The 144,179-nt window shown below is 29.9% G+C and overlaps 9 protein-coding genes, 3 long non-coding RNA genes and 1 pseudogene across 25 annotated transcripts; 12 read left to right on the top strand and 1 right to left on the bottom strand.

Moving 5' to 3' along the window:
• Window positions 1-25,257: 25,257 nt before the first annotated feature.
• Window positions 25,258-29,314, bottom strand: LOC145971573 (vitellogenin-like). Its single transcript, XM_083099441.1, has 3 exons — window positions 29,178-29,314; window positions 26,091-26,788; window positions 25,258-25,810 (listed from the first exon to the last, which is right to left on the bottom strand). Exons 1-3 carry the CDS (start codon window positions 29,206-29,208, stop codon window positions 25,568-25,570), a joined length of 972 nt encoding a protein of 323 aa, XP_082955567.1. The 5' UTR covers window positions 29,209-29,314; the 3' UTR covers window positions 25,258-25,567.
• A 6,273-nt stretch (window positions 29,315-35,587) lies between these two features.
• Window positions 35,588-38,526, top strand: LOC145974070 (uncharacterized). The gene is made up of 5 exons (XR_014439620.1): window positions 35,588-35,799; window positions 35,895-36,088; window positions 36,799-37,077; window positions 37,791-37,979; window positions 38,225-38,526. It is a non-coding gene; the product is annotated as an uncharacterized LOC145974070 (long non-coding RNA).
• A 2,788-nt stretch (window positions 38,527-41,314) lies between these two features.
• On the top strand, window positions 41,315-52,774 carry LOC145967816 (uncharacterized; annotated as a pseudogene). The gene is made up of 17 exons (XR_014437573.1): window positions 41,315-41,632; window positions 41,777-42,122; window positions 42,255-42,551; window positions 43,072-43,224; window positions 43,602-43,966; window positions 44,081-44,576; window positions 46,322-46,397; window positions 46,815-47,339; window positions 47,408-47,762; window positions 47,851-48,029; window positions 48,146-48,437; window positions 48,674-48,738; window positions 49,605-49,846; window positions 50,166-50,320; window positions 50,396-50,569; window positions 50,748-50,879; window positions 52,483-52,774. The product of XR_014437573.1 is annotated as an uncharacterized LOC145967816 (transcript).
• On the top strand, window positions 50,954-60,540 carry LOC145971521 (uncharacterized). Its single transcript, XM_083099300.1, has 3 exons — window positions 50,954-51,126; window positions 56,701-56,815; window positions 57,042-60,540. Exon 3 carries the CDS (start codon window positions 57,931-57,933, stop codon window positions 60,538-60,540), a length of 2,610 nt encoding a protein of 869 aa, XP_082955426.1. The 5' UTR covers window positions 50,954-51,126; window positions 56,701-56,815; window positions 57,042-57,930.
• Window positions 60,541-61,335: 795 nt separating this feature from the next.
• On the top strand, window positions 61,336-64,076 carry LOC145967747 (uncharacterized). The gene is made up of 3 exons (XM_083092714.1): window positions 61,336-61,626; window positions 61,741-62,236; window positions 63,997-64,076. Exons 1-3 carry the CDS (start codon window positions 61,336-61,338, stop codon window positions 64,074-64,076), a joined length of 867 nt encoding a protein of 288 aa, XP_082948840.1.
• Window positions 64,077-66,813: 2,737 nt separating this feature from the next.
• Window positions 66,814-81,258, top strand: LOC145971201 (uncharacterized). Of its 6 annotated transcripts, XM_083098890.1 has the most exons (14): window positions 66,814-66,886; window positions 67,369-67,452; window positions 67,676-67,784; window positions 69,541-69,658; window positions 70,434-70,547; window positions 71,251-71,419; window positions 71,533-71,734; window positions 72,660-72,839; window positions 72,923-73,009; window positions 73,807-73,873; window positions 74,121-74,353; window positions 79,437-79,533; window positions 79,627-80,840; window positions 81,018-81,258. In XM_083098890.1, the coding sequence occupies exons 3-10, from the start codon at window positions 67,754-67,756 to the stop codon at window positions 73,848-73,850; spliced, it is 945 nt and encodes a 314-aa protein (XP_082955016.1). In that variant the 5' UTR covers window positions 66,814-66,886; window positions 67,369-67,452; window positions 67,676-67,753; the 3' UTR covers window positions 73,851-73,873; window positions 74,121-74,353; window positions 79,437-79,533; window positions 79,627-80,840; window positions 81,018-81,258. The 6 variants fall into 6 exon arrangements, with proteins under 6 accessions (XP_082955016.1, XP_082954852.1, XP_082954935.1 ...); XM_083098726.1 differs by lacking the exon at window positions 73,807-73,873; XM_083098809.1 differs by lacking the exon at window positions 73,807-73,873 and having other exon boundaries at window positions 74,121-74,357.
• On the top strand, window positions 81,171-87,021 carry LOC145967605 (uncharacterized). The gene is made up of 8 exons (XM_083092664.1): window positions 81,171-81,980; window positions 82,125-82,404; window positions 82,582-82,832; window positions 82,941-83,574; window positions 83,776-84,305; window positions 84,420-84,915; window positions 86,690-86,765; window positions 86,904-87,021. The coding sequence occupies exons 1-8, from the start codon at window positions 81,171-81,173 to the stop codon at window positions 87,019-87,021; spliced, it is 3,195 nt and encodes a 1,064-aa protein (XP_082948790.1).
• On the top strand, window positions 86,248-88,725 carry LOC145971459 (uncharacterized). Its single transcript, XM_083099173.1, has 7 exons — window positions 86,248-86,381; window positions 86,532-86,609; window positions 86,690-86,835; window positions 86,945-87,035; window positions 87,137-87,835; window positions 88,002-88,180; window positions 88,298-88,725. The coding sequence occupies exons 5-7, from the start codon at window positions 87,778-87,780 to the stop codon at window positions 88,442-88,444; spliced, it is 384 nt and encodes a 127-aa protein (XP_082955299.1). The 5' UTR covers window positions 86,248-86,381; window positions 86,532-86,609; window positions 86,690-86,835; window positions 86,945-87,035; window positions 87,137-87,777; the 3' UTR covers window positions 88,445-88,725.
• LOC145971035 (nucleolar protein 6-like) lies at window positions 88,453-100,780 on the top strand. 4 transcript variants are annotated; one of them, XM_083098522.1, is made up of 7 exons: window positions 88,453-88,593; window positions 89,760-90,001; window positions 90,321-90,475; window positions 90,551-90,724; window positions 90,903-91,034; window positions 91,105-91,281; window positions 92,630-92,918. In XM_083098522.1, the coding sequence occupies exons 2-6, from the start codon at window positions 89,872-89,874 to the stop codon at window positions 91,111-91,113; spliced, it is 600 nt and encodes a 199-aa protein (XP_082954648.1). In that variant the 5' UTR covers window positions 88,453-88,593; window positions 89,760-89,871; the 3' UTR covers window positions 91,114-91,281; window positions 92,630-92,918. The 4 variants fall into 4 exon arrangements, with proteins under 4 accessions (XP_082954648.1, XP_082954494.1, XP_082954415.1 ...); XM_083098368.1 differs by lacking the exons at window positions 88,453-88,593; window positions 89,760-90,001; window positions 90,321-90,475; window positions 90,551-90,724; window positions 90,903-91,034 and adding exons at window positions 96,987-97,085; window positions 97,179-98,392; window positions 98,570-100,780 and having other exon boundaries at window positions 91,109-91,281; window positions 92,630-92,772; XM_083098289.1 differs by lacking the exons at window positions 88,453-88,593; window positions 89,760-90,001; window positions 90,321-90,475; window positions 90,551-90,724; window positions 90,903-91,034 and adding exons at window positions 96,987-97,085; window positions 97,179-98,392; window positions 98,570-100,780 and having other exon boundaries at window positions 91,109-91,281; window positions 92,630-92,861.
• A 2,458-nt stretch (window positions 100,781-103,238) lies between these two features.
• LOC145974928 (uncharacterized) lies at window positions 103,239-104,777 on the top strand. The gene is made up of 5 exons (XR_014439854.1): window positions 103,239-103,662; window positions 103,737-103,894; window positions 104,051-104,185; window positions 104,361-104,526; window positions 104,677-104,777. It is a non-coding gene; the product is annotated as an uncharacterized LOC145974928 (long non-coding RNA).
• Window positions 104,778-105,963: 1,186 nt separating this feature from the next.
• On the top strand, window positions 105,964-113,917 carry LOC145967538 (uncharacterized). Its single transcript, XM_083092569.1, has 4 exons — window positions 105,964-106,127; window positions 112,771-112,884; window positions 113,337-113,505; window positions 113,705-113,917. Exons 1-4 carry the CDS (start codon window positions 106,015-106,017, stop codon window positions 113,915-113,917), a joined length of 609 nt encoding a protein of 202 aa, XP_082948695.1. The 5' UTR covers window positions 105,964-106,014.
• Window positions 113,918-127,216: 13,299 nt separating this feature from the next.
• On the top strand, window positions 127,217-130,242 carry LOC145970735 (superkiller complex protein 2-like). 5 transcript variants are annotated; one of them, XR_014438641.1, is made up of 6 exons: window positions 127,217-127,389; window positions 127,490-127,656; window positions 127,773-128,068; window positions 129,236-129,477; window positions 129,797-129,951; window positions 130,027-130,237. XR_014438641.1 is itself a non-coding variant. In XM_083097696.1 (4 exons), the coding sequence occupies exons 2-4, from the start codon at window positions 129,348-129,350 to the stop codon at window positions 130,210-130,212; spliced, it is 471 nt and encodes a 156-aa protein (XP_082953822.1). In that variant the 5' UTR covers window positions 127,923-128,068; window positions 129,236-129,347; the 3' UTR covers window positions 130,213-130,242. The 5 variants fall into 5 exon arrangements, 2 of the variants coding, with proteins under 2 accessions (XP_082953941.1, XP_082953822.1); XR_014438613.1 differs by having other exon boundaries at window positions 127,478-127,656; XR_014438654.1 differs by having other exon boundaries at window positions 127,250-127,405; window positions 127,478-127,656.
• A 116-nt stretch (window positions 130,243-130,358) lies between these two features.
• On the top strand, window positions 130,359-132,801 carry LOC145970906 (uncharacterized). Its single transcript, XR_014438680.1, has 3 exons — window positions 130,359-130,510; window positions 130,581-130,756; window positions 132,102-132,801. It is a non-coding gene; the product is annotated as an uncharacterized LOC145970906 (long non-coding RNA).
• Window positions 132,802-144,179: the final 11,378 nt, after the last annotated feature.

Raw genomic sequence — 144,179 nt, 5'->3', positions numbered from 1 at the left:
TGCGCGACCACAAGAGTTATGTTGCCAGAAACGCGACACGCGACATCTAACAAACGACTTGCGCGTGGCGCGTGATTGACGCGAGATAAGACGAACGATCGGCTAAAACCTTCGCATTGCGAATGCGGTAGAAAACATGAAACGTATAATGACATACTTAAAAAATTAATTATTTATTATAAATAATAACTATTTCTAATTATAATAAATAATTATTATTTTAAAAAGCATGTGTTGTACGTTATTACGTTTTCGAAATTATTGCATTCACGATGCGAAGATTTAAGTTAATCGCAAGAATAATGTAATTAAAATTACATTTGGAAAAATTTATTTTTATTCTGCTCACAATGAAATGTTCCAACGTGAATATGTATTGGTCGCTCTGAAAAGAGCGGATTGACTAAAAAAAATTTTAAAGCAGATGCTCAAAATGCCCGCCTTCCATCCTAATGCAAGCTCTCATGCATTTTAATAAGTTTCTTTCGACGTTTTCCATTATTTCTTCGTCAATATTCCAAATAGCGAATCGTAATCTTGTCTCCAGATCTTCAATATCTTCGGGAAGCGTTTTATAAATTACTTCCTTGCAGTATCCCCATAAGAAAAAATCTAGAGGATTGAGATTCGGAGATCTTGCGGGCCAACGTATCGGGCCGTACCGACCCATCCAGCGTCCGGGAAAATTCTCTTTTAAATAATTCGTAACGATCCTGGCGTTGTGTGGCCCAGCACCGTCTTGTTGGAAGATAATATCGTTTCTTTCAAATAATGGCACATCTTCTAAGAAATGTGATAGATTTTCTGTTAATAAATCGACGTAGGTTCTTCCAGTTAAAATATCTGGAAGAATAACTGGACCAAGTATTTCAGTGCCCATTATTCCAGCCCATACATTAATCTTCCAACGAGTTTGAAAATTTCGAAATCGCGTGACTCTGGGATTTTCTTCGCTCCAAAAGTGCATATTTTGCACATTAAAAATTCCTTCTTGTGTGAATAGCGATTCATCGCTGAATATCACACGAGAGAAATAACTGGGATCTCGATCGACGTTTCACAGAAAATTTTCGCAAAACGTCGATCGAGATGTAATTTGCAATTAACAATTCCATATTTTTTCTTAAAAACAACTATGTGTTTTCTTTACACCAATTGATTCCTCTCATTATTTTGTACATAAAAGTATTAAGGTAAGATAATCGAAAAATGAATATTTTACAAGATATTTTACGGTTTATGTAAAATTAAGAAATTATTTCAAGCATCATAACTCAAAAAGTACTTAACGGAAAGGTACTTAATTATAGTGTTTTGGAAAGCTCTCGAAATAAGCTACAAGAATGTACAAAAATATATAGGATGTTCCATTTAAAAAAATTGAAGTGACCTTCACGTGACCTTCAAATGACTCTTCAAGGTCAAACCAATGATACCATCTTATGGCCCCCTCGAAACCATACAACTTTTGTCTAAAACATTTTTCTCTATCTTGCTTATTTTTCGAGTTATTTGGCTGCCTAAGTTAAAATGGGTCACCCTGTATGTATATACAGGGTGAGCCATTTTAATTAACGCACGCAATTATTTCGGAAACAAAGCATTTTAGAGAAAAATGTTTCAGACAAAAGTTTTATGGTTTCGAGGGGGCCATAAGATGGTATCATTGGTTTGACACTGAAGAGTCATTTGAAGGTCACTTCAATTTTTTTAAATGGAACACCCTATATATTTTTGCACACTCTTGTAGCTTATCTCGAGAGCTTTCCAAAACACTGTAATTAAGTACCTTTTCGTTAAGTACTTTTTGAGTTATGAGGCTTGAAATAATTTCTTAATTTTACATAAACCGTAAAATATCTTGTAAAATATTCATTTTTCGATTATCTTACCTTAATACTTTTGCGTACAAAATAATGAGAGGAATCAATTGGTCTAAAGAAAACACATAGTTGTTTTGAAGAAAAAATATGGAATTGTTAATTGCAAATTACATATTTTTTCTTCAAAACAACTATGTGTTTTCTTTAGACCAATTGATTCCTCTCATTATTTTGTACGTAAAAGTATTAAGGTAAGATAATCGAAAAATGAATATTTTACAAGATATTTTACGGTTTATGTAAAATTAAGAAATTATTTCAAGCCTCATAACTCAAAAAGTACTTAACGAAAAGGTACTTAATTATAGTGTTTTGGAAAGCTCTCGAGATAAGCTAGAAGAGTGTGCAAAAATATATAGGGTATTCCATTTAAAAAAATTGAAGTGACCTTCACGTGACCTTCAAATGACTCTTTAGTGTCAAACCAATGATACCATCTTATGGCCCCCTCGAAACCATAAAACTTTTGTCTGAAACATTTTTCTCTAAAATGCTTTGTTTCCGAAATAATTGCGTGCGTTAATTAAAATGGCTCACCCTGTATATATATATATATCCTAATATATCCATAAAATAATTTAAAAACTAATATTTTCCCTTAAATTATAAAAACTTTTGCAAAATTATATACGGATGACCAACGTGGTACTATGGTACACCTTTTTATGTATAGAGATACTTCATTGATACTACGTTCGCCGCGCATGCGCGAAAAAACCCGGCCCGTCTAACAACACTGGGCTGGGGCCGAGTTATTAAAAATTATTACTATTATTAATGTATTAAATAAATAATAAAAAAAAAATAAATAATTCATAGAATATTTATTTATCCAATATTTTCTTCCTTTTATCCTTTATTCCTAGATATTTGTTCCTATACATATATCAATACAATATGTGGTATAATAGGGCTCTAGGCGAAGGTCCACATAAAAGAACCTAACGCGCCATTGGTGATACCCCGTGGGTGGTGTGGAAAATCGCCACACTCATTAAATTTTTTTATTTTATTATTTTAAATGTATATATATGGAGAAAACAAGTTTAATTATTATATTAAATAGTTTTATAATATATTTTTGTAATATAATTAGTATATATTTATATTTGTATAATATATTTATAATATATATATATATATATATATATATATATATATATACATACATATTATAAACATATTATACGATAAAAAAGCTGTAAGAGAAACATTGAGCGCATATCGAGATATCGGGAGCGAGCAGCGTGTAGCGTCGCGCGTCGGCCGTCGCTTTCGTTGGTAGGAAGAAGACAGAAGACTGTATTCTGTCCTCTTCTACTATCCGAAGCTAGCCGAAGCGCCGAGCTCACACGTACGCTTACGCTCACATCCTCATTACCCCCTCCACGCCGTGTTGCATGTTGCTTGCGGCGGAGATCTGGCAGCTTTGCTCGCGAATCGTTTTACAGTTCTTTGACCGGCGAAACTATATCCGAGAGCGATTACGCGCACGCCGAGAATATCTGGACGCGATTCTCCATTCGAACGCTAGGCGAATATAGCGATTTGTACCTGAAAATCGATGTCTTGTTATTAGCCGATATTTTCGAAAACTCGCGATAGTTGCATCGAAAGTTACGGACTCGACCCCGCGTATTATTATACTCTTCCCGGATACACGTGGGACGCCATGTTGAAGCATACCAAGATTACGTTCGAATTGCTTATCGACATCGACATGGTTATGTTTATCGAACGCGGTATATGCGGTGGTCTGAGTCAGTGTTCCAACAGATACGCGCGTGCTAATAACAAGTACATGGAGTCGTACGATCCATCGAAACCATCGTCATACTTGATGTATTTCGGTGTAAATAATTTGTACGGATGAGCAATGTGTCAACCGTTGCCTTACGCCGATTTTCGATGGGTCGATGACGTGTCGAATTTTGACGTAGCATCGATCGCGCTAGATTCGCCTACGGGTTATATCCTCGAAGTCGATCTCGAGTACCCGCAACATCTTCACGATACGCACACTGACCTACCGTTTTGCCCGATACGCGACAAGCCGCCCGGCAAGCGGCAAGACAAGCTTCTTGCAACGTTATACGATAAGAAGCGTTACGTGATATACTACCGTAACCTACAGCAATGTACGCGACACGGCCTTCGCGTTACAAAAATACATCGCGTATTGCAATTTACGCAATCTCCGTGGCTTCGAAATTATATCGAATTAAATACACAGTTTAGAACACTCGCGAAAAATGATTTTGAAAAAAATTTATACAAATTAATGAGCAATGCGGTATTTGGCAAAACGATGGAAAATGTGCGTAATCGCGTCGATGTAAAATTATTGACAAAGTGGGACGGACGATACGGCGCAGAAGCGATGATCGCGAAACCAAATTTCCATAGTCGAAGCGTCTTTTCGGAAAACTTAATCGCCGTAGAATTGCGCAAATTGGAAGTAAAATTTTATAAACCAATCTACGTCGGTATGTGCATACTCGACATATCGAAAGAGTGTCTGTACGAATTTCACCACGAGTACATGTCTCCCCTGTATCGCGACAAATGTAAGATTATGTATACCGACACAGATAGTCTAATATATCACATCGAGTGCGTCGATGTGTACGAAAACATGAAGCGCGATATCGCTAGATTCGATACGAGCGATTATGCCGCGGACAATGCGTACGGTATACCGCTTGTGAATAAAAAAGTGCCGGGCTTGATGAAGGATGAAAATAACGGTGCGATAATGACCGAATTCGTCGGGTTTAGAGCAAAAATGTACGCGTTACGAGTCGATAGTAAGAAAGACACAAAAAAGACAAAAGGCGTCAAGAGCAACGTTGTCGCGAGAACGATAACGTTTGACGATTACACGCGGTGTTTGCACGATGAGATCGAAATGACGCGACAACAGTCCTGTATAAGATCTAAATTGCACGAAGTATACACAATTCGCGAGACGAAAATTGCTCTGAGTCCGTACGACGACAAGCGATATATCGTACCCGAAACCACCGATACGCTACCGTGGGGACATTATACATATGATAACTTTATAAAATATAAAATTTATTTAACCGTGTACATTTTTGTGTCATAGCGCGTGCGAGAGAGAGAGATTACTATACTTATTCTATCTAAGCGCGAGAGAAAGAGATAGCGTGAAAGAACAATGACGCATGCCGAAGATAGTGAGACTTATGATTAACGCGCGAGAGAGAGAGAGCGCGCAATGAAGATATCGCGAAACTTACAACTAGCGCGCGCGCGCGCGAGAGAGAGAGAGAGAGAGAGAGAGAGAGAGATGCCAAAGGATGGGAGCGCAAGGAAAGGCGTATAAATAAATGTTTCTTTTTACAATTAAAAATGTGGCGGTACACGCCACACGAGACGCAATAATACACGCCAACCTTGCTTTCTCACGAGCGGCTACCGCCAGCCTTGCTTTCTTGCGAGCGGCTAACAAACCGCGCGCCAAGTACCGAGCACCTCCGCCAGGCGTCGCACGCCAACTGCGCTGTTCCCGTAAGCCAAAATCAGCATTCAAGGAATATAAGAGGGACCCCCGCGGAGTGAAATCACCTTTTTTCTTCGATCGCTCACCCAACAAAGCAGAAGAAGTCTTACGAGAAGAAACCACCAAGCGACACCACGGCAGCAAAAGAGAACGAGCCTCCTCGCATAGAGGAGATTATATCGAGGAAGAGGACGCGACCGGCTCCACTGCAATCAGGGACGATCAGGAAGATCAGCGGACACGAGGCGCAGGGAGTCCGACTCTCCGAGGCATTCTCCCCACCACGAGGAACCTCCTCGGCCAGAGGTAGCTTTCGACAGGAGGATCTCCAGGACTCCACGCCGCGCACCCGAAAGTTAATTCTAGGGGTCCGAGTCCCCACGGCTTCCGTCAAAGGCGTCAGGAAGGTCATTTACGACCCTTCCTTGACGCCGAACTTAAGGCGTCCAGAAGGGCATACCAAGACCTCAGGTCACAGTAATTCCTTCAATCCTCGAAGCGTCAGGTCCTTTAAAAAGTCCAAGGACAAATTCCTGCCGGTAGAGGTAACCACATCACCGCCATCTACGGTCCCGTCGAAACCTGTTCCCGTTCACGAGGCGACGACGATACCGTGGTATACTCCACCACGTTTGTCTCCGGAGCCTCGATCGCCACGGGACGTCCAAGTAACCAGCACGCAGGCTCCCGTTGTCACCAGGACTACATCCACGCAGGTCGCTACACAGACTACGGTCGCGGCTACCCAGACCGACGCCGGATACGAAACGGACGGGATCCAAGAGAGGTCTCGTAGATACCGGGTCCGGAACGTCAGTACACAGACCGAATCATCAAGGGGCAGGGAGCGTTATATCTACGCCAGGCGAGACTCCCCTTATAGACGCTCTCGCTATCGACGTTCCCCGGAAAAACCACCGTTTAAACATTATTCACACCTCATGCATTAATGTATATTTAGAAACTGAATAAATGATCTTTTTACCTATTCTACCGTGTGATCAATGAGTAAGAACCAGACATATTCCCAGCGGTTCCCTACAAAAAATATTTTATTAAAAATGTGTGTTAATAAATACATTTGTGTGTGTGTGTGTGTGTGTGTGTGTGATACTATTAAAAGAAATATTAATAAAGATTTAAAATATATATAAAATAATAATATAATAATAATAATTATAATACCTGCTATGTACAGGCTGCTAATAACTAACTACAATTACATGTACGGTTCTAGTATGTTGTCTCGATCTTCATCAGGGTTTTCAGTAGGGGGAGGTGATAGAAAATCCAGTCTGGTAATCATCTCCGTATCAATATTGAAATGTAGTGTGTCGAGTTCGTTCATGTTATGAGTTCTGCTCAGCGTTATGTATACTTGTATATACATCGGAAAACATTCTCCGCAATCGTGGATGGACTGCACCTCTGTTATCACCTTCTTGCATCTTCGGCAGTGCTCTATAGTGAAGGGTCCTTGACAACACTCATGTTGATAAAGAGGTTTTAAGTCGGTTTGATGTCGGTGTATAATTGCCGGAAAGCATTTTAAGCAAAATTTCATTTCTGGAAACACTGGTGGAAGCTTTAAAATGCGACCATAGACCTTCACACACTTTACTGTAAGCAATCCGCGGAGCAGCGGGTTGAGCCGGGGTCTATATGGTACTGGGATGCACATGCTAATGTGAAAAAGATAGATAATCTCATTATCCATTGTATTATTTCTTATTCCTTATTTTTCTTTTTCTTTATTTCTTACCTTCCTTCTTTTTTTTTTTTTATAATCTATTTAACGTTATATATCTCTTCCTTCTGTTCGTTCCTCTTTGCAACCGTTCGTTCGACTCTTTTCAACGCTATCTAATTCGATACTGACAGTTGCTCTGTTTCTTAAACGCTCACTACCTTCATCTCTATCATAGACCCTTTCCACTGTTTTCATTCCAATGAGATACTTGAAACGCGCTTACTCTCATATGTTTATTCTAATTACCATCCGTCGCTCTCCCGCTATCCATCTCTTTCTCTCTTACAATATTTTACGATTGTGTGTGTGTGTGATACTATTAAAAGAAATATTAATAAAGATTTTTGTATTTTTATATTTCATATATTTTTATGTAATGCATATCTTACACATTTATATTTCATATATATTTTTGTGTAATGCATATCTTACACATTTGTATTAAGAATAAATACATATATAATACTATTTGAAGAAATATTAATAAAGATTTTATATTTTATGTATATTTTCATTTTTTAAATATTATGTTGTACACATATATTTTTTCTTGAAAATGAAAAATAAACTGTATGATTAATTAAATCACATTCTCCTTATGTATCCAAGAGTTGTGCGAATTGTCAAATCCCAGCCATTTTACGTAAACTTCGTCACCCCTCCTGCGCAGTACTTTCTCCACGAGATACACGTCCGGATAATTCGCGCGATGCAACTCGTGCTCGTAGAACGCTCCGGCGATAGATTTTTTGCGATAATCCTCAAGTAGATAGCTTACGGGATTAGTATGCTGCACTTTTACAATTTTAAACACCTCGGTTGTCCAATTTGGCGTGTAACCTTTCTCGAAAATTGTCTTGTACTTGCTAACGCGTACCGAGTCACCTACTTTGAATTTCGCCGGACCCGCGATATTTACACGGTTGTACACCGTAGTCAAGAGTCTTTCGCGGGGGTAACGTCGACGGGTCGCATACCGATCGTTCGATGCTTGCGCGCGTTGTAATCCGACGAGTCGCGGCAACGCGTTGATCCACTTGTAAGATCCGTTCAGCGTAAACATCTTCCACATGTCGTTTTTCAGCGTGCGATTGAATTGCTCAACGATCGATGCCTTCAATACCGAATATGTAGAATAGTGATTGATGTTATGTTTTCGCATGAGCCGTTGCACGTCGGCGTTATAAAATTCCTTCCCCTTATCGATCTGTATGTTTTTCGGACACCTCTTGCTATCTCGAATTATCTCGGCGATAGCGTCAGCTGTCTCGCTTCCGCCTTTACTCTTGAGTGGTACGGCCCACGCGTGCTTGCTCAACACATCGATGACAGTGAGTATGTAGTGGTAACCTCTGTTGAAACGAGAGTACGGACGCATCTCGACGATGTCAGCTTGCCACAGGTCATCGTATCCCTGCACTATGACGTGTCTTCGGGGAAAATTTTTTCTCGCCGGTGCGTGCAGTTCGTTCACCAACTGCCGTTTCTCTAAACTATGTTGTTTCTTCGTTTCCTCGGTTATTCCATCGTTGACGTTCGATAGTCGTTCGATAGACGTTCCTGACCCGTTCGTTGACGTTCGATAGTCGTTCCTTACACGTTCCTGGCCCGTTCGTTGGTGTTCGATAGTCGTTCGATAGACGTTCCTGGCCCGTTCGTTGGCGTTCGTTGGCGTTCGATAGACGTTCGATAGACGTTCCTGGCCCGTTCGTTGACGTTTGATAGTCGTTTCTGAGCCGTTCATTGCCGTTCTTGACCCGTTTGTTGCCGTCCTTGACCCTGTTGGTAGTCGCTTCTAAGTAGTCCGTAGCCTCGTTCACAGTCGTTTCTGACCCGTTCGTAGCCTCGTTGGCAATCGTTTCTGACCCGTTCGTAGCCGTTCCAGAGTTGTATGCCGCCTCGTATGTAGCCGTTCCTGACGTGTTCATAGCCTTGTTCGCAGCCGTTCCTGAGGTGTTCGCAGCCTCGTTCGCAGCTGTTCTTGAATTGTTCATAGCCTCGTTCGCGGCCGTTTCCTCTTCGATCATTGCCACTCATTGTAGTTCGATAACCGTTTGTAGTCGTTCGATAACCCTTCGTAGATGTTCGATAAGCCTTTGTAGATGTTCAATAATTGTACAATAGCCGCTCCTAAGCCGTTCACTACAGCTCATTACAGGTTGATAGCCGTTTCTGAATTAGTGTTAATCGCATGCCGAAGCTCGTTTATTGCAGTCTGCAAAGCTCGCATATCCTTCTCGAACGCAGTCAGCTTCTCGTCTGATTCTTTCTGTTGATTCTTCAACGTTTTAACGCATTGTTCCACGTACAGTTTGTTGACTGCATCGGTATCAGCCTCAGGTTGCGCTACACGGCGAATCTTGCGCGACCTCGCGTCATAGTCCGTAGTGACGCGACACAGAGCGTTTTGACGCAAGTAACTCGTCACCAATTTACCCCAATGATCGCTTGTGTCGATCGCATCATTTCTCCGTTCGAATAATCCAAATTTGTTAATAGGCATTTTTTTTCGATGCGTGTGACATCGATCGACTGATAAGTTTTGTCGAGACACCATTTAATTTATAATAAGGCCGACTTCGCGAAGTTCCTCTACGATCGACAGGATCTCGTTGTCGTGAGCGTTGTGGCCAGCTCGGTGCGAAGCGTCGAGCAATCGTAGTCGATCCACTAGCTTGTTGGGGTCGTCCCAGTGCACGTAATCGATCTTATTGTCGGTTAGCGTCATCGCGCGAGACATGAATACTCCCGTTCCGGATTTATTCTTTTTCGATTCGATCGACATCAACGGTGCGATTATTTGTTTATACTTGTATCCCTTGTTGCTATTTAATCGACCTTGCGCATCATATTTGCGTTTATGCGCACTCGTCGCCATTAATATGCTCTTATATTTTTGCATATCGTCCTCAGTGTATACGTCGTCGGGAATTCTCTTGAAGATCAACTCGTATAATCCAGGTGTACCAATGTACCTCACTTTGTCTATGATTATAGAGTCATCTTTATCAATGTTGAATCGTTTGTTATCGAGACGCATTTCATTCTCGTTGAAATAGACACCATACACGTGATCGATCTCGTTTTTTTCGTCGCCACTAAGGAGAGCGCTCATGTACTTTTGTCCCAGTGGCCCCAAGTGCTCTCGTAACACTTCTTGACCTTCCGACGTTTATAACATGATCGAACAGATGTTTCGAGCGGGTTGCCCGTGGTTTCGAAAACATTTTCGATTGCGAGTGATTCGGATATCGTGGGTTGTACGATTCTCGTTGTCGCTGACGGTGTTATCGGCGGTTCATCCAGTGAAGCATCCGATAGATCGGATGTACGCGGTGTCGATAAACGATTCGCCTTCAATCGTTTCCTCTTTTTCGATGTCGCATCCTCCTCCTCTTCCTCCTTGTACCGCTTGATGGGTAACGTTTTAATTTTCGCGTCAACGTTACTCTCCGGCTCGTTTTTCACCGCGATTGAGCTAGAGTTGTCGATGATTTTTTGTAATGACTCGATAGGCCCAAAATGGGTCTTGACCGCGATATCGTCGTCGATCTTACCGGTCTTCAAAGCGCGATGTTTCTTGCGGATCGATTCGCTCGTTTTCTCAATCTGCCTCGCAATCTTTTCACACTCGCGAATATTATCGCTTCCAGCCATGTCGACAGAGTGTCGAGCGTTTCACTCCTCTCGACGAAATGTCGGCAGCGACTAATCGTTTTGCGGTATCGCGAACACGTTAAATCCTTTTCTGTATCGCCCGTTCGTAAGCGAGCTGTCCTTATTTATCATTAGGAATCCATACTTTTGCTGCCAACAAGTACGACATAATTCACTGAAATCTTCGTACGACATATCGGTATTCACGTGATCGTTGTACACATGTTTCAAGTTGATACCATCCTGTTTAAACAAGATCAGCAGGTTCGCGTTGTCGCGTATAAGATGTTTTGGTATTCTCGCGTACGTCTGACAGAGATAGAAGCAATCAACGTTCGAGTGACGACCGATTGAGAAGTACTCTCTTATCGTATCTTGCTTGTCGCACGCCACGTCATCGAAGACAAAAATCGAGTTTGGACGTGCCTCGCTCGGTGGAATGACGTCACTGTTATTGGAGAACGTAAAGTAGCCGATTTCGTCGATCGGCGTCAACAAATTCTCCAGATATCGATATTTCGGCTGTTGCAGCGACTTCGAGTACACGTACACGTTCTCGAAACGTACACCGTGCGGACTTTCCAGTAGACTTATCAGAACGTTGGTTTTACCACAATTCGAGGGGCCGCAAACGATCGCGCGTATAGTAGTCGGTAGCATCGTACCGTGTCTGCGCATCTCCGCGTTGTCCTCCATTGATCGTAATCTGTCATCGCAATTCTTATCCAGAGAAAGATAGGGATGTATGTGGGAGGAGGTCGGACGTGTCTTTACGCCCATTTGATCAACGAGCGACAGAATCCATCCGTGGCAACGGCATTAACGTATATCCTGTGGAGAGAGCATTCACACATTTTTCAGTCTAACGAATAATTGCTAGAAAACAATATTCGCAGACTAGAAAAATATGTGAGGCGTCACGCGTATCGTCAAAGGTTGTCGTACGAACCGCATGTTTTCTCTTTCGAATTAATTTTGCGAATGATCACGAGGGGGAGACCTATTTATAGAGGTGTCTCGATTCGAAACCGCTCAATATCAAAAATGTTTCTCCTTCTGTCGGATAAAAGAGACATTCTCCGGCTTACCGCCGAACAACTGCAGTATATCCCAAAGATTGTTTTACTGCAAAATTTTGGTGATTACGTGGAACGATTGTGGGACAAGCTTCCAGAATATATAAAGGCTGATTCGGAGATTCAACAATATCGTTCGTGCATGCGACATTACAATCAGCCGTGGCAGCGAACGCACATCGACGGTCCGCCACCGTTAATAAAAGATTGCTACGAATGTCAGCGAGAATTGTGAGAGGTAGCGGTCTCTTAAATCGTGCGATAAACTCGCTTCCGATCGAATTCCATATTCCCAGCTATCAGTTTTGCGGTCCAGGCACGCGGTTGCAGAAGCGATTAGCCAGAGGCGATCCATTGGACGCGGCGTGCCGTGAACACGATATAGCATACTCTCGGAGCAACGATTTCACCGAGAGACACGCGGCGGATAGGATACTCGCCGAGAAAGCGCGAAATCGCATCGGTGCGAGAGATTCGACTCTCGGTGAGAGAGCCGCCGCCACAGCTGTCTGGGCAGCGATGAAAGCCAAGACGAAGCTCGGTATGGGTCTGAAGAGGACGAAGACAAAGACGAAGAAAAAAACGGCGAAGAAACGGATACTTCCGGTAGCGAAATGCGGCGGCGTGTTGCCGATTCTACCAATGTTGGGTGCGCTCGGATCCCTGATCGGTGGAGCGGCGGGTGTAGCGAAGGCGGTGAACGACGGAAAAGCCGCGCAACGTCAGTTGCAAGAGATGCTACGTCACAATCACGCCATGGAAGGTCGCGGATTATATCTCGCTCCTTACAAATACGGACGACGAGCCTCAACGAGAAAAAAAAAGAAAAACGTCAAAGAGACGCTAAAAATGCCGCAGGGCGCAACTACCAACGTACAATTGCTACAACTGGCAAAACGTATGCGCATTCCATATTTTAGAGGTGTTTTCATGCGCAACTCTTTACCGATCGGTGGTATATATCAAAACGAGAGCGGCATCGTAAATTTGGATAACGTCAAAGGACCAGGTTCTCATTGGGTAGCGTACGCAAAGAGGGGGAATCGCGTTATATATTTCGACAGTTTCGGCAATCTTCGACCACCGAATGAATTGATGCGATATTTCGGACGAAACGTAACGAAGATACAGTACAATCACACACCTGTTCAAACTTACGATCAAAGCATCTGCGGACAATTGTGCTTGCAGTTTCTTCGAACGGTTGATGCGTGCAAATTTAAAGACGGATATTGCGCTATTTAATTCAGTATTCGTTAAACAGTTTTGCCGACATGTCTATGACATTCACGTTGACTGGGAAGAGTAGCGTTCTCGCGGCAAACTTCTTTCCCGCCGTAGATTTTGGCGACGATGCATACGAGCTCGGTCTAACGGATTTTGAGACTTATCACACGATACCGAATGTGAATTCCTCGAATAATAAATTTTACTTTGGCAAAGACGACGCGGAAATTACGATTCCCGAGAGATCCTACGAGTTGCGAGATATACATGCATTTTTGAAACATGCAATTTCACGGAAACATCGCGATAAGAAACACATTGACGACGGTGACTATGAAGATGAAGAATATCCGATAGCGTTCCGCGCTAATTACAATACGATGAGGAGCGAGATCAAATGCGCATACAGAATAAACTTTAGCAAGCCCAACAACATTGGATCGCTGCTAGGATTCTCGAATCGTATTCTCGAGCCGCGAAAATGGTACGAATCGAACATGCCGATTAACATTATCAACGTGAATATTATCCGCGTAGAATGTAACGTGACCGCGGGCGCGTACAACAACGGCAAATTCGTTCATACGATACATGAATTTTCACTGAGGGTACCACCGGGATATAAGATATCGGAAACGCCGGCGCAGATCATTTACCTGCCGATCATCGCGCGGAGCATTACGGATTTAACGTTACGCGTTGTCGACCAGAACGGACGATTGCTCGATTTTCGAGGAGAAGAGATCACCGTAAGATTACACGTACGACGGCTACGGCGATAACATACGTATGCGACGTATGAGATGCTCGTGTTGAACGGATCGAAAGACGTGAGGGATAACGCAATCTTTACGAGGCCAGCGACAACAACAACAATGTCGACGTTCGCTAATATCCAATCATCCAAGAAAAAGAAACTCAGCGCATCGAACGTTGCGTTTTTACAATCTTTGGGATTCGCGGTGCGAAACAGCTGAACGATGACCGACATCCTCAACATCGGTGACGAACCGATCTTCGACGATCATATCGTCAAGATCGAGACTCACACGTACAACCCTTTCGCCAATACAACGTTCGGATACAGTGACGAGATAAGAATACTTATACAACAACAGGATCTGTATACGTTGCCGTATGAGAGTTTCCTATACATCGAGGGAGAACTAACGAAAAACAGACCACCAGCTGACGGAGGAGCTGATGTGGCACTGGGAAATAATTGCGTCGCATTCATGTTCGATGAGATTCGATACGAACTCGATAGCATTGAGATTGATCGCAATAGAAACGTAGGAATAACTACTACTCTCAAAAACTATGTAACGGTATCATCCGATAGAAGCGTGATTATGAGGAACGCCGGCTGGGATGCGTCGACCAATGCGAATGGACACTTCAATTTTTGCGTACCGCTCTACATGTTATTGGGATTTTGCGAGGATTACAAACGCGTGGTGATTAACGCTCGTCACGAATTGATCTTAATACGATCGCGCAACGACAACAATTGTCTGCTTGGAGATTCGACGCTGGAGCCTGCGATCAACATATTCAAGATACAATGGCGAATGCCACACGTGCTGTTGAGCGAGATTAAAAAACTGTCGATGCTGCGTGCTCTGGAAAGCGGACGATATCTCAGCATGGGTTTTCGCTCGTGGGATCTGTACGAGTATCCGCTATTGCAGCGTACAACCAAGCATTCATGGGCCATTAAGACCGGGACTCAGCTGGAGAAACCACGCTACGTTGTCTTCGCTCTGCAAACAGGCCGGAAGAATGTTATGTCTGAGGATACGAGTCGATTCGACGACTGCAAATTGATCAACATGAAACTCTATCTGAACTCGGAATGTTATCCGTACGACGATATGAATTTGGATTTCGATAAAAACAGATGGTCCATTCTGTACGACACGTACACGCGCTTCTGCAACAATTATTACGGATACGAGTATCTCGAGCCGAGTCTCACCGTCTCGATGTTTCTACGTAACGGTCCGTTCGTGATTATCGATTGTTCTCGACAAAACGAATCGGTCAAGAGCGCAACCGTGGATGTAAGATTGGAATTCGAGTGTAAGGAGAACGTGCCGACGAATACCACTGCGTACTGTCTCATCATACACGATCGCGTGATCCAGTACAATCCGTTGACCAACGTTGTACGCAAAATTACCTAAGTGTTCGCGACAATATCGACACAAGAGAGAGGGGAAGAGGAGCAGGATATAAATCAAAGTGTTGCGAGGCGTTGGTTTTAGAGTTTCGTCATTCCTCTCGACGAGAGATCTCGTCATGTCCGTACCAACGTTTGTGGATCTACAAGGATTTATTGTCGGGAGAAATTTTGTCGTGAAGGAAGCTGCGGTTCTGAGAAAGGGATATGTTCTCTCGCATTACTTTTTCGCAAGTCCCGTACCGTGGAGCATGCTTACAAAATCTGAGCGATGTCAAGTCTCATGGGTGATTAGAAATCATCATGGATTACAATGGGAAGACGGAAACGTTGGCTTGGCTTGGCTCACCGTGTAATTACAACAGCTATCGTTGGTACGATACACGAAGAAGAAGAAGAAGAATCGTCTGTCGTGTACGTTAAAGGACTTGAAAAGCGAAAATGGCTGACCGATATACTAGACGATGCGGGAAACGGCTATATTATTGAAACCTTGGATGCAGATTACGAAGATATTGATTTTCTAAATAAATTAGATATTACCAATAGTATGCGATGTGGAAAACATGTTAAGAATTGCGCATTACAAAATGTATTCAAAATATTTAACTGGTGGTCGCAACGCCAGAAAGAATTGCAAGACAAATAAAATATGTAAACATTAATATGTTTTATCTCTTATTTCCCCACCCTAATCCTTTCCTTGCGTTTCTAAGAATTCTTTTGTCCGAGCGCCGTCTCCCCTTCTCCTAAATTTCAGAGCGTTGGAAGCATTGATCCCCCACCACATTATACTTTTGGAAGATGAGCGTCACGTATACTCGGTTAATTCCTGTACGATGTCAGTGTCCTGTACGATCGCGTTAACTGCTCGTGGTTCACTTTTCATAACTCCAGAGAAATGTACTACGTCGAAAGAAGCAGCAGCAGCAGCAGCGGCGTCGGAAGATGCGTGAATAAGTATGTACGGAGTCGTAATAAAACTCCATCGTTTGAGAACAAATGTGACGGGTAAGTTTCGTTTAACTTCTTTCTATTTTTCTATTTTTACAAATTGTATTATTATTACTATTATTTAATTTTAATTTTTCCCGTAGCATTTCGTTGGAGCGTCGTGCGGTTCGTATACTAGGTAGACGATACGCATTGACAGCTACGGAATTTAAATTCCTCGAAATTGGTATTAATGTGGGTCCACCGAGTTACGTGGAGATTGCCGTAGGAGATCATCGGGGAAAGGAACTGATATTATCTCTCGAAACGTGGAAGGGACTCTACGAGCAACGTCGCAATATTCAAAATTTCCTTCGGAACGACTCTAAAGATGACTACAATTTCATAAGCGTTGGACCACTAACAGTGAGAGTTCGTACGATTAATAACGTCAAACTCATAAGTCTCGAATCTTCAAACGTATGCATGATGATGATCGAATCGATGTTACATCGTATGTTCGATCTCGATCAATGCATAGATGTAACTCTTGCTCGATTGGATAAAATTATCGAAACAGTTGATGTCAAGTTTACGCAATTCTCCAATATCGCGTCCACTGTAATAAATCCGAAAGAAGTATTGAATGTAATACGCGCCAGTGACGCTTTCAACAAGCATCAACTCGTCGATTGCGAGCTGGCAGCTTTAGTTTTTAGTCCACATAGTACGTAAGAAAAATATGTATAAAAAGAAGAATAAAGAGTTTTAAGTCTAAATCATAATGTAACTTCTTCGCACGTATTCCCACCCGCCCAATCCTCTTCAAAGGAATATCGCTGTTTATATTGTTTATAAATTCGTGCGACGCGTAATTCAATACGAGAGATAAGAATACGTCGAACGGAAAAAAAATCTAGAATTACTTATATTGCGGGTGAGGGGGTGTACCGCGAGAGCACAAAGCAGCCGAACATTGGCGCTGATATGCGTTGTATTCCTTCCGAGAAAAAATCGTGGAAGATGATTCTGGGGGGCGCCATTTGTTTATATTGTTTATAAATTCGCGCGACGCGTAATTCAATGCGAGAGATAAGATTACGTCGAACGGAAAAAAAATCTAGAATTACTTATATTGGGAGTGAGGGGGTGTACCGCGAGAGCACAAAGCAGTCGAACATCGGCGCTGATATGCGTTGCATTCCTTCCGAGAAAAAATCGTAGAAGATGATTCTGGGGGGCGCCATTTATTTATATTGTTTATAAATTCGCGCGACGCGTAATTCAATGCGAGAGATAAGAATACGTCGAACAGAAAAAATCTAGAATTACTTATATTGGGGGTGAGGGGGGTGAGGGGGGGGGGTACCGCGAGAGCTATTTTGTAAGGATATGTCGAACGGAAAAAATCTATAATTACTTATATTGGGGGTGAGGGGGGTGTACCGGGGAGAGCTATTTTGTTTGCGAAAACATGTTCCGACGCGTTAGGGTATGTAATACAATATTGCTTAAGTAATACCGCTGTTTATATTGTTTATCAATCGGGTATGTAATATAATATTGCTTATACTTGTGATAAAACATCCAACACGCGCCGAAACAAGCGTCCCCCGCCCCGCAGCCCCCGCGCCTCCGAAATCCCCCTCGCGCCTCACCCACCCTGAGAGGACCTGAGTTAGAACCCGCCTTGTATGCCTACTAATAAATTTATGCGCGCATGGTTCAAGATGCTGGACTTGATAATAATTAATTATATTTTTATGTTTCTTATACTTTCTCATAACCTCATAACCTCAAATTTGTGAAACGTTTTATTGTGAAAAATTAATAAAAATGTAAAAAATAATATTAAAAATATAATATAAAATAAAATATTCTTAAACTTTATTTGTGATAAAATATTTATTAAGAAAAGAAAAAGATGATTACCTCTAATAAAATTTTCGTCGAGAAAAATATCAGGGGCCGATAACAGAAATCGACAAAGAAAGAAGAAAAAGCGGGAAGCGGAATCGAAACTGGCAATGTTGGACATTACGTAAGTAGCGTTGCTATCTGCGCGCGTAAATCAAAAAGTATATATATATATATCTATATATATATATATATATATACAGGGTGGCCCATTTTAATCCATCCAGTCGAATATCTCGAAAACCAAGCCCGGGAGAGAAAAATGTTTCAGACAAAAGTTGTTTGGTTTCGAGGGGGCCATAAGATGGTACCATTGGTTTGACCTTGAAGAGTCATCTGAAGGTCACGTGAAGGTCACTTCCAACTTTTCAAATAGGACACCCTATATGCTTTTACATATTCTTATAGCTTATCTCGAGAGCTTTCCAAAACACTATAATTAAGTTAGTTTTCATTAAGTACTTTCCGAGTTATGAGGCTTGAAATCATTTCTTAATCTCTATATATAAAAATGAATGTTTGTTTGTTTGTCCCTTATGCATTCCTAAACCGATCATCCGATTGCGATGAAACTTTGATATGTTGTTGTGCGCATGCCCGCGAAGGTTTCTGACTTAGTACAATAATTCTCCAATAGGTGGCGCGCGCGTCGTTTATACAAATCAGTGCAATTCATAAATGTAGTAGTTTAATTAAATCAAATATGCCCGCGAAGGTTTCTGACTTAGTACAATCAACAAAGCACAGGGACAATCGCTACAAGTTTGCGGATTAAATTTGGAAAATCCATGTTTCTCACATGGACAGCTGTATGTGGCCACCTCACGCGTCGGGAAACCTTTCGATTTAATCGTTTACGCACCAGACGGAAAAACAAAAAATATTGTATATCCAAGAGCACTTCAATAAAAAAAAATGAGCACAGAATTGTTATAACGAGTTCTCTTTAAATTTGATTTTTGTAGGCGTAGCAGCGCGCGCAGGGTACAGCTAGTTTTATATAAACCGTAAAATATCTTGTAAAATATTCATTTTTCGATTATCTTACCTTAATACTTTTATGTACAAAATAATGAGAGGAATCAATTGGTGTAAAGAAAACACATAATTGTTTCGAAAAAAAAATGTAATTGTTAATTGCAAATTACATTTTTTCTTTCGAAACAATTATGTGTTTTCTTTACACCAATTGATTTCTCTCATTATTTTGTACATAAAAGTATTAAGGTAAGATAATCGAAAAATGAATATTTTACAAGATATTTTACGGTTTATATAAAATTAAGAAATGATTTCAAGCCTCATAACTCGGAAAGTACTTAATGAAAACTAACTTAATTATAGTGTTTTGGAAAGCTCTCGAGATAAGCTATAAGAATATGTAAAAGCATATAGGGTGTCCCATTTGAAAAGTTAGAGGTGACCTTCACGTGACCTTCAGGTGACTCTTTAAGATCAAACCAATGACACTATCTTATGGCCCTCTTCATGCCATACAACTTTTGTCTGAAACATTTCTTTCTAAAGTGCATAGTTTATGAAATATTCGACCGTTCCGGGACTTTTGGGACACCCTGTATATACGAAATAAAATAATGAAATGCATCAAACGTGATATTCTCGAATCTTGAAAAACTCATTGCTCATTTGAAATTAAGCCCGTATCAATTTTAACGCTTCTCAATAATTTTCTTTTGCAGAGGGAGAAATATCAAGTCGTATCGCTGCTGTATCATTCTGCTAGCTTATTTATGAACATGTGTAAGGTAAATTTAGTTTTTTTTGCAAATAAATTACAAATATTTGTCGTGCTTAGTGCTATTATCTAATCTTGATTTTTTTGCAGAGGTCCAATTTAAATCTTAAATCTGTTCCATCATCTGATGCGGATGAAATGCAGTGTGTCAAGCTTCAGACCAGAATAATGGAAGAAAAATAAAAGATCTTCAAGTGCATTATGGTAATGACTTTGCCAATTTACAAAATATGGTTTGTGAGATGGATGTAATGAAGCAGGAGCTACATATTGGCAAGCACTTGCTGAAAATATTAGATTACAAAGCAGTTCGTAGGAAGTCTTAATGGTTTTTAATTTATTCTGTCTATTATGTAATTGAGACCGATTAATTGTATATTTATAATCATAATTATATAATGATTTGCATTAATATTGGGACATCGTAATACTTACTAACTTTAATATTTTGTTGAATATTCTTTTGTGCATTAACTTATTAAAAAACAAAAAAATTCCTTAAATAAGTATACAAATTAATTATTTTTAAAGTATTATGGTGTCCAAATATTAATGCGAGTCACTGTGTATATGTGTGTGAAATTGTATATCTTTTAATTCTAAAATAAATAATTATTTTTATAATAAATTCTTTACTTTATGTTTTACATTAGTTGACAGCTTATAAATTCTCTAAAAAATTATAAACAGTTTGAAATTAAAAATAATTTGATAAACATCGTAACTTTCTTGAACCATCGACTTTCTCCTGCTCCCACTGGTCTTCGTCAAAATAAAGCTGAACATTTGAAAAAAAAAGACAATTAATACGATATTAGTAGTAAATATATTGATAGCAGTAGAAATACAGAGTGACATACTTCGCAAAGTGTGCTATTTGCATGAGGTTGCCAATTTACACTGTTTACCAATGTAATCCATTTTGTACGCCTTTCTGGTTCTTTTGGAAACCTAAATAGCATGTTCAAGATTGGAAGGATTATCGCGCATTCGCTTCAAATTCAAATAAGTTGTAAGATTTAAAATTAACGTCGCTCGAACTTTCTCGACGTTTCGAGTCGCCAAAAAAAGCGCATAGTCATCTTCAACTCGCGTTTGTTGAAGACTTTAGATAAACAGTTTGGCAAAACAATGCCAACCGCCATCTCAACGTTCGCGACGCCTGAGCATGCGCAACCGCGCGACGTAATCAGCTGTGAGCGAATCAGCTGATTAAAAGTTGTCTCGCGCATGCTCACCGCAAAATAAGATACGTCAGACCTCAGCGGCCGCCTATCACACACGGCGCCCTGAGGTCACCGCTAATCTTTAAAATAATTGGCCTTCGCGACGATGGGGCCCCACAATAAAAGGGCCGACCGCAGAAAAATCGGCGCAGTCCGCAATTTGTCTGATCGCAAAATCGCTGATAAAACCGCTGATAAAACCGCTGAGAAAATCGCTCGTGAATCCGTTTCGCCGCTTTGTTCATTTTAATATTCCAGTCTCCTGGAAAACTGTACATTTTGTATATAATTCTGTGTGAGTAGTTGTGCATTAAAATAAAAACCAAAACCAAAAAAATTACGTGTTCAGTGAAGTCTCTTTAACGTTAAGAAATTGACGTGTCGTCTCAAGTTCTGCGCTGTCGCGGTAATCCGCATTCACTTCGCGAACATAGCATTAAACCTTGTTTTTCTTTTACGTTGCAGCTTTTAGTTGCACAGTACCTTACCATCTAAAATAGAGCAAAAGACGAATTATGATGAGAATCTGATACATGAATGAAGAGGTTAGGGTTGCACATATGTGTATTACTGGGTACAAATAAAGATCTCACAATCTCAATGAAGCCTCCTGCAGTTATTTTACAGAGAAAAAACATTTTTACTTATCGTGGTTACATGTGTGCGTTTATTTAAATTGTATATAAACAATACAACACATGAGTCACGTGGGACCTTGCGGGCCTAACATGGCGGCTATAATCGACCAATCAGAAATTAGGAACAAGATCGCGTCTCTCTTATTATAGGACTCTAGTTGCGTGCTGCTGGCGTATGCACTCTGGCAACAGCCTGCGAGAGCTAAGACGGTTTTAGTAAAAATCTTGTGTTCGCGTAGTAAATTAACAGTGAAAATGAAGTATACTCTGCAGGAATATACGGATATGATTGTGGCATACGGGCTAGCGGGAGAAAATACTTATCGTGCGGCCGCAATTTACGTGAAATGATTTTCCGGACGTGCACGAAAACCAAGTGGACGTACAATTTTACGTGTTGTGCAATAATTATGTGAAACTGGGTGTCGTGCATAATATCGGGACATAACCGGTCCAGCAGTGCGTCTTCGTGTACGAGATGAAGAAAAGATTCTCGAAGCATTTTATGAAAATCCTGGAACTAGCGTGCGTCGTGTGGCACACGAATTTGGTTTTTCGCGATACGCGGTACATCACGCTTTACGTGTAATGAATTACGCCCGTATCATTACCAACGTGTGCAACACATTTTATCGAGGGATTTTCAACCACGGATCAATTTTTGTGAAGGTACTGTCATCATCAATTTTTTATATTTACGATACATTCAGCGTACAGTAACGGCATTTTGAACAATTTTCACATTAAATTGAGAGTGGAATAGGCCTATGGCGGAAACCACTATAAAAAAAGCGCACCATGCTATCTACCGCAAGGTGATGTGGAAATGATAGCGCATCATTTTCTCGCCACTAAAAGGACAGGTTATTTTTCGGCGCGGTATTGCGATATCGCACGCCACCATCATGTCTCGGAGAGCGATCCGCCCACCGCTTCGCCGCGCGCCTAATATAAGATTATAGTGGGACGACTCTCGCCACCGCGTCGCCGCGCGCTTCTACTCACGCAGATTGGCCGATATTCTTTATTTAATTTTTCGTTAATTATTGCGAATATCACAAAACAGTAGAAGTCCTTCCTTCTTAATTTGAGCCAATCTACCTCCTTACTTCGTGAGGGCGAAAATTTCACTGATACCCTGCATACAGTGTTGGCAAAAAGTTTCGCAACGGTTAAAAATCTTGGAAAATATTGATTTATTGGAAAAATGTTTCAAACAAAAAGAATAAGGCTTAAAAGAATCTATTAAAAGATGAAATCTATTTGACCTTAGTATGACCTTGAAAAGCCCGGTCATGGTCAACATAAAAATCTTAAATGGAAACCCCTATTTTTTATTATATATTCTTGTAGCTTAGCTCGAGAGCTTTCCAAAACGCTATAATAAAGTATTTTTTGATTGAGTATTTTTCGAGTTATGAGGCTTGAAATAATTTCTTAATTTTACATAAACCATAAAATATCTAATAAAATATTCATTTTTCAATTGTCTTACTTTAATACTTTTATGTAAAATAATAGGAGAAATCAATTGATGTAAAGAAAAAACATATCGTTTTTAAGAAAAAATATGTAATTGTTAATTGCAAATAACATATTTTTTCTTAGAAACAACTGTGTTTTCTTTATACCAATTGATTTCTCTCATTATTTTGTGCATAAAAGTATTCAGGTAAGATAATCGAAAAATAAATATTTTATCAGATATTTTATGGTTTATGTAAAATTAAGAAATTATTTCAAGCCTTATAACTCGAAAAATACTCAATGAAAAAATACTTTATTGTAGCGTTTTGGAAAGCTCTCGAGCTAAGCTACAAGAATATGTAATAAAAAATAGGGGTTTCCATTTAAGATTTTTATGTTGACCATGACCGGTCTTTTCAACGTCATACATAGATATCATCATCTAATAGATTTTTTAAGTCCTATTCTTTTTGTTTGAAACATTTTTTCAATAAATCAATATTTTCCAAGATTTTTAACCGTTGCGGAATTTTTTGCCAGCACTGTATACAGGGTTTCCCTGAATGGTCTGTACAAACTTTGTGAATAAGTTCCAGGGACCTAAACAAGCAGAAAATGTCTCATAAACATGGGGTCGGTCCCATAAACGCTTGCTTCTGGAGTTACGACGGTTCGAAGTTTTCCTGCAATAGCTGGAGAAATTATCACGTCAAATCGCATAGGTGTTACAAAACTGTGTTTATTTATTTCCTCGGTTTTGCCACGGACATAACAGGACAGTACACTTGCTATAGCAAATGCTCGAAATGGCCTCCGTTAGATTCCAAGGAAGCCTGCGCACGTCGCCGCATTGTCTGGCGAACCGTCCACTACTCTTCTTACAATTGCAAGCTTCTTTATATCAGAACATGCTCCTAATTTAACAGCAAATGTTTAACAGCGCTCATGTCCATAATAAATCTTAGGACGTATATCGTGTCTGCATCTGATACATGTATACATACATTCGTGTACGTATACATAATCTAAATGATAAATATGATATAAAAAGAGCTTTTCAATACTTTAATTTTCGGACACCATGTACAATAACAGACCTCTTGTCGCGTTGAAAGTTATAAACGTGAATAAACGTAAAGAAAAACGCAAAAAAGGCAAATTAAAGGTAAATAAAAAAGAGGTAAACAATTTAAATTTATATAGAATTTAATACAATTTAATACAATTAAAAAATAATATCACAAATGTATGTGTACACACACACACACACACACACACGCGGGGGGTGCAAGGGGGGCCTTCGGCCCCCACTCCCGCAGCCACCCCACCGGTAGGCAAGGTGGACCTCGCTTTACAACTTACAGCATATATCCATTGTGATTGAACTCTTCGGAATGCGTCCTCTACCGGCGGGGTGGTTGCGGGAGGGGGGCCGAAGGCCCCCCCTTGCACCCCCCGCGTGTGTGTGTGTGTGTCAATGTAAATATTTCTATGTAGAATGTATATGTACAACATATGTCTTGATTTCCACTCAAGAAGTACAGATTTAACGTACATAGTGTTCGAAAATTAAGTTCCATTTATAAAACTTCTTTTGTTAATAACTTTTTAATAAACAACGAGTGACGGCTAAAACCTCCTGCACGTTACTTAGGACAGTGACCTTGACAACATATGTCAAGGTCAAGGTTATTGGGGCTGGGTCCCCTATTTGGTATATTTACCGATAATTGTGCCATCTTTTAACAATAGATTATATTTATACATAATTTGCCGTAAGTATTTCTGTTTCCTTGAATATATATCTCTTTATGTAATATAAATTTTTTTGCAAAAGTCGCATTTATCTTAAATAAAATGAAAATTAGTTCTATAGAAGTATCGCTGCTTCTTGTTAAGCATTTCTCGTTTTTTACCAGCGTGTTATTACGTTTGCTACGAAAAGAATTATGTAATTTAATTTCATTTAAGATCCGTACGTAACGATACTTCTGCATCGTTTAACAATTCTTCAAGAAATATGCGTTAAACAATCTTTTATTATATTATCACGTTCGATATCTGTAGACTATTAATGCATTTGATGTAATATAATTTTATAATATAATTTTAATAATATAATTTAAAATATTTTTGATAATATAATTTTATGTACATTTACAAATATTTAATAATTAATAATAATTAATAATTGATGATATCTCGACGTCTAATCACAAAAAAACAGAAACGTTATTTTATAATAACATATTATTTATTAATTACTGATTAATATCTTATTTTATATATGATTTTCATATGTATTTTAATAGATGATTTCTTTTATTTTTTATGAATTTTTCATGTCTTCTGGGATAGTTTTCAGATTAGAGAAGGCGAATAAACTCGTTGAGACTGGGTTTTGTATCTCCGGCATTAATGATTGGGCAAGATCTATTCGCTTTAATTTTAGACTTATATTCTGGTGAGGTCGCATAATTCGTGATTTGTTTGCAGTTTTCATTACACCCTCCGATATTGTATAGGATACGAATTTTTCCTTTGAAATCGTAATGAGACTCGCAGAAGTAGTCTAAAACAAAAGGGAAAAGAAAGATACAATATAAGTCAAATATCTATATGGCAGCAAAAGGCATTATTTGTTAAAGTGTTTTTTTTTTAACTAAATCATTCAATTATGATACATTTCCAGAAATTTTATATTTTTAAAGTAAATTTTAGAATATTAAATAGTATTTTTTAAAAATTTGTAATAATAAATATTAAAAAAAAATTAATGACAGTTATATCTTAGTCTGTTCGCTTTATATTGAATACAGTTACATTCTATAATTATCTGTCAATCATCGTACCATATCCATGTAAAATTCTCCATCACCACGACTATAATCCTCATGATTTCCGAAAAAATATATTGTTCTTTGTGGACATTTCTTTGGCTCTCGCGTTTTTTCCACCCGAAGCCTTTCAACCATAAGATGTGCGAATTCATCGCTCGACAAAAATCCGATTTCGAAATTGTCATCTTTCTCAGCAGAATCGTCATCCTCCTCAGAATCCGGACCACCGCGAGTGATTTTAACATCGACCTCACAGTGACCCATCGTCGAATTTTCCATTATAATAAACCTGTTGCGATGTTCCTGCACCTCAAACCCGATATTCAATTGACTTACTATAACCTTAATCATATCAAGCCTCCATCTGGGAATCGATCTGTAGACCACCAAATTCTCGATACCTTTTGGATTAAATCTGATTTCAAAAGGTTCCTCACCCACAAATTTGTATCTTGTGGGCACAAAGTCTTTCGCGTTTGAACATCTACTGTCCTTCGGATCGGGACGTTTGATTCGCGAATTCTGGAAGTGACAGTTGAGAGTATCGTATCCCTTGGGTCGGCATTTGAGCTCAGTGGCAATTATGGAGCAGAAATTATCGTTCTCGTGAACAATATTGGCTAGGGACATATTTACAAGAACGTCATAGGTGCATTCCGGACCGTACATCGTCCATTTGGACTGTCGATCGTCAACGGTGACATTTGCGGCTGATAAAAGATAATTAGCGAAAATGTAAAATCACGGTTGATAAAAGCGATTGCAATTATTAGGTGAATTTTGATGTGTGAACATTATTATTATTTATTATTATTCATAGATAATAATATTGAATATTGCAAGAATCAAAAAAGAAAGAATTAATTAATATTTTAAAATTTAAAGGAGAAGATAGTGTGATTTTAAATATTTAAAAATAATTTTCTAGAGATATATATGTATACACACACACACACACACACACACACACACACACACACTTAAATAGCTAAATCTGCCAAGATCATGTATTGCAAATTATACGTTAATATTATACCGACAGAACTTTGACGACAACCGCGCATGATCTGCAATTTTAATTAATATCAACAGAAATGTAGGAAAAAATAAATATTTTTTGCGTCATGATATACTACAAAAATTTGAACAGAAATTCTAAGCATAAAAACAACAAATTTTAATGTTGCATAATATGTCAACAGAAATTAAATCAAAATTGAGGATAACATGATATTACATATTACTATATCGGTAAAATATTCCCACACAGCACATTATACTAAAAGATAACGAAAAGTTGTCTTTTTTAAGTTATCTTTTCGACAAAACAGATGTCTATAAAGACATCTTTTCGCTTTGTCGAAAAAGATGACATAAAAGGGACATAATGGTATGTGGCACGTGTTTCTTCGCTTGCCGCTACGCGGCGAGCCACTCTTAACTTATCTCGTATTTAAATTTATCACGAAATGTATATAAAGAATTAGTAATTAATATAAGATCTGAAGCATATTTTTACCTTTTACGAGCAGTAATGCCAGAAAGAGGATACTGCTCGCACGCATCAATCAGAGAGAGTCACATACGTGTGCTACGCAGAATGATGCATGTGAGCCGCATCCTTTCCCTGACATTACTGTTTATCAGTTTAATTTCTGACAAATGGAATTTAAAATAATTTATTTAATAATCTGGATTCCTTGTTGGGATTCAGAATATTAAACGGATTATTAGAAATTAGGTGGATAAATTGGAGAAATAGTCCATTTATTGCGTGTATTGAAGTATTCCTACTACCGAGTGTCGATAATCTATATAGAATGAATCAAGTCATCTTTTAGTCATCATATGGACAAGACTAAAAAGTCACTGAATTCGGGTCATGAGACGACTTTTAGCCATCTTTCCGTCGACTTAATGATGTCAGTAAAAGATGTCTGTGACAACAAAATGTCCAGTTTTAGTAGTACTTTTAGACTTGATGCTGTGTGGGTTGTCAGAAATCAAGCTTATTTGCAAGTGCAGGAATGCGCAGAAATATAAACGTACACTGCCATCTCAAAAGTAAACAATAAAAACACAGCACGATCTGTTGTCATAAAATAATGACAAAATTACAGCAATACCAAGAAATGTTATATATAATGTTATATAATATTACATCGAGTTATAATTCTTTCGTGTTTACTGTTATACATATCTATCTCATATTTAAGCTTTTGTTACGGGCAAATATAAAGACTGCAAAGTGTGACTAACAAAATTATAAATGTATGATATTTATTTCTATCAGCTTAATTTCTGATACAATTCCAATAGAAAATTCAGAATATTAAACTGATTATTAAAATTTAATAATTTTAATAATTATTTAACTGTACTCTCTTTCTCTCTCTCTGATCATATATATTTTATATAAAATATAATTGGGATAAACATGTTACATTACATATTACATTTATGACGAGAAAATTATTAACTAGCTACTAAATTAATAATTCAAGACTTTATCAATAATATTGTAATAGCTGTAATATTTAATTTATAATAGTCCTGCTACATTTTTGCTGTGGTTTATTGTTACAATCGATGGCATATTATGCTTGATTTTTGCTGTTTTCCTGCTGTTTCGGATATGATAGACCCTGCTCGATATTTGCATTTGTTCTCACATCGTAACAGTAAGTAGTGCTCAATTTTTATTGCATTTTTGCTTTCACACAGTGCCAGCAGCTCATGTTGATAGAAAATAAGTTATTTATAAAACGCAATGGATAAGAATTTGCTGTACAGTTATGATTTATTAGATCTGTTGTCATACTGCCAACATACTGGCATTTTATTATCTATTATATATATATATATATATATATATATATATATACACACACAAAATATAAAATAATTGAAGATATTGATATAAATAAGTGAAATGAGCACAAATAAAAATAACTCTTAAAATAAAAATATATATGTAAAAAAAGAAAGAGAAATAAATGAATTATAAATTTAAACTATTATTTTGCCTCCATTGGACAAAGCACAAACACATAGTAATTCAAGTTATAATGAATGTTAAAATGAATGTTAAGGACATACCTAGAAAAAATGGTAGAATTGTCACCAACATGACCGATATCTTTTCTTTGACTGATGCTTCTGTCTACTGTCCGTCTTCTCTTTATATGAGATGGATAACTTGATTCATGACCCGTCTCCTTGAAAATAATTTCGCAGTACCATTTCCGTCTAGATATCTACAGATTCTTCTACAGATATCTTTCATGTTAGTTATACGATATAGCGTTGCCTTATACTTAAGACAATTCCATAATCATAATCGTTTCATAAGTGCCAGCAAGGTTTAGATGTAATTGATAAATTTACTGTTCGTCATATCTTTATTGGAGTTCATTAACAATTTGCTCAGATATTTTCCATACATTAAAAAATATTTAATTATAATCTTTCATCGAGATAATAATCTCGAAATATCGTGATATCTTATCATAGATGAATAGGTAAATTTTAGGAGTTTATTATATATATTTTAAGAATCTCTCTTCTCTTTATTATAATTTACAGTAAATATTAAAATATTCTGTATAAATAAAATATAAATAAAAGAATATATTTAAGATAAACAGAATTGTTTTAATTATATTTTTTTTAAATTTTAATATATATGAATTATGTAGCAATAATTTTGAAATTGGTTTTTTGAATTGACGGTAATTACTCCTTTGCCATAATGTGTATAAAATCGAAACTTTAATCTTCTCGTGATGATTCCTTTTTTAACAATGATACTAATAATATTTTTGATATATGACTTAAAATATATAATATTAGATATCACGTTCCGTTTATGAAATGATATCTATATTTGGAAATATACAAAATATATACAATGGAAATATACAAAAGATATTAAAGAATATTATTATTTTTTTTGGACAATTTTTGATCAAGAAATTATGCTATAAATAAAATCATAAATAAAATGATAATTATTTTAATCATAAATCATAAATATTTTTGAAAGATTAATAATTTATAATATTATAATAAAAAAAATTACATGGTCTGACTACAAAGTAATTGATTTTTTATTTTTTTGCGTGAATGCCAACGTATGGCACTATTTTAAAACTTTAAATTTCTCTCAATTGTAAAAATTTCATTATCATCAAATGTATATGTCATGAAATATATCGATTGAAAGGGACAATAAAAATTTTATATCACTACGAAAATATAATGAAGTAAACAATATATATCAAGTACTATATAAAACTTGGGAAAAACACAATGCAAACGTATGAAATGTTGAAAGAGGTTTTCTGAAATGATTATGCCCGAGAGAAAATAGGCTTATATAATTATATAAAATCATATATAATTATTATTATAAGATCATATATATATATATATATATATATATATATATATATATAAGTATTATATGATCATATCAAGCGATGCGGCAGCGTCACAACGCCAAGTACATAAAAAACAGGATCCGAGCATTAAGAGTTGTTCTCGACGCGGCGCTACCAAGTAGCTTATCCGAAATTTCACGTCAAGTAAACTTTCGGTTTAGATATTTAATAAACTAAAGCCGTAATAAAAATCTAACGACACATTTATTATGTAATGTGAATATAAGCTTTCGATTGCAACCAGTTTGAATAAAATCGGTGCAGTCAATCCCGAGAAATAATGATCGCATATCAAAATTGTGACATTTTACATTACTTTATTTTCCTCTCGGATTTTCTTCAGTCTCACGTACGTATGCTCGCACGCACACAAGCAAAGTGAGTTTCTCCCTCAAGGGGCATTCACACCATGCATATACGATTATTGTTTCGATGTGCAAAATGCTTTAAGAAACAAAATCATATGTGTGCATGTGCGTGCATACGTGTGATATGTATATATATGTGTGTACGTACGTGTGAGAGATTTATTTATCGAACAGTAACAATTTTCAAAACTACCCCTTCGGAGTGGAATTTAATATCTTAGAAACGTAGCTGTAAAAATACGGAACTTCTGCTGTTAAATAAAATTAAAAAAGAAAAGTAATTTATAGTAACAATTTTCAAAAACCATCCTTTATAAAAGCAAATTTCAAAAATCACCCTTTGAGGATGAAAAACAATATCTGGAAAATGCGTCGCAGAAATACTTACGCCGTTAGTTAAGATTTCTTAAAAAGAATATTTTTACCATATAATAATAATTTTTAAAAACCACCCCTTGGGGTTGAAATCTAATATTTCAGAAACGGTGTATCACAAAAATATAAAACCTGTGCTGCAATTTATAGCTTGTAAAAAGACTAATTTACTGTATAATAGCAATTTTTAAAAACCACTCCTTGGAGATGAAATTTAATATTTCGGAAACGGTGTACTACAAAAATATAAAGTACATAAAAAGTATTCTACTTTGTATGCGACGGAACGTTTAATATTTATATATTTTTTTTGCAGAAAAGATATAAATTTTTACAAAAAGAAGTGATATCCCTCTAAAAATAACCTTACAAAGGTAAAAAAATACACCAGGTACATAAAAGTATTCCATCTTGTATGCAACAAAATGTTTAATAAAAAAAGTCCTTAAGAGGATGTCGGACCGTCCGATTTTACCGACAAAACGATTATTTTTTTCTGCACCGAAATTTTTTTATAGATCGTACGGAATAATAAATTCTTTTCTATGATTAAAGTACATATAGTAATATACACCGGAGCTATTGATTTTTTGTTAAAAACGAAAGAAAATTAGAAAATTATAGGTTTTTTATCGACTTCTGACGTCAGATCGTAATAATACTCTCTTAATATAAAAGTTTTACAGTTTGTGCGTGCAAAATAGAATCAGTCCGGGCTTGTAATTATATGAAGGAATATAGATGAACTTCTAGAAATAAGTTTAATAGTCGAATAAAAAAAATTTCGGTGCAGAAAATTTTTGTGCATATGTGTTTGTGTAAGATCGAGGCAAAAGAGTAAAACAGACCCGTAAATTAGTTGCCCGATGTCGTGATAGGAGCAGGGATGTAAGATCTCCGCAAGCAACATGCCACGCGTAGTGGAGAGGGTAACGGAGATGTGAGCGTAAGCGTACGTGTGAGTTCGGCGCTTCGGCGAGCTTCGGATAGAAGAAGAGGACAGAATACAGTTTTCTGTCTCTTTCTTACCAAGCAGGCAACGAAAGCGACGGGCGACGCGCGACGCGGGACGCTGCTCGCTCTTCGATATCTCAATATGTTTCTCTCTCACAGCTTTTCTTTATGTTTTATATTTTTGTTACAAATATATATAAATATGTACATACATAAACGTATAATATATTTATAATGTATATATTACATATATATACACACACATACACACACGTTTTGTAATATATTAAATATAATTAATTTTTTTATATATTTAAAATATGAAATTAAGAAAAATAATGAGTGCCGACTTTCCACACCACCCATGAGGTATCACCAATGGCGCGTTAGGTTTCTTATGTGGACCTTCGCCTGAAGCCCTATTATACCACATTGTTTTATAATATATTTTAGGAGGAAAAAAGGATAAAGGAAGAAAGTATGGGAAAGTAAAAATAAATACTCCCTGAATTATTTTTTGTTAGTTATTTAATAATTATGAAAATATTTAATATAATTTATAATTTAATAATAATAGTAATTTTTAATAATGGTCGGGCCTCCTCGGCCTCGGCCGCCTCTTCGGCCTCGTCCGCCTCCCCTGCCTCCATTATTTCGGGCGACGCCCCATCCGCCCCTGGTGCCCCTGGTGCCCTGGTTCCGCCGGGCATACCACCGGGCACGGGACTGGCCGCCTCCTCTTTTTTTTGGATTATTTTCTGAAAAAAATTAATAAATTATAATAATGCATATATATATATATATATATATAATTTAATAAAATATAATTTAAATATATAAAAAAATAATATACTATTTTGCTGCTGCGGCGGCTGCGACGGCTGCGGCGGCTGCTGATGCATCAATTGTTGCTGATGCATTTTGTGTTAAATTTAACATGTCCCAATTTATTCACTCTAATTTTAATGTTAATTTAACAGAAGGCAAATATGTAAATAAATAACACAAGTAATATGTAAAAATTAACACAAAAATGTAACATTTGAACGTTATTGTGTTGTTTTAACTCTTAGAAACGGTGAATATTAACTCAATGCAGAAAAGTCAAAATAACACAACGACAATATGTTACATTAACATAAGAGTATGTTAAAAATTTAACACAAAAATTTCTACACAAGAAAAATCTACAGAAATACAAAATGTTTTTTACCGTGTACAAATATATAATGATTTACTTACGAGCCATTATGTTGACGTTCAGTCCAAATCCGTTTATCGCCGTCCTTTCGTGTACTGAGAATGAGGCACACTCGGCATTTGTTCATTTGTTTATATACGTGCCTTGTGAAACCTTGGTGTTCAAGAGACTATCACGATCCCGATTGTGAGTTATTATTTAAAATTTCTATATATCTTTATCCTTTTGACCCTTTATCTTCTTTTATTCACTCTTCTTTAATTCTTTGTTTCTGCCTATTTTTTATTTCATAAAAATGTGTGATAAATTAAAAAAAAATCTAAGCGAAGCTTTTCAGAGTATTGGCTCAATGATGAGCGAATTAAATGTTGAATACGCAAAGTATCTTTTGATGAGAGCTTGTATCATTGTACAATATGTAATAAAAATATTTCGTGCAATACACATGTTTTGAGACATGCGAATTCTGTGAGTCATAAAAATAATATTAAAGAAAATACTTCATCTTTAAATACTGATAATAACAATTCAGATAAAAAAACATCAGAAAAATGTAAATTTAAAGAACAATGGCTAGATATTGAATTATTTAAGCCATGGCTACGCAAAGTGTCACATGACGTAAATTTATTTTTTTGTTTATTTTGTGATAAATCCATAGTTGCTGATTTGTCGAAAATTTATCGTCACGCAGAAAGCACATATAAAAATATGTAAAATTAAAACAGAAACAAAGAATACGAACGAAAATGTAAACGTAGTAGATGATTCACTTTTGTCGTTTGAAGAGCGAAAGAAAATAGCAGAAATTCGGTATGCTGCATTAATTGCTGATAAAAATATTTTGCATCAAACTGCAAAAGAAATCCTCAGTTTTTTTCAACATATAGGAGAAGATCCTAATGTGTTAAAAAGCATGAGCATGAGCCGAACAAAATGTAAAAACATTATTACAAATGTTTTGTACCCGGTCGAAACAGATCGTGTCGTCAATAAGCTTCAAAATACAAAATTTACAATTTTTATTGACGAAACATCTGATGTAACAAATAATAAATGGATGACTTTTCTTGTTCGATACGTTGATCCAGAGACATTAGATATTCACTCACAATTAGTTAAATTAATCGATATTGATGCCAAAGATTCAAGCGCAGAAAAGTTGTTTGAGGCATTTAAATGTGAAATGTGGAAATTACAGATACCGTTTTTAAATATCGTAGCCTTATCATGCGATAATGCATCTGTTATGACAGAAAAACATTTATCGTTTAAAAAAAATTGGAAGAAATATGTCCACATTTATTAACATTTTCATGCCCATGCCATTCTTTTGCATTAGCAGCGCATGCTGCTTGTTCTAAAATGCCTGCATATTGCGAGAAATTTCTAAAAAAAATTGCTACTTATCTCAATAGCAGTCCAAAACGTACGGCTATTTTTCGGGAATTTTGTGAGTGTTTCCAAGAAACAAATCGCAAAATATTGAAATTATGTGATACACGCTGGCTTTCGCACTATTTATGCATCGAAAGGCTTCTTGAATCTTGGGATACAATTAAATATTTTCTTACTGAAATGGTTGTAAGTGCAAAAACAAATTCTGGAGAATATCTATTGTCTATGATGGACAACGTAGAGATGAAAGCTTATTTCCTGTTTTTAAAATACGTTTTAAATTTCTTTAATGCATTTAATGCATTCTTTCAAGCATTAGAAACAAGGATTCATTTATTACATCCAAAATCTAGAAACTTTCTTTTCCAAATCTGTCGAAATTTTTTAAAAGAAAAATATTTAAAACCATTTTCTACAAATATTATATTCTCACTAAAAGAAAATCAAAAAGTTATAAATGAAATTATTTTGGGATCAGAATGTGAAGAATATCTAAACGAATTAACACTTAAAGGTCACATAAACATAGTTAGAATTGTTCAAGAGAACTGTTTAACATTTTATGTGACTGCTGCGGAAGAAATTCGTAAAAGATTACCTATAAATAACATGTTTTTATCAAAGTTACAAGTTTTTCGAGCATACATAACTTTATTTGATAATAATAGAGAAACATCATTCAATGATGTTTCTTTTATAGCTAAAACTATTGGCGGTTTTGATGAAAATCCTCTATAAAAAAAGTCATGTAGACGTGAGAAGTTTGCGTTTCGAGTCGATATGTATCGCCTGTATTGTTGCCTTTTTACCGCGTATGTGATTGGCGGTCGATGCTTTCGTGAGAGAGAGGTGTGAATGTAATCGCTGAAAGTTCGGTGACAGTTTAATGACATTTCGTGAGCGGGGTTATTATAATATTAAATATCGAGAGAGAGGATCCGGCATTCTAATTAATATAAGTCGACGCGTCATAAAATATAAAAGTATATTGCTTGCAACATTTTACTATCAAGCAGATGTCGGCTTGCAAATCCTTTCAATTTCTGCTACGTTTTTAATATTATAATACATATTTCAGGTTATTAAGAAGAAAGAATTAATAACAACAAAAAATAAAGAAACAGAAATAGAATAAAAAGGAAGATAAAGAAAAGATTTTTATCGAGAAGAAAAAGGAGCTAAGAGAGAAAGAAAGAGCTAGAGAGAGAGAGAGAGAGAGAGAGAGAGAGAGAAGATACATAACAGATAAAGAGAAGATTCACTGACAAAAAAGTATGTATACAGCGCTGATTTGATTATTAAAGTAGTATTAATATTCGAAGACGATACATTAATATTTCCATATTTTAAAAGTATATTGTTTGTACAACATTTTACTGCGAAGCAGATGTCGGCTTGCACACTTTTTTAATTTTTGCTTCGGCTTGAAATATTGAATACCAACAATAGTCGCCGCGCAATTAATACGGCGCTGACTTTATTATTAAAGGAGTATTAATATTTAAAGGCTAGCGATAAATTAATTATAGATAAAAAAGCTATAAAGCATTTAAAGCGTTTGAAGTTCACGTATAACCCGCTGTATAAATCGCGCGGCGACATTGGTCAGTATTTAATAATTAAATACGTGGCAGAAATTAAAAGAGTGTGTAAGTCGACATCTGCTTGACAGTAAAATGTTGTCCAAACGATATACATTTGAAAAATGCAAAAGATGAATTTATCGCTCGCCTTTAAATATTAATACTTTTTTAATAATTCTTTAAATATTGAACACCGACAATTGTCGCCGTGTGGTTTATACGGCGCTGACTTGACGATTAAAGAAGTATTAATATTTAATGGCGAGCAATAAATTAATCGTTTTCATATTTAAAAATTGTATTGTTTGGACAACATTTTGCTGCCAAGCAGATGTCTTCCTGCAAATTCTTAATATTATATTATTAATAAATAAATAATAAATAAATAATATATTTCAGGTTATAAATAGTTAAAAAATAAGAAGAAACAATTAATAACAACAAAAAATAAAGGAATAGAAATAGAATAAAAAGAAGATAAAGAGAAGATTTTTATCGAGAAGAAAAAGGAGCTAAGAGAGAAAGAAAGAGCTAGAGAGCGAGAGAGAGAGAGAGAGAGAGAGAGAGAGAGAGAGAGAGAGAGAGAGAGAGAGAGAGAGAGAGAGAGAGAGAGAGAGAGAGAGAGAGCGAGGGAGAGAAGATACATAACAGATAAAGAGAAGATCCACTGACAAAAAAGTATGTATACGGCGCTGATTTGATTATTAAAGTAGTATTAATATTCGAAGATGAACGATAAATTAATATTTTCCATATTTCAAAAGTATATTGTTTGTACAACATTTTGCTGCGAAGCAGATGTCGGCTTGCACACTTTTTCAATTTTTGCCTCGTCTTGAAATATTGAATACCGACAATAGTCGCCGCGCAATTAATACGGCGCTGATTTTATTATTAAAGGAGTATTAATAAAAGGCTAGCGATAAATTAATTATAGATAAAAAAGCTATAAAGCATTTAAAGCATTTGAAGTTTACGTAAAGTTCATGTATAAACCGCGCGGCGACATTGGTCAGTATTTAATAATTAAATACGTGGCAGAAATTAAAAGACTGTGCAAGCCGACATCTGCTTGGCAGCAAAATGTTGTCCAAATGATATACATTTAAAAAATGTAAAATATTAATTTATCGCTCGCCTTTAAATATTAATACTCTTTTAATAATTCTTTAAATATTGAACACCGACAATTGTTGCCGCGTGTGGTTTATACAGCGCTGACTTGACGATTAAAGGAGTATTAATATTTAATGGCGAGCGAGATAAATTAATCTTTTTCATATTTAAAAATTATATTGTTTGGACAACATTTTGCTGCCAAGCAGATGTCTTCCTGCAAATTCTTAATATTATTATTAATAAAGAAATAATAAATAAATAATATATTTCAGGTTATAAATAGTTAAAAAATAAGAAGAAACAATTAAAAACAACAAAAAATAAAAAAAGAGAAATAGAATAAAGAAGAAAATAAAGAAAAGATTTTCATCGAGAAAAAAAGGGGCAAAGAGTGGGAGAGAAAGATATAGAGAAAGTGAGAAGATACATAACCGATAGAGAGAAAATACACAGATAAAAAAGTATGTTATTGACTTGATTATTAAAGCAGTACTAATATTTAAAATTGAGCGATAAATTAATCTTTTCTATATTTCAAAAGTATATATATATATATATATATATATATATATATATATATATATAATTACATATATATATATATATATGTATATATATTATAAGTATTCATTTACGCATTGTACGTATAAATATGTATCACTTTATTTTATTATACAAAATCTAATAAATAAGTAATTTATTACAGCTAATAGAAAAGCCTAAAGAAGAGGGGTTAAAAACAATTAAAAGAAAAAAAATAAGAAAGAGAAATAAAAAAGATATAGAAAAAAGAAGATTTTCATCAAGAGAAGAAGATAGAGAGTGGGAGATTGAGTTAGAAGGGGGGGGAGAGAGAGAGAGAGAGAGAGAGAGAGAGAGAGAGAGAGAGAGAGACAAGATATAAAGAAAAGAATAAATATCCTTTATTTATATCTTTTTTTATACCAAAATTCATATAGTTTGTTTCAAATAATTATTTAAATTTTATATATGTATAAAAATGTATTATTCTGCTTTTATATATATTACATTTATCAATATATATATTATCAAATTTAAGTTTATTTAGATTCAGTTAAAAATAAAGTTTTTTTAATTTTCTGTTATTATACTAAAATCGATTTTAATATTATTAAATTACAATTAACTTAATAATTTAATTGTTGGATTAATTACAATTGATTCTAATTTAAATTTTTAGATTAAAATTTATTTTATTATAAATTATTATATTAAAGTTTTAATTTTAAATTATATTGAAATTAGTTGTGATTAAATTTATTGTTAAATTAATTAGTTTTGATTGTTATAATTATTTAATTAAAATTAATTTAAATTATAAACAATTAGATTTAAAAATTTTTAAATTAAATTAAATTAAAAAATTGAAAAATATAAAAGCAAAAAAATAAATTAAAAAATAATAAAAAGTAAATAAAATAAAAATATTAAGATTAAAATTTAAAAAAAATTATAAAACTAGATGTAATTAAAATTGTTTGGTTGAAATTAAATTAATTTTTTACCAAAATTGAATTTTATTTGATATAAAATTGAATGGCGATTTGACATTACTTGAATTGAAGTTGGTTGTGACTTGGATTATTGGACTGAAATTAATTGTAATTTGGATTATTAGATTGAAAATAAACTTGAATTGAAATTGGTTGTGAGTAGTTATTGATTTGAAATTATTATTGAATTGAAATTTGACTTGTGAATTGAAATTGGTTGTTACTTGGATTGTTGGACTGAAATGAATTGAAATTTGATTTGTGAATTGAAATTGGTTGTTACTTTGATTGTTGACTGAAATTGATGATTTGAATTATTAGCGATTGAAATTTGATTGAATTAAAATTAATTGTGATTTGGATTAGTGGATTAAAATTGATTTTGAGGCTTGGATTGTTGGATTGAAGTTTGACTTAAATTGAAATTGATTATGATTTGGATTGTTAATTTGAAATTGATTGTGATTTAGATTTTTTATTAGATTAAAATTTGACTTAAATTGATGTTAGTTTTAACTTGATTCAAATTAGTTGTGATTTAAATTATTAAATTAAAATTAGCTTTTATTTAAATCGTTTTTATTTACATCTAGATTAAAAGTAATTTTTACTTCGATTAATATTAATTTTAACTTATTATTAAATTATTAAATTAAAATTAATTTTAATTAAATTATTAGTTTAAAGTTAGTTTCGATTCAAATTAATTAATTAAAATTATGTTTTAATTTGAATTAATTTTACTTTAAATTGTTGAATTAAAAATAATTTTTATTAAAATTATAAGATTAAAATTTTTTTTTATTTTCAAATTAATATTAAATTAAATTAATTATACTAATTTAATTAATTTTAAACTGAAATAAATAAAAACTGATAAAGTATTATTATAATAATTATTATTATTTAATTATTATTTATTGATACAAAAATTAAAATTGATTTTAATATGAAAATTGACATTGGTTTTCTCTTAAATTAAAGTTGGCTCTAATTTGAACTAAAATTGACTTTGGCTTGATGTTGAATTGAAATTGACTTTGATTTAGATTATTTAATTATTTTATTAAACTAATAATTAATTATGCCTCGAAGAAAAGTAGTTCGAACTGTTGAAGAAGAAGAAGAATTCCAGTGTAATAAACGAGAAAGAAAAGCAAAATCTCAAATGGAAAGACGGAAAATGAAACGAATGATAACTAAAAAAGATTGTCAATCTTTATCAAATAGCAGTGAGATTTGTCCAAATATAGCGCAAACTTTAACAAGCTTCTCGAGAAATATAGTAATAGATCATGTTGTTTCACAATTGGTTAATTCACCTATGAAGTATTATCTCCAACGAATAATGTTAATGTTAACGATGATACTGATATAATTAGAAATGTTCACAATTCAACTACAGAAACTTTATTAAATAACAATATTACTTTCTCTATACCTAGCACATCAAATAGTACAAGCTTCTCGAGAAATATAGTAATAGATCATGTTGTTTCACAATCGGTTAATTCACCTATGAAAGTATTATCTCCAACGAATAATGTTAATGTTAACGATGATACTGATATAATTAGAAATGTTCACAATTTAACTACAGAAACTTTATTAAATAACAATATTACTTTCTCTATACCTAGCACATCAAATAGTACACACAATATAGTTGATAAAAGTAAAGTTGTAAATCGTATTGCACAATGTCGAGCTTTAAAAAAGACGATATGTTAATATATATTAATAAGTTTTCTACTACTCAACTACAAAATATTATAGAGTATTACATAGGAGAAATGAATATATGTTGTGAACATTGTGGTGCAAAACATTTTAATTCTGAAAAAGTAGCTAATAAGGGTAATTCATTTAACGATTGTTGCAGCCATGGTTCTGTTAAGTTAGATTCTTTACCACAACCTCCGTATGAACTTCATGAATTATTTATTGGAAATCATCAAAAATCAAGTCATTTTTATAATCATATTCGTGGTTACAATAATACATTTTCATTTGCGTCATTTAATGCAAACTTAGCAGATTTTAGTGCGCAAAGACGTGGACCTTAATGTTTTAAAATTCAAGGACAAATTTATTATCAAATTAATACTGCGTTATATCCCTCATCTAACGAAATGCCAAGTTATGGTCAACTTTTTATCGTGGATAATAATGAAGCAACAGAATGTCGATTACATCGAAATTCGAATCTTGATAAAGAAATTTTACATATAATAGATAATATAATGCGTACGAATAATGTTTTTGCACAATCTTACCGAATGATGCATGAAGAAATTGAACAAATCACTGAAAATAATAATATACGTGAATTACAATTGGGATTTTTGACAAAAAAAGGCATCGATCGTGGCCGATACAATGTGCAAAGAGTAAATGAAGTTGCAGCTGTTTTTTCTACTACAGCAGATGGTGAAATTTCGGAAACTTATGTAACAATTTATAATAAAAATACTAAAACATTAAAACAAGTCAGTACGATGGATCCAAATGTAGAACCATGGATTTATCCATTGTATTACCCATACGGTAATAATCAAGGTTGGCATGATAATTTACAACGTAAGAATAGTAATAAACGAGTAAGTAGAGCTGCATACGTAAAATATCGAATAGCTATACGTGATAATTTTAATATTTTCATTATGGGAAGACGATTATTTCAACAATGGCTTGTAGATAGTTATATAAAAATTGAAAAAGACCGAATTAATTATTGTAAACAGAATCAAAAACAATTGCGAGCTGAGACATATCAAGGATTAATTGATTATTTAGCAAACACCGCCAATAATAACGATGCTCACATTGGAAAAATGATTATACTTCCATCGACATTTGTGGGTTCACCGCGTAATATGTTGCAACATTATCAAGATGCGATGGCTATTGTTCGGAAATATGGAAAACCAGATATCTTTGTTACTATGACTTGTAATCCAAATTGGCGCGAAATTAAAGAAAATTTACTTCCAAATCAACAACCTGCAGATAGGCCAGATATATGTGCTCGAGTATTTAATATAAAAAAAAATTATTTAATCGATGTTATCGTTAGACAAAAATTTTTTGGTGAAGTTTTAGCATACGTTTATGTAATAGAATTTCAAAAACGTGGATTACCACATATACATTTATTGATTACATTAAAACAGAATTGTAAAATATCAAATTCTGAAATAGTTGATAAATTTATTTCTGCAGAAATTCCTGATCCTAATGAAAATAAAAGTTTACATAATGTTGTAATGAAACATATGATTCATGGGCCATGTGGAAATTGGTGTTTAATAAATGATAAATGTTCAAAACATTTTCCAAAACCATTTCGACCTGAAACAACTATGGATGAAGATGGTTATCCACAATATCGTCGAAGAAATAATGGATTGCTGTACGAAAGACCTAGACGATATGTTGTTGATAATAGATATGTTGTTCCATATAATCCAACACTCTTACTTTTATTTAATAGTCATATTAATGTTGAAATAGTTTCGAGTACAAAATCTGTAAAATATTTATATAAATATATTTATAAGGGTCACGATGCTGCGTCTATAATTATTGGAGAAAATATAGATAAAACAATAATATATGATGAAATTCAAGATTTTATCGAAGCTCGATATGTTGGACCCGTAGAAGCGTGTTGGCGCATTTTAAGTAAACCTTTACAAGAAAAAAGTCACGCTATATTTCGTTTACCAGTTCATTTACCAAACGAACATAATGTTATAATCGATGATAATATTAATAATGATGCGATAAGATTTGCTGTAGAACGAGTAACAATTATTGGATTATTTTCAGTTAAATGCTCGAGATGAGGAAGCAAAACAATATTTATACAGTGATATTCCATCTCATTATGTATTTAAAAAAATTACAATTAACGGCAGAACTATTAATCGCTGGGAGAAACGTCAAAGATATTTTAATTGTATTGATCGTATGTATTCCGTTAGCCCATCTCAAATAGAATTGTTTCATTTACATATACTTTTACTACATGTTAAAGGAGCTACAAATTTTCAACAATTAAGAACAGTTAATAACGAGATACATCAAACTTTTACTGCTGCATGTTTAGCATTAGGACTCATAGAAGATGATGAAGAATGGTATCGCGCAATGAATGAAGCAAAAATTTGGATGATGCCAAGACGACTTCGTAATTTATTCGTACGAATTTTTATTCATTGTCAACCAATTCATCCGAAAAAGTTATGGGATGAGTTTAAAAAAGATATGTCAGAAGATTATATAAGACGATTTGGACCTATAATAGGAATAAAGAAGGTTTATAATTATATTATTAATTTACTTCAAAAAGAAGGATCAAATATTGCTAATTTTCTTGAAATTGAACAAGAGATAGAAGAACAAGAAATAAACGACGAAGAACAAATTGAAGAATATTATAAGATGATATATCGATAGGTATGCGATAATATGAACAATTAAATATAGAACAAAAAGAAATTGTTGATACTATTTTAATAGCAACAAGTAACAATAGTAATAACTGTTTTTATATTGATGGTCCAGGTAGATCTGATAAAACTTTCATTTATACAACCTTGTATTATCTACTTAAAAGTAGAGGAAAAATAATTAATACGATGGCATTTACTGGTATTGCTGCAACATTACTTCCAAATGGGAAAACAATACATAAAGTTTTTGGATTACCTGTACCTCTTTTCGCTGATTCTACATCAAACATTAAAGTTCAATCTAAAGAGGCTGAAAATTTAAAACTTGTAGATATTTTTATTATAGACGAAGCTCCTATGGCACCACGCTATGTATTAGAAATAATGGATCGAACATTACGTGATATAATGCAAAATGATTTATATTTTGGTGGTAAAATCGTTCTTCTTGGTGGAGATTTTAGACAATTATTACCTGTAAAAGAAAGAGCTACGCGTTGTGAAATTATAAATTTATCGATAAAATTTAGTATTCTATGGAAGCAATTTAAAATATTTTCATTGACACAAAATATGAGAACTTTACCACAGGAAAAAGAATTTGCACAATTTTTACTAAATTTAGGTAATGGTTCTTTAAATGATCATTCAGATAATATCCATATTCCAGAAAAATGTATAGCAAACGCAAATTTGGATATGGTTAAAGACATGTACAGAGACATTATAAAACATAAACAATATAAAACTATGGCTAATTACGTTATATTATCTGCAAGAAATGTCGATGTTAATGAAATAAATGAAAAAGTAGTAAATTTGTTGGATGAAACGACGGAAAGAGTTTATACAAGTATAGATACTCTTGAAACGACTGGAGATAATCAAGATATATATGAAACAATTCCGATAGAATATCTCAACTCTTTAAATCCAATGTGTCTTCCACCTTATCAATTATGCTTAAGAAAATATATTATTGTCATGCTTATTAGAAATCTTAGTATCAGCGAAGGTTTATGCAATGGTACAAGATTATTGATTTTAGATTTAAGTAATAACTTATTACGCTCTGAAATTTTAACAGGTAATAAGATTGGAGAAATAGTTTTTCTTAATCGTATCACTTTATATTGCGAAAATGTATATCCATTTACTTTTAAAAGAAGACAATTTCCAGTGAAATTGGCATTTGCTATGACAATAAATAAATCACAAGGACAAACTTTCGAAAAAATTGCAATAGATCTTCGAAAAAATATTTTCAATCATGGACAACTGTATGTAGCATTTTCACGAGTTCGTTCTTGGGATTCATTAAAAGTTTATTTAAAGGATGATAATTTGTCCAAAAAAATAAAAAACTATGTTTATAAAGAAATATTTGATTAGTAAAACATAACAAACGAAAAAGTGATATATAATTATGTTATAATAATGTCAAAGATAAGAAAGTAAATAAAAATTAAAAGAATTTTTGTTTTAAATATTTGTATGTGTAATTTAATTAAAAAATAATAATTATCGTTTTATAACATTTTAATTGCATTTAGAATAAAAATTAAAAAATAAAAAACAAATAAAAAATTTTAATATTAATTTTAATTTTTTTAAATTAACGAATGAAACTTATATTTTAATTGAATTTTAAAATTAATAAAATTTATTTAAAATTAATTTATGAATTCATTTAATTTATAATAATTAAAATAAATCATCATTAATTATTAATTACTTATTAATCATTTGATTATATTTAATTTTTTATATTATTTAAGTAATGACCAAAAATGGCGCGCGCGTTAGCGCGCGCTGCGTGCTAGTCTACTATAAAAAAAGTCATTTGTACCCTGAAGTGCCTGTTATATCGTTCGTATTGTTGCCGCTTTTCCGCGTATGTGATTGGCGGTCGATTCGAGGTACGAGGCGAACTTGATCGCGGTTATGATAATGACAGTTCGTATCGTGTCAGTTTAACAGTGATAAAGGTTAAATGTTGTAGTGATCGCGGTGTTAATATCTCTTAAGAGCTTGTGTCGTGTCACGCAAGATTTAGTAGAAAATATTTATAAACGAAGGCAAATTTATAAATAGGAAGGATAGAATGAAGCAGTGATGAATGAAAGAAAATAAGTATATATATTATATTGTGTGTAATTAATAATTAATAATTAATAATTGTGTGTAATGTCCTGTCAATATTCATATGTTGTTTATGTTCAGTATTGTTAAATAGTATAAAAGGAAAATATTCATTTCTTTAGATGATAAATAATGATAGTTGTTTTACACGAATCCGTTAAAAGAAAAGATAAAAAAAGGGTAGTCGAGAAGACGTTCTGGATGTTTTGAAGTGTTTGATTGACCATTCAGATTAAAGAAATCTTTCCTCCTTTTACCTAATTGGTCAATCAAACGCTTCAGAGCATCCAGAGCGTCTTCCCGATCGCATCTTATATATATATATATGTATAATGGCGACGGTGCCAGGCCTTGGACGGGATCGGACGTTTGTATATTACGTGTACGAGTCCTTTATTCGCATCAGTTCGCAATTTTTGTGCTTTCCTCTTTCCAAGAGGATTTGATTTTTGATACTGTTCTTTTGCCATTAACAAATCTAGGAGTATGTCAGAATAGATAAGATATTCATGTATAATTGTACATTTTACAGGATTACATGTACGAGTCCTTTGTTCGCATCAGTTCGCAATTTTTGTGCTTTCCTCTTTCCAAGAGGATTTGATTTTTGGTACTGTTCTTTTGCCATTAACAAATCTAGGAGTATGTCAGAATAGATAAGACATTCATGTATAATTGTACATTTTACAGGAATGCCAGAGGGTTATAGTTTCAACTCACCTCTGCAGGAAACATTCTTTAAAGATGATGCTAATCATAATCCACAGTAGTTCGATGAACAAATCGTTTCTGCAGGTTTCGTAATGGATGGCATAAGGAAATAACAAAAAATAAAAGTGAATATTATGAAACATATTACTCTTGTTATTTTTGAGATTTTTGAGTGAGTTTGCGCTGTATATAGTGCTTCGATAGATATGAAAATAAATTTTGGTGTGGATCCAGATGGTGCAATTTTAGTTGCTGATATATTATTGATAATGATTCCTGGAGACTGTGGACTTCTGGAGATGAGAAACTGATGAAAGACAAGCAGGTAAAAATCTTTTTAGTGAGCAATTTATGTTTTTTGTTATTATGTTTCAATGTTACACTTTTTTATTTAAGAGTATTTAAGATTGTTTTATCTGTTATCAGGTATACAGAGATTTATCCTATGTAATACAACAATTGAGAAACAGTAAAACAGCGAGTTACAAAAAGTCGAGCGAGAATTATCAAATCTACCTACTTTGACTGAGATACAAAAGAAGCTCTCTGTGTTTTATCAAGTTGCAGTTGAATATCTGGAAGACGTTAAATTTTTAAATCCCTGTTTGTTTGAATTTAAAAAATCAGCAAAAGCTTTGACCGAAGGCAGAGTCTTGTTAATATCATACGCGAATCATTACAACAAATTAGGTTTATTACTGCAAGTCGTGCATCATAAAAGTTCTACTCAATACTTGTTGTCAACTTGAGTATTGATACTCAAGAATGCGGATGCATCCAACTCCAAAGCTGCTGAATTCAAGAGTCCTCAGATGTACGAAAAATGATGCGAAATTATTGGCTTAACGAAGAAAAGGCTATTTGTTCCGAGCACTAATGCAGCGCACGAGGTAACTTTGTACTCATGGCATATATTGAAAATAACCAAGTGCCAGATAAAAGTCGATTGCTCTTTAGTGCTGAATGATTGGGAAAAGCGGCAAATCTCACGATTTAAGTAAGAATTAATATAACAAAGCAGCAAAAATTTTTATATCTTATTCATTTGCTATTTCCTTTCTCTAGAAACGACCCATCAGGGCAGACTTGTCAAATGGTGGTTCAAGAATTAACTTCTTTATCATTTAATGCTGCTGCCAATGCTCAAATTTTATGTCCTTATGTCGAACCTATATCGAAAAGCAATTTTCAATTAAGAATAAAGCATAGAGACAAGTTAAAAGTCAAGCTTAACGACATGAGATGTATAGAAATACCAAATTTCGAAGAACAGTTTAGACCTGTATGCGAAATCAACTCGAAGATAAAAAACGGCAACTCCGGCTTAAACTTAACGATGAAGGAATGGCACTGTATCTAGATTATCTGAATATGGTGGCATTGCTCAAACAATTGAAAAATATAGATAGCAATGAAAGAGGTTTATTATGATAAAAGTATTTCTATATATGTAATAGCATTGCATGTGAATAATATTTCTTTCTAACACAATTAATATTGATTTGCAGTTGCTTTAAAAGGAAGAGTCGCGTTGCAAATGGGTAGGAACGAATTGCTGATAACGGAGCTGGTTCTCAAGAATGTGTTAACAGTTTTACAACCAGCAGAAATAGTAGCGCTGCTATCAACACTGATCTTTCAACAATGCACAGATTCAGAATCTACACTCACACCGAATCTTGCTAATGTACATGTCATCAATTGTCTTTTTTTTTGGAATAAATAATTAATAAAGTTTAAAGAAAATTACATATCGAATAATTAAGAGCATCGGAAAGCTAAAACAATGTTCTTTTTTTCCAGGGTTGTGAGATAATGAACAAGGTGCATGCGGAATTGGAACGTTTAGAGCAGCAATATCAATTGTCGACTATACCGCCATTAAATTTCGGTTTGGTGGAAGTTCTGTCTACGAATGGGCGCAAGCTAAATCGCGGAGATCATGAAAATGACGAATGTTCAAGAGGGAATTATCGTTCGATACATACAGCAACTCGGCGAAACCTTGAGAGATGTTAAAGATGCGGCTGCGACTATAAGTGATCCGATTTTGAAAGAAAAAATGGAAGAAGCCTCGACTGCAATCAAACGCGAAGTATAAAATAATTGAAATGTCTAAAAGACATTTTAAAAAATTCTCTCTTTCTAATAATTTTTTATTTTCACATCGTAAATAGTTGGCAAGCCAAGTGTGACTTATATGTTTAAAATATATTATAATTATATATTTTTGTTTATATATTTAATGTCTTAAGGGGATCCTAAAGTGACTTTTTTACCGATATAACATTATATTTCTTTTGTACCGAAATCTTTTTATTAATTGCACAGAATAGTAAATGCTTCTCCACGATTAAAGTACACACAGAAACAAACCAGAAACCTCCCGATTTTATGTTAAAAACCAAAAAAAATTGAAAAATCGTAAAAAAGTCGTAACAATATTTGCTTAATATAAAAGTTTTGCAGTTTGTATGTACAAAATAAGATAGGTTCCCGCTAGATATTGCACGAAGGAATATAAATAAACTTTTAGAAATGAGTTTAGAAGCATAATGAAAAAGATTTCGGTTTCTAAACCGAAATCTTTTTCATTATGCTTCTAAACTCATTTCTAAAAGTTTATTTATATTCCTTCGTGCAATATCTAGCGGGGACCTATCTTATTTTGTACATACAAAGCAAATATTGTTACAGAAGCCGATAAAAAAATTGTAATTTTTCAATTTTTTTTGTTTTTTAACATAAAATCGGGAGGTTCCCGGTTTGTTTCTGTGTGTACTTTAATCGTGGAGAAGCATTTACTATTCTGTGCAATTAATAAAAAGATTTCGGTACAAAAGAAATATAATGTTATATCGGTAAAAAAGTCACTTTAGGATCCCCTTAACAAGATATATTGTGTGTGTGAATATGACAATTTGTAGTGAAAAAGGTAAAAATTTTATGAATGTGAAAAATGCTTATTTTACAAAAGTTGTTCAATTTTTTTCGGTATATTTACAAATCTAACACTTGAAACTTATAATTTTCTTTTTTTCTTTCGTAGAAATTGAAAAACATATACAAATATAGAAAATATGTACAATAATAAACTTATTTTAGAAAATCGTACTAAAAAAATCTTTAGGATATTCTCTCTTTTTACCTAAAATTTTTAACAAAAATATCTAAAAGATCAGAGAGAGACTGTTCAACAAATTTTTTATAAGATTCGAAATAGACATTCTGTGATATGTATCTTCAATTTTCATTTTCATAGATTGTATTCTCAACAACCGTCATTCGGTCCTGCTTGCTGTTTGGCAAAACGATGGTTATCAGCACAATTGTTAGATGACACTCACGTATCGGAAGTTGTAATTGAATTGCTTATGGCGTCAATATATTTAATGCCAGAACCTTATAAATTAGCTCAGATGCCGCAAGTGGCATTTCTACGATTTCTAGAAGTTGTTGCAAGATCTCATTGGAATACTGATCCTGTCATCATTAATTTCAATGGTGAAATGACTAAGTTTTGATATATTTCCAATTTTTCATTACTGTAAAAATTTTTGCAAATGAATCATTATAAAATAATTACTTAAATAATTAATTAAATTACTGAAATAATTGATAAAATTTTCTCTTTTTCTTTTTTTACCCGGAAAATTTATTATATATTCTATTTATTATTCTATTATTTATTATATATATTTAGATATATAAAAAGATAAACAGAAATGCAATCTCTTTTATTCCAAATTTATCTATGTGTAATTGCTTTTGAGCTTATTTACATAATATATATATTAATATATTACATTAATTTTTTTTCCAGATGAAGAAATCTCCGCCGTAGAAACATTATTTGATACAACTCGCACTTCGTTACCACCCTTATTCATATCTACCTCTTATGATCAACAGAAATCCTTGCGGACAAGGAGAGCGCCATCTCAGTTGATTTTAAATCGTATGAATGCACTCGCGAAGGTATCATTAAGATTATTTCACAATCTATTGTTCGATAATATAGATATAAAACCTATATTTCGTCCTTCATTGCAGGAATATGATTGTTTGTTATATCTGAAGTCAAATATGAATCCTAGAAAACTGCAGGCGGTCGATGTATCCAATAATGTGGAAATAATTGATCTGCATCCGTATAAAGCGCATTCACTTAAAAAAATTCCAGTCATAGACTTTGATCCTGTGCAATGTTTTCTGAAAGATCTAAGAGTTAGTATTTGAAATAATTAACAAGCGATTGTATTGTTAAATTGTATGAATGGGTTTATACACGCTTTAAAAACAAAAAAAGAAAAAAAATTATATATTTGTATTATCATGATTGACGCTACTGCTATATCTAAATCATTTTTTGTATTCTACATTTATTTTTCTTTTATTTCTCCAGGATTACAATGATTATGCCTTATTCTTCCATGACACTTATAGTGGTATAGTGATTGGAGTTCTGTTGAAACCCGATGTTTTCGAGCGTGAGGATTTTAAAGTGGCAGATATTGTAGAAAACTCGACAGCAATGGTAAACTTGTTTTAAATATATCGGCATGTGAATAATATTTCTTTCTAACACAATTAATATTGATTTGTAGTTGCTTTAAAAGGAAGAGTCGCGTTGCAAATGGGTAGTAACGAATTGCTGATAACAGAGCTGGTTCTCAAAAATGTGTTAACAGTTTTACAATCAGCAGAAATAGTAGCGCTGCTATCAGCACTGATCTTTCAACAACACAGATTCAGAATCTACACTCACACCGAATCTCGCTAATGTACGTATCATCAATTATCTTTTTTTTTAATAATTAATAAAGTTTAAAGAAAATTACATATCAAATAATTAAGAGCATCGGAAAGCTAAAACAATGTTCTTTTTAAATTATAAAATATAAAAGAGTAATTTTCTATTCATTTTGTAATGTTCTTCCATAAAATCTGACATTTTTAAAATATGAGCTAAAGGATAGGATTTCTATTGACATGCGCTTTTAGTATTATAATTATTTTTTTTTACTAGATAAATATATAACCAATAAATGTATCTATTTAATAATATTTAATATTTTTGTGTTAAATACAAAATATTATTTTATAAAATATTCAGTTGTATGTATATAGTTCTTAGTTATACTGTAAGATAAGGGAGATAAAAAAAAATAAATAGAAATCTTCTAATAATATGAAAAGTGCATGTCAATAGAAATCCTATCCTTTAGTTCATATTTTAAAAATGTCAGATTTTATGGAAGAACATTACAAAATGAATAGAAAATTACTCTTTTATATTTTATAATTTAAAAAGAACATTGTTTTAGCTTTTTGATGCTCTTAATTATTTGATATGTAATTTTCTTTAAACTTTATTAATTATTAAAAAAAAAGATAATTGATAAATTACATATTATATTACTATAAATAAACAAAAAATATTATAATTATATTATTATTTATTTATACGATAAATAATATATTATATTATTATAAATAAAAATATTATATAAAATATAATAATATTATTTATTTATTTATATTTTTTATTTATATTATTTACATTAATTCTCAATTCCGATCACTTCACTTTTGACTTTTTTTGCATAATCCAAGTCCTCGTTTGTTGTGTGTAATTATTCAATAAATTATATGTATGTGAAACGCTAAAAGAAAAGATAATGTATTTACATTAATTCATCATTCTATCAATATTCAAGTTTTCTCTTTCTTTTAAAAATAATAATGAAATCTTGAACGTATAAAATTTATTGAGTTATGCGGTAAGCTTCACGAAATGATGTGTTTTGTTATGTGATATGACAGTTTGTGTTATATTGTACGAGGTTAAAAAAAGTGTTGCGCTTTAAAACTTCTGCAAATTTATACAAGAGTAAGTGTGTAGAATATTAAATTAAAATTAATATTTTTTATTGTTAAATTAAGATTAATTTTTATTTCTATTGTTAACTAATAAAAAAATACAAATTAACTTTTATATATTACAACTTATATGTACAACTTTTTTCATTAAATACATTAGATAATTAAATACGTGTAAAAAATTAAATATTAAGAATGTAGCATACAATTTCTATTATAAAATCTTTAATTATAATATTAAATTTCTTCACGCACAGGCAAGAAGCACAATTGCAAAAAAGAAAAAAAGTATATCATGTATACCATATCCGTTCTAATCTGACACACGCCAGTATCAAGAAAGTATATAACGCCTCGATCGATCTCGGTCGATTGCAACTATCAACAATTTTTGTCTTCGGTGAGAGCAACCGCATCTCGTTTCATCATACACACGAGTTAAAATCGACGCGACTAAGCACGACTAGGCTCGACTCATCTTGGCAGCGCGAAGCAAGTATACTAATACAGATGCTCGGCTCAGTAGTAAACACGAAAAATAAAAGAAAAGTTAAATTTTTATCATTATCTTAAGTCCCCCTTGAAACCATACAATTTTTATTTGAAACATTTTTCGTATGTTTTATGTTTTTCAAGATATTTGCTTGCGGAAATTAGAATGGGACACTGCAATGTATACAGGGTGGTGAGTCATTTTAAGTTACCCACCCCAATAACTTTTTTATTTTTGATCGTACAAAAAAATGTTTCAAATAAAAGTTGTTTGACTTAAAGGGGGACAATGATGGCAAAAATTTGACCTTGGATAGTCATTTGAGAGTTACATAAAAGTCACCTTCAATTTCTTAATTATAAATTCCCATTTTTTATCGCATATTCTTGTAACTTATCTCGAGAGCTTTCCAAAACACTATAAGAAAGTATTTTTCTCTTAAATATTTTTTAAGTTATAAAGTTTGAAGTTAATAATTTTTTGACATAAAATATAAAATATCTTGTAAAATATTCAGTTTTTAGTAATCTTACCTTATACTTTTATGCTTGGAATAATAAGACCAATCAATTGGTATAAAGAAAACACATAGTTACTTTTTTAAGAAAAATTACGCAGCTGTATGTTTCAAATTACATATTTTTTTTAAGCAACTATATGTTTTCTTTGCATCAATTGATTAATCCCATTATTCCATGCATAAAAGTATTAAGGTAACATTACTGAAAACTGAATATTTTACAAGATATTTTACAATTTTATGTCAAAAAATTGTTAACTTTAAACTTTATAACTTAAAAAATATTTAAGAGAAAAATACTTTCTTATAGTATTTTGGAAAGCTCTTGAGATAAGCTACAAGAATGTGCATTAAAAAATATGCATTTCCATTTAAGAAATTGAAGGAGACTTTGTAATCTTCAAACGATTGTCTAAAGTCAAACCAATAATATTATCTTATGTTCCTCTCGAAGTTAAAAAATTTGTATGAAACATTTTTTCGTATCTTTCATACTTTCTAAAATATTTAAATGGATAAATTAAAATAAGCCACCTTGTATATGTATATAAGATGTTTCATTTATCTCTTACACCTTAAATAATTTTTTTATTTTTGATTGTATAACAAAATGTTTCAAATAAAAGTTGTTTGACTTGAAGGGGAACAGAAGATGTCGCTACTAATATTTTTTTAAAAGATCAATGTTAATTATGTTTATTTAAATAAAATTACTATATTTTTTTATATAAATTGATTCTACGTAACATTCTGTGTAAAAAGTTATAAGGGTAAAATGACTAAAAAATGAATAGTTTACGAGATATTTTATATTTTAATTTGACATAATCTTACGTAAATTATGAAATATCTCATAAAATATTCATTTTCCAATCTTATCTTTTAATACTTTTATGCACAAAATAACGAGAGGAATCGATTGGTGCAAAGAAAACACATAGTTGTTTTAAAAAATATATAATTTATACATAACCATCAACTACATATTTTTTTTTAATAACTATAGATGTTTTTTTTACATCAATCGATTTCTCTCATTATTTTGTGTATAAAAGTATTAAGGTGAAATAATAGGAAAATGAATATTTTACGAGATATTGCATATTGAAAAAATTCTGAAAATTTCATGACTTTATAGTCGTCCACGGATAAAACAAGGATGGAACCAAAAATGCCACTACATTAGCTTTAAAGTAGGAAGCTTTTCCTTTAAAATGTCGTCAAGAACATTGTTCTATCGTACTTAGGAACCGAGTTATAACGCGAATGTCGGCGGTATTGCTCAAAATTATGCAAAACGCAAGGTCATTTGAAAACGCGATAACTCGGCTCCTAGGTATGATAGAACAATGTTCTTAGCAGCATTTTAAAGGGAAAGCTTCCCACTTTAAAGCTAATGTGGTGATATTTTTGGTTTCATCCCTGCTACAAAGACGACTACAAAGTCATGAAATTTTCAGAATTTTTTCACGATCTGATTTTGGAGTTCACACGAAACATAGTTCGATGAGATGAATAATGCGATCTTACCCTCTTTAAAGTAGAGGCTTCATCCATTAAAATACGCCCAAGAATATTGTTCTACGACCTCCCTAAGCGAAGATATGACTTCTTGAAAATCATCAAATTTTGCAATTTTTAAAGTGTTCCCCTAATTTTTTTGAGTAATGTATTATAGTGTTTTGGAAAGCTCTCAAGATAAGCTACAAAAATATGCAATAAAATGTAGGGGTTTCCATTTAAAAAATTCAAAATAATTTTTTCGTGATCTTGATGGTGCTATTCAAGGTTATATTAATATTACTATGTAATGCGCCATTTAAAGCTCTACAAGTTATGTCTGAAAGATTTTTTTCTAACATGCATAGTTTATGAAATATTCAACTGTTTTCAGACTTTTGGAATACTCTATATGTATACAGGATGTCCCATTTTAAAAGTTCCACCCTCATAACTCATCAGGATCAACGTTTGAAGGAACACGACTTGGATAAAAGTTGTAGGGAACAAAGGAGGCTATCTAATAGTGACCTTGGATTCGACATTAAAGGTCATTTTCAAGGTCATTTGAAGGTAACATTTAATTTTTTAAATGGAACTCCCTATTTTTTACTTATTCCTGTAGCTTATGTCGAAAGCTTTCCAAAACACTATAATTTAGTTTTCATTAAGTACTTTCCAAGTTATGAGGCTTGAAATCATTTCTTAATTTTACATAAACCGTAAAATATCTTGTAAAATATTTATTTTTTGATTATCTTACCTTAATACTTTTATGTACAAAATAATGAGAGGAATCAATTGGTGTAAAGAAAATACACAGTTGTTACGAAGAAAAAATATGTAATTGTTAATTGCAAATTACATATTTTTTCTTCGAAACAACTGTGTGTTTTCTTTACACCAATTGATTCCTCTCATTATTTTGTACATAAAAGTATTAAGGTAAGAATCGAAAAATGAATATTTTACTAGATATTTTATGGTTTATGTAAAATTTAAAAATTATTTCAAGTCTCATAACTCAAAAAGCACTCAATGAAGAAATACTTTATTATAGTGTTTTGGAAAGCTCTCAAGATAAGCTACAGGAATAAGTAAGAAAAAATAGGGGGTTCCATTTAAAAAATTGAAGGTGACCTTCAAATGACCTTGAAAATGACTTTTAATGTCGAATCCAAGGTCACAATTAGATAGCCCCCTTTGTTCCCTACAACTTTTATCCGAGTCGTTTTCCTTCAAACGTTGGTCCTGAAAAGTTATGAGGGTGGAACTTTTAAAATGGGACACCCTGTATATGTATGTATACATACACATATATATATCAGGGTGTCTCCTGCGTCGAGGTCAATCGCTCAGGAGATGAATGGGAATCCAAAAACAAGAAGCGTCGTCTACAATAGGTGGAATAAGCTTGACGTAAGAAGTAAGAGTAAGCGTAAGAAATAAAAATAATGCATTTCGCCCTTACTTCAGTTCTCTTAAACCGAAAATAGTTCTCTTACTCTTAAGAGAACTATTTCCGATTTAAGAGAGCTGGAATAAGGGCGTAAGCGAAATGAATTATTTTTATTTCTTACGCCTACTCTTATTTCTTACACCAAGCTTACTCTACTTATTATAGACGACACTAGAAAGATAGTTGATATTGTTAAATATAAATCCAGAAATGTGTTGTTTTCGAGTTATTGCCATTCTTACGTTGAAATTTGAAATTGCTTTGTTTTCGAATTTTTTTTATCAAAATTGAAATAAAAGATAGTTTTTATGTTTTATAACATATAATTAATTTAATTATGTTATGAAATTCATTAAAACCATCTCTTGTTTTAATTTTGACAAAATAAGATTGAAACATTTTTTAATACATTATGTTCAATACTCATAATGGAGATTATAAATTTCCAATGAAATTTATCTAATATCTATATATTTAAACATATAAATATTTACTTTTTGCAGTTTAAAGAGAAAGAAAAAGAGAGAGAGAAGAAAGAGAGAGAGAGAGAGAGAAAGAACAAAAGAAAGTGAAAAAAAAGAAAAGTAAAAAAAAAGAAAAAAGTAGAGACACAAAAAGGTTTGTATATATTTTTTAAAATTATTTTAATATATCCAATTCTCTTTTTACATGATTTATATATTTTTTTTAAGTAATTCTTTTCACACGATTTTTTTAAATAATTAGATTTTTTAAATTATTTTATAATTTTTTATGTATATATACAAATCTTATAATATTGTAAAAGTAGAAAAAAAATTAAATTATTTACATAATTATTAATATTTAATATTTTCTTTTTCAGAGATCCAACGGAATAAGTTAAAAGTAGAAAGTAAGCTAATCATAGTATTGAATTGAATTTTATTTTTATTTATTTAATTATTTAATTAAAATTGGCTTTAACTTGAATTAAAATTAATTTTGATTTAATTTGAAATTGACCTTAATTTGAATTGAAATTGGCTTTGACTTGAATTAAAATTGGATTTGACTTGGATTGAAATTGGATTCGATTTGATTTGAAATTGGCTTTGGCTTGATTTGAAATTGGTTTTGACTTGATTTGAAATTGGCTTTGACTTGATTTAAAATTGGCTTTGACTTAATTTGAAATTGGCTTTGATTTAATTTAAAATTGGCTTTAATTTGGATTATTAAATTGAAATTGATTTTGACTTAAATTGTTGAAATAAATTTAAAATTAATTTTTATAAAATTATTGTATTCAATTATTTTTGATTTTTAAATTAATGTCAAGTTGAAATATAATTAAACTAATTTGATAATAATTATATAAACGAAATTAATATTAAATTAAATTATTATTAAATTAAATTATTATATTAATGTATATTTATATTGTGATATTAAATTGAAATTTTAATTATTTTAACTATACTTTTATTATTTAATTATTTGATTATTTCATTATCTTATTATTTATTACTTATAAGTTGAATTTTATGTACAAAAAATTAAATAAAAGATTTATTATCATTTTTATTTGAAATTTATATATATTTTATTATATTTTATTATATTATTAATTTGAATTGATATTATCTAAATAATAATTATGAAGAAGAAAGATAGTTCGATCTGTTGAAGAAGAAGAGGAATATCAACGTAACAAACGAGAAAGAAAGGCAAAATGTCAAGCTGAAAGACGAGAAGCAAAGCGAAAAACGCTTATGAAAAATTCTCAATCTTTGTCAAATGATGAAATTTGCTCAAATATAACACAAACTTCTGTAAATTTTTCAAAAAATATAGTAGTAGATTCTCAAACTTCTACTTTACTTACAGAAGTAATATATTCAGCAAATGAAACAGTTACTACTGCGTCACAAGCAATTAATACATCAATCATTACAAATGTTCCTATGATAAAAAATAATAATGAAGTTAGTATAATAAATGATAACATAAAGTTATTTAACATTAACGATGATATTAATATAATTAGAAATGTTCATAACTTAAATATAGAAACTCCAATAAATAGCAATACTATTTGTTCAATACCTAACACATCAAATAGATTAATAAACTTAGATGATAATAGGATTGCAAATTATATTAATTTACAGGAAATAACATCACAAAATGATATAATAAATGATAATAATAAAAGTAAACAAATAAGATGGTACGAAAAAAATCGAGCTTTAAAAAAAGGATATACGGATATTAATCATCACATTATTCAATTAGAAAATATTGTAGAACATTATATAGGAGAAATGAATTTATATTGCGAACATTGTGGTGCGAAACATTTTAATTCTGAAAAAGTAGTTAATAAAGAAAGCTCATTTAACGATTGTTGTAGCCATGGGACTATTGAATTAAATCCTTTACCTCAACCTCCGTATGAACTTTATAAATTATTTACTGGAAATCATCCAAAATCAAATCATTTTTATAATCGTATTCGTGGTTACAATAATACATTTTCATTCGCATCGTTTAATGTAAATATAGCAGATTTTAGTGCGCAAAGATATGGACCTTATTGTTTTAAAATTCAAGGACAAATCTATTATCAAATTAATACCACGTTATATCCGGCACCTAACGAAATACCAAGTTATGGACAACTCTTTATTGTGAATAGTAATGAAGCAACAGAGTGTCGATTACATCAAAATTCGAATCTTGATCAAGAAATTTTATATTCAATAGATAATATAATGCGTACAAATAACATTTTTGCACAATCTTATCGAATGATGCACGAAGAAATTCAAATGCAACAGCAAACATCTGATAACAATATACGTGAATTACAATTAGGATTTTTAACTAAAAAAGGCATCGATCGTGGCCGATACAATGTACATAAGATAAATGAAGTTGCAGCAGTTTTTTCTACTACAGCAGATGGTGAAATTCCTGAAACCTATGTAACAATTTATAATAAAAATACTAAAACATTAAAACAAGTCAGTACGATGGATCCAAATGTAGAACCATGGATTTATCCATTGTATTACCCATACGGTAATCAAGGTTGGCATGATAATTTACAACGTAAGAATAGTAATAAACGAGTAAGTAGAGCTGCATACGTAAAATATCGAATAGCTATACGTGATAATTTTAATATTTTTATTATGGGAAGACGATTATTTCAACAATGGCTTGTAGATAATTATATAAAAATTGAAAAAGACCGAATTAATTATTGTAAACAGAATCAAAAACAATTGCGAGCTGAGACTTATCAAGGATTAATTGATTATTTAGCAAACACCGCCAATAATAACGATGCTCACATTGGAAAAATGATTATACTTCCATCGACATTTGTGGGTTCACCGCGTAATATGTTGCAACATTATCAAGATGCGATGGCTATTGTTCGGAAATATGGAAAACCAGATATCTTTGTTACTATGACTTGTAATCCAAATTGGCGCGAAATTAAAGAAAATTTACTTCCAAATCAACAACCTGCAGATAGGCCAGATATATGTGCTCGAGTATTTAATATAAAAAAAAATTATTTAATCGATGTTATCGTTAGACAAAAATTTTTTGGTGAAGTTTTAGCATACGTTTATGTAATAGAATTTCAAAAACGTGGATTACCACATATACATTTATTGATTACATTAAAACAAAATTGTAAAATATCAAATTCTGAAATAGTTGATAAATTTATTTCTGCAGAAATTCCTGATCCTAATGAAAATGAAAGTTTACATAATGTTGTAATGAAACATATGATTCATGGGCCATGTGGAAATTGGTGTTTAATAAATGATAAATGTTCAAAACATTTTCCAAAACCATTTCGACCTGAAACAACTATGGATGAAGATGGTTATCCACAATATCGTCGAAGAAATAATGGATTGCTGTACGAAAGACCTAGACGATATGTTGTTGATAATAGATATGTTGTTCCATATAATCCAACACTCTTACTTTTATTTAATAGTCATATTAATGTTGAAATAGTTTCGAGTACAAAATCTGTAAAATATTTATATAAATATATTTATAAGGGTCACGATGCTGCGTCTATAATTATTGGAGAAAATATAGATAAAACAATAATATATGATGAAATTCAAGATTTTATCGAAGCTCGATATGTTGGACCCGTAGAAGCGTGTTGGCGCATTTTAAGTAAACCTTTACAAGAAAAAAGTCACGCTATATTTCGTTTACCAGTTCATTTACCAAACGAACATAATGTTATAATCGATGATAATATTAATAATGATGCGATAAGATTTGCTGTAGAACGAGTAACAATTATTGGATTATTTTCAGTTAAATGCTCGAGATGAGGAAGCAAAACAATATTTATACAGTGATATTCCATCTCATTATGTATTTAAAAAAATTACAATTAACGGCAGAACTATTAATCGCTGGGAGAAACGTCAAAGATATTTTAATTGTATTGATCGTATGTATTCCGTTAGCCCATCTCAAATAGAATTGTTTCATTTACGTATACTTTTACTACATGTTAAAGGAGCTACAAATTTTCAACAATTAAGAACAGTTAATAACGAGATACATCAAACTTTTACTGCTGCATGTTTAGCATTAGGACTCATAGAAGATGATGAAGAATGGTATCGCGCAATGAATGAAGCAAAAATTTGGATGATGCCAAGACGACTTCGTAATTTATTCGTACGAATTTTTATTCATTGTCAACCAATTCATCCGAAAAAGTTATGGGATGAGTTTAAAAAAGATATGTCAGAAGATTATATAAGACGATTTGGACCTATAATAGGAATAAAGAAGGTTTATAATTATATTATTAATTTACTTCAAAAAGAAGGATCAAATATTGCTAATTTTCTTGAAATTGAACAAGAGATAGAAGAACAAGAAATAAACGACGAAGAACAAATTGAAGAATATTATAAGATGATATATCGATAGGTATGCGATAATATGAACAATTAAATATAGAACAAAAAGAAATTGTTGATACTATTTTAATAGCAACAAGTAACAATAGTAATAACTGTTTTTATATTGATGGTCCAGGTAGATCTGATAAAACTTTCATTTATACAACCTTGTATTATCTACTTAAAAGTAGAGGAAAAATAATTAATACGATGGCATTTACTGGTATTGCTGCAACATTACTTCCAAATGGGAAAACAATACATAAAGTTTTTGGATTACCTGTACCTCTTTTCGCTGATTCTACATCAAACATTAAAGTTCAATCTAAAGAGGCTGAAAATTTAAAACTTGTAGATATTTTTATTATAGACGAAGCTCCTATGGCACCACGCTATGTATTAGAAATAATGGATCGAACATTACGTGATATAATGCAAAATGATTTATATTTTGGTGGTAAAATCGTTCTTCTTGGTGGAGATTTTAGACAATTATTACCTGTAAAAGAAAGAGCTACGCGTTGTGAAATTATAAATTTATCGATAAAATTTAGTATTCTATGGAAGCAATTTAAAATATTTTCATTGACACAAAATATGAGAACTTTACCACAGGAAAAAGAATTTGCACAATTTTTACTAAATTTAGGTAATGGTTCTTTAAATGATCATTCAGATAATATCCATATTCCAGAAAAATGTATAGCAAACGCAAATTTGGATATGGTTAAAGACATGTACAGAGACATTATAAAACATAAACAATATAAAACTATGGCTAATTACGTTATATTATCTGCAAGAAATGTCGATGTTAATGAAATAAATGAAAAAATAGTAAATTTGTTGGATGAAACGACGGAAAGAGTTTATACAAGTATAGATACTCTTGAAACGACTGGAGATAATCAAGATATATATGAAACAATTCCGATAGAATATCTCAACTCTTTAAATCCAATGTGTCTTCCACCTTATCAATTATGCTTAAGAAAATATATTATTGTCATGCTTATTAGAAATCTTAGTATCAGCGAAGGTTTATGCAATGGTACAAGATTATTGATTTTAGATTTAAGTAATAACTTATTACGCTCTGAAATTTTAACAGGTAATAAGATTGGAGAAATAGTTTTTCTTAATCGTATCACTTTATATTGCGAAAATGTATATCCATTTACTTTTAAAAGAAGACAATTTCCAGTGAAATTGGCATTTGCTATGACAATAAATAAATCACAAGGACAAACTTTCGAAAAAATTGCAATAGATCTTCGAAAAAATATTTTCAATCATGGACAACTGTATGTAGCATTTTCACGAGTTCGTTCTTGGGATTCATTAAAAGTTTATTTAAAGGATGATAATTTGTCCAAAAAAATAAAAAACTATGTTTATAAAGAAATATTTGATTAGTAAAACATAACAAACGAAAAAGTGATATATAATTATGTTATAATAATGTCAAAGATAAGAAAGTAAATAAAAATTAAAAGAATTTTTGTTTTAAATATTTGTATGTGTAATTTAATTAAAAAATAATAATTATCGTTTTATAACATTTTAATTGCATTTAGAATAAAAATTAAAAAATAAAAAACAAATAAAAAATTTTAATATTAATTTTAATTTTTTTAAATTAACGAATGAAACTTATATTTTAATTGAATTTTAAAATTAATAAAATTTATTTAAAATTAATTTATGAATTCATTTAATTTATAATAATTAAAATAAATCATCATTAATTATTAATTACTTATTAATCATTTGATTATATTTAATTTTTTATATTATTTAAGTAATGACCAAAAATGGCGCGCGCGTTAGCGCGCGCTGCGTGCTAGTCTACTATAAAAAAAGTCATTTGTACCCTGAAGTGCCTGTTATATCGTTCGTATTGTTGCCGCTTTTCCGCGTATGTGATTGGCGGTCGATTCGAGGTACGAGGCGAACTTGATCGCGGTTATGATAATGACAGTTCGTATCGTGTCAGTTTAACAGTGATAAAGGTTAAATGTTGTAGTGATCGCGGTGTTAATATCTCTTAAGAGCTTGTGTCGTGTCACGCAAGATTTAGTAGAATAAACGAAGGCAAATTTATAAATAGGAAGGATAGAATGAAGCAGTGATGAATGAAAGAAAGTAAGTATATATATTAATAATTAATATATATATATATATATATATATATATATATATATATATCAATATATTTGTAATTAATAATTAATAATTAATAATTGTGTGTAATGTCCTGTCAATATTCATATGTTGTTTATGCTCAGTATTGTTAACACGAATCCGTTAAAAGAAAAGATAAAAAAAGGGTAGTCGAGAAGACGCTATTTAGGTAGTCGAGAAGACGTTCTGGATGTTTTGAAGTGTTTGATTGACCATTCAGATTAAAGAAATCTTTCCTCCTTTTATCTGATTGGTCAATCAAACGCTTCAGAGCATCTAGAGCATCTTCCCGATCGCATCTTATATATATATATATATATATATGTATAATGGCGACGGTGCCAGGCCTTCGACAGAATCGGACGTTTGTACATTACGTGTAAGAGTCCTTTGTTCGCATCAGATCGCAATTTTGGTGTTTTCCTCTTTCTAAGAGGATTTGGTTTTTGATACTGTTCTTTTGCCATTAATAAATCTAGGAGTATGTCAGAATAGATAAGACATTCATGTATAATTGTACATTTTACATGATTACGTGTACGAGTCCTTTGTTCGCATCAGTTCGCAATTTTTGTGCTTTCCTCTTTCCAAGAGGATTTGATTTTTGATACTGTTCTTTTGCCATTAACAAATCTAGGAGTATGTCAGAATAGATAAGACATTTATGTATAATTGTACATTTTACAGGAATGCCAAAGGGTTATAGTTTCAACTCACCTCTGCAGGAAACATTTTTTAAAGATGATGCTAATCATAATCCACAGTAGTTCGATGAACAAATCGTTTCTGCAGGTTTCGTAATGGATGGCATAAGGAAATAACAAAAAATAAAAGTGGATATTATGAAACATATTACTTTTGTTATTTTTGAAATTTTTGAGCGAGTTTGCGCTGTATATAGTGCTTCGATAGATATGAAAATAAATTTTAGTGTGGATTCAGATGATGCAATTTTAATTGCTGATATATTATTGATAATGATTCCTGGAGATTGTGGACTTCTGGAGATGAGAAACTGATGAAAGACAAGCAGGTAAAAATCTTTTTAGTGAGCAATTTATGTTTTTTGTTATTATGTTTCAATGTTACACTTTTTTATTTAAGATTATTTAAGATTGTTTTAGCTGTTATCAGGTGTACAGAGATTTATCCTATGTAATACAACAATTGAGAAACAGTATAACAGCGAGTTACGAAAAGTCGAGCGAGAATTATCAAATCTACCTACTTTGACTGAGATACAAAAGAAGCTCTCTATGTTTTATCAAGTTGCAGTTGAATAGAAGACGTTAAATTTTTAAATCCCTATTTGTTCGAATTTAAAAAATCAGCAAAAGCTTTGACCTAAGGCAAAGTCTTGTTAATATCATACGCGAATCATTACAACAAATTAGGTTTATTACTGCAAGTCGTGCATCATATAAGTTCTACTCAATACTTGTTATCAACTTGAGTATTGATACTCAAGAATGCGGATGCATCCAACTCCGAAGCTGCTGAATTCAAGAGTCCTCAGATGTACGAAAAATGATGCGAAATTATTGGCTTAATGAAGAAAAGGCTATTTGTTCCGAGCACTAATGCAATGCACGAGGTAACTTTGTACTCATGGCATATATTGAAAATAACCAAGTGCCAGATAAAAGTCGATTGCTCTTTACTACTGAATGATTGGGAAAAGCAGCAAATCTCACGATGTAAGTAAGAATTAATATAACAAAGCAGCAAAAATTTTTATATCTTATTCATTTGCTATTTCCTTTCTCTAGAAACGTTTCGGTATATTTACAAATCTAACACTTGAAACTTATAATTTTCTGTTTTTCCTTCGTAGAAATTGAAAAACATATACAAATATAGAAAATATATACAATAATAAACTTATTTTAGAAAATTGTACTAAAAAAATCTTTAGGATATTCTCTCTTTTTACTTAAAATTTTTAACAAAAATATCTAAAAGATCAGAGAGAGACTGTTCAGCAAATTTTTTATAAGATTCGAAATAGACATTCTGTGATATGTATCTTCAATTTTCATTTTCATAGATTGCATTCTCAACAACCGTCATTCGGTCCTGCTTCGGTCCGTTTGGCAAAACGATGATTATCAGCACAATTGTTAGATGATTTTCACGTATCGGAAGTTGTAATTGAATTGCTTATGGCGTCAATATATTTAATGCCAGAACCTTATAAATTAGCTCAGATGCCGCAAGTGGCATTTCTACGATTTCTAGAAGTTGTTGCAAGATCTCATTGGAATACTGATCCTGTCATCATTAATTTCAATGGTGAAATGACTAAGTTTTGATATATTTCCAATTTTTCATTACTGTAAAAATTTTTGCAAATGAATCATTATAAAATAATTATTTAAATAATTAATTAAATTACTAAAATAATTGATAAATTTTTCTGTTTTTCTTTTTTTACTCGGAAAATTTATTATATATTCTATTTATTATTCTATTATTTATTATATATATTCAGATATATAAAAAGATAAACAGAATTGCAATCTCTTTTATTCCAAATTTATGTATGTGTAATTGCTTTTGAGCTTATTTACATAATATATATATATTAATATATTACATTAATTTTTTTTCCAGATGAAGAAATCTCCGCCGTAGAAACATTATTTAATACAACTCGCGCTTCGTTACCACCCTTATTCATATCTACCTCTTATGATCAACAGAAATCCTTGTGGATAAGGAGAGCGCCATCTCAGTTGATTTTAAATCGTATGAGTGTACTCGTGAAGGAATCATTAAGATTATTTGATAATCTATTGTTCGATAATATAGATATAAAATCTATATTTCGTCCTTCATTGCAAGAATATGATTGTTTGTTATATCTGAAGTCAAATATGAATCCTAGAAAACTGCAGGCGGTCGATGTATCCAATAATGTGGAAATAATTGATCTGCATCCGTATAAAGCGCATTCACTTAAAAAAATTCCAGTCATAGACTTTGATCCTGTGCAATGTTTCCTGAAAGATCTAAGAGTTAGTATTTGAAATAATTAACAAGCGATTGTATTGTTAAATTGTATGAATGGGTTTATACACGCTTTAAAAACAAAGAAAGAAAAAAAATTATATATTTGTATTATTGACGCTACTGCTATATCTAAATCATTTTTCGTATTCTACATTTATTTTTCTTTTATTTCTCTAGGATGATTACAATGATTATGCTTTATTCTTCCATGACACTTATAGTGGTATAGTGATTGGAGTTCTGTTGAAACCCGATATTTTCGAGCGTAAGGATTTTAAAGTGGCAGATGTTAATTGTAGAAAACTCGACAGCAATGGTAAACTTGTTTTAAATATATCGGCATGTGAATAATATTTCTTTCTAACACAATTAATATTGATTTGTAGTTGCTTTAAAAGGAAGAGTCGCGTTGCAAATAGGTAGTAACGAATTGCTGATAATAGAGCTGATTCTCAAGAATGTGTTAACAGTTTTATAATCAGCAGAAATAGTAGCGCTGCTATCAACACTGATCTTTCAACAACACACAGATTTAGAATCTACACTCACACCGAATCTCGCTAATGTACGTATCATCAATTATCTTTTTTTTTAATAATTAATAAAGTTTAAAGAAAATTACATATCAAATAATTAAGAGCATCGGAAAGCTAAAACAATGTTCTTTTTAAATTATAAAATATAAAAGAGTAATTTTCTATTCATTTTGTAATGTTCTTCCATAAAGTCTAACATTTTTAAAATATGAATTAAAGGATAGGATTTCTATTGACATGCGCTTTTAGTATTATAATTATTTTTTTTACTAGATAAATATATAACCAATAAATGTATCTATTTAATAATATTTAATATTTTTGTGTTAAATACAAAATATTATTTTATAAAATATTCAGTTGTATGTATATAGTTCTTAGTTATACTGTAAGATAAGGGAGATAAAAAAAAATAAATAGAAATCTTCTAATAATATGAAAAGTGCATGCGTAGTGCATGAAGTTCGTCTGTATAGTAATTAATGAGAAATTCGTCATTCTTTTTTTACAGAAGTCTCATAGCAACAAAATAAATATTTGTGCATCTAATATTATTGATTCATTTTGGTGATGTGAACATACAGTTATAATAAAGGTAAATGCTTCTTTATCACAATTAATTTTTGATATTTTGTGTTTTTGATTGACTCTTAATTGAATCTACGATAAATTTTTTTTGTCTTTCAGTTAATATGACAATACACACATATATATATATTTATATTTTTTAAATATATATATATATATATATATGTATATAATATATATATATATATATATATATATATAAAATAAAAAATTGATTTTAATATTTACAGTTATTTATCACATCTTGTGCACAAGTTAGACTACATAAGATTCTTATTGAACAAATATCTGGTATTACAAGTCGTATAATGTCGAAGAATAATTCAAAGCAGATTCAAGGTAAATATGTTGAATAAATATATTAATATATTATATTTATATAAAATAATATATTATTAATATATTAACCCTCCAACTGAATAAAAAGAAAAGATAAAGATCACCTTCAATTTTTTGTAAATAAAATCTATTTTTTATTACATATATATATGTAGAATAATAAGACAAATCCATTGGTGTACAGAAAACATTACTTTTAAGAAAAAATATAAGACTGCATGTTGCGAATTTTATACTTTTTCTTAAAAGCAATTATATATGTTTTCTTTATACCAATAAATTTGTCTTATTATTCTATACATAAAAGTATTAAAGTAACATTATTGAAAACTAAATATTTTATAAGATATTTTGTATTTTTTGTCAAAATACTGTAATTTGGAAGCTCTTGTAACTCGAAAAATAGTAAAAAAAAAAAATTTATTATGTTTTGGAAAACTCACGAGAAAGTTACAAGTATATGTAATGAAAAATAGGTTTTATTTTAAAAAATTGAAAGTGATCTTTGTATGACTTTCAAACGACTATGCAAAGTTACACTAACAACATTATCTTATGTTCCCTTTGAAACTCAACAATTTTTATCTAAAACATTTTTTTCTAAAACCTCATCATTTCGAGATATTACCCTATTCTAATTAAAATGGGAAATCCTATATATATAATTATATGAATATTATTATACAAATATAATCATTAATAGCTTATAAATATGTAAATTATAAACTTGGGTTTAAATTATATAATAAAATGTGTGTGATCTTTATTCTTACTCTATAAATATCATGAACAGAGATATCATGTAAAATCCTGATGTCAGAATTTTTCATTAAAAAACGGCAGAAAAATTTACAACTAAACCATTTGAGAAGAGATGACATCAGTGATACTCGCGTATCGATTTTATGAATCGCGACCGTAATTCAATAACCTTTTCATTGTGTAAAAATGATGACAGATGCTTCACAGATGACAATGTGCTGTAGATTTTAAAATTACGTTTACATGAATTGTTTACGTATTGTAAACAAATATTAATAATAAATATAAATAATATATATTAATTAAAAATATATTAATATTAAACTGTTAAATTAATATTTATATTAATATATTATTAATATACATATTTATATTTATTATTAATATTTGTTTACAATACGTAAACAATTCATGTAGACGCAATTTTAAAATCTACAGCACTATGTCATCTGTGAAGCATCTGTTATCAATTTCACACAATAAAAAGGTTATTGTGAATTACGGTCGTAATTCATAAAATCGATACGCGAGTGTCACTGATGTCATCTTTTGTCAAACGGTTTAGTTGTAAATTTTTCCTACGTTTCTTAATAAAAAATTCTGACATCAGGATATCTATTATGAAACTGTTCGGAAATATTTCTGATCGGAATAATTTTGTTTTCCTTTAAATACACAATGAAAATCTAGGGAAAAACAAAATTATTCTGATCGGAAACGTTTTCGAACAGTTTCATAATAGGTACCCAGAGTTTTACATGATATTTCCGTTTATATTTATAGAGTAATAATAACGATCATTTTATTATATAATTTAAATCCAAAATTTTTTGATTAAATTTAACAAAAACTTAATCGGATTGTTATTACTGTACATTTATCTGTTTGTATGTTTTTATGAGGGCTTACTTATTTTTCAAATGATGAGTGTTAATTAATACGTATATTATTACGTATATTAATACGTTAATTAATATGTATATAATTATTTTAGATAAATCAAAGGAACGAAAAGTTGATACTAAGGAATCAAAACAAATTGCAAAAGAGAATACAAATGAAATGGATACGAGCGATATATTATACACGTCAAATTTTAGTAAATCTATTGAGTAAGTATATTAATATTATTAATTTATATATTAATTATAAATATAAAAATCTAAATTTGACAATTCTATATGAGATAATTAAAAAAAAATATTTTTGACAATTATTTATCTGTTTATTTATTAATTTTTTAAATAAAAATTTATTAAATAATTTATTAATATTAATATTTATTTAATTGTTGATTATTTATTAATTTATTTATTAATATTAATTTTTTTTATATTTTATTTTATTTTTATAATTATACAGGGTGATATAGTGATGATCAGAATGATATGGGGACTAAATTTGTATATAGGTAGAGCGGACCAAACTAAATCAAAAAATCCTCTATCATTTTGCAATTTTTGCAATAGTTAACGAGTTATTAATTATTAAAAATCGCCACATTAGCCCAGTTTACTGTCGAATGTAAGCGCGCGGCAAGATGCGATCACCCAACGATTGAGGTTGCTAGGCTTCTAATTTGTAATAAATATTATCACTTATAATAAACAACTTCTCGCGCCTAGCAAATTCGATCATTGAATCAGCCGCATCTTGCCGCGCGTTTGTATTTGATAATAGGCTGAACTAATACGGCGATTTTTTATAATTAATTTGTTAACTATTGTGAAAATTGTAAAATGGTAGAGGACTTTTCGACTTAGTTTGGTCCATTCTACTTGCATACGAATTTAGTCCCCATCATTTTGAGATACCCTGTATATTATACATCATTTTATGTAACATATTTTAATGTTTGATATTTATATCTTGCTTGTTAATTTATAGGTCGTCGAATAATAAACAAGATGTCATGATTTCAAATAAAAATGATGAAATAGAGATGATTACTTTTGCGACAGATGAGATGTTAGAATCAGTTCAACTTGAGGACTCCACTGTGTAAGTTTTTTACTTTTAATTTATAGTATAAAAAATACACGTATTTATATTTATCTACACATTTTACTTTTTTACATATAAATATTGTATCTCAGTAGTTAATAAATTCTGATACATTGTTTATATAAGTGTATGTGTGCGTACATATACAGGGTGTCTCACAACCTCAGTACAATATTTTATTAGTGTATTTTAGAGGTAAAATTGAATAAAAAATTCTATTTTAGATGTAAAATTGAATAAAAAATTCTAATATAAATATGCTGAGGTTGTAACAGTTTTTGAGTTATAAGCGATCAAAATTTGCCAATGATATATGCACTGAACTACACATATACACATGTTTCAATTTGTCATTTATTATTGATTTTATTTTTAAAATAAAATTAGCTGAAAAGTCAATCACACTAATTTGAAAAAATCATTAACAGATGACAGATCGATAAATGTGTATGTTTAGTTATGAGCCTGAGCACGCGAGTTCTATGCTATATCATTCAAATTTTGATCATTTATAATTCAAAAACTATTATAGTCTCAACATTTTTATATTAGAAATTTTTACTCAATTTTATTTCTAGAATACACTAATAAAATATTGTATCAAGGTTGTGAGATATCTTGTATAATTATATGTATATACATATATTTAAATTTTTTAATATTTTGAAAAATAAAAAGATGATTTTAAAATCTTTTTTAGAGAGGTTATTGGTTTCATTGATGAGATTGATGGTCCGAAAATTGTTGGCAAAGCACAACATTATCGATTGCTAAAATTTATTTTGAACAATAATAGTTGTCATAGAATTCAAGTCGTGGTATGGAATACTGAAATTGAACGGATTCAGTTTCACATAAAACCAAATCGAGTAAATATATTTAAATATACTTTTTATTCTTATTTAATTTAATATACAATAATAATAATAATAATTATATATGTTACTTTCTAATCTAATATTACTTTATATATACTTTACAGATTATTCATATTGATGGAGCGAAAGCTAAAAAAACGAAAGTACCAGAGTTTAATCAAGGAACTCTTCCTTACGAACTTATTATTCGTTCGAATACAATTATTAATAATTTGGGATCGTTTGATCTTAAAAAAAAAATTCACGCAGTTCAACCTAAATTGATAGAACTATCAAATATTCCGGATCATTTGAATTCATGTGTTCGTAAGTAATTTTATTATTAACATTTTTTCTTTTGCGTCTAAATTTTTTTCATAATTATTAATATATTATATATAATTTAATATTGTCATATATAGTGTTGGCAAAAAGTTCGGAAACGGTTAAAAGTTTTGAAAAATATTGATTTATTGGAAAAATGTTTAACACCATGAAGTAAACTTAAAAAAATCTATTGGATGATTCATTTGACCTTAGGATGATATTGAAAAACACGATTCTCGTCAACATAAAAATCTTAAATGAAAATCCCTAATTTTTACATATTTTTGCAGCTTATCTCAAGAGCTTTCCAAAATACTGTAATAAAGTATTTTTCTTTTACTTTTTGAGTTATAAGACTTGAAATTTTTTGACATAAAATGTAAAATATTTAGTTTTTGGTAATCTTATCTTAATACTTTTTTTTCATGCACGGAATAATGAGACCAATTAATTGGTGTGAAAAAAACACAGTTAATTGAAAAAAAAAATAAGGCAATAATTGAGTATCCTGACTTTTTACATTTTATATCAAGAAATTGAAAATTTTAAGCCTTATAACTCAAAAAGTATTCAAGAGAAAAATGTTTTATTATAGTGTTTTGGAAAGCTCTTGAGATAAGCTACAAGAATATGTAATAAAAATTAGGGATTTCTATTTAAGATTTTTATGTTGACGAGAATCATGTTTTTCAAAGTCATCCTAAGGTCAAATGAATACCATCATCTAATAGATTTTTTTAAGCTCCCTACTTCATGGTATTAAACATTTTTCCAATAAATAAATATTTTTTAAAATTTTTAACCATTTCTGATCTTTTTGCTAGCACTATATATAGTATGTTCTAATATTTATGTATGTTTTCTTCTATTACATTTTCTTAAAATAAATACTTTTAATAAATACTTTAAATAAAATATTTTTCAGTTGTACGAGGATATATTAAAACAAGATTTAATACTTTATCAAATAGTTTCAAAACTATTGGAACTGGATCGATTACAGATGGTAATTTCAAATTAGAGATTCAAATTGCTGAATATGAAGCAAATGATGGTTTCGAAAAAGGAGAAAATGTAGAAATAAAAGGATATGTAAAGAATTCAAGTAAATTATATTAAAAATTTTAATTTCGTAATAGAATATTGTATCATTTTTGGATTTTTATGAATTATGTATTTATTTTACAGATAATATCTTTTATCTTGATGTGGAAAAAGTTTGTGACATTAAATTGATAGGAAACCAAACGTTATCATTGGCACTGTTATTGCAAGGTACAAAACCTATTATGAAAAGATCATTTCCAAAAGAAGATGAAACTTTTGATTCGCTAACTAACAAGATTATTCGTAAATAATTTAAAAAGTATTCGTCATGTTTTCAATGAGTTTTTGTTTTTTATTTTTAGTTTATAAATAATTTTTAATTTATTAATGTTATGTTAACTTAATTAACTCAACGGTTTTTGCGAAGTTATCGAACTATTTACTGGTGAGATTTTTAACTGTAATAAACTTGTATAATAACATATTTTGGTTTACTTGATGTTCTCTCGATGTTTATAACTAAATCCCTATAAATTGTATTATTGTATATGTATATTGTATAATTTATTTATACAATGAATAAATTACATATTGTATTACTATAAATAAAAAATATTATAATTATATTATTATTTATTTATACAATAAATAATATATTATTATAAATAAAAATATTATATAAAATATAATAATATTATTTATTTATTTATATTTTTTATTTGTATTATTTACATTAATTCTCAGTTCCGATCACTTCACTTTTGACTTTTTTTGCATAATCCAAGTCCTCGTTATGCGTAATTATTCGATAAATTATATGTATGTGAAACGCTGAAAGAAAAGATAATGTATTTACATTAATTCATCGTTCATATAAGATTTAAGTAAAATATTTATTATTTGCTTATCAATATTCAAGTTTTCTCTTTCTTTTAAAAATAATAGTGAAATCTTGAATGTATAAAATTTATTGAGTTATGCGGTAAGCTTCACGAAATGATGTGTTTTGTTATGTGATATGACAGTTTGTGTTATGTTGTACGAGGTTAAAAAAAGTGTGGCGCTTTAAAACTTCTGCAAATTTATACAAGAGTAAGTGTGTAGAATATTAAATTAAAATTAATATTTTTTATTGTTAAATTAAAATTAATTTTTATTTCTATTGTTAACTAATAAAGAAATACAAATTAACTTTTATATATTACAACTTATATGTACAACTTTTTTCATTAAATACATTAAATAATTAAATACATGTAAAAAATTAAATATTAAGAATGTAGCATACAATTTCTATTATAAAATCTTTAATTATAATATTAAATTTCTTCACGCACAGACAAGAAGCACAATTGCAAAAAAGAAAAAAAGTATATCATGTATACCCCATATCCGTCCTAATCTGACACACGCCAGTATCAAGAAAGTATATAACGCCTCGATCGATCTCGGTTGCAACTATCAACAATTTTTGCCTTCGGTGAGAGCAACCGCATCTCGTTTCATCATACACACGAGTTAAAATCGACGAGACTAAGCTCGACTAGGCTCGACTCATCTTGGCAGCGCGAAGCAAGTATACTAATACAGATTCTCGGCTTAGTAGTAAACACGAAAAATAAAAGAAAAATTAAATTTTTATCATTATCTTAAGTCCCCCTTGAAACCATACAATTTTTATTTGAAACATTTTTAAAAAATGCGAAAATTAAAATGGGACACTGCAATGTATACAGGGTGAGTCATTTTAAGTTATCCACCCCAATAACTTTTTTATTTTTGATCGTACAAAAAAATGTTTCAAATAAAAGTAGTTTGACTTAAAGGGGGACAATGATGGCAAAAATTTGATCTTGGATAATCATTTGAAAGTTACATAAAGGTCACCTTCAATTTCTTAATTATAAATTCCCATTTTTTGTCGCATATTCTTGTAACTTATCTCGAGAGCTTTCCAAAACACCATAAGAAAGTATTTTTCTCTTAAATATTTTTTAAGTTATAAAGTTTGAAGTTAATAATTTTTTGACATAATATATAAAATATCTTGTAAAATATTCAGTTTTTAGTAATCTTACCTTACACTTTTATGCTTGGAATAATGAGACCAATCAATTGGTATAAAGAAAACACATAGTTACTTTTTTAAGAAAAATTACGCAGCTGTATGTTTCAAATTACATATTTTTTTTAAGCAACTATATGTTTTCTTTGCATCAATTGATTAATCCCATTATTCCATGCATAAAAATATTAAGGTAACATTACTGAAAACTGAATATTTTACAAGATATTTTACAATTTTATGTCAAAAAATTGTTAACTTTAAACTTTATGACTTAAAAAATATTTAAGAGAAAAATACTTTCTTATAGTATTTTGGAAAGTTCTTGAGATAAGCTACAAAAATGTGCATTAAAAAATATGCATTTCCATTTAAGAAATTAAAGGAGACTTTGTAATCTTCAAACGACTGTCTAAAGTCAAACCAATAATATTATCTTATGTTCCTCTCGAAGTTAAAAAACTTGTATGAAACATTTTTTCGTATCTTTCATACTTTCTAAAATATTTAAATGGATAAATTAAAATAAGCCACCTTGTATATGTATATAAGATGTTTCATTTATCTCTTACACCTCAAATAATTTTTTTATTTTTGATTGTATAACAAAATGTTTCAAATAAAAGTTGTTTAACTTGAAGGGGAACAGAAGATGTCGCTACTGATATTTTTTTAAAAGACCAATGTTAATTATGTTTATTTAAATAAAATTACTATATTTTTTTATATAAATTGATTCTACGTAACATCTTGTGTAAAAAGTTATAAGGGTAAAATGGCTAAAAAATGAATAGTTTACGAGATATTTTATATTTTAATTTGACATAATCTTACGTAAATTATGAAATATCTCGTAAAATATTCATTTTCCAATCTTATCTTTTAATATTTTTATGCACAAAATAACGAGAGGAATCGATTGGTGCAAAGAAAACACATAGTTGTTTCAAAAAAATATATAATTTATACATAACTATCAACTACATTTTTTTTAATAACTATAGATGTTTTTTTTACATCAATCGATTTCTCTTATTATTTTGTGTATAAAAGTATTAAGGTGAAATAATAGGAAAATGAATATTTTACGAGATATTGCATAATTTACGTAAAATTATGTCTAAAGTATCTCGTAAACTATTCACTTTTTGGCCATTCTACTCCTATAACTTTTATATAAAATATTGCTTAAAATTGATTTATATTAAAAAAATATAGTAGTCTCATTTAAAAAAACATAAATAACCTTTAAATCACTTTGAAAAAAAGCCTTTTGAAAAAATGTCAGTAGTAGCGTCTTTTATCCCCTTTCAAATCAAATAATTTTTATTTAAAATATTTTGTTGTACAATTAAAAATAAAATAGTTAATATTTGAAGTGTAAGAGTTAAATAAAATATCCTATATATGTATATATATATGTATATTTGTATACAAAGGATGTCTCAAAAGTCTGAAAACAGTCGAATATTTCATAAACTATATACATGTTAGAAAAAATCTTTCAGACATAACTTGTGGGGCTTTAAATGACACATTATATAGTAATATTAATGTAACCTTGAATAGCACCATCAAGATCACGAAAAAATTACTTTGAATTTTTTTTAATGAAAATCCCTACTTTTATTTGCATATTCTTGTAGCTTATCTCGAGAGCTTTCTAAAAAACTGTAATAAAATATTTTTCTCTTAAGTATTTTTTGAGTTATAAGATTTAAAGTTTACAGTATTTTGATATAAAATATAAAATATTTAGTTTTTTGTAATCTTACCTTAATACTTTTATGCACAGAATAACGAAACCAATCAAATGATGTAAAGAAAATATAATTGCTTTAAAAAAAAATTACATAATTTGCAACATATTTTTTTTTAATCAATTATGTGTTTTCTTCACACCAATTAATTGATCTTATTATTCTGTACATAAAAGTATTAAGGTAAGATTACCAAAAACTAAATATTTTATATTTTATGTCAAAATACTGTAAACTTCAAGTACTATAACTCAAAAAGTACTTACTTAAGATAAAAATATATTACTCAAAAAAATTAGGGGAGCACTTTAAAAATTGCAAAATTTGATGATTTTCAAGAAGTCATATCTCTGCGTAGGGAGCTTGTAGGACAATGTTCCTAGGCGCATTTTAATAGGTGAAGCCTCTACTTTAAAGAGGGTAAGGCCGCATTATTCGTTTCATCGAACTATGTTTCGTATGAGCTCCAAAATCAGATCGTAAAAAAATTCTGAAAATTTCATGACTTTATAGTCGTCCACGGATAAAGCAAGGATGGAACCAAAAATGCCACTACATTAGCTTTAAAGTAGGAAGCTTTTCCTTTAAAATGCCGTCAAGAACATTGTTCTATCATACTTAGGAGCCAAGTTATAACGCGAATGTCGGCGGTATTGCTCAAAATTATGCAAAACGCAATTATTTGAAAACGCGATAACTCGGCTCCTAGGTATGATAGAACAATGTTCTTAGCAGCATTTTAAAGGGAAAGCTTCCCACTTTAAAGCTAATGTGGTGATATTTTTGGTTTCATCCCTGCTACAAAGACGACTACAAAGTCATGAAATTTTCAGAATTTTTTCACGATCTAATTTTGGAGTTCACACGAAACATAGTTCGATGAAATGAATAATGCGATCTTACCCTCTTTAAAGTAGAGGCTTCATCCATTAAAATACGCCCAAGAATATTGTTCTACGATCTCCCTAAGTGAAGATATGACTTCTTGAAAATCATCAAATTTTGCAATTTTTAAAGTGCTCCCCCAATTTTTTTGAGTAATGTATTATAGTGTTTTGGGAAGCTCTCAAGATAAGCTACAAAAATATGCAATAAAATGTAGGGGTTTCCATTTAAAAAATTCAAAATAATTTTTCCGTGATCTTGATGGTGCTATTCAAGGTTATATTAATATTACTATGTAATGCGCTATTTAAAGCTCTACAAGTTGTGTCACAAAGATTTTTTTCTAACATGCATAGTTTATAAAATATTCAACTGTTTTCAGACTTTTGGAATACTCTATATGTATACAGGGTGTCCCATTTTAAAAGTTCCACCCTCATAACTCATCAGGATCAACGTTTGAAGGAACACGACTTGGATAAAAGTTGTAGGGAACAAAGGAGGCTATCTAATAGTGGCCTTGGATTCGACATTAAAGGTCATTTTCAAGGTCATTTGAAGGTAACATTTAATTTTTTAAATGGAACTCCCTATTTTTTACTTATTCCTGTAGCTTATGTCGAAAGCTTTCCAAAACACTATAATTTAGTTTTCATTAAGTACTTTCCAAGTTATGAGGCTTGAAATCATTTCTTAATTTTACGTAAAACGTAAAATATCTTGTAAAATATTTATTTTTTGATTATCTTACCTTAATACTTTTATGTACAAAATAATGAGAGGAATCAATTGGTGTAAAGAAAATACACAGTTACGAAGAAAAAATATGTAATTGTTAATTGCAAATTATATATTTTTTCTTCGAAACAACTGTGTGTTTTCTTTACACCAATTGATTCCTCTCATTATTTTGTACATATAAGTATTAAGGTAAGATAATCGAAAAATGAATATTTTACTAGATATTTTATGGTTTATGTAAAATTTAGAAATTATTTCAAGCCTCATAACTCAAGAAGCATTCAATGAAGAAATACTTTATTATAGTGTTTTGGAAAGCTCTCAAGATAAGCTACAGGAATGAATAAGAAAAAATAGGGGGTTCCATTTAAAAAATTGAAGGTGGCCTTCAAATGATCTTGAAAATGACTTTTAATGTCGAATCCAAGGTCACTATTAGATAGCCCCCTTTGTTCCCTACAACTTTTATCCGAGTCGTTTTCCTTCAAACGTTGATCCTGAAAAGTTATGAGGGTGGAACTTTTAAAATGAGACACCCTGTATATGTATGTATACATACACATATATACATCAGGGTGTCTCCTACGTCGAGGTCAATCGCTCAGGAGATGAATAGAGATCCAAAAACAAGAAGCGTCGTCTACAATAGGTGGAATAAGTTTGACGTAAGAAGTAAGAGTAAGCGTAAGAAATAAAAATAATTCATTTCGCCCTTACTCCAGTTCTCTTAAACCGAAAATAGTTCTCTTACTCTTAAGAGAACTATTTCCGGTTTAGGAGAGCTGGAATAAGGGCGTAAGCGAAATGAATTATTTTTATTTCTTACACCTACTCTTATTTTTTACACCAAACTTACTCTACTTATTATAGACGACGCTAGAAAGATAGTTGATATTGTTAAATATAGATCCAGAAATGTTGTTTTCGAGTTATTGCCATTCTTACGTTGAAATTTGAAATTGCTTTGTTTTCGAATTTTTTTTATCAAAACTGAAATAAAAGAGTTTTCATGTTTTATAACATATAATTAATTTAATTATATTATGAAATTCATTAAAACCATTTCTTGTTTTAATTTTGACAAAATAAGATTGAAACATTTTGTAATACATTACGTTCAATACTCATAATGGAGATTATAAATTTCCAATGAAATTTATCTAATATCTATATATTTAAACATATAAATATTTACTTTTTGCAGTTTAAAGAGAAAGAAAAAGAGAGAGAGAAAGAGAGAGAGAGAGAGAGAGAGAGAGAAAGAACAAAAAAAGGTGAAAAAAAAGAAAAGTAAGAAAAAAGTATGTATATATACAAATCTTATAATATCGTAAAAGTAGAAAAAAAATTAAATTATTTACATAATTATTAATATTTAATATTTTCTTTTTCAGAGATCCAACGGAATAAGTTAAAAGTAGAAAATAAGCTAAACATAATATTGAATTGAATTTTATTTTTATTTATTTAATTATTTAATTAAAATTGGCTTTAACTTGAATTAAAATTAATTTTAATTTAATTTAAAATTGACCTTAACTTGAATTGAAATTGGCTTTGACTTGAATTAAAATTGGATTTGACTTGGATTGAAATTGGCTTTGATTTGATTTAAAATTGGCTTTGACTTGATTTGAAATTGGCTTTGATTTGATTTGAAATTGGCTTTGACTTGATTTGAAATTGGATTCGATTTGATTTGAAATTGACTTTGGCTTGATTTGAAATTAGCTTTAGCTTGATTTGAAATTGGGTTTGACTTGATTTGAAATTGGCTTTGACTTGATTTAAAATTGGCTTTGACTTAATTTGAAATTGGCTTTGATTTAATTTAAAATTGGCTTTAATTTGGATTATTAAATTGAAATTGATTTTGACTTAAATTGTTGAAATAAATTTAAAATTAATTTTTATAAAATTATTGTATTCAATTATTTTTGATTTTTAAGTTAATGTCAAGTTGAAATATAATTAAACTAATTTGATAATAATTATATAAACGAAATTAATATTAAATTAAATTATTATTAAATTAAATTATTATATTAATGTATATTTATATTGTGATATTAAATTGAAATTTTAATTATTTTAATTATACTTTTATTATTTAATTATTTGATTATTTCATTATGTTATTATTTATTATTTATAAGTTGAATTTTATGTACAAAAAATTAAATAAAAGATTTATTATCATTTTTATTTGAAATTTATATATATTTTATTATATTTTATTATATTATTAATTTTAATTGATATTATCTAAATAATAATTATGCCTCGAAGAAAGATAGTTCGATCTGTTGAAGAAGAAGAGGAATATCAACGTAACAAACGAGAAAGAAAGGCAAAATGTCAAGCTGAAAGACGAGAAGCAAAGCGAAAAACGCTTATGAAAAATTCTCAATCTTTGTCAAATGATGAAATTTGCTTAAATATAACACAAACTTCTGCAAATTTTTCAAAAAATATAGTAGTAGATTCTCAAACTTCTACTTTACTTACAGAAGTAATATATTCAGCAAATGAAACAGTTACTACTGCGTCACAAGCAATTAATACATCAATCATTACAAATGTTCCTATGATAAAAAATAATAATGAAGTTAGTATAATAAATGATAACATAAAGTTATTTAACGATGATATTAATATAATTAGAAATGTTCATAACTTAAATATAGAAACTCCATTAAATAGCAATACTATTTGTTCAATACCTAACACATCAAATAGATTAATAAACTTAGATAATAGGATTGCAAATTATATTAATTTACAGGAAATAACATCACAAAATGATATAATAAATGATAATAATAAAAGTAAACAAATAAGATGGTACGAAAAAAATCGAGCTTTAAAAAAAGGATATACGGATATTAATCATCACATTATTCAATTAGAAAATATTGTAGAACATTATATAGGAGAAATGAATTTATATTGCGAACATTGTGGTGCGAAACATTTTAATTCTGAAAAAGTAGTTAATAAAGAAAGCTCATTTAACGATTGTTGTAGCCATGGGACTATTGAATTAAATCCTTTACCTCAACCTCCGTATGAACTTTATAAATTATTTACTGGAAATCATCCAAAATCAAATCATTTTTATAATCGTATTCGTGGTTACAATAATACATTTTCATTCGCATCGTTTAATGCAAATATAGCAGATTTTAGTGCGCAAAGATATGGACCTTATTGTTTTAAAATTCAAGGACAAATCTATTATCAAATTAATACCACGTTATATCCGGCACCTAACGAAACACCAAGTTATGGACAACTCTTTATTGTGGATAGTAATGAAGCAACAGAGTGTCGATTACATCAAAATTCGAATCTTGATCAAGAAATTTTATATTCAATAGATAATATAATGCGTACAAATAACATTTTTGCACAATCTTATCGAATGATGCACGAAGAAATTCAAATGCAACAGCAAACATCTGATAACAATATACGTGAATTACAATTAGGATTTTTAACTAAAAAAGGCATCGATCGTGGCCGATACAATGTACATAAGATAAATGAAGTTGCAGCAGTTTTTTCTACTACAGCTGATGGTGAAATTCCTGAAACCTATGTAACAATTTATAATAAAAATACTAAAACATTAAAACAAGTCAGTACGATGGATCCAAATGTAGAACCATGGATTTATCCATTGTATTACCCATACGGTAATCAAGGTTGGCATGATAATTTACAACGTAAGAATAGTAATAAACGAGTAAGTAGAGCTGCATACGTAAAATATCGAATAGCTATACGTGATAATTTTAATATTTTCATTATGGGAAGACGATTATTTCAACAATGGCTGGTAGATAGTTATATAAAAATTGAAAAAGACCGAATTAATTATTGTAAACAGAATCAAAAACAATTGCGAGCTGAGACTTATCAAGGATTAATTGATTATTTAGCAAACACCGCCAATAATAACGATGCTCACATTGGAAAAATGATTATACTCCCATCGACATTTGTGGGTTCACCGCGTAATATGTTGCAACATTATCAAGATGCGATGGCTATTGTTCGGAAATATGGAAAACCAGATATCTTTGTTACTATGACTTGTAATCCAAATTGGCGCGAAATTAAAGAAAATTTACTTCCAAATCAACAACCTGCAGATAGGCCAGATATATGTGCTCGAGTATTTAATATAAAAAAAAATTATTTAATCGATGTTATCGTTAGACAAAAATTTTTTGGTGAAGTTTTAGCATACGTTTATGTAATAGAATTTCAAAAACGTGGATTACCACATATACATTTATTGATTACATTAAAACAGAATTGTAAAATATTAAATTCTGAAATAGTTGATAAATTTATTTCTGCAGAAATTCCTGATCCTAATGAAAATGAAAGTTTACATAATGTTGTAATGAAACATATGATTCATGGGCCATGTGGAAATTGGTGTTTAATAAATGATAAATGTTCAAAACATTTTCCAAAACCATTTCGACCTGAAACAACTATGGATGAAGATGGTTATCCACAATATCGTCGAAGAAATAATGGATTGCTGTACGAAAGACCTAGACGATATGTTGTTGATAATAGATATGTTGTTCCATATAATTCAACACTCTTACTTTTATTTAATAGTCATATTAATGTTGAAATAGTTTCGAGTATAAAATCTGTAAAATATTTATATAAATATATTTATAAGGGTCACGATGCTGCGTCTGTAATCATTGGAGAAAATATAGATAAAACAATAATACATGATGAAATTCAAGATTTTATCGAAGCTCGATATGTTGGACCCGTAGAAGCGTGTTGGCGCATTTTAAGTAAACCTTTACAAGAAAAAAGTCACGCTATATTTCGTTTACCAGTTCATTTACCAAACGAACATAATATTATAATCGATGATAATATTAATAATGATGCGATAAGATTTGCTGTAGAACGAGTAACAATGTTATTGGATTATTTTCAGTTAAATGCTCGAGATGAGGAAGCAAAACAATATTTATACAGTGATATTCCATCTCATTATGTATTTAAAAAAGTTACAATTAACGGCAGAACTATTAATCGCTGGGAGAAACGTCAAAGATATTTTAATTGTATTGGTCGTATGTATTCCGTTAGCCCATCTCAAATAGAATTGTTTCATTTACGTATACTTTTACTACATGTTAAAGGAGCTACAAGTTTTCAACAATTAAGAACAGTTAATAACGAGATACATCAAACTTTTACTGCTGCATGTTTAGCATTAGGACTCATAGAAGATGATGAAGAATGGTATCGCGCAATGAATGAAGCAAAAATTTGGATGATGCCAAGACGACTTCGTAATTTATTCGTACGAATTTTGATTCATTGTCAACCAGTTCATCCGAAAAAGTTATGGGATGAGTTTAAAAAAGATATGTCAGAAGATTATATAAGACGATTTGGACCTATAATAGGAATAAAGAAGGTTTATAATTATATTATTAATTTACTTCAAAAAGAAGGATCAAATATTGCTAATTTTCTTGAAATTGAACAAGAAATAGAAGAACAAGAAATAAACGACGAAGAACAAATTGAAGAAGATATATCGATAGGTATGCGACAATATGAACAATTAAATATAGAACAAAAAGAAATTGTTGATACTATTTTAATAGCAACAAGTAACAATAGTAATAACTGTTTTTATATTGATGGTCCAGGTGGATCTGGTAAAACTTTCATTTATACAACCTTGTATTATCTACTTAAAAGTAGAGGAAAAATAATTAATACGATGGCATTTACTGGTATTGCTGCAACATTACTTCCAAATGGGAAAACAATACATAAAGTTTTTGGATTACCTGTACCTCTTTTCGCTGATTCTACATCAAACATTAAAGTTCAATCTAAAGAGGCTGAAAATTTAAAACTTGTAGATATTTTTATTATAGACGAAGCTCCTATGGCACCACGCTATGTATTAGAAATAATGGATCGAACATTACGTGATATAATGCAAAATGATTTATATTTTGGTGGTAAAATCGTTCTTCTTGGTGGAGATTTTAGACAATTATTACCTGTAAAAGAAAGAGCTACGCGTTGTGAAATTATAAATTTATCGATAAAATTTAGTATTCTATGGAAGCAATTTAAAATATTTTCATTGACACAAAATATGAGAACTTTACCACAGGAAAAAGAATTTGCACAATTTTTACTAAATTTAGGTAATGGTTCTTTAAATGATCATTCAGATAATATTCATATTCCAGAAAAATGTATAGCAAACCCAAATTTGGATATGGTTAAAGACATGTACGGAGACATTATAAAACATAAACAATATAAAACTATGGCTAATTACGTTATATTATCTGCAAGAAATGCCGATGTTAATGAAATAAATGAAAAAGTAGTAAATTTGTTGGATGAAACGACGGAAAGAGTTTATACAAGTATAGATACTCTTGAAACGACTGGAGATAATCAAGATATATATGAAACAATTCCGATAGAATATCTCAACTCTTTAAATCCAACGTGTCTTCCACCTTATCAATTATGCTTAAGAAAATATACTATTGTCATGCTTATTAGAAATCTTAGTATCAGCGAAGGTTTATGCAATGGTACAAGATTATTGATTTTAGATTTAAGTAATAACTTATTACGCTGTGAAATTTTAACAGGTAATAAGATTGGAGAAATAGTTTTTCTTAATCGTATCACTTTATATTGCGAAAATGTATATCCATTTACTTTTAAAAGAAGACAATTTCCAGTGAAATTGGCATTTGCTATGACAATAAATAAATCACAAGGACAAACTTTCGAAAAAATTGCAATAGATCTTCGAAAAAATATTTTCAATCATGGACAACTGTATGTAGCATTTTCACGAGTTCGTTCTTGGGATTCATTAAAAGTTTATTTAAAGGATGATAATTTGTCCAAAAAAATAAAAAACTATGTTTATAAAGAAATATTTGATTAGCAAAACATAACAAACGAAAAAGTGATATATAATTATGTTATAATAATGTTAAAGATAAGAAAGTAAATAAAAATTAAAAGAATTTTTGTTTTAAATATTTGTATGTGTAATTTAATTAAAAAATAATAATTATCGTTTTATAACATTTTAATTGCATTTAGAATAAAAATTAAAAAATAAAAAACAAATAAAAAAATTTAATATTAATTTTAATTTTTTTAAATTAACGAATGAAACTTATATTTTAATTGAATTTTAAAATTAATAAAATTTATTTAAAATTAATTTATGAATTCATTTAATTCATAATAATTAAAATAAATCATCATTAATTACTTATTAATCATTTGATTATATTTAATTTTTTATATTATTTAAGTAATTATTTAAGTAATGACGACTAAACATGGCGCGCGCGTTAGCGCGCGCTGCGTGCTAGTCTACTATAAAAAAAGTCATTTGTACCCTGAAGTGCCTGTTATATCGTTCGTATTGTTGCCGCTTTTCCGCGTATGTGATTGGCGGTCGATTCGAGGTACGAGGCGAACTTGATCGCGGTTATGATAATGACAGTTCGTATCGTGTCAGTTTAACAGTGATAAAGGTTAAATGTTGTGGTGATCGCGGTGTTAATATCTCTTAAGAGCTTGTGTCGTGTCACGCAAGATTTAGTAGAAAATATTTATAAACGAAGGCAAATTTATAAATAGGAAGGATAGAATGAAGCAGTGATGAATGAAAGAAAGTAAGTATATATATTATATTGTGTGTAATTAATAATTAATAATTAATAATTGTGTGTAATGTCCTGTCAATATTCATATGTTGTTTATGTTCAGTATTGTTAAATAGTATAAAAGGAAAATATTCATTTCTTTAGATGATAAATAATGATAGTTGTTTTACACGAATCCGTTAAAAGAAAAGATAAAAAAAGGGTAGTCGAGAAGACGCTATTTAGGTAGTCGAGAAGACGCTCTGGATGTTTTGAAGTGTTTGATTGACCATTCAGATTAAAGAAATCTTTCCTCCTTTTACCTGATTGGTCAATCAAACGCTTCAGAGCATCCAGAGCGTCTTCCCGATCGCATCTTATATATATATATGTATAATGGCGACGGTGCCAGGCCTTGGACGGGATCGGACGTTTGTATATTACGTGTACGAATCCTTTATTCGCATCAGTTCGCAATTTTTGTGCTTTCCTCTTTCCAAGAGGATTTGATTTTTGATACTGTTCTTTTGCCATTAACAAATCTAGGAGTATGTCAGAATAGATAAGATATTCATGTATAATTGTACATTTTACAGGATTACATGTACGAGTCCTTTGTTCGCATCAGTTCGCAATTTTTGTGCTTTCCTCTTTCCAAGAGGATTTGATTTTTGGTACTGTTCTTTTGCCATTAACAAATCTAGGAGTATGTCAGAATAGATAAGACATTCATGTATAATTGTACATTTTACAGGAATGCCAGAGGGTTATAGTTTCAACTCACCTCTGCAGGAAACATTCTTTAAAGATGATGCTAATCATAATCCACAGTAGTTCGATGAACAAATCGTTTCTGCAGGTTTCGTAATGGATGGCATAAGGAAATAACAAAAAATAAAAGTGAATATTATGAAACATATTACTCTTGTTATTTTTGAGATTTTTGAGTGAGTTTGCGCTGTATATAGTGCTTCGATAGATATGAAAATAAATTTTGGTGTGGATCCAGATGGTGCAATTTTAGTTGCTGATATATTATTGATAATGATTCCTGGAGACTGTGGACTTCTGGAGATGAGAAACTGATGAAAGACAAGCAGGTAAAAATCTTTTTAGTGAGCAATTTATGTTTTTTGTTATTATGTTTCAATGTTACACTTTTTTATTTAAGAGTATTTAAGATTGTTTTATCTGTTATCAGGTATACAGAGATTTATCCTATGTAATACAACAATTGAGAAACAGTAAAACAGCGAGTTACAAAAAGTCGAGCGAGAATTATCAAATCTACCTACTTTGACTGAGATACAAAAGAAGCTCTCTGTGTTTTATCAAGTTGCAGTTGAATATCTGGAAGACGTTAAATTTTTAAATCCCTGTTTGTTCGAATTTAAAAAATCAGCAAAAGCTTTGACCGAAGGCAGAGTCTTGTTAATATCATACGCGAATCATTACAACAAATTAGGTTTATTACTGCAAGTCGTGCATCATAAAAGTTCTACTCAATACTTGTTGTCAACTTGAGTATTGATACTCAAGAATGCGGATGCATCCAACTCCAAAGCTGCTGAATTCAAGAGTCCTCAGATATACGAAAAATGATGCGAAATTATTGGCTTAACGAAGAAAAGGCTATTTGTTCCGAGCACTAATGCAGCGCACGAGTTAACTTTGTACTCATGGCATATATTGAAAATAACCAAGTGCCAGATAAAAGTCGATTGCTCTTTAGTGCTGAATGATTGGGAAAAGCGGCAAATCTCATAGAGACAAGTTAAAAGTCAAGCTTAACGACATGAGATGTATAGAAATACCAAATTTCGAAGAACAGTTTAGACCTGTATGCGAAATCAACTCGAAGATAAAAAACGGCAACTCCGGCTTAAACTTAACGATGAAGGTATGGCACTGTATCTAGATTATCTGAATATGGTGGCATTGCTCAAACAATTGAAAAATATAGATAGCAATGAAAGAGGTTTATTATGATAAAAGTATTTCTATATATGTAATAGCATTGCATGTGAATAATATTTCTTTCTAACACAATTAATATTGATTTGCAGTTGCTTTAAAAGGAAGAGTCGCGTTGCAAATGGGTAGTAACGAATTGCTGATAACGGAGCTGGTTCTCAAGAATGTGTTAACAGTTTTACAACCAGCAGAAATAGTAGCGCTGTTATCAACACTGATCTTTCAACAATGCACAGATTCAGAATCTACACTCACACCGAATCTTGCTAATGTACATGTCATCAATTGTCTTTTTTTTTGGAATAAATAATTAATAAAGTTTAAAGAAAATTACATATCGAATAATTAAGAGCATCGGAAAGCTAAAACAATTGTTCTTTTTTTCCAGGGTTGTGAGATAATGAACAAGGTGCATGCGGAATTGGAACGTTTAGAGCAGCAATATCAATTGTCGACTATACCGCCATTAAATTTCGGTTTGGTGGAAGTTCTGTCTACGAATGGGCGCAAGCTAAATCGTTCGCGGAGATCATGAAAATGACGAATGTTCAAGAGGGAATTATCGTTCGATACATACAGCAACTTGGCGAAACCTTGAGAGATGTTAAAGATGCGGCTGCGACTATAAGTGATCCGATTTTGAAAGAAAAAATGGAAGAAGCCTCGACTGCAATCAAACGCGAAGTATAAAATAATTTAAATGTCTAAAAGACATTTTAAAAAATTCTCTCTTTCTAATAATTTTTTATTTTCACATCGTAAATAGTTGGCAAGCCAAGTGTGACTTATATGTTTAAAATATATTATAATTATATATTTTTGTTTATATATTTAATGTCTTAAGGGGACCCTAAAGTGACTTTTTTACCGATATAACATTATATTTCTTTTGTACCGAAATCTTTTTATTAATTGCACAGAATAGTAAATGCTTCTCCACGATTAAAGTACACACAGAAACAAACCAGAAACCTCCCGATTTTATGTTAAAAACCAAAAAAAATTGAAAAATCGTAAAAAAGTCGTAACAATATTTGCTTAATATAAAAGTTTTGCAGTTTGTATGTACAAAATAAGATAGGTTCCCGCTAGATATTGCACGAAGGAATATAAATAAACTTTTAGAAATGAGTTTAGAAGCATAATGAAAAAGATTTCGGTTTCTAAACCGAAATCTTTTTCATTATGCTTCTAAACTCATTTCTAAAAGTTTATTTATATTCCTTCGTGCAATATCTAGCGGGGACCTATCTTATTTTGTACATACAAAGCAAATATTGTTACAGAAGCCGATAAAAAAATTGTAATTTTTCAATTTTTTTTGTTTTTTAACATAAAATCGGGAGGTTCCCGGTTTGTTTCTGTGTGTACTTTAATCGTGGAGAAGCATTTACTATTCTGTGCAATTAATAAAAAGATTTCGGACAAAAGAAATATAATGTTATATCGGTAAAAAAGTCACTTTAGGATCCCCTTAACAAGATATATTGTGTGTGTGAATATGACAATTTGTAGTGAAAAAGGTAAAAATTTTATGAATATGAAAAATGCTTATTTTACAAAAGTTGTTCAATTTTTTTCGGTATATTTACAAATCTAACACTTGAAACTTATAATTTTCTTTTTTTCTTTCGTAGAAATTGAAAAACATATACAAATATAGAAAATATGTACAATAATAAACTTATTTTAGAAAATCGTACTAAAAAAATCTTTAGGATATTCTCTCTTTTTACCTAAAATTTTTAACAAAAATATCTAAAAGATCAGAGAGAGACTGTTCAACAAATTTTTTATAAGATTCGAAATAGACATTCTGTGATATGTATCTTCAATTTTCATTTTCATAGATTGTATTCTCAACAACCGTCATTCGGTCCTGCTTGCTGTTTGGCAAAACGATGGTTATCAGCACAATTGTTAGATGACACTCACGTATCGGAAGTTGTAATTGAATTGCTTATGGCGTCAATATATTTAATGTCAGAACCTTATAAATTAGCTCAGATGCCGCAAGTGGCATTTCTACGATTTCTAGAAGTTGTTGCAAGATCTCATTGGAATACTGATCCTGTCATCATTAATTTCAATGGTGAAATGACTAAGTTTTGATATATTTCCAATTTTTCATTACTGTAAAAATTTTTGCAAATGAATCATTATAAAATAATTACTTAAATAATTAATTAAATTACTGAAATAATTGATAAAATTTTCTCTTTTTCTTTTTTTACCCGGAAAATTTATTATATATTCTATTTATTATTCTATTATTTATTATATATATTTAGATATATAAAAAGATAAACAGAAATGCAATCTCTTTTATTCCAAATTTATCTATGTGTAATTGCTTTTGAGCTTATTTACATAATATATATATTAATATATTACATTAATTTTTTTTCCAGATGAAGAAATCTCCGCCGTAGAAACATTATTTGATACAACTCGCACTTCGTTACCACCCTTATTCATATCTACCTCTTATGATCAACAGAAATCCTTGCGGACAAGGAGAGCGCCATCTCAGTTGATTTTAAATCGTATGAGTGCACTCGCGAAGGTATCATTAAGATTATTTCACAATCTATTGTTCGATAATATAGATATAAAACCTATATTTCGTCCTTCATTGCAGGAATATGATTGTTTGTTATATCTGAAGTCAAATATGAATCCTAGAAAACTGCAGGCGGTCGATGTATCCAATAATGTGGAAATAATTGATCTGCATCCGTATAAAGCGCATTCACTTAAAAAAATTCCAGTCATAGACTTTGATCCTGTGCAATGTTTTCTGAAAGATCTAAGAGTTAGTATTTGAAATAATTAACAAGCGATTGTATTGTTAAATTGTATGAATGGGTTTATACACGCTTTAAAAACAAAAAAAGAAAAAAAATTATATATTTGTATTATCATGATTGACGCTACTGCTATATCTAAATCATTTTTTGTATTCTACATTTATTTTTCTTTTATTTCTCCAGGATTACAATGATTATGCCTTATTCTTCCATGACACTTATAGTGGTATAGTGATTGGAGTTCTGTTGAAACCCGATGTTTTCGAGCGTGAGGATTTTAAAGTGGCAGATATTGTAGAAAACTCGACAGCAATGGTAAACTTGTTTTAAATATATCGGCATGTGAATAATATTTCTTTCTAACACAATTAATATTGATTTGTAGTTGCTTTAAAAGGAAGAGTCGCGTTGCAAATGGGTAGTAACGAATTGCTGATAACAGAGCTGGTTCTCAAAAATGTGTTAACAGTTTTACAATCAGCAGAAATAGTAGCGCTGCTATCAGCACTGATCTTTCAACAACACAGATTCAGAATCTACACTCACACCGAATCTCGCTAATGTACGTATCATCAATTATCTTTTTTTTTAATAATTAATAAAGTTTAAAGAAAATTACATATCAAATAATTATGAGCATCGGAAAGCTAAAACAATGTTCTTTTTAAATTATAAAATATAAAAGAGTAATTTTCTATTCATTTTGTAATGTTCTTCCATAAAATCTGACATTTTTAAAATATGAGCTAAAGGATAGGATTTCTATTGACATGCGCTTTTAGTATTATAATTATATTTTTTTTTACTAGATAAATATATAACCAATAAATGTATCTATTTAATATTTTTGTGTTAAATACAAAATATTATTTTATAAAATATTCAGTTATATGTATATAGTTCTTAGTTATACTGTAAGATAAGGGAGATAAAAAAAAATAAATAGAAATCTTCTAATAATATGAAAAGTGCATGTCAATAGAAATCCTATCCTTTAGTTCATATTTTAAAAATGTCAGATTTTATGGAAGAACATTACAAAATGAATAGAAAATTACTCTTTTATATTTTATAATTTAAAAAGAACATTGTTTTAGCTTTCTGATGCTCTTAATTATTTGATATGTAATTTTCTTTAAACTTTATTAATTATTAAAAAAAAAGATAATTGATAAATTACATATTATATTACTATAAATAAACAAAAAATATTATAATTATATTATTATTTATTTATACGATAAATAATATATTATATTATTATAAATAAAAATATTATATAAAATATAATAATATTATTTATTTATTTATATTTTTTATTTATATTATTTACATTAATTCTCAATTCCGATCACTTCACTTTTGACTTTTTTTGCATAATCCAAGTCCTCGTTTGTTGTGTGTAATTATTCAATAAATTATATGTATGTGAAACGCTAAAAGAAAAGATAATGTATTTACATTAATTCATCATTCTATCAATATTCAAGTTTTCTCTTTCTTTTAAAAATAATAATGAAATCTTGAACGTATAAAATTTATTGAGTTATGCGGTAAGCTTCACGAAATGATGTGTTTTGTTATGTGATATGACAGTTTGTGTTATATTGTACGAGGTTAAAAAAAGTGTTGCGCTTTAAAACTTCTGCAAATTTATACAAGAGTAAGTGTGTAGAATATTAAATTAAAATTAATATTTTTTATTGTTAAATTAAGATTAATTTTTATTTCTATTGTTAACTAATAAAAAAATACAAATTAACTTTTATATATTACAACTTATATGTACAACTTTTTTCATTAAATACATTAGATAATTAAATACGTGTAAAAAATTAAATATTAAGAATGTAGCATACAATTTCTATTATAAAATCTTTAATTATAATATTAAATTTCTTCACGCACAGGCAAGAAGCACAATTGCAAAAAAGAAAAAAAGTATATCATGTATACCATATCCGTTCTAATCTGACACACGCCAGTATCAAGAAAGTATATAACGCCTCGATCGATCTCGGTCGATTGCAACTATCAACAATTTTTGTCTTCGGTGAGAGCAACCGCATCTCGTTTCATCATACACACGAGTTAAAATCGCGACTAAGCACGACTAGGCTCGACTCATCTTGGCAGCGCGAAGCAAGTATACTAATACAGATGCTCGGCTCAGTAGTAAACACGAAAAATAAAAGAAAAGTTAAATTTTTATCATTATCTTAAGTCCCCCTTGAAACCATACAATTTTTATTTGAAACATTTTTCGTATGTTTTATGTTTTTCAAGATATTTGCTTGCGGAAATTAGAATGGGACACTGCAATGTATACAGGGTGGTGAGTCATTTTAAGTTACCCACCCCAATAACTTTTTTATTTTTGATCGTACAAAAAAATGTTTCAAATAAAAGTTGTTTGACTTAAAGGGGGACAATGATGGCAAAAATTTGACCTTGGATAGTCATTTGAGAGTTACATAAAAGTCACCTTCAATTTCTTAATTATAAATTCCCATTTTTTATCGCATATTCTTGTAACTTATCTCGAGAGCTTTCCAAAACACTATAAGAAAGTATTTTTCTCTTAAATATTTTTTAAGTTATAAAGTTTGAAGTTAATAATTTTTTGACATAAAATATAAAATATCTTGTAAAATATTCAGTTTTTAGTAATCTTACCTTATACTTTTATGCTTGGAATAATAAGACCAATCAATTGGTATAAAGAAAACACATAGTTACTTTTTTAAGAAAAATTACGCAGCTGTATGTTTCAAATTACATATTTTTTTTAAGCAACTATATGTTTTCTTTGCATCAATTGATTAATCCCATTATTCCATGCATAAAAGTATTAAGGTAACATTACTGAAAACTGAATATTTTACAAGATATTTTACAATTTTATGTCAAAAAATTGTTAACTTTAAACTTTATAACTTAAAAAATATTTAAGAGAAAAATACTTTCTTATAGTATTTTGGAAAGCTCTTGAGATAAGCTACAAGAATGTGCATTAAAAAATATGCATTTCCATTTAAGAAATTGAAGGAGACTTTGTAATCTTCAAACGATTGTCTAAAGTCAAACCAATAATATTATCTTATGTTCCTCTCGAAGTTAAAAAATTTGTATGAAACATTTTTTCGTATCTTTCATACTTTCTAAAATATTTAAATGGATAAATTAAAATAAGCCACCTTGTATATGTATATAAGATGTTTCATTTATCTCTTACACCTTAAATAATTTTTTTATTTTTGATTGTATAACAAAATGTTTCAAATAAAAGTTGTTTGACTTGAAGGGGAACAGAAGATGTCGCTACTAATATTTTTTTAAAAGATCAATGTTAATTATGTTTATTTAAATAAAATTACTATATTTTTTTATATAAATTGATTCTACGTAACATTCTGTGTAAAAAGTTATAAGGGTAAAATGACTTGAAGGGGAACAGAAGATGTCGCTACTAATATTTTTTTAAAAGATCAATGTTAATTATGTTTATTTAAATAAAATTACTATATTTTTTTATATAAATTGATTCTACGTAACATTCTGTGTAAAAAGTTATAAGGGTAAAATGACTAAAAAATGAATAGTTTACGAGATATTTTATATTTTAATTTGACATAATCTTACGTAAATTATGAAATATCTCATAAAATATTCATTTTCCAATCTTATCTTTTAATACTTTTATGCACAAAATAACGAGAGGAATCGATTGGTGCAAAGAAAACACATAGTTGTTTTAAAAAATATATAATTTATACATAACCATCAACTACATATTTTTTTTTAATAACTATAGATGTTTTTTTTACATCAATCGATTTCTCTCATTATTTTGTGTATAAAAGTATTAAGGTGAAATAATAGGAAAATGAATATTTTACGAGATATTGCATATTGAAAAAATTCTGAAAATTTCATGACTTTATAGTCGTCCACGGATAAAACAAGGATGGAACCAAAAATGCCACTACATTAGCTTTAAAGTAGGAAGCTTTTCCTTTAAAATGTCGTCAAGAACATTGTTCTATCGTACTTAGGAACCGAGTTATAACGCGAATGTCGGCGGTATTGCTCAAAATTATGCAAAACGCAAGGTCATTTGAAAACGCGATAACTCGGCTCCTAGGTATGATAGAACAATGTTCTTAGCAGCATTTTAAAGGGAAAGCTTCCCACTTTAAAGCTAATGTGGTGATATTTTTGGTTTCATCCCTGCTACAAAGACGACTACAAAGTCATGAAATTTTCAGAATTTTTTCACGATCTGATTTTGGAGTTCACACGAAACATAGTTCGATGAGATGAATAATGCGATCTTACCCTCTTTAAAGTAGAGGCTTCATCCATTAAAATACGCCCAAGAATATTGTTCTACGACCTCCCTAAGCGAAGATATGACTTCTTGAAAATCATCAAATTTTGCAATTTTTAAAGTGTTCCCCTAATTTTTTTGAGTAATGTATTATAGTGTTTTGGAAAGCTCTCAAGATAAGCTACAAAAATATGCAATAAAATGTAGGGGTTTCCATTTAAAAAATTCAAAATAATTTTTCCGTGATCTTGATGGTGCTATTCAAGGTTATATTAATATTACTATGTAATGCGCCATTTAAAGCTCTACAAGTTATGTCACAAAGATTTTTTTCTAACATGCATAGTTTATAAAATATTCAACTGTTTTCAGACTTTTGGAATACTCTATATGTATACAGGGTGTCCCATTTTAAAAGTTCCACCCTCATAACTCATCAGGATCAACGTTTGAAGGAACACGACTTGGATAAAAGTTGTAGGGAACAAAGGAGGCTATCTAATAGTGGCCTTGGATTCGACATTAAAGGTCATTTTCAAGGTCATTTGAAGGTAACATTTAATTTTTTAAATGGAACTCCCTATTTTTTACTTATTCCTGTAGCTTATGTCGAAAGCTTTCCAAAACACTATAATTTAGTTTTCATTAAGTACTTTCCAAGTTATGAGGCTTGAAATCATTTCTTAATTTTACGTAAAACGTAAAATATCTTGTAAAATATTTATTTTTTGATTATCTTACCTTAATACTTTTATGTACAAAATAATGAGAGGAATCAATTGGTGTAAAGAAAATACACAGTTACGAAGAAAAAATATGTAATTGTTAATTGCAAATTATATATTTTTTCTTCGAAACAACTGTGTGTTTTCTTTACACCAATTGATTCCTCTCATTATTTTGTACATATAAGTATTAAGGTAAGATAATCGAAAAATGAATATTTTACTAGATATTTTATGGTTTATGTAAAATTTAGAAATTATTTCAAGCCTCATAACTCAAGAAGCATTCAATGAAGAAATACTTTATTATAGTGTTTTGGAAAGCTCTCAAGATAAGCTACAGGAATGAATAAGAAAAAATAGGGGGTTCCATTTAAAAAATTGAAGGTGGCCTTCAAATGATCTTGAAAATGACTTTTAATGTCGAATCCAAGGTCACTATTAGATAGCCCCCTTTGTTCCCTACAACTTTTATCCGAGTCGTTTTCCTTCAAACGTTGATCCTGAAAAGTTATGAGGGTGGAACTTTTAAAATGAGACACCCTGTATATGTATGTATACATACACATATATACATCAGGGTGTCTCCTACGTCGAGGTCAATCGCTCAGGAGATGAATAGAGATCCAAAAACAAGAAGCGTCGTCTACAATAGGTGGAATAAGTTTGACGTAAGAAGTAAGAGTAAGCGTAAGAAATAAAAATAATTCATTTCGCCCTTACTCCAGTTCTCTTAAACCGAAAATAGTTCTCTTACTCTTAAGAGAACTATTTCCGGTTTAGGAGAGCTGGAATAAGGGCGTAAGCGAAATGAATTATTTTTATTTCTTACACCTACTCTTATTTTTTACACCAAACTTACTCTACTTATTATAGACGACGCTAGAAAGATAGTTGATATTGTTAAATATAGATCCAGAAATGTTGTTTTCGAGTTATTGCCATTCTTACGTTGAAATTTGAAATTGCTTTGTTTTCGAATTTTTTTTATCAAAATTGAAATAAAAGATAGTTTTTATGTTTTATAACATATAATTAATTTAATTATATTATGAAATTCATTAAAACCATTTCTTGTTTTAATTTTGACAAAATAAGATTGAAACATTTTGTAATACATTACGTTCAATACTCATAATGGAGATTATAAATTTCCAATGAAATTTATCTAATATCTATATATTTAAACATATAAATATTTACTTTTTGCAGTTTAAAGAAAAAGAAAAAGAGAGAGAGAAAGAGAGAGAGAGAGAGAGAGAGAGAGAGAAAGAACAAAAAAAGGTGAAAAAAAAGAAAAGTAAGAAAAAAGTATGTATATATACAAATCTTATAATATCGTAAAAGTAGAAAAAAAATTAAATTATTTACATAATTATTAATATTTAATATTTTCTTTTTCAGAGATCCAACGGAATAAGTTAAAAGTAGAAAATAAGCTAAACATAATATTGAATTGAATTTTATTTTTATTTATTTAATTATTTAATTAAAATTGGCTTTAACTTGAATTAAAATTAATTTTAATTTAATTTAAAATTGACCTTAACTTGAATTGAAATTGGCTTTGACTTGAATTAAAATTGGATTTGACTTGGATTGAAATTGGCTTTGATTTGATTTAAAATTGGCTTTGACTTGATTTGAAATTGGCTTTGATTTGATTTGAAATTGGCTTTGACTTGATTTGAAATTGGATTCGATTTGATTTGAAATTGACTTTGGCTTGATTTGAAATTAGCTTTAGCTTGATTTGAAATTGGGTTTGACTTGATTTGAAATTGGCTTTGACTTGATTTAAAATTGGCTTTGACTTAATTTGAAATTGGCTTTGATTTAATTTAAAATTGGCTTTAATTTGGATTATTAAATTGAAATTGATTTTGACTTAAATTGTTGAAATAAATTTAAAATTAATTTTTATAAAATTATTGTATTCAATTATTTTTGATTTTTAAGTTAATGTCAAGTTGAAATATAATTAAACTAATTTGATAATAATTATATAAACGAAATTAATATTAAATTAAATTATTATTAAATTAAATTATTATATTAATGTATATTTATATTGTGATATTAAATTGAAATTTTAATTATTTTAATTATACTTTTATTATTTAATTATTTGATTATTTCATTATGTTATTATTTATTATTTATAAGTTGAATTTTATGTACAAAAAATTAAATAAAAGATTTATTATCATTTTTATTTGAAATTTATATATATTTTATTATATTTTATTATATTATTAATTTTAATTGATATTATCTAAATAATAATTATGCCTCGAAGAAAGATAGTTCGATCTGTTGAAGAAGAAGAGGAATATCAACGTAACAAACGAGAAAGAAAGGCAAAATGTCAAGCTGAAAGACGAGAAGCAAAGCGAAAAACGCTTATGAAAAATTCTCAATCTTTGTCAAATGATGAAATTTGCTTAAATATAACACAAACTTCTGCAAATTTTTCAAAAAATATAGTAGTAGATTCTCAAACTTCTACTTTACTTACAGAAGTAATATATTCAGCAAATGAAACAGTTACTACTGCGTCACAAGCAATTAATACATCAATCATTACAAATGTTCCTATGATAAAAAATAATAATGAAGTTAGTATAATAAATGATAACATAAAGTTATTTAACGATGATATTAATATAATTAGAAATGTTCATAACTTAAATATAGAAACTCCATTAAATAGCAATACTATTTGTTCAATACCTAACACATCAAATAGATTAATAAACTTAGATAATAGGATTGCAAATTATATTAATTTACAGGAAATAACATCACAAAATGATATAATAAATGATAATAATAAAAGTAAACAAATAAGATGGTACGAAAAAAATCGAGCTTTAAAAAAAGGATATACGGATATTAATCATCACATTATTCAATTAGAAAATATTGTAGAACATTATATAGGAGAAATGAATTTATATTGCGAACATTGTGGTGCGAAACATTTTAATTCTGAAAAAGTAGTTAATAAAGAAAGCTCATTTAACGATTGTTGTAGCCATGGGACTATTGAATTAAATCCTTTACCTCAACCTCCGTATGAACTTTATAAATTATTTACTGGAAATCATCCAAAATCAAATCATTTTTATAATCGTATTCGTGGTTACAATAATACATTTTCATTCGCATCGTTTAATGCAAATATAGCAGATTTTAGTGCGCAAAGATATGGACCTTATTGTTTTAAAATTCAAGGACAAATCTATTATCAAATTAATACCACGTTATATCCGGCACCTAACGAAATACCAAGTTATGGACAACTCTTTATTGTGAATAGTAATGAAGCAACAGAGTGTCGATTACATCAAAATTCGAATCTTGATCAAGAAATTTTATATTCAATAGATAATATAATGCGTACAAATAACATTTTTGCACAATCTTATCGAATGATGCACGAAGAAATTCAAATGCAACAGCAAACATCTGATAACAATATACGTGAATTACAATTAGGATTTTTAACTAAAAAAGGCATCGATCGTGGCCGATACAATGTACATAAGATAAATGAAGTTGCAGCAGTTTTTTCTACTACAGCAGATGGTGAAATTCCTGAAACCTATGTAACAATTTATAATAAAAATACTAAAACATTAAAACAAGTCAGTACGATGGATCCAAATGTAGAACCATGGATTTATCCATTGTATTACCCATACGGTAATCAAGGTTGGCATGATAATTTACAACGTAAGAATAGTAATAAACGAGTAAGTAGAGCTGCATACGTAAAATATCGAATAGCTATACGTGATAATTTTAATATTTTTATTATGGGAAGACGATTATTTCAACAATGGCTTGTAGATAATTATATAAAAATTGAAAAAGACCGAATTAATTATTGTAAACAGAATCAAAAACAATTGCGAGCTGAGACTTATCAAGGATTAATTGATTATTTAGCAAACACCGCCAATAATAACGATGCTCACATTGGAAAAATGATTATACTTCCATCGACATTTGTGGGTTCACCGCGTAATATGTTGCAACATTATCAAGATGCGATGGCTATTGTTCGGAAATATGGAAAACCAGATATCTTTGTTACTATGACTTGTAATCCAAATTGGCGCGAAATTAAAGAAAATTTACTTCCAAATCAACAACCTGCAGATAGGCCAGATATATGTGCTCGAGTATTTAATATAAAAAAAAATTATTTAATCGATGTTATCGTTAGACAAAAATTTTTTGGTGAAGTTTTAGCATACGTTTATGTAATAGAATTTCAAAAACGTGGATTACCACATATACATTTATTGATTACATTAAAACAAAATTGTAAAATATCAAATTCTGAAATAGTTGATAAATTTATTTCTGCAGAAATTCCTGATCCTAATGAAAATGAAAGTTTACATAATGTTGTAATGAAACATATGATTCATGGGCCATGTGGAAATTGGTGTTTAATAAATGATAAATGTTCAAAACATTTTCCAAAACCATTTCGACCTGAAACAACTATGGATGAAGATGGTTATCCACAATATCGTCGAAGAAATAATGGATTGCTGTACGAAAGACCTAGACGATATGTTGTTGATAATAGATATGTTGTTCCATATAATCCAACACTCTTACTTTTATTTAATAGTCATATTAATGTTGAAATAGTTTCGAGTACAAAATCTGTAAAATATTTATATAAATATATTTATAAGGGTCACGATGCTGCGTCTATAATTATTGGAGAAAATATAGATAAAACAATAATATATGATGAAATTCAAGATTTTATCGAAGCTCGATATGTTGGACCCGTAGAAGCGTGTTGGCGCATTTTAAGTAAACCTTTACAAGAAAAAAGTCACGCTATATTTCGTTTACCAGTTCATTTACCAAACGAACATAATGTTATAATCGATGATAATATTAATAATGATGCGATAAGATTTGCTGTAGAACGAGTAACAATTATTGGATTATTTTCAGTTAAATGCTCGAGATGAGGAAGCAAAACAATATTTATACAGTGATATTCCATCTCATTATGTATTTAAAAAAATTACAATTAACGGCAGAACTATTAATCGCTGGGAGAAACGTCAAAGATATTTTAATTGTATTGATCGTATGTATTCCGTTAGCCCATCTCAAATAGAATTGTTTCATTTACGTATACTTTTACTACATGTTAAAGGAGCTACAAATTTTCAACAATTAAGAACAGTTAATAACGAGATACATCAAACTTTTACTGCTGCATGTTTAGCATTAGGACTCATAGAAGATGATGAAGAATGGTATCGCGCAATGAATGAAGCAAAAATTTGGATGATGCCAAGACGACTTCGTAATTTATTCGTACGAATTTTTATTCATTGTCAACCAATTCATCCGAAAAAGTTATGGGATGAGTTTAAAAAAGATATGTCAGAAGATTATATAAGACGATTTGGACCTATAATAGGAATAAAGAAGGTTTATAATTATATTATTAATTTACTTCAAAAAGAAGGATCAAATATTGCTAATTTTCTTGAAATTGAACAAGAGATAGAAGAACAAGAAATAAACGACGAAGAACAAATTGAAGAATATTATAAGATGATATATCGATAGGTATGCGATAATATGAACAATTAAATATAGAACAAAAAGAAATTGTTGATACTATTTTAATAGCAACAAGTAACAATAGTAATAACTGTTTTTATATTGATGGTCCAGGTAGATCTGATAAAACTTTCATTTATACAACCTTGTATTATCTACTTAAAAGTAGAGGAAAAATAATTAATACGATGGCATTTACTGGTATTGCTGCAACATTACTTCCAAATGGGAAAACAATACATAAAGTTTTTGGATTACCTGTACCTCTTTTCGCTGATTCTACATCAAACATTAAAGTTCAATCTAAAGAGGCTGAAAATTTAAAACTTGTAGATATTTTTATTATAGACGAAGCTCCTATGGCACCACGCTATGTATTAGAAATAATGGATCGAACATTACGTGATATAATGCAAAATGATTTATATTTTGGTGGTAAAATCGTTCTTCTTGGTGGAGATTTTAGACAATTATTACCTGTAAAAGAAAGAGCTACGCGTTGTGAAATTATAAATTTATCGATAAAATTTAGTATTCTATGGAAGCAATTTAAAATATTTTCATTGACACAAAATATGAGAACTTTACCACAGGAAAAAGAATTTGCACAATTTTTACTAAATTTAGGTAATGGTTCTTTAAATGATCATTCAGATAATATCCATATTCCAGAAAAATGTATAGCAAACGCAAATTTGGATATGGTTAAAGACATGTACAGAGACATTATAAAACATAAACAATATAAAACTATGGCTAATTACGTTATATTATCTGCAAGAAATGTCGATGTTAATGAAATAAATGAAAAAATAGTAAATTTGTTGGATGAAACGACGGAAAGAGTTTATACAAGTATAGATACTCTTGAAACGACTGGAGATAATCAAGATATATATGAAACAATTCCGATAGAATATCTCAACTCTTTAAATCCAATGTGTCTTCCACCTTATCAATTATGCTTAAGAAAATATATTATTGTCATGCTTATTAGAAATCTTAGTATCAGCGAAGGTTTATGCAATGGTACAAGATTATTGATTTTAGATTTAAGTAATAACTTATTACGCTCTGAAATTTTAACAGGTAATAAGATTGGAGAAATAGTTTTTCTTAATCGTATCACTTTATATTGCGAAAATGTATATCCATTTACTTTTAAAAGAAGACAATTTCCAGTGAAATTGGCATTTGCTATGACAATAAATAAATCACAAGGACAAACTTTCGAAAAAATTGCAATAGATCTTCGAAAAAATATTTTCAATCATGGACAACTGTATGTAGCATTTTCACGAGTTCGTTCTTGGGATTCATTAAAAGTTTATTTAAAGGATGATAATTTGTCCAAAAAAATAAAAAACTATGTTTATAAAGAAATATTTGATTAGTAAAACATAACAAACGAAAAAGTGATATATAATTATGTTATAATAATGTCAAAGATAAGAAAGTAAATAAAAATTAAAAGAATTTTTGTTTTAAATATTTGTATGTGTAATTTAATTAAAAAATAATAATTATCGTTTTATAACATTTTAATTGCATTTAGAATAAAAATTAAAAAATAAAAAACAAATAAAAAATTTTAATATTAATTTTAATTTTTTTAAATTAACGAATGAAACTTATATTTTAATTGAATTTTAAAATTAATAAAATTTATTTAAAATTAATTTATGAATTCATTTAATTTATAATAATTAAAATAAATCATCATTAATTATTAATTACTTATTAATCATTTGATTATATTTAATTTTTTATATTATTTAAGTAATGACCAAAAATGGCGCGCGCGTTAGCGCGCGCTGCGTGCTAGTCCTCCTCTATAAAAAAAGTCATGGATACCAAGAAGTGCTCGTTTGGAGTCGAATATATCGCATGCATTGTTGCCCTTATTCCGTGTACGTGATTGGCGGTCGATGTCAGCGATCGAGATCGCGGCGAGTTCGTGGTTATTGTGACAAAATGACAGTTTGTGTCATGTCGGATTAAAATGGTTAAATGGTTAAATGTGTGTTATATTTGTATATATTTAGAATTTTATATCCTCTATAAAAAAAGTCATGGATACCAAGAAGTGCGCATTTGGAGAAAAAGAGATAGAGAGAAAAGAAAATAGAAAAAGGACTTTCATCGGACGACAGAAAAAAATAGAAAAGGAGATACATAAAGATGAAAGAGAAGATGTGTAAAGAAAGAAAATTATGTATCATCGGCTTTGTCGCATGTTTCTTTCCTATAAAAATTACATCGTTTTGTTCGTTACGTAAGTAATCATTTACACGTTGTACATGTAAATATTTATCACATAAATTCTGATAAATAAATTTTCATTTACAGTTATTTAAAATTAAGAAGAAGTAAGAAGAAGAGGCTAAAGAAGATAGAGAAAGAGAGAAAGGAAGATAGAGAATGAAAGATTTTTGTAGAAAGAAGCGAATGAGAGGGAGATAAAAAAGGAGATATATAAAGAGATATTATAAAGGATACAGAAAAAAGTATGTATTTTCCTTAGTTTTTTAAACGTCTCTTTCCAACAAAATTTACATCATTTTATTCGTTACATAAGTAATCATTTACGCACTTTACGTATAAGTGTGTATTACTCTGTTCTATCTATCTATAAAATATAATAAATAAATATTCATTTACAGTTATTAAAAATTAACAAAATAAGAAGAGGCTAAAGAAGGTAACGAGAAATAGAGAAAAAAAAAGATAGAGGAAGGATTTTCATCAAGACAAGAGAAAGAGAAAGAGAGAGAAAAGGAGGAGAGACATAGAAGGAGGTACATAAAGATCAGAGATAAAGAAAGAAAAGTATATATTACCGGGTTTTTTATGTGTTTTTTTCTGTAAAATCTACATCGGTTTGTTCGTCATAAGTAATCATTTACGTGTAAATGCTTATTACTGTGTTTTATCATATCATGTAAAATATGATAAATAAATTTTCATTTACAGTTCTTTAAAATTAAGAAGAAGTACAAAGAAAAAAGAAGAATAAAGAAGATAGAGAAAGAGAGATAGAGAGAAGAGAAGAAAGAGACTGAAAGATTTTTTATAGAAAGAAACGAAAAAGAGGGAGATAAAAAAGGACATACAAGGGTCAGAGCGGATACAACAAAAAGTATGTATTTTCCTAAGTTTTTTCACGCGTTTTTTTTCTATAAAAATTACATCATTTTACACATTCGTTACATAAGTAATCATTTACTGTACATATAAGTGTGTATTGCTTTGTTCTACTATAAAAAATATAATAAATATTGATTTACAGTTATTAAAAGTTAAAAAAATAAAAGTAAGAGGATAAAGAAGATAAAGAAAAATAGAGGAAAAAAGTTAGAGAAAAAAAGAAGATGGAGAAAGAACTTTCATCGAGAGAAAAGAAAGGAGAAAGAGGATGAGGGAGAGGAGAAAGGGAGGGAGAGAGGGAGGGAGAGGAATAAATAAGATAAAAAAAATAAAAGTAAATCACCCTTTTTTCACGTTTTCTTTTTATAAAAATTACGTTATTTTCTTTGTTACAAAAAATCATTTACGTGTTATATATAAATAATTGTACGTAAAAAAGTATTATTTTGTTTTATCATTTAAATTTTATTTAAACAGAGATTAGATTCGGTTTGTTGAAAATTAATATTAGCTTTTATTTTACATTATTATATTAAAATCAATTTTATAGATTATTAAATTAAAATTAACTTAATTTTTTTATTGCATTAAAAATAATTTCATTTGGATTTTCAGTTTGAAATTAACTTTGTTTTGAATTGTATTGAGAATGTTGTATTGAATGTTGTAATGTTGTATCGAGAATGGTTTCATAATTACAATTTACATATATAATTTACATATATAATTATAATTTACAAAGATGAGATTTTTAATAAGAAATCTGTATATATATGTGTACATATGTATATATATATATATATATATATATATATATATATATATGCACATATATGTATATCTGTATATATAATCTGTAATCGTAAAATTCAATAATTTTTTTAGAGAAAAAGTTTTATTTTCATATAAAAATTTTGTACAAATAGCCCGTGACCTTTATAATTTATTTGAATATCGATAATATTCATAATGCCACGGCAAAACTCATTAGCAAGAAAATCAATGTAATTCATTGAAGATTTCTCTGAAACATTGCATTATATTGTTATCAAGATAAAAATCGTAATTATTTGCAAATTCTACTTTGATTTCAAAAAAAGAAGTATAATATTATTAATTCATACTCAATTTTCGTTTTTATAATTAATTTATATTTATAATACATATAAATATGCGTGTTATAAATATTTTTTTTATTCTTTGCAAACAAAACAAAATTTTATAGTTGTACGAAAGATAACGAAAGAGAGATAATATATATATATATATATATATATATGTAGATGTGTGTATATTTGTATTAGAGTATCTCATCAGTATTTTTTTGTTACACCTTATATTAACAAATTTATGTGTCTACAATTTTTTGTTTAATTTTCTATAGTAACTATAGAACAAAACACATATCTGTATATAACAACGTAAAATATTAAACGTGCAAGAGTGAGTTTTATGAAGAGAATATATTTTTACGAAAAAAATGTCGCGATTGACAGGAAATGGATCATCATCAACTCGTCATGAATCTACTCAGGTTGTTAAAGATAAAACTCAATTCCAAGGTTCAATTTCTGCTACAGAACATTCAATTGAGTGAGTTTGTCCTTCTTCTCTTTTTTATATTTTATTGTAAGACCGTCGCCATGTCATGGCGCGTCCGTCGCCAAGTCTTGGCGCTAGTGCATGTCCGTCGCCATGTTTTGGCGCTAGCGTTTGGCGCTAGTGCGCTATGTTCGCGCATTGTGATTGGCTGCGGCGCTGCGCGCGTTTCAAGGTTGACGATCACGACCGGCGAGAGTAACAGTTGCAAACCGGCGCCGAACAGAGTAACAGCTTTTGTGCGGTGAGACCGTTTTCAGTATCGGCGCGTTTCGTTAACGCCTTTTCGTCGTGATCGTTTCCCTCGGGCAGTGATTAATCCGCTGCGCGTTTCAACGTTATCTTCGGGCGTTCGTGCTTAATATTAACGGCCTCGGTTCCGCGGCATTTGTGTTCGCTCTCTGTATATTTGTTACAAGAATATATTTCTTTTGCCCTTGCAACTCCTAGTCTTTTCTCATTCCGCTTCCGCGAGTCAAACCAAAAACCCTCTCTCCGGCTCGTTCAGCTCCTGATCACGTGATCGTGCCGATAACCGCGATCTAAATCTAACACTCTTACAGCCTCAGAAGTGGGATAGTGACTGGTTTTTCGTGGTTTTGTGCGGTTTTTTCTTTTTCCGATCATCTAAGTGTGGTGATCTCCGCGCTTTATTGCGCTTTACAAGCTGTAAATAAAAAGCGGCTTTCCCGCCATATTGGTCCCTCGCGTGGAGAACAAAGGACCAGGCCGCCATATTGGTTCTATGTCGGGCCATTTCGGGTGGTTTTTCCGCCATATTGGTCCCGCTTGTAGTGAACAAAAGTACATTGAATTTATTAATTGAACGCTGACTTTTTGGTGCACTTTTGTTTTCGGTGTGTTTTTGTTCGGGTGCATCGTTCGCGATCAGTCGAGAAAGTTCTTCGGGTTCGTCGAGTCAAGAAAGTTCTTCGGGTTCGTCCGGTCGACTTTTTTTTTGGTCTCTTCCCGGTTTAAACTTTTTCTAGTGTGTGCTCTCATCAGTGCCGTCGTAAAGACAGTTTGACTTTACTCGTTTCGGTGAATTTGTAGTGCACGTACTTTGTTCCCCGTTCAAGATTTTTTTTTTCCAGTTCTTTTAGTTCTTCAAGATGTTCCGTAACCACCTCGAAGGAATGTCTTACCAGGATTTAAGAAAAGAAGTATCCAGATATGGAATTTCGAATATTCCTAAAAGCCGTGAAGGCTGCATCGATGCTCTGCTCTCGCACCTTGAAATTCACGGTCCTCTTGAAGAAGCGCAAGCTACCTTTTTGGACGCTCATGGAGAGCCTGATTTTCCCAAATCTGCTTCAGGTACGATACCTAAAACCTCAGATAAAATTCCTCTTTCTGACTGCTCTAGTAAGGAAACTTCTCCAGATTGTTTACCGCAACTCTGCTCTCTCCTTGTCCAACAAATTTCTAAGCAGAATGAGCAGATGAGCATGTTGCAGCAAATGTTTTCTTCATTTATGAGCATTAACTTGGATCCAGGACGGCTCTCTCATACTGATCCTCTCCCAAGACGGTCCTCTCAGGGTGATGTACTTCCAGATTCAAGAATACATCCCTCCAGTGAATTTTCTTCTTTGCCTCCAGGACATGCTGTCAAATTTCTTTCTACTCAAATTCCTCAATTCTCCGGATCTGAAGAGGATGATGTAAATATTTGGCTGAAGAAAATCGAAAACGTAGCAGACCTTCATAACCTGGCTACGTCTGTGAGGCTTACAGCGGCTACGAGCAGATTATCGGGTAATGCTCGTCGTTGGTTCGACTTGGGCTCTGGTGAGTCCACTAGATCTTGGCCAACTTTCAAAGAATCAATTACTAGCCGTTTTAGAACAAGAATCCCTCATAGTGTTCTTGTCAAAAAATTAGAAGCTCGAAAATGGAATTATTTATCCGAGTCCTTCCAGGATTATGCCACGGACAAAATGGCTTTAACTCAGAAGCTGAATTACTCGGATTTCGACACTATCCACACTCTTATTGATGGAATCACTCATATTTCCATTCAAGCCGCCGCTTTCTCTATCGATACTGAATCGCTGGATGTCTTCTTGGAGAGAATGCAACGTATGACCTCTACGTGTGCTTCGCATCTCAAAAAATTCTCTACCTCTACGAAGATTATCAAATCTAAGGATGCTGCTTCATCCAAGTACGACAAATCCAACGACAACAAGGAGCCTTCAGGAAGCCCCAGTTCTCAGAAGAAAGAAGTCTTTTGCGCTTATTGCCATAATAAGGGGCATATCAAGTCCGACTGCTTCAAATTGAAGAAAAAAGAAGCGTCTTCTAAGGTTCAACCCTCTTTCCCAACGGTTGCTGCTGTGGAGGAAGCTGCTGAGGAGGCCGAGGAAAATCTCTCTTCAACGGTAGCTTCGGTGTCGCAAGACCGTCGGATTATTGTTCGCGACAAACAAGTTCTTAATGTGAATGAACTTAATGGAATTCCTTGTAAAATATTTGCGTCGGTTGACTCAGGTAGTCCTATTTCTTTTATTCGTAGATCGGTTTTCGAAAAGTTTTTTGACCCTTCAGTCACTCCTTTAAAAGTTTCTTCTAACCTCTATAAAACCATTGATGAGTGTGTTATCAAATCACCCGGTTTTGTTTCATCCTTTTTAAGATTAGATGTGTTGCCTAATTCATTACTTTCTTGTGATTTTCATGTTTTGAATCATAATTCTTCCCCAACACATATTTTATTAGGTCGTGATTGTATGAGGGTCAATAAACTTTTTTACGGTATGGATTTTACTGAAGAGGGGAATTGTAAGGATACGTTGGATCTCTTATCTCACGTCGCTTCTGCTGACATTATTGATTTTAAAACCGAAGTATCGGATTCCTTCTCTGAAATTAGTATTGATTTTGATTCACAGGTCAAAGCAAAACTTTTATCTCTTTTGCAAAAAGTAGAGGACACTCCAGTCCCTATTATCGAAGATGACTATTTAGTTAAAATTAATTTAAAAGACAATTCAACGTTTGCTTACGCTCCCCGTAAATTCGCTTGGTCCGAGCGGATTCAAATCAGAGAAATTACAGATGATTTATTAAATAGAAATATTATTAAGTATAGTACTTCGCCGTACTGTTCAAGAGTAGTTCCAGTCAGGAAAAAGAACGGTTCTCTCAGACTTTGTATCGATTTGCGTCCGTTAAATAGTCGTGTTATCAAGCAAAAATATCCCTTCCCCCTTATTGAAGATTGCTTGGCACGTTTAAGCAGTAAAGCTGTTTTCACTCTTCTTGACTTAAAAGATGGTTTTCACCATATTAAGATTCACCCGGATTTCACTAAGTATTTTGCTTTTGCAACACCTGACGGGCAGTTTGAATATCTCCGTTTACCCTTTGGTTTTTGCGAAGCCCCTGCTGAGTTTCAGAGACGCATTGTTCAAATCCTTCAACCTCTTATTAGGGAGGATAAAGTTTTAGTCTACATAGATGACATCCTTATTCCGTCTTCATCTATTGAAGAACATTTAGATACTCTTGAAAATGTGCTTATGCTGCTTAAGCGTTACGAGTTACAGCTTAATTATAAGAAGTGTTGTTTTCTGAAAACGACAATCGAGTACCTTGGTTATATTCTTTCCATTTCAGGAATTACTTTGAGTTCAAGGCACGTTAATGCTATTCAAAATTTTCCCCAACCCCGTAAAATTATTGAAGTTCAAAGGTTTTTAGGCCTCACTAATTATTTTAGGAAGTTTATTAAAGATTATGCGATTAAAGCTAAACCTTTAAATAATTTATTACGGAAATCAGTAACTTTTTGCTTTAATGAAGATTGTCTGAAGGCCTTTAATCAATTGAAACATGACTTAATAGCCTATCCGGTTTTAAGATTATACAATCCTCTGCTCCCTACTGAATTACATACTGATGCTTGCAATGTTGCCGTTGCCGGTATATTGCTTCAAAAACAAGACGATAAAACTTGGTCTCCTGTAGCCTACTATAGCCAAGCTACTAATGATGCTGAATCAAGGTATCATAGCTTCGAGTTAGAAATGCTCGCGATTGTTAGGTCTATTGAAAGGTTCCACATTTATTTATACGGTTTAGAATTCACTATTGTTACCGACTGTAACGCTCTTGTTCATGCTATTAACAAGGCCAATTTAAATCCCAGAATTGCTCGTTGGACCTTGAAAATTCAGAATTACAAATTTAATATCGTTCATCGTGAGGGTCGTCGAATGTCTCACGTTGATGCTCTTAGTAGAGCCGTGAATTTTGTTCAGGCAATGCCTCTTGAAAACGAACTGCAATATAGGCAGTTACTTGACAATAGATTGAAAGAAATTGCTGAAAACCTTGAATTTAAGGACGACGATAAATTTATTTTACTCGATGGTCTTGTTTACAGAAAACATCACAACAAACATCGTTTCGTCGTGCCCGACGCATTAGTCAACAACGTTATTCGCGTTTATCACGATGAATTAGCTCATTGTGGGCTTGAAAAAACTATTCAAGGTATCTCTTCCAATTATTGGTTTCCTTCTCTTCAGAAAAGAGTGCGTGATTACATTGACAATTGTTTAACTTGTCTAATGGCAAATTCTGCTGTTAATTCTCGCGAGGGTGAGATGCAAATAACTGATTCTCCAACTTCTCCTTTTGTTTCTTTACATATTGATCATTTCGGTCCCATTTCTTGTTCTTCAGACGGATTCAAACATATTTTATTAGTTGTAGACGCTTTTACTCGATTCACTTGGCTTTTCGCAACAAGGTCAACAAGTTCAAAAGAAGTCATTAAACATTTAACTAATTTATTTAATATTTTTGGTAATCCTATATCCTTAATTTCGGACAGAGGGACCGCTTTCACTTCCCTAGAATTTTCCGAATTTTTAAAAGGTAGAAACATTCAACATAAACTTATTGCAGTCGCTGCTGCTTGGGCCAATGGTTTGGCTGAAAGAATTAACAGATTTCTTAAATCCTCTTTAAAAAAGGTATTGGATGATCAATTAAATTGGAATGATCATTTAAATTCTATACAATACGTTATTAATAACACGTACCACTCTTCTCTGAAGACTTCCCCTTCCAAATTACTTCTTGGATATGATCAGAGAGATCATTCGGATATTATTCTATCTAGGTTTTTAAATAACATTGCGAAAACCGATCTCGACCATATCGCAGAAAGGGAATCTTGTCGTCAGTTAGCGTTAGAAGCTACTAATAAAGTTAAGCATTATAACAAAGAATATTACGATGAAAGGCATAAAAAGCCTTCCCTTTATAATGCCGGCGATTACGTTTTAATTAAAGATACGACTGTCAAACCGGATGAAAACAAAAAACTTAAACCTAGTTATAAAGGTCCTTACATGATCGCTAAAGTATTAAACAAAAACAGATATGTCGTTAAAGACATACCTGGTTTTAATTTATCGTCCAGACCTTATAACTCCATTTTATCTCCCGACAGAATAAAATTATGGATCAAGCCGATATCTAAAAACTCTCAAGAAGAGTCTCTCATGTAAATTTTGTTAATATTTATAGTTTTAAGGTCCTAGTATTTAATTTCGAGCGATAATAATTGTATATTGTTCTTTTAAGACTGAGCTTTAAGTTGCGTGCGATAATGTTCTTATTTCGTTCTTGGTGTATTTCTTATTTTTATATAAGCTCTTTTCGTTCTTTAATTTATTTAAATTTGTTGGTTTAAAGATTATTTTTCAGCGTCATTTATAGTTCATTTTTCAGAGATTATTTTTCTCATGCGTAATCATTCGAGACGAATGAAACGTCAGGATGGTCGAACTGTAAGACCGTCGCCATGTCATGGCGCGTCCGTCGCCAAGTCTTGGCGCTAGTGCATGTCCGTCGCCATGTTTTGGCGCTAGCGTTTGGCGCTAGTGCGCTATGTTCGCGCATTGTGATTGGCTGCGGCGCTGCGCGCGTTTCAAGGTTGACGATCACGACCGGCGAGAGTAACAGTTGCAAACCGGCGCCGAACAGAGTAACAGCTTTTGTGCGGTGAGACCGTTTTCAGTATCGGCGCGTTTCGTTAACGCCTTTTCGTCGTGATCGTTTCCCTCGGGCAGTGATTAATCCGCTGCGCGTTTCAACGTTATCTTCGGGCGTTCGTGCTTAATATTAACGGCCTCGGTTCCGCGGCATTTGTGTTCGCTCTCTGTATATTTGTTACAAGAATATATTTCTTTTGCCCTTGCAACTCCTAGTCTTTTCTCATTCCGCTTCCGCGAGTCAAACCAAAAACCCTCTCTCCGGCTCGTTCAGCTCCTGATCACGTGATCGTGCCGATAACCGCGATCTAAATCTAACACTCTTACATTATGATGAAGACTAAATTTTCTTTTCTGTTAAAATTGTTTTGTAAATATTGTAAAAAATAATATTATAATCACTATTTATATTTGTTCTTTACTTGTATTTCATATATTTTAATTTTAAGTAATAATGTTCTTTCATTTATTAATAAATTACACATTGGTTAACCATCATAGAATAATATCTTTAAATCTTTGTGTATTTGTCTTATTTTATTCATTTTCATCTATTTAAATTGTCTAATATTTATATTAAATTTGTATTTTTTATATATTAAAGTTTTTGTAATTAATTTGTACAGATTAACACATAATGAACAAGAAATATCTATTTTAAATGAAAAAGATGAGATAGAAGTTATTAATTTTTCCTCGAATGAAATGTTGGAAATGGTGCAACTGGAAGATTCGACTGTGTAAGTTTTTATGTTTTCTATTTTAAAAATATAAATGTTATTTATATTAAAAGTTAATAAATTTATTTGTGTAGTAATTCTAATATTTTAAATCTCTTATTTAATGTTTTAACTTTAGGACTCTTTTTGACATCTTGTGAGATCGTGACGTCAAAGACAAGAAATGATACGCTGAGAATTTTTGCATGCCATTTTCAAATAGAATATTTACATAAAATGACAGTTTAGATCACTTCAAAAATACTCCGAGTATTATTCCTTTCCTTTGAAAGTTAATAAAAAAGGAACCATAAAATGAATATAATATAAATGTAGATTTATGAGAGATACACACAAGAATTCTTAGTGTGTCATTTCCTAGCTCTGACGTCATAATCTCATAAGATATCGGAACGAGTTTAGAAGCCTTAAAAAATAAGAAGAAATATTAATTTTGATCAAGAATATTTCAGAGAAGTAATCGGTTTTATCGATGAAATCGACGGACCAAAAATAGTTGGGAAAGCACAACATTACAGATTATTAAAATTTCTTTTAAATAATAATAATAAACATCGCATACAAATTGTGGCGTGGAATACAGAAATAGAAAGAATCAAACATCATTTGCAGCCGAACCGAGTAATAAATTTCGAATTTATATTTAGAACAATAATAATTAACAATAATTATAAGAGTAATTTAACAAAAAACAACTTATCATATCAATAAATAAAAATAGAATAAAGCAACTAAAAACTATAACTATAAATTACTACTTAATATTTAATAATTTTATTTCTAATCTAATTTGTCTTAATAACACTCTTGCACTTAATAGATAATTCATATTGACGGAGCAAAAGCTAGAAAGCCAAAAGTTGCGGATTTTAATCATGGTACTTTACCATACGAATTAATTATTCGTTCGAATACTATAATAAATAATCTTGGCATTTTTAATTTAAAAACGAAGATTGATGCAGTAAAACCTAAATTGATTAATATTTCGAATATTCCAGAGTATTTAGATACATGTATTCGTAAGTATTAAAACGACATTTAGTGTCAATAATAGTCTTGTATTTATATGTATATTATATATCAAGATAATTATCTAATTTGTACATGATTATAAAAATATTATATATTGTATATAATTAATTACATGAAGTCCAAAACTTTTTCTACATTATAAAGTATGAATATCTAGATATGGTAAAAATTATACTCCAGTTTTATTTTTAATTATATTATTAAAATTGAAATAAATTTAATATAAAAATATTTTTCAATTGTAATAGGATTTCTACATTATAAAGTACGAATATTTAGATGTGAGAAATTATAGTCGAATTTTATTTCTAATTAAATATACTATTAATTGAAATAAATTTAACGTGAAAATAAATTATTTTTCAGTTATAAATGGATTTATAAAAACTAACTTTAATACATTTACTAATAATTTAAAGAGTTATGGTTACGGAGTTATGGTTATGGATCAATCACAGACGGGACTTATAAATTGGAGGTACAAATTACAAATTACGAACATGAAAATTATTATAAGAAGGGAGAGCATGTTCAAATTAAGGGATATGTGAAAGTTGCAAGTAAGATAATTTTATCATAATTTTATTATTCTTAATTTTTTTATTTTATTTTTATTTTTATCATTAATTTATAAATTGACTTTTTAGATGAAGTTTTCTATTTGGAGGTAGAAAATATATCTGACATAAAAGTATCGGACGAAAAATCAACGATATCTTTCGCTCAGTGTTTAAAGGGTACAAAGCCAATCACAAAAAGGACATATAGTGATAATACAACTGAGTTACCAAAAAAAATTTTTTGTACATAAGGTTATGTTTTGAATTGAAAGACGCTGAGAATTTTATTACTTAGTAAGTATATATATATATAAGTATATACATATATGTATATATATATATATATATATATATATATATATATATACATATATACTTGCAAATTAGAGAATTGTTTGCGAATGTTTATTGATTTCAAGTTTATTAACATTTGTTCAAATTATTTTTTATTTAAAATTTGCTCATTATAGAATAAATAAGGAAAGTCGCAACAAGCACACTCTTCATTTGGCTTTATAATTACAATCAATTTTTTTAAAGTAACAAGCACACTCTGACTTTATATTTACAATCAATTTCTTTGTGTGCTACGATAGTTATGTTATTTTTTTTAATAAATCATACATCAAAATGTATAATTGATCTCGTATTCTTTACAAGAATGTTTAGATCATCTGTGAAGTTAAATTTTCTTATGCAATAAGATTATTATGTTTAAAATATATTTCAATGTTTTATAATAAAAGCAATATTTCATTTCTTGTTTCGTGAATTTTTTGAAATATTATATGATGTTCATATTGAGAAAAATAAAGATGTACTAAATAAATAAAAAATAGTTATTGTATCTCTCTCTTTCTTCAATTGATTGAGTTGCTAGAAAGTACTATTGAATTAAAAATACTCTACATAGGTAAGATATAATTAAAGATGCTATCTGATTATTTCATTTTATATATCAAATTTAATAAAATAAAACTAAATAATAACTAAAATGAATAAATAAGATTAATAAGTAGAAAACGTTTATAAACAGTTATTAATTATAAACATTTAAAAAATTAATGAATCAAAAATTATTTCGATTTATTTTATAAGAATATTTTTTAAAAATCTCTTACAAAAATCTGAATGGACTTTCCACAAAAATTATTTATTTATGTTACTAAAGAAAAGAAATGTATATATAAATTTAAAATTAATGTACATATATATATATATATATATATATATATATATATAATATATACGTATCTAAAATTAATAAATATGTGAACGTATTACATATTATGGACCTAGGAATACATGGACGTAGTCGAAACTGCCAACTAGGACAAGGGGGGTAGTGATAATAGACGTAAGGGAATCACTATCATGACTTCGGTAATCTTCGGTAATGTTCGATAATCTTCGATAAGAGCTGTGTTCCGATATTCACTGCCAGTACTGAAAATCTATAGTTTACGTCACGTATACTATAGGTTTTCAGTATTGGCAATGAATATCGGAACGCAGCAAAGATTTGACTTATACATATATTCATATCTGTCAATGTCATCTGTCATATATTTGTACGCTTTGTGTGACAGATGATATATTTTTAAAAATCAGCGAAAAAATCAAAATACTATAATAATATTATATTATATTATATTGTAATAAAGATTTCTTTTAAAAACCAAAAAATGATTATTTCTATTAATTCCTTCTATTAAATAACATTATAACAAATCAATCAATATAAATTATTTGTGCAACTTCACATTTATCACTTCTACGCAAAGCCGAATATTTCCGAGTTGCATTCACGGAATTAATCGAAGTCATGGTACTACCCCTCTTATCGCTATTATCACCTTCCCCGCATAGAATGCTCCGTCCCTATATTCTTATGTCCATGTTACATGCTTCTTCCGTATTGCCGGCATTATTTGTCTCTTTCTTTCTTTTGCCTTTTTAAGACTAGAGTACAGATTTTTATATATAACGCATAATTTTTATGCATATAACGCATAAGAATATCAATCAATCAATAACCTTTATTTCTAACAACAGTATAGAAATAAAGGATTTTGATTGGTATATTCCCTTATGTGCATTATGTCTCATGCAAAAGTTTGTGCTTCTGTCCTTATGTTATGCCAATGTTTTTATATGTTTAATCATAACACTTAAAAATGTATTTGATACGACACAGAGGACCGGAGTACAGACTTTTGCATATCGTATAAAGAAATTAATTAAAGTCTTTTATTTCTATTTTGTTGTTAGAAAAATTTTTACAACAAAATTATTAGGTTTTGTATTCGCAATATCAGTCATGTTCATTTCTGCCAATGTAGATTAATTTTAATCTTGGTTTATCTTGCTTTTTTATCTTATTAGAAAGAAATAAAAATTAAATTAAACGGAGATTTAATCTACATTGTTAGAAATGGACATCATTCATTGGTCTAAATTTTTCAAATTCGTCTAAATTTTGCAAATAAAGTAGGTTTGATCGATTCGAAGGTGATTAATGACGCCCTTGACCCATTACAGCCATTTATTCTCCAGAAGAATAATTGTAATCAATCAATGATGTCATTAATCTCTCTAGGATTGATTAAGCACTTTATTCAAAAATACTATAAAGCCCGCATCAAACTACGCATTAAAAATTCAGATCGAAGATTGAAGATTAAAATTTAATCAATTAGAAATTTAATGTTTCAGTCAGCAAAAAGGAAAAATATTATGTCGATACTCGAAAGTCTCAAAATGAATTATTACTTCTTTTTCGCGATGCTGATTGGCTGCCTTGCTTATGCGCTGCGACCTGCTTCACTCATGTTATTTGCCGTTGTTGAATCAGTTTCCAATTTTGACAGTTTGTATAAATAAAATAAACTTAGAAAAGAAGTATTAAATTTAAAGAAGAAAAAGAAGATAAAGAAAGGAGGAATAGAGATAAATACAAAAAGTATATATTATATATTATATACATATATATTATATTACGTAATATCTCACATATAGCACAAAACTGAATAGAAATTTTTCAGAAACGTTTCAAAGTTTAAGAAGAATATTTGTCTCTTATTTCGATAATCAAAAGAAAATAAGAAGAAGAGAAAGAGAGAGAGAAAAAGTAAAGAAGATAGAGAAGAATAAGGAGAAGAGGAACAATAAAGGATGAACAAAAAAAGTATGTGTATGAAATTAATAATAGTATACAATAACAATATTAATAATAATATTATAAGTATATAAATATATCTAAATACACACGCACACATATACACACACGTGTGTATGTATTTACGCTCATATATATTAAATATTATTTTATTTACATGTGTGTATGTATGTGCGCGCGTGCGTGTATGTGTGTGTGTTTTTTTGTGTATAAATATGTATATGCATGTGATCGAGAGAGAAAGGGAGAGAGAGAGAAAGAGGGAGAGAAAGAGAAAGGGGGAGAGAGAGAGAAAGGGGGAGGGGAGGAGAGAGAGAGAGAAAGAGGGAGAGAGAGAGAAAAGATATACATAAACATGCACACATAAATAATACATACATGTGTATGTGTGTTCATATACAGGGTGTTCGAAAAAGGTATGTAAAATTTAAGGAGATATTCCTCACACTTGAAGGATGAAAAAATGTTATACGGACATAAGTGCGGAAATGCTTATTTCAGGAGTTATGTTGAAAATACTATTAGCTGTATTACTTACACAAGGAAAAATTTAGGATTAATTATTGTAGACGACAATCGTTTAATTAGGCTTATTTGGTTTTTGATTGGCGAGACAATCCGCTGTACGTCAGGCATTTTTGAACATGTCCATGAATCGATGCGTCAACGTGTCACTGCTTGTATTTAGGAAAATGGTGAACATTTTCAACATTTATTGTAACATACTCAAGGTCACATTAAAACCAAATGTAAATAAGCCTAATTAAACGATTGTCGTTTACAATAATTAATCCTAAATTTTTCCTTGTGTAAGTAATACAGCTAACAGTATTTTGTGCATAATATAATATAATATTTTAATATAAATTGTAATTTTGATTTTGATTTTTAGATTAAAATTAACTTTATTTTAAATTAAATTCGTTACATAAATAATCATTTACGCATTGTATGTGTAAATATGTACCACTTTGTTATACCGTATAAAATATGATAAATAAATAATCATTTATGATTATTTGCAGTTAAGAAATAGTAAAAAGAAGAGACTAAAAATAATAGAAAAATAGAGAAAAAAAGATAAAAAGAAAAGAAGACAGAGGAAGAAAGATAAACCTTATCAGGATTTATTTATAACGAGTTAACCTCTGGTTAAAGTAAGTTGTAGAATCGAGCCTTAATTATTTATACGTTATATGTATCAATATATATTATTCTGTTAATTTAAATTTAAATTTTGATTTAATTTGTTAAAAATTAAAATTTTCTTTGATTTTACATTATTTATTATATTAAAATTAATTTTTTAATATAAAACTACATAAATTGAAATTAAATAAATTAAATATATAAATTGTGTGTGTGAAATTACTATATAAATTGAAATTAACTACATTTTTTAATTTTTGGATTAAATTGTAATTTTGTTTTGGACTTTTAGATTGAAATTAACCTTGCTTTGAATAACATTCATTACATAAACAATCATTTACGCAATGTATGTGTAAATATGTATGTACGCATACTTTGATTTACCATATAAAATATTTAAAAAAATAAATAAATTAACGATTATTTACAGTTAAAAAGAAGTAAGAAAAAGAGGTTAAAAGCGACAGAAAAATAGAGAAAAGGAGATAGAAAAACAAGAAGATAGAGGGAGAAAGATTTTTTGTCAGGAGAAGCAAAAGAGAAGGGAATAAAGGAGGAAATATATAACAGACAAAAAAAGAAAATACTAAGAAAAAAATATATATCATAATAAACATTATAATTTTTTTTCGAACCTTTTTCTGTAAAAATAACGTTTCGTTGTTACATTTAATTATTTACATGTTATACGTGTAAATATATACTATTTTATTAATATTATTTTATTAATGATACGTGTAAATATATTCTATTTTATTGATTTGAATTTTATTAAAATTAAGTTAATTTTAGTTTAGTTTAATTTTTGTTAAATACTTTGAATTAAAATTAACTATATTTTTTTATTTTTACATTAAATCATAATTTAAATTGTTTGATCGAAATTAATTTTATTTTTTAAGTTTTATTATTAAATAAAATATTGACTTTAATTAAAATTTTTTTGTAAAAGTGATTTAAATTTTTAATTGTTGAATAAAGTAGCTTTTATTAAGATTATTATAAAGTACAATTAATTTTGATTTGAATTATTAAAATAAAGTTAATTTTAATTTTTAATTATTGAATTAAAATCATAAATCACCTCCAATTTTTTAATTGTTGAAATTAAAATTAATTTCGATTTAGATTATTGAAATAAAATTAAGTGTTAAAATTGATTGAAATTGGTTTTGACTTATATTGAAATTGACTTGATATAAAACTGACTTTAATCAGATTTGACAGTAGATTTGATTCAAATTAAAATTGACTTTAACTTGAACTATTTAATTATAATTAGTTTTAACTTAAATTGTTGAATTGAAATTGATTTTGAAGCCTGAATTTATATGGATTTTGTTTTGAATTAAAATTGTCTTGACTTATATTGAAATTTGCTTTACCTTGAATTAAAATTTAATTTGAATTGAAATTGGCTTTAACTTTGATTGAAATTGGCTTTGACTTGGATTGAAATTGGCTTTGACTTAGATTGAAATTGACATTGACTTGGATTGAAATTGGCTTTGACTTGGGTTGGAATTGGTTTTGATTTGAATTGAAATTGGCTTGGATATTTGGAATAAAATTGACTTTGATTTGGATTAAAATAAGTTTTGACTTGAAATAAAATTGGTTTTGATTTAGACTATTTATTTAAAATTGGCTTTGATTTAAATTAAAATTGATTTTAATTTAAATTATAATTAACTCTAATTTTCTATTGTTGAATTGAAAGAAATCTTTTTATTACAGAAATAAAATTAGTTTTAATTTAGATCGTTTAATTATAATTGGCTTTAATTTGGATTATTGAATTAAAGTTAGCTTTAACGTTTATTATTTCAATAATTATGCCTCGAAGAAAGATAGTTCGATCGATTGAAGAAGAAGAAGAATATCAATGTAATAAACGAGAAAAAAAGGCAAAACGTCAGGCCGAGAGACGGGAAATAAAGCGAATAATGTCCAAAAAAGATTGTCAATATTTATCAAATATTGGTGAAATTTGTTCAAATATAACACAAGCTTCTGTAAATTTTTCAAAAAACATTATAGTAGATTCTCATGCTTCAACCATTTCATTCAAAAAGATAGTATATTCAGAAGGTGAAACAATTAACATTGCATCTCAAACGATTGAAACATCAATAAATAAAAATGTTTCTATAATAAAAAATAATAATGAAATTAATACGATAAATGATGGTATAAAATTATTTAATGTTAACGATGATATTGATATAATTAAAAATGATCATAACTCAAGTATGGGAACTTCTTTAAATAGTAATATTATTTCTCCTGTACCTGGTACATCAAATAAATTGATAAACTTAGATGATAACAACAGGTACGAAAATTGTATTAATTTACATGAGGTACCATCACAAAATATTATAATAGATAATAAAGTAGCAAAATTAAAATTAATGAATGTTAACATAATTAAAAATAAACAAGTAAGATGGAAAGAAAAAAATCGAGCTTTAGAAAAAGGATACATAGACATTAATACATATCACATAACTCAATTAGAAAATATTGTAGAACATTATATAGGAGAAATGAATTTATGTTGCGAACATTGTGGTGCGAAACATTTCAATTCTGAAAAAGTAGTTTAATGATTGTTGTGGCCATGGGACTGTTGAGTTAAATTCTTTACCTCAACCTCCGCGTGAACTTTATGAATTGTTTACTGAAAATCATCCAAAATCAAAACATTTTTATAATCGTATTCGTGCATATAATAATGCATTTTCATTCGCGTCGTTTAACGCGAACATATCAGATTTTAGTGCTCAAAGACCTGGACCATATTGTTTTAAAATTCAAGGACAAATCTATTATCAAATTAATACCGCATTGTATCCTGTAACTAACGAAATGCCAAGTTATGGTCAACTCTTTATCGTGGATAATAATGAAGCAACAGAGTGTCGATTACATCGAAATTCGAATCTCGATGAAGAAATTTTAAATTCAATAGATAATATGATGCGTACCTATAACATTTTCGCAAAATCTTATCGAATGATGCATGAAGAAATTTAAATGCAACAGCAAATAACTGAAAATAACAGTATATATGAATTACAATTAGGATTTTTGACAAAAAAAGGTATTGATCGTGGTCGATACAATGTACAAAGGGTAAATGAAGTTGCAGCTGTTTTTTCTACTACAGCAGATGGTGAACTTCCAGAAACTTACGTGACAATTTATAATAAAAGTAATAAAACATTACAACAAGTCAGTACGATGGATCCTAATGTAGAACCATGGATTTATCCATTATACTATCCATATGGTAATCAAGGTTGGCATAATAATTTACAACGCAAAAATAGTAATAAACGAATAAGTAGAGCTGCATATATAAAACATCGAATAGCCATACGTAATAATTTTAATATTTTCGTCATGGGAAGACGATTATTTCAACAATGGCTTGTAGATAGTTATATAAAAATTGAAAAAGATCGAATTAATTATTGTAAACAGAATCAAAAACAATTACGTGCTGAAACTTATCAAGGATTAATTGATTATTTAGCAAACGCTGCCAATAATAGCGATGCTCACATTGGAAAAATGATTATACTTCCATCGACATTTGTGGGTTCACCGCGTAATATGTTGCAACATTATCAAGATGCGATGGCTATTGTTCGGAAATATGGAAAACCAGATATCTTTATTACTATGACTTGTAATCCAAATTGGCGCGAAATCAAAGAGAATTTACTTCCGAATCAACAACCTGCAGATAGACCAGATATATGTGCTCGCGTATTTAACATAAAAAAAAATTATTTAATCGATGTTATCGTTAGACAAAAATTTTTTGGTGAAGTTTTGGCATATGTTTATGTAATAGAATTTCAAAAACGTGGATTACCACATATACATTTGTTAATTACATTAAAACAAAATTATAAAATATCAAATTCTGAAATAGTTGATAAATTTATTTCTGCAGAAATTCCTAATCCTAATGAAAATGAAAGTTTACACAATATTGTAATGAAACATATGATTCATGGACCATGTGGAGATTGGTGTTTGATAGACAATAAATGTTCGAAACATTTTCCAAAATCATTTCGACCTGAGACGACTATGGATGAAGATGGTTATCCACAATATCGTCGAAAAAATAATGGATTGCTGTACGAAAGGCCTAGACAATATGTTGTTGATAATAGATATGTTGTTCCATATAATCCAACACTCTTACTTTTATTTAATAGTCATATTAATGTTGAAATAGTTTCGAGTATAAAATCTGTAAAATATTTGTATAAATATATTTATAAGGGTCACGATGCTGCGTCTATAATCATTGGAGAAAATGTAGATAAAACAATAATACATGATGAAATTCAAGATTTTATCGAAGCTCGATATGTTGGGCCTGTAGAAGCGTGTTGGCGCATTTTAAGTAAACCTTTGCAAGAAAAAAGTCACGCTATATTTCGTTTACCGGTTCATTTACCAAACGAACATAATGTTATAATCGATGATAATATTAATAATAATGCGATAAGATCTGCTATAGAACGAGTAACAATGTTGATAGATTATTTTGAATTAAATGCTCGAGATGAGGGAGCGAAACAATATTTATACAGTGATATTCCATCTCATTATGTATTTAAAAAAGTTACAATTAATAGCAAAACTATTAATCGCTGGGAAAAACGTCAAAGATACCTTAATTGTATTGGTCGTATGTATTCCGTCAGCCCGTCTCAGATAGAATTGTTTCATTTACGTATACTATTACTACATGTTAAAGGAGCTACGAGCTTTCAAGAGTTAAGAACAGTTAATAATAAGATATATCAAACTTTCACCGCAGCATGTTTAGTATTAGGACTCATAGAAGATGATGAAGAATGGTATCGTGCAATGAATGAAGCAAAAATTTGGATGATGCCAAGACGACTTCGTAATTTATTCGTAGGAATTTTGATTCATTGTCAACCAGTTCATCCGAAAAAGTTATGGGATGAGTTTAAAAAAGATATGTCGGAAGATTATATAAGACGATTTGGATCTATAACAGGAATAAAGAAAGTTTATAATTCTATTATTAATTTGCTTCAAAAGGAAGGATCAAATATTGCTAATTTTCCTGAAATGGAACAAGAAACAGAAGAACAAGAAACAGACGACGAAGAACACATTGTGGAGGACACATCGATAGGTATGCAACAATATGAACAATTAAACATAGAACAAAAAGAAATTGTTGATACTATTTTAGTAGCTACAACAAGTAATAATAGTGATAGGTATTTTTATATCGATGGCCCAGGTGGTTCTGGTAAAACTTTCATTTATACTACCTTGTATTATCTACTAAGTAGAGAAAAAATAGTTAGTACAATGGCATTTACCGGTATTGCTGCGACATTACTTCCAAATGGAAAAACAATACACAAAGTTTTTGGGTTACCTGTACCTCTTTTTGCCGATTCTACGTCGAATATTAAAGTTCAGTCTAAGGAAGCTGAAAAATTGAAACTTGTGGATATTTTCATCATAGACGAAGCTCCTATGGCACCACGTTATGTATTGGAAATAATGGATCGAACATTACGTGATATAATGCAAAATGATTTATATTTTGGTGGTAAAATTGTTCTTCTTGGTGGAGATTTTAGACAACTATTACCTGTAAAAGAAAGAGCTACACGTTGTGAAATTATAAATTTATCAATAAAATTTAGTATTCTATGGAAACAATTTAAAATATTTTCATTGACACAAAATATGAGAACTTTACCACAGGAAAAAGAATTTGCACAATTTTTATTAAATTTAGGTAATGGTTCTTTAAATGATTATTCAGATAATGTTCACATTCCAGAAAAATGTATAGCAAATGCAAACTCGGATATGATTAAAGACATATACGGAGATATCATAATACGTAAACAATATAAAACTATGGCTAATTATGTTATATTATCTGCAAGAAATGTTGATGTTGATGAAATAAACGAAAAAGTAATAAATCTGTTAGATGAGATGACAGAGAAAATTTATACAAGTGTGGATACTCTTGAAACGACTGGAAATAATGAAGATATACACGAAATAATTCCGATAGAATATCTTAACTCTTTAAATCCAACATGTCTTCCACCTCATGAATTACGCAGAAAATACACTGTTATTATGCTTATTAGAAATCTCAGTATCAATGAAGGTTTATGCAATGGTACTAGATTATTAGTTTTAGATTTAGATAATAACTTATTACGTTGTGAAATTTTAACAGGTAATAAGATTGGAGAAATTGTTTTTCTTAATCGTATTACTTTATATTGCGAAAATGTGTACCCATTTACTTTTAAAAGAAGACAATTTCCAGTGAAACTAGCATTTGCTATGACTATAAATAAATCACAAGGGCAAACTTTCGATAAAATTGCAATAGATCTTCGGAAAAATATTTTTAGTCATGGACAACTATATGTCGCCTTTTCACGGGTTCGTTCTTGGGATTCATTAAAAATTTATTTAGAACGTGATAATCTATCTAAAAAAATAAAAAATTATGTTTATAAAGAAATATTGAATAATTAAACAATAAAATAGGTTAATATAAAATGTAACCAAAAACAAAGAAGTAACATACTCGTAACTATAACTATAATCAAAACTGAATTACAAATACTTTATTCTCATGAAATAAAACATAGATAAAATAATGTTTCAAAATATTCATGGTGCAGTCTTGAGTGTAGTCTCTATTATAAAAAAAAAAAATAACAAAGTAAACAAAAATTAAAGAGATTTTTATTTTTAAAAAACTTAATTTAATTAAAGATTAATAATTATCTTTCAGCAATATTTTAATTGATAATTTAATTATTAATATACTTACATTTATATACTTAAATATATATATTTGTAGAAGTTATAAATACTTGTAGAAATAAAGTTAAAAATCGAGAAAAAAGGATTAAACTAATAACTTTAAAGACTTAAATTAAAAAAGATACGGTAGGAGAAAAAGTCTATAATAAATTATATTTCAATAAATGAAAAGAATTATAAGAGAGAATAAAGATGTTTGAAGAAAAAATTAATAAGATAAAACAGATTTATGAATAATAAAGAAATAATGACAAATAAGAAAATATATAAATAAGTAAATGAATAATTATATTATGTGTAATATACAGGGTGGACCATTTAAACCTTTAATGGAGAATAACTCGACCGGTAAGCGAAATAATAAAAAAAGTTTTACACAAAAGTTGTTGGGCAAGGAGGGGGACGTATGACCATGACCTTGAATTTGACCTTGGATAGTCATTTGAAGGTCACATAAAGGTCACCTTTAATTTCTTAAATGGAACCTACTATTTTTCATTGCATATTCTTGTAGCTTATCTCGAGAGCTTTCCAAAACACTATAATTAAGTACCTTTTCGTTAAGTACTTTTTGAGTTATGAGGCTTGAAATAATTTCTTAATTTTACATAAACCGTAAAATATCTTGTAAAATATTCATTTTTCGATTATCTTACCTTAATACTTTTACGTACAAAATAATGAGAGGAATCAATTGGTGTAAAGAAAACACATAATTGTTTCGAAAAAAAAAATGTAATTTGCAATTAATTACAATTTTTTTTTCGAAACAATTATGTTTTCTTGGTGACCTTTATGTGACCTTCAAATGACTATCCAAGGTCAAATTCAAGGTCATGGTCATACGTCCCCCTCCTTGCCCAACAACTTTTGTATAAAACTTTTTTTATTATTTCGCTTACCGGTCGAGTTATTCTCCATTAAAGGTTAAAATGGTCCACCCTGTATATTAATATGCTATTATTGTAAACGAAAGATAAAATGTTATTGTAATGATGTAAAATGATAAAATATATTTTCTCTTCTACCATATTCAAAGAGATTGGCGTGTAACCAATTATTATGTAAGAAATAAGAAGAAAAATAAAAATAAAAGATGAGACAAATAAGTAGATAAAATAAGGAGAGAAGGAAAGATATGAAAATGATGAATAATGAGAAGAGAAAAAAGAATGAGTTAAGGGAGAGATATAGAAATGGGAGAATGGGATGAATATTTTAAAATAAAAATAATTAAAATTAGATCCGTGGAAGGCGCGCGCGTTAGCGCGCGCTGCGAGCTAGTCTACTATAAAAAAAGTCATTTGTACCCTGAAGTGCCTGTTATATCGTTCGTATTGTTGCCGCTTTTCCGCGTATGTGATTGGCGGTCGATTCGAGATACGAGGCGAACTTGATCGCGGTTATGATAATGACAGTTCGTATCGTGTCAGTTTAACAGTGATAAAGGTTAAATGTTGTGGTGATCGCGGTGTTAATATCTCTTAAGAGCTTGTGTCGTGTCACGCAAGATTTAGTAGAAAATATTTATAAACGAAGGCTTTCGAAGAACAGTTTAGACCTGTATGCGAAATCAACTCGAAGATAAAAAACGGCAACTCCGGCTTAAACTTAACGATGAAGGAATGGCACTGTATCTAGATTATCTGAATATGGTGGCATTGCTCAAACAATTGAAAAATATAGATAGCAATGAAAGAGGTTTATTATGATAAAAGTATTTCTATATATGTAATAGCATTGCATGTGAATAATATTTCTTTCTAACACAATTAATATTGATTTGCAGTTGCTTTAAAAGGAAGAGTCGCGTTGCAAATGGGTAGTAACGAATTGCTGATAACGGAGCTGGTTCTCAAGAATGTGTTAACAGTTTTACAACCAGCAGAAATAGTAGCGCTGCTATCAACACTGATCTTTCAACAATGCACAGATTCAGAATCTACACTCACACCGAATCTTGCTAATGTACATGTCATCAATTGTCTTTTTTTTTGGAATAAATAATTAATAAAGTTTAAAGAAAATTACATATCGAATAATTAAGAGCATCGGAAAGCTAAAACAATGTTCTTTTCTTCCAGGGTTGTGAGATAATGAACAAGGTGCATGCGGAATTGGAACGTTTAGAGCAGCAATATCAATTGTCGACTATACCGCCATTAAATTTCGGTTTGGTGGAAGTTCTGTCTACGAATGGGCGCAAGCTAAATCGTTCGCGGAGATCATGAAAATGACGAATGTTCAAGAGGGAATTATCGTTCGATACATACAGCAACTCGGCGAAACCTTGAGAGATGTTAAAGATGCGGCTGCGACTATAAGTGATCCGATTTTGAAAGAAAAAATGGAAGAAGCCTCGACTGCAATCAAACGCGAAGTATAAAATAATTTAAATGTCTAAAAGACATTTTAAAAAATTCTCTCTTTCTAATAATTTTTTATTTTCACATCGTAAATAGTTGGCAAGCCAAGTGTGACTTATATGTTTAAAATATATTATAATTATATATTTTTGTTTATATATTTAATGTCTTAAGGGGATCCTAAAGTGACTTTTTTACCGATATAACATTATATTTCTTTTGTACCGAAATCTTTTTATTAATTGCACAGAATAGTAAATGCTTCTCCACGATTAAAGTACACACAGAAACAAACCAGAAACCTCCCGATTTTATGTTAAAAACCAAAAAAAATTGAAAAATCGTAAAAAAGTCGTAACAATATTTGCTTAATATAAAAGTTTTGCAGTTTGTATGTACAAAATAAGATAGGTTCCCGCTAGATATTGCACGAAGGAATATAAATAAACTTTTAGAAATGAGTTTAGAAGCATAATGAAAAAGATTTCGGTTTCTAAACCGAAATCTTTTTCATTATGCTTCTAAACTCATTTCTAAAAGTTTATTTATATTCCTTCGTGCAATATCTAGCGGGGACCTATCTTATTTTGTACATACAAAGCAAATATTGTTACAGAAGCCGATAAAAAAATTGTAATTTTTCAATTTTTTTTGTTTTTTAACATAAAATCGGGAGGTTCCCGGTTTGTTTCTGTGTGTACTTTAATCGTGGAGAAGCATTTACTATTCTGTGCAATTAATAAAAAGATTTCGGTACAAAAGAAATATAATGTTATATCGGTAAAAAAGTCACTTTAGGATCCCCTTAACAAGATATATTGTGTGTGTGAATATGACAATTTGTAGTGAAAAAGGTAAAAATTTTATGAATGTGAAAAATGCTTATTTTACAAAAGTTGTTCAATTTTTTTCGGTATATTTACAAATCTAACACTTGAAACTTATAATTTTCTTTTTTTCTTTCGTAGAAATTGAAAAACATATACAAATATAGAAAATATGTACAATAATAAACTTATTTTAGAAAATCGTACTAAAAAAATCTTTAGGATATTCTCTCTTTTTACCTAAAATTTTTAACAAAAATATCTAAAAGATCAGAGAGAGACTGTTCAACAAATTTTTTATAAGATTCGAAATAGACATTCTGTGATATGTATCTTCAATTTTCATTTTCATAGATTGTATTCTCAACAACCGTCATTCGGTCCTGCTTGCTGTTTGGCAAAACGATGGTTATCAGCACAATTGTTAGATGACACTCACGTATCGGAAGTTGTAATTGAATTGCTTATGGCGTCAATATATTTAATGCCAGAACCTTATAAATTAGCTCAGATGCCGCAAGTGGCATTTCTACGATTTCTAGAAGTTGTTGCAAGATCTCATTGGAATACTGATCCTGTCATCATTAATTTCAATGGTGAAATGACTAAGTTTTGATATATTTCCAATTTTTCATTACTGTAAAAATTTTTGCAAATGAATCATTATAAAATAATTACTTAAATAATTAATTAAATTACTGAAATAATTGATAAATTTTTCTCTTTTTCTTTTTTTACCCGGAAAATTTATTATATATTCTATTTATTATTCTATTATTTATTATATATATTTAGATATATAAAAAGATAAACAGAAATGCAATCTCTTTTATTCCAAATTTATCTATGTGTAATTGCTTTTGAGCTTATTTACATAATATATATATTAATATATTACATTAATTTTTTTTCCAGATGAAGAAATCTCCGCCGTAGAAACATTATTTGATACAACTTGCACTTCGTTACCACCCTTATTCATATCTACCTCTTATGATCAACAGAAATCCTTGCGGACAAGGAGAGCGCCATCTCAGTTGATTTTAAATCGTATGAGTGCACTCGCGAAGGTATCATTAAGATTATTTCACAATCTATTGTTCGATAATATAGATATAAAACCTATATTTCGTCCTTCATTGCAGGAATATGATTGTTTGTTATATCTGAAGTCAAATATGAATCCTAGAAAACTGCAGGCGGTCGATGTATCCAATAATGTGGAAATAATTGATCTGCATCCGTATAAAGCGCATTCACTTAAAAAAATTCCAGTCATAGACTTTGATCCTGTGCAATGTTTTCTGAAAGATCTAAGAGTTAGTATTTGAAATAATTAACAAGCGATTGTATTGTTAAATTGTATGAATGGGTTTATACACGCTTTAAAAACAAAAAAGGAAAAAAAATTATATATTTGTATTATCATGATTGACGCTACTGCTATATCTAAATCATTTTTTGTATTCTACATTTATTTTTCTTTTATTTCTCCAAGATTACAATGATTATGCCTTATTCTTCCATGACACTTATAGTGGTATAGTGATTGGAGTTCTGTTGAAACCCGATGTTTTCGAGCGTGAGGATTTTAAAGTGGCAGATATTGTAGAAAACTCGACAGCAATGGTAAACTTGTTTTAAATATATCGGCATGTGAATAATATTTCTTTCTAACACAATTAATATTGATTTGTAGTTGCTTTAAAAGGAAGAGTCGCGTTGCAAATGGGTAGTAACGAATTGCTGATAACAGAGCTGGTTCTCAAAAATGTGTTAACAGTTTACAATCAGCAGAAATAGTAGCGCTGCTATCAGCACTGATCTTTCAACAACACAGATTCAGAATCTACACTCACACCGAATCTCGCTAATGTACGTATCATCAATTATCTTTTTTTTTAATAATTAATAAAGTTTAAAGAAAATTACATATCAAATAATTAAGAGCATCGGAAAGCTAAAACAATGTTCTTTTTAAATTATAAAATATAAAAGAGTAATTTTCTATTCATTTTGTAATGTTCTTCCATAAAATCTGACATTTTTAAAATATGAGCTAAAGGATAGGATTTCTATTGACATGCGCTTTTAGTATTATAATTATTTTTTTTTACTAGATAAATATATAACCAATAAATGTATCTATTTAATATTTTTGTGTTAAATACAAAATATTATTTTATAAAATATTCAGTTGTATGTATATAGTTCTTAGTTATACTGTAAGATAAGGGAGATAAAAAAAAATAAATAGAAATCTTCTAATAATATGAAAAGTGCATGTCAATAGAAATCCTATCCTTTAGTTCATATTTTAAAAATGTCAGATTTTATGGAAGAACATTACAAAATGAATAGAAAATTACTCTTTTATATTTTATAATTTAAAAAGAACATTGTTTTAGCTTTCCGATGCTCTTAATTATTTGATATGTAATTTTCTTTAAACTTTATTAATTATTAAAAAAAAAGATAATTGATAAATTACATATTATATTACTATAAATAAACAAAAAATATTATAATTATATTATTATTTATTTATACGATAAATAATATATTATATTATTATAAATAAAAATATTATATAAAATATAATAATATTATTTATTTATTTATATTTTTTATTTATATTATTTACATTAATTCTCAATTCCGATCACTTCACTTTTGACTTTTTTTGCATAATCCAAGTCCTCGTTTGTGTGTGTAATTATTCAATAAATTATATGTATGTGAAACGCTAAAAGAAAAGATAATGTATTTACATTAATTCATCATTCTATCAATATTCAAGTTTTCTCTTTCTTTTAAAAATAATAATGAAATCTTGAACGTATAAAATTTATTGAGTTATGCGGTAAGCTTCACGAAATGATGTGTTTTGTTATGTGATATGACAGTTTGTGTTATATTGTACGAGGTTAAAAAAAGTGTTGCGCTTTAAAACTTCTGCAAATTTATACAAGAGTAAGTGTGTAGAATATTAAATTAAAATTAATATTTTTTATTGTTAAATTAAGATTAATTTTTATTTCTATTGTTAACTAATAAAAAAATACAAATTAACTTTTATATATTACAACTTATATGTACAACTTTTTTCATTAAATACATTAGATAATTAAATACGTGTAAAAAATTAAATATTAAGAATGTAGCATACAATTTCTATTATAAAATCTTTAATTATAATATTAAATTTCTTCACGCACAGGCAAGAAGCACAATTGCAAAAAAGAAAAAAAGTATATCATGTATACCATATCCGTTCTAATCTGACACACGCCAGTATCAAGAAAGTATATAACGTCTCGATCGATCTCGGTCGATTGCAACTATCAACAATTTTTGCCTTCGGTGAGAGCAACCGCATCTCGTTTCATCATACACACGAGTTAAAATCGACGCGACTAAGCACGACTAGGCTTGACTCATCTTGGCAGCGCGAAGCAAGTATACTAATACAGATGCTCGGCTCAGTAGTAAACACGAAAAATAAAAGAAAAGTTAAATTTTTATCATTATCTTAAGTCCCCCTTGAAACCATACAATTTTTATTTGAAACATTTTTCGTATGTTTTATGTTTTTCAAGATATTTGCTTGCGGAAATTAGAATGGGACACTGCAATGTATACAGGGTGGTGAGTCATTTTAAGTTACCCACCCCAATAACTTTTTTATTTTTGATCGTACAAAAAAATGTTTCAAATAAAAGTTGTTTGACTTAAAGGGGGACAATGATGGCAAAAATTTGACCTTGGATAGTCATTTGAGAGTTACATAAAAGTCACCTTCAATTTCTTAATTATAAATTCCCATTTTTTATCGCATATTCTTGTAACTTATCTCGAGAGCTTTCCAAAACACTATAAGAAAGTATTTTTCTCTTAAATATTTTTTAAGTTATAAAGTTTGAAGTTAATAATTTTTTGACATAAAATATAAAATATCTTGTAAAATATTCAGTTTTTAGTAATCTTACCTTATACTTTTATGCTTGGAATAATAAGACCAATCAATTGGTATAAAGAAAACACATAGTTACTTTTTTAAGAAAAATTACGCAGCTGTATGTTTCAAATTACATATTTTTTTTAAGCAACTATATGTTTTCTTTGCATCAATTGATTAATCCCATTATTCCATGCATAAAAGTATTAAGGTAACATTACTGAAAACTGAATATTTTACAAGATATTTTACAATTTTATGTCAAAAAATTGTTAACTTTAAACTTTATAACTTAAAAAATATTTAAGAGAAAAATACTTTCTTATAGTATTTTGGAAAGCTCTTGAGATAAGCTACAAGAATGTGCATTAAAAAATATGCATTTCCATTTAAGAAATTGAAGGAGACTTTGTAATCTTCAAACGACTGTCTAAAGTCAAACCAATAATATTATCTTATGTTCCTCTCGAAGTTAAAAAATTTGTATGAAACATTTTTTCGTATCTTTCATACTTTCTAAAATATTTAAATGGATAAATTAAAATAAGCCACCTTGTATATGTATATAAGATGTTTCATTTATCTCTTACACCTTAAATAATTTTTTTATTTTTGATTGTATAACAAAATGTTTCAAATAAAAGTTGTTTGACTTGAAGGGGAACAGAAGATGTCGCTACTAATATTTTTTTAAAAGATCAATGTTAATTATGTTTATTTAAATAAAATTACTATATTTTTTTATATAAATTGATTCTACGTAACATTCTGTGTAAAAAGTTATAAGGGTAAAATGACTAAAAAATGAATAGTTTACGAGATATTTTATATTTTAATTTGACATAATCTTACGTAAATTATGAAATATCTCATAAAATATTCATTTTCCAATCTTATCTTTTAATACTTTTATGCACAAAATAACGAGAGGAATCGATTGGTGCAAAGAAAACACATAGTTGTTTTAAAAAATATATAATTTATACATAACCATCAACTACATATTTTTTTTTAATAACTATAGATGTTTTTTTTACATCAATCGATTTCTCTCATTATTTTGTGTATAAAAGTATTAAGGTGAAATAATAGGAAAATGAATATTTTACGAGATATTGCATAATTTACGTAAAATTATGTCTAAAGTATCTCGTAAACTATTCACTTTTTGGCCATTCTACTCCTATAACTTTTATATAAAATATTGCTTAAAATTGATTTATATTAAAAAAATATAGTAGTCTCATTTAAAAAAACATAAATAACCTTTAAATCACTTTGAAAAAAAGCCTTTTGAAAAAATGTCAGTAGTAGCGTCTTTTATCCCCTTTCAAATCAAATAATTTTTATTTAAAATATTTTGTTGTATAATTAAAAATAAAATAGTTAATATTTGAAGTGTAAGAGTTAAATAAAATATCCTATATATGTATATATATATGTATATTTGTATACAAAGGATGTCTCAAAAGTCTGAAAACAGTCGAATATTTCATAAACTATATACATGTTAGAAAAAATCTTTCAGACATAACTTGTAGGGCTTTAAATGACACATTATATAGTAATATTAATGTAACCTTGAATAGCACCATCAAGATCACGAAAAAATTACTTTGAATTTTTTTTAATGAAAATCCCTACTTTTATTTGCATATTCTTGTAGCTTATCTCGAGAGCTTTCTAAAAAACTGTAATAAAATATTTTTCTCTTAAGTATTTTTTGAGTTATAAGATTTAAAGTTTACAGTATTTTGATATAAAATATAAAATATTTAGTTTTTTGTAATCTTACCTTAATACTTTTATGCACAGAATAACGAAACCAATCAAATGATGTAAAGAAAATATAATTGCTTTAAAAAGAAATTACATAATTTGCAACATATTTTTTTTTAATCAATTATGTGTTTTCTTCACACCAATTAATTGATCTTATTATTCTGTACATAAAAGTATTAAGGTAAGATTACCAAAAACTAAATATTTTATATTTTATGTCAAAATACTGTAAACTTCAAGTACTATAACTCAAAAATATATTACTCAAAAAAATTAGGGGAGCACTTTAAAAATTGCAAAATTTGATGATTTTCAAGAAGTCATATCTCTGCTTAGGGAGCTTGTAGGACAATGTTCCTAGGCGCATTTTAATAGGTGAAGCCTCTACTTTAAAGAGGGTAAGGCCGCATTATTCGTTTCATCGAACTATGTTTCGTATGAGCTCCAAAATCAGATCGTAAAAAAATTCTGAAAATTTCATGACTTTATAGTCGTCCACGGATAAAGCAAGGATGGAACCAAAAATGCCACTACATTAGCTTTAAAGTAGGAAGCTTTTCCTTTAAAATGCCGTCAAGAACATTGTTCTATCATACTTAGGAGCCAAGTTATAACGCGAATGTCGGCGGTATTGCTCAAAATTATGCAAAACGCAATTATTTGAAAACGCGATAACTCGGCTCCTAGGTATGATAGAACAATGTTCTTAGCAGCATTTTAAAGGGAAAGCTTCCCACTTTAAAGCTAATGTGGTGATATTTTTGGTTTCATCCCTGCTACAAAGACGACTACAAAGTCATGAAATTTTCAGAATTTTTTCACGATCTAATTTTGGAGTTCACACGAAACATAGTTCGATGAAATGAATAATGCGATCTTACCCTCTTTAAAGTAGAGGCTTCATCCATTAAAATACGCCCAAGAATATTGTTCTACGATCTCCCTAAGTGAAGATATGACTTCTTGAAAATCATCAAATTTTGCAATTTTTAAAGTGCTCCCCCAATTTTTTTGAGTAATGTATTATAGTGTTTTGGGAAGCTCTCAAGATAAGCTACAAAAATATGCAATAAAATGTAGGGGTTTCCATTTAAAAAATTCAAAATAATTTTTCCGTGATCTTGATGGTGCTATTCAAGGTTATATTAATATTACTATGTAATGCGCTATTTAAAGCTCTACAAGTTGTGTCACAAAGATTTTTTTCTAACATGCATAGTTTATAAAATATTCAACTGTTTTCAGACTTTTGGAATACTCTATATGTATACAGGGTGTCCCATTTTAAAAGTTCCACCCTCATAACTCATCAGGATCAACGTTTGAAGGAACACGACTTGGATAAAAGTTGTAGGGAACAAAGGAGGCTATCTAATAGTGGCCTTGGATTCGACATTAAAGGTCATTTTCAAGGTCATTTGAAGGTAACATTTAATTTTTTAAATGGAACTCCCTATTTTTTACTTATTCCTGTAGCTTATGTCGAAAGCTTTCCAAAACACTATAATTTAGTTTTCATTAAGTACTTTCCAAGTTATGAGGCTTGAAATCATTTCTTAATTTTACGTAAAACGTAAAATATCTTGTAAAATATTTATTTTTTGATTATCTTACCTTAATACTTTTATGTACAAAATAATGAGAGGAATCAATTGGTGTAAAGAAAATACACAGTTACGAAGAAAAAATATGTAATTGTTAATTGCAAATTATATATTTTTTCTTCGAAACAACTGTGTGTTTTCTTTACACCAATTGATTCCTCTCATTATTTTGTACATAAAAGTATTAAGGTAAGATAATCGAAAAATGAATATTTTACTAGATATTTTATGGTTTATGTAAAATTTAGAAATTATTTCAAGCCTCATAACTCAAGAAGCATTCAATGAAGAAATACTTTATTATAGTGTTTTGGAAAGCTCTCAAGATAAGCTACAGGAATAAATAAGAAAAAATAGGGGGTTCCATTTAAAAAATTGAAGGTGGCCTTCAAATGATCTTGAAAATGACTTTTAATGTCGAATCCAAGGTCACTATTAGATAGCCCCCTTTGTTCCCTACAACTTTTATCCGAGTCGTTTTCCTTCAAACGTTGATCCTGAAAAGTTATGAGGGTGGAACTTTTAAAATGAGACACCCTGTATATGTATGTATACATACACATATATACATCAGGGTGTCTCCTATGTCGAGGTCAATCGCTCAGGAGATGAATAGAGATCCAAAAACAAGAAGCGTCGTCTACAATAGGTGGAATAAGTTTGACGTAAGAAGTAAGAGTAAGCGTAAGAAATAAAAATAATTCATTTCGCCCTTACTCCAGTTCTCTTAAACCGAAAATAGTTCTCTTACTCTTAAGAGAACTATTTCCGGTTTAGGAGAGCTGGAATAAGGGCGTAAGCGAAATGAATTATTTTTATTTCTTACACCTACTCTTATTTTTTACACCAAACTTACTCTACTTATTATAGACGACGTTAGAAAGATAGTTGATATTGTTAAATATAGATCCAGAAATGTTGTTTTCGAGTTATTGCCATTCTTACGTTGAAATTTGAAATTGCTTTGTTTTCGAATTTTTTTTATCAAAACTGAAATAAAAGAGTTTTCATGTTTTATAACATATAATTAATTTAATTATATTATGAAATTCATTAAAACCATTTCTTGTTTTAATTTTGACAAAATAAGATTGAAACATTTTGTAATACATTACGTTCAATATTCATAATGGAGATTATAAATTTCCAATGAAATTTATCTAATATCTATATATTTAAACATATAAATATTTACTTTTTGCAGTTTAAAGAGAAAGAAAAAGAGAGAGAGAAAGAGAGAGAGAGAGAGAGAAAGAACAAAAAAAGGTGAAAAAAAAGAAAAGTAAGAAAAAAGTATGTATATATACAAATCTTATAATATCGTAAAAGTAGAAAAAAAATTAAATTATTTACATAATTATTAATATTTAATATTTTCTTTTTCAGAGATCCAACGGAATAAGTTAAAAGTAGAAAATAAGCTAAACATAATATTGAATTGAATTTTATTTTTATTTATTTAATTATTTAATTAAAATTGGCTTTAACTTGAATTAAAATTAATTTTAATTTAATTTAAAATTGACCTTAACTTGAATTGAAATTGGCTTTGACTTGAATTAAAATTGGATTTGGCTTGGATTGAAATTGGCTTTGATTTGATTTAAAATTGGCTTTGACTTGATTTGAAATTGGCTTTGATTTGATTTGAAATTGGCTTTGACTTGATTTGAAATTGGATTCGATTTGATTTGAAATTGACTTTGGCTTGATTTGAAATTAGCTTTAGCTTGATTTGAAATTGGGTTTGACTTGATTTGAAATTGGCTTTGACTTGATTTAAAATTGGCTTTGACTTAATTTGAAATTGGCTTTGATTTAATTTAAAATTGGCTTTAATTTGGATTATTAAATTGAAATTGATTTTGACTTAAATTGTTGAAATAAATTTAAAATTAATTTTTATAAAATTATTGTATTCAATTATTTTTGATTTTTAAGTTAATGTCAAGTTGAAATATAATTAAACTAATTTGATAATAATTATATAAACGAAATTAATATTAAATTAAATTATTATTAAATTAAATTATTATATTAATGTATATTTATATTGTGATATTAAATTGAAATTTTAATTATTTTAATTATACTTTTATTATTTAATTATTTGATTATTTCATTATCTTATTATTTATTATTTATAAGTTGAATTTTATGTACAAAAAATTAAATAAAAGATTTATTATCATTTTTATTTGAAATTTATATATATTTTATTATATTTTATTATATTATTAATTTTAATTGATATTATCTAAATAATAATTATGCCTCGAAGAAAGATAGTTCGATCTGTTGAAGAAGAAGAGGAATATCAACGTAACAAACGAGAAAGAAAGGCAAAATGTCAAGCTGAAAGACGAGAGGCAAAGCGAAAAACGCTTATGAAAAATTCTCAATCTTTGTCAAATGATGAAATTTGCTTAAATATAACACAAACTTCTGCAAATTTTTCAAAAAATATAGTAGTAGATTCTCAAACTTCTACTTTACTTACAGAAGTAATATATTCAGCAAATGAAACAGTTACTACTGCGTCACAAGCAATTAATACATCAAACATTACAAATGTTCCTATGAGAAAAAATAATAATGAAGTTAGTATAATAAATGATAACATAAAGTTATTTAACGATGATATTAATATAATTAGAAATGTTCATAACTTAAATATAGAAACTCCATTAAATAGCAATACTATTTGTTCAATACCTAACACATCAAATAGATTAATAAACTTAGATAATAGGATTGCAAATTATATTAATTTACAGGAAATAACATCACAAAATGATATAATAAATGATAATAATAAAAGTAAACAAATAAGATGGTACGAAAAAAATCGAGCTTTAAAAAAAGGATATACGGATATTAATCATCACATTATTCAATTAGAAAATATTGTAGAACATTATATAGGAGAAATGAATTTATATTGCGAACATTGTGGTGCGAAACATTTTAATTCTGAAAAAGTAGTTAATAAAGAAAGCTTATTTAACGATTGTTGTAGCCATGGGACTATTGAATTAAATCCTTTACCTCAACCTCCGTATGAACTTTATAAATTATTTACTGGAAATCATCCAAAATCAAATCATTTTTATAATCGTATTCGTGGTTACAATAATACATTTTCATTCGCATCGTTTAATGCAAATATAGCAGATTTTAGTGCGCAAAGATATGGACCTTATTGTTTTAAAATTCAAGGACAAATCTATTATCAAATTAATACCACGTTATATCCGGCACCTAACGAAACACCAAGTTATGGACAACTCTTTATTGTGGATAGTAATGAAGCAACAGAGTGTCGATTACATCAAAATTCGAATCTTGATCAAGAAATTTTATATTCAATAGATAATATAATGCGTACAAATAACATTTTTGCACAATCTTATCGAATGATGCACGAAGAAATTCAAATGCAACAGCAAACATCTGATAACAATATACGTGAATTACAATTAGGATTTTTAACTAAAAAAGGCATCGATCGTGGCCGATACAATGTACATAAGATAAATGAAGTTGCAGCAGTTTTTTCTACTACAGCTGATGGTGAAATTCCTGAAACCTATGTAACAATTTATAATAAAAATACTAAAACATTAAAACAAGTCAGTACGATGGATCCAAATGTAGAATCATGGATTTATCCATTGTATTACCCATACGGTAATCAAGGTTGGCATGATAATTTACAACGTAAGAATAGTAATAAACGAGTAAGTAGAGCTGCATACGTAAAATATCGAATAGCTATACGTGATAATTTTAATATTTTCATTATGGGAAGACGATTATTTCAACAATGGCTGGTAGATAGTTATATAAAAATTGAAAAAGACCGAATTAATTATTGTAAATAGAATCAAAAACAATTGCGAGCTGAGACTTATCAAGGATTAATTGATTATTTAGCAAACACCGCCAATAATAACGATGCTCACATTGGAAAAATGATTATACTCCCATCGACATTTGTGGGTTCACCGCGTAATATGTTGCAACATTATCAAGATGCGATGGCTATTGTTCGGAAATATAGAAAACCAGATATCTTTGTTACTATGACTTGTAATCCAAATTGGCGCGAAATTAAAGAAAATTTACTTCCAAATCAACAACCTGCAGATAGGCCAGATATATGTGCTCGAGTATTTAATATAAAAAAAAATTATTTAATCGATGTTATCGTTAGACAAAAATTTTTTGGTGAAGTTTTAGCATACGTTTATGTAATAGAATTTCAAAAACGTGGATTACCACATATACATTTATTGATTACATTAAAACAGAATTGTAAAATATCAAATTCTGAAATAGTTGATAAATTTATTTCTGCAGAAATTCCTGATCCTAATGAAAATGAAAGTTTACATAATGTTGTAATGAAACATATGATTCATGGGCCATGTGGAAATTGGTGTTTAATAAATGATAAATGTTCAAAACATTTTCCAAAACCATTTCGACCTGAAACAACTATGGATGAAGATGGTTATCCACAATATCGTCGAAGAAATAATGGATTGCTGTACGAAAGACCTAGACGATATGTTGTTGATAATAGATATGTTGTTCCATATAATTCAACACTCTTACTTTTATTTAATAGTCATATTAATGTTGAAATAGTTTCGAGTATAAAATCTGTAAAATATTTATATAAATATATTTATAAGGGTCACGATGCTGCGTCTGTAATCATTGGAGAAAATATAGATAAAACAATAATACATGATGAAATTCAAGATTTTATCGAAGCTCGATATGTTGGACCCGTAGAAGCGTGTTGGCGCATTTTAAGTAAACCTTTACAAGAAAAAAGTCACGCTATATTTCGTTTACCAGTTCATTTACCAAACGAACATAATATTATAATCGATGATAATATTAATAATGATGCGATAAGATTTGCTGTAGAACGAGTAACAATGTTATTGGATTATTTTCAGTTAAATGCTCGAGATGAGGAAGCAAAACAATATTTATACAGTGATATTCCATCTCATTATGTATTTAAAAAAATTACAATTAACGGCAGAACTATTAATCGCTGGGAGAAACGTCAAAGATATTTTAATTGTATTGGTCGTATGTATTCCGTTAGCCCATCTCAAATAGAATTGTTTCATTTACGTATACTTTTACTACATGTTAAGGGAGCTACAAGTTTTCAACAATTAAGAACAGTTAATAACGAGATACATCAAACTTTTACTGCTGCATGTTTAGCATTAGGACTCATAGAAGATGATGAAGAATGGTATCGCGCAATGAATGAAGCAAAAATTTGGATGATGCCAAGACGACTTCGTAATTTATTCGTACGAATTTTGATTCATTGTCAACCAGTTCATCCGAAAAAGTTATGGGATGAGTTTAAAAAAGATATGTCAGAAGATTATATAAGACGATTTGGACCTATAATAGGAATAAAGAAGGTTTATAATTATATTATTAATTTACTTCAAAAAGAAGGATCAAATATTGCTAATTTTCTTGAAATTGAACAAGAAATAGAAGAACAAGAAATAAACGACGAAGAACAAATTGAAGAAGATATATCGATAGGTATGCGACAATATGAACAATTAAATATAGAACAAAAAGAAATTGTTGATACTATTTTAATAGCAACAAGTAACAATAGTAATAACTGTTTTTATATTGATGGTCCAGGTGGATCTGGTAAAACTTTCATTTATACAACCTTGTATTATCTACTTAAAAGTAGAGGAAAAATAATTAATACGATGGCATTTACTGGTATTGCTGCAACATTACTTCCAAATGGGAAAACAATACATAAAGTTTTTGGATTACCTGTACCTCTTTTCGCTGATTCTACATCAAACATTAAAGTTCAATCTAAAGAGGCTGAAAATTTAAAACTTGTAGATATTTTTATTATAGACGAAGCTCCTATGGCACCACGCTATGTATTAGAAATAATGGATCGAACATTACGTGATATAATGCAAAATGATTTATATTTTGGTGGTAAAATCGTTCTTCTTGGTGGAGATTTTAGACAATTATTACCTGTAAAAGAAAGAGCTACGCGTTGTGAAATTATAAATTTATCGATAAAATTTAGTATTCTATGGAAGCAATTTAAAATATTTTCATTGACACAAAATATGAGAACTTTACCACAGGAAAAAGAATTTGCACAATTTTTACTAAATTTAGGTAATGGTTCTTTAAATGATCATTCAGATAATATTCATATTCCAGAAAAATGTATAGCAAACCCAAATTTGGATATGGTTAAAGACATGTACGGAGACATTATAAAACATAAACAATATAAAACTATGGCTAATTACGTTATATTATCTGCAAGAAATGCCGATGTTAATGAAATAAATGAAAAAGTAGTAAATTTGTTGGATGAAACGACGGAAAGAGTTTATACAAGTATAGATACTCTTGAAACGACTGGAGATAATCAAGATATATATGAAACAATTCCGATAGAATATCTCAACTCTATAAATCCAACGTGTCTTCCACCTTATCAATTATGCTTAAGAAAATATACTATTGTCATGCTTATTAGAAATCTTAGTATCAGCGAAGGTTTATGCAATGGTACAAGATTATTGATTTTAGATTTAAGTAATAACTTATTACGCTGTGAAATTTTAACAGGTAATAAGATTGGAGAAATAGTTTTTCTTAATCGTATCACTTTATATTGCGAAAATGTATATCCATTTACTTTTAAAAGAAGACAATTTCCAGTGAAATTGGCATTTGCTATGACAATAAATAAATCACAAGGACAAACTTTCGAAAAAATTGCAATAGATCTTCGAAAAAATATTTTCAATCATGGACAACTGTATGTAGCATTTTCACGAGTTCGTTCTTGGGATTCATTAAAAGTTTATTTAAAGGATGATAATTTGTCCAAAAAAATAAAAAACTATGTTTATAAAGAAATATTTGATTAGCAAAACATAACAAACGAAAAAATGATATATAATTATGTTATAATAATGTCAAAGATAAGAAAGTAAATAAAAATTAAAAGAATTTTTGTTTTAAATATTTGTATGTGTAATTTAATTAAAAAATAATAATTATCGTTTTATAACATTTTAATTGCATTTAGAATAAAAATTAAAAAATAAAAAACAAATAAAAAAATTTAATATTAATTTTAATTTTTTTAAATTAACGAATGAAACTTATATTTTAATTGAATTTTAAAATTATTAAAATTTATTTAAAATTAATTTATGAATTCATTTAATTCATAATAATTAAAATAAATCATCATTAATTACTTATTAATCATTTGATTATATTTAATTTTTTATATTATTTAAGTAATTATTTAAGTAATGACGACTAAACATGGCGCGCGCGTTAGCGCGCGCTGCGAGCTAGTCCCTTTCTAAAAAAGGCATGTTAAGTCGATTCTCGAAAGTCTCGAATGTATTGTTGCCTCTTTTCCGCGATGCTGATTGGTTCTTTCATTACGCTCAATTCGTGTTGTGAGTAGCTGTCATTTGTGTTGTGGTTATTACAAATTTTGACAGCTCGTGTGACGGTTTGTCAAAGAAAGTTAAAAGGTTATTAAAGAGCACCAAAAAGGGAGAAAGAAGAAGAGAAATAAACACAGGTATGTATATTGCATAAATTTAATTATTATATTATATTATAGAGAGAGAGAGAGAGGAGAGGAGAGGAATATATTTATATGTATAGATATGTATGTATGTATGTTTAAGGAAATATCTTTTGTATGTATGATAAGGATAAAAGAGAGAGAGAGAAAGAATAAAATAATAAGAAAAGATTGAAAATTAATTATTAACAATTTTGTTTTTCATTTAGAGAGTTAAAATTGTTAACAAAGTAAACGAAACAGAGAGATAGAGATAAAGATAGAAAGAGAGAGAGAGAGGGGAGGAAAAGAGAA

Source organism: Camponotus vicinus, unplaced genomic scaffold (genome assembly GCF_025532165.1).
Source record: "Camponotus vicinus isolate PSW18456_S1 unplaced genomic scaffold, iyCamVici1.0 SCAF_1, whole genome shotgun sequence".
Lineage (NCBI taxonomy): Eukaryota > Metazoa > Arthropoda > Insecta > Hymenoptera > Formicidae > Camponotus > Camponotus vicinus.
The sequence above is the reverse complement of the archived record's forward strand: the minus strand, read 5'-3'. Positions and strand labels throughout refer to the sequence as shown.

Bases quoted from the DNA above. Each gene is read 5' to 3' on its own strand.
- LOC145967605 (XM_083092664.1), top strand. From the start codon at position 81,171: ATGAATTTATATTGCGAACATTGTGGTGCGAAACATTTTAATTCTGAA. The intron at 81,981-82,124 runs GTAAGTAGAGCT...TATTGTAAACAG, and splicing joins GTAAGAATAGTAATAAACGA to AATCAAAAACAATTGCGAGC. The intron at 84,306-84,419 runs GTAAAAGAAAGA...ACTTTACCACAG, and splicing joins ATTTTAGACAATTATTACCT to GAAAAAGAATTTGCACAATT.
- LOC145971201 (XM_083098641.1), top strand. From the start codon at position 67,754: ATGTCGAAGAATAATTCAAAGCAGATTCAAG. The intron at 70,548-71,250 runs GTAAGTTTTTTA...AATCTTTTTTAG, and splicing joins CAACTTGAGGACTCCACTGT to AGAGGTTATTGGTTTCATTG. The intron at 71,420-71,532 runs GTAAATATATTT...TATACTTTACAG, and splicing joins TTCACATAAAACCAAATCGA to ATTATTCATATTGATGGAGC.
- LOC145967538 (XM_083092569.1), top strand. From the start codon at position 106,015: ATGTCGCGATTGACAGGAAATGGATCATCATCAACTCGTCATGAATCT. The intron at 106,128-112,770 runs GTGAGTTTGTCC...TAATTTGTACAG, and splicing joins GCTACAGAACATTCAATTGA to ATTAACACATAATGAACAAG. The intron at 113,506-113,704 runs GTAATAAATTTC...TGCACTTAATAG, and splicing joins ATCATTTGCAGCCGAACCGA to ATAATTCATATTGACGGAGC.
- LOC145971459 (XM_083099173.1), top strand. From the start codon at position 87,778: ATGCGAAATCAACTCGAAGATAAAAAACGGCAACTCCGGCTTAAACTT. The intron at 87,836-88,001 runs GTATGGCACTGT...ATTGATTTGCAG, and splicing joins GCTTAAACTTAACGATGAAG to TTGCTTTAAAAGGAAGAGTC. The intron at 88,181-88,297 runs GTACATGTCATC...CTTTTTTTCCAG, and splicing joins TCACACCGAATCTTGCTAAT to GGTTGTGAGATAATGAACAA.
- LOC145971035 (XM_083098368.1), top strand. From the start codon at position 98,063: ATGCCTCGAAGAAAGATAGTTCGATCTGTTGAAGAAGAAGAGGAATAT. The intron at 98,393-98,569 runs GTTAGTATAATA...ATTAATTTACAG, and splicing joins TGATAAAAAATAATAATGAA to GAAATAACATCACAAAATGA.
- LOC145971573 (XM_083099441.1), bottom strand. From the start codon at position 29,208: ATGTTGGTGACAATTCTACCATTTTTTCTAG. The intron at 26,789-29,177 runs GTATGTCCTTAA...ATCTTTTATCAG, and splicing joins AATTCTACCATTTTTTCTAG to CCGCAAATGTCACCGTTGAC. The intron at 25,811-26,090 runs GTACGATGATTG...CTTTTGTTTTAG, and splicing joins GAGAATTTTACATGGATATG to ACTACTTCTGCGAGTCTCAT.
- LOC145971521 (XM_083099300.1), top strand. From the start codon at position 57,931: ATGAAAAATTCTCAATCTTTGTCAAATGATGAAATTTGCTCAAATATA.
- LOC145967747 (XM_083092714.1), top strand. From the start codon at position 61,336: ATGGCATTTACTGGTATTGCTGCAACATTACTTCCAAATGGGAAAACA. The intron at 61,627-61,740 runs GTAAAAGAAAGA...ACTTTACCACAG, and splicing joins ATTTTAGACAATTATTACCT to GAAAAAGAATTTGCACAATT. The intron at 62,237-63,996 runs GTAATAAGATTG...TACATTTTACAG, and splicing joins ACGCTCTGAAATTTTAACAG to GAATGCCAAAGGGTTATAGT.
- LOC145970735 (XM_083097696.1), top strand. From the start codon at position 129,348: ATGGCGTCAATATATTTAATGCCAGAACCTTATAAATTAGCTCAGATG. The intron at 129,478-129,796 runs GTGAAATGACTA...TTTTTTTTCCAG, and splicing joins TGTCATCATTAATTTCAATG to ATGAAGAAATCTCCGCCGTA. The intron at 129,952-130,026 runs GTATCATTAAGA...CCTTCATTGCAG, and splicing joins GTATGAGTGCACTCGCGAAG to GAATATGATTGTTTGTTATA.